Raw genomic sequence first — 144,179 nt, 5'->3', positions numbered from 1 at the left:
GACAGTGACATGAAGTTACATTGCTCCAAACAGTAAATCTTGATGCTGAGAAAGCATAAGAAATTGTCAATAAGGTCTAAACAGAAGGGCATTTTGACCTACAGCATAATACTAGATTAATGACTGGCTGATGCTAACTGTCCRTATTTCCAGTGGTTGATAAAAAACTCCTGCTGCTGTTTGTCGAGATCCTACCCTATGCTACRCGGCGCTCTGTAGGAGAGAGTGAGGAGTAAAGCTCAGATGTCCACAAGGCAGYGGCGCAGGCCTGCTGCGTCTCGTTGTGATGGACCAGGGACGCCATCCAGCTCCCCTCGCGGCGGGGAGCCGTGGGCCCGCAGTTATGTGGTTTGCCAGCTCCTAGGCAATGTTCATATGTTCCTACCAGTACTCTCCCAGGCACTTGCACGTGTGCCAGGAAATCGCTTGTCTCCTGCTATAAAGTGAAGTAGTGCTGCGTGCTCCTCACTCGGTGTCTCTCTGGATGCTCCTGCTTGCAGCTCTGTGCTCCAGCAGAATGGCTCCGTGAATGTGGAGCTTTCCACAGCTTCACCTGCCCCTGACATAGCTGTAGCTGTTAAACTACTTTCTCCTGTGGCCCTTGGTCTGGTGTATAACCTTATTTTGGGGTTATAGAAGCTGTACCGCTGTATTTGTGGTAGCACCTTCTGAAGTACCTTCTAGTGCTGGTGTGATGGCTGTTGCTTGAGTTTGTGAGGGCATGCGAGGACTGCGCATGGTGTAACGAAGAGCAATGCAGCTCTGCCAGTCAGTCCTAGAACCATATCCTGCAATGATGTCCTAGATAAGTGCCRTAATTTATGTGTGTTTTCAGGATGGGCATATGGTACATTTCTCTGAGAGATTTTTTCATCACTGACTGATGGTTCCTGTTACAGCAGCRTGTCCTTAAACTCCAGTGTAGGCTTGAGGTTTAGATTGGGCAAAAAATGCAAAAAAAAATRCTAAAAGGAGAAATCTCTGAATGTGTCATAAAGGATTTTTTGCCCTTGAAAAAATTGATAGGCTGTCATTTAACCTTGTGGCACCTCTTCAAGCTGTCCGTCATACCCAGAACATTTGAGACTTGTGAAGTATGATACGGAGTAACAAAATGGTATCTGCTTATTCAAAATGGTGAGTACTAGATTAATCTCTTGAAGTATGTTGGTAACAGATGGAATAAAAGATCACATGGCACAGTTTAATAGACTAAGGTTAACCCCAATGTCCTGGTCAGTGGCCCTTTGCTTGTTTAATGCCATTGCTAATTAACTGGCACGAGCGTTTGTAGCCTTGTGCGGGCTGTTACCGAAAGCCTGCTGGCTGCTGGCACACCTCGATGCAATCTCTACCTGTGCGGCCGCGCTGCGCTCGGTTTAGCTTAGTTCTGTGCTGAGCACCCTTAGCAATGGGGGAGGCRGCAGAGTCTACTGCAAAAGCTGTCATATTTACTTCATTTCCTACGGGTTGCTGTGTCTGCTTGTAAACGGGAGGTTCCCCTGGCTCACTGAGAGGTTAGTGAGCTGCCTTGCATTCGGGCTGTGTGCCCGCTTGCATCTGTGAGCAGCAGAACTGGTCAGATCGAGCTGATTCTGGTATGCTAACAGGTAACAGCAGCTAGCATGGAGGTGCTCCTTTTTCCCCAGTGTGCCTGTCTACTTTGTACTTTATGCAAGTGTTTATCGTGGCTCGAAAGAGGAATCGTTGCACAGGACTCTTCTTTTATTATARAAAGGAGGATGGTATTTCATGGGAAATGGTCTAGTGGTGCTGAGAGTCTTAAAATGTATTACAGTAATGTGGTGGTGGCTTAATTTCATTAACTTACATAGGAAACCTCTTCTTCTGAAGTTACATTTAGGTTCAGGGTAAACAGATCTTTTTTTCTTGAATCTTCTTGCTATAGGAGAAATACACTGTATAATATGGTATTCTAGCTTCCAGTCTTCTTTTGGCTCTATGCTTACATTTTTATATATTTATATCTTTGTTTTATGAAAGTAAGTACCAAGTGCATTTATGCTTTTATGCACCTAACAGTGACAACATCATCCTGTAATATGTTCTGTGTCTCTTCTGCTTATGCTGTTTCCACGGTGTGTTTGCTGATGAGATCCCATCGAGAATACTGTGTGCAATTCTGGTCATCCGTATGCACAAAAGATAAATTCAATTTGGAACAGGTGCAGAGAGTGGCTAGCAAGAAGATCAGAGGAATGGAGAGCCTGTCTTATGAGAGGAGACTTAAAGAGCTTGGCTTGGRTAGCCTAGCAAAACAAAGGCAGAGGGGGGATATGATTGCTGGCTATAAATACATCGGAGGGATAAACACCAGGGAGGGAAGGTACTATTTAAGCTACAAAACAGGGTTGACGCAAGAGCAAATGGGTATAAACTAGCCACAACTAAATGTAGGCTGAAAATTAGAAGAAATTCCGACAGTGGAAATAGTGAGGATCTGGATCACCTTGGGTGAGAGGAGTGGGGGGAAAAGTCTGACGGAGGAGAGCGATCAGTTTATACAAGGGACAGCGCCACATTGTAGCCTGTGACACCAGGGGCCAGGATTTGACGGCTGAGAAGATCATTTCCATTCCTGAGTCCCTGTAGTCTTACTTAGTGCAAGGTTTGTCCTGTATGATATGCTGGCAGGGCTCCTTTCTCCCTCTTCCATCTAAAAGGGGTAGATAGCAGGCTATGACTTGATTTTCTCTCTGAGCATTTTGCTGCTGAGATTAGAATCAGGACTTAAAAGAAGATCCAGGAATAAATAACACTGTGATCTTTCAGAGGACATTATATTTTCAGCTATATTTCCTTCCTCACATGTGCATGATGCAGTGAGATTTTGCTCCTTTGTACACCAATGTTAATTCTTCTGTCAGCTTTTTGGCATGCAAAATTCGGAAAGAAATTGTCCTAGCATTAAACGAGAGACTCAGGGACTGGGAAATACTCCTGTTCTCTATGTGTAACAGTACAAGGCTATTCTTCAACCTGAAGGGACTATAGAAGGCAACACATTATTTTGGCAATTGTTGCAGCGAACGCTGCATCGTCTGGCAAGAGGCTCAGCTTGATGTGGACAAAAAGTGAATTTCTCCTTTGTGCCTACATCCTTAGCTCCCTCATGATGAAAATAGAACCTGCTTTAATCTTCCTGAGGCTGACGGAAAGATATCTCGCAGACTGCAAGTCAGCAGTTGCCCACACAATTGTTTGGCAAAATCTATTTTTAAAAGTCCATAAATTCCACAACTAGACAAACTGGGATCTAACAAAAAATACAGCCACTAATGTACGATCCTTCTAAAGACAGACAATGCGTTCCCCTCTCCTCCCCCTCTCCTGGGGAAAACCTGCATATTTTAAAATGTAAAGAAGAAAACCTAGTCAGAGCGGTCTGGCGCCGAACCGGTGCTGCGGGGCCCGCGGGCAGCGATGGGAGCGGGCGCGGGCGCGGGCGGCCCCGGCGGCGCCGTCCCCCGGGACTGCCGGCCCGCGGGATCCCTGCAGCGACACCTCCGCGCGGCACACGCGAGCGAGCTGCTCGGCGAACGCGGCAGCAAGGCTGCGAATGCAAACTAGGAAATCAGGCTGCAAACGCAAACTAGGAAATCAGGTTAAGCCTCTTTTCGGTTTTCTTGCCCCTGCACCTACCCTTCTTTCCCCTGTTTAGTGAAGTGAGCTATGTGGGAAGCCTTTGCTGACTGCAGAGTCAGCCCTGTAATTTTTTTCCATTTATTAAAATTATGGACTCAGAATGAGTTAAAATTGCCTGTCCCCACCGCTGTTTAAAGAATCTTAAAGATGTAAGAATACATTGTACACCAGGCACCTACGCTAAGTACCCTTTAAAAATACAGCCCTGGGCTTTGATGTACAGGCTCATATTATTTTCTCTATATTTTAAATCATTCGTAAGTGGTTTTCAGGCTGACCTGCTGGTCTTTTATGCAGAAAATTGTACAGATTACCTGAAGTGAATCTGTAGYGCAGAAGTTTATTTAACTGTGTAGCTTTACATTTAAGCATTTCATATGTGAAAGGGTTATTTGTGCATGAATGAACTTGCACTCCAAACATAAATTGTTTATGTAAATACTCAGATTTTACTGTAAATCTTCACTGAGGAAACCTCCTTGTTTGAAATAAACAGCCCCCCAAATTAAAACCAACAACCCCAAATGAGAAGTGATTATGACAGAATTGTGGTTTTCAAATTGTATTATTATATGTGCCTACATTTAGATTCCCAAAGGGACCAATTTACTAATATTAAGTATTCTTACACTAAATGGGATGTGGTAAAGAGAGAACTGCAACTTTAGAGTTGAATTTCAAATGACTAATAGTAGCACTGGAGTTCCAAACGAGCGGGATTTTTTCCTAAACCTCTTATTAATTAGGAATTATCATAAGGCAGAATATCTGCATTAATTTGCCAAAGGCAGAATAAAGACTGGTGTATTGCAGTACTCACAAACTTATTCTGGTGGTGCTGCAATGCACAAAACTTCTAATAAATTGGGAATAACTGATGAATTTGACAACAGGCAATTAACGCTAATCTTTCCCTTTGCAGGGGCACATTTTGTGCTGGAGTTCTAATAGTGAAATTACTAGCTCCTGCTTTGCCTTCAGTCATACTGCATGCAGCATGCTGTAGTATATTATAGAAATGTGTAAAATGCCTCCTCAAAAAAAAAAAAAAAAAAATGCTTGTGAATCACAAATGGCAAGAATCTCCATTTGGGGATAATCCTGTAGATAGCAGAGTAAGGCTGCTTGGCTACCTCTGCTGTTCCCTTTGCAACTTATTGTCTTCAGCGATGAGAAGATGCTTTTGGAGTAGATTGTATTGCATCCTTGAGCAGCTCACTCTTGTGAGCCTGAAACTTGGATGGATGCGGTTCATTCACCAGCGAAAAGAGCTAAACACTTACTGAAGCAAAGGGTAGTTCTTGATAAAGCTATTTTTCCTGATTTTTCTTTATTTATAAGTAGAATCACGTTAAACTGTACTAATAGAAAAATATTAATAATTTCTTGTTGCTATAATGGTATCTGCTTAGCAGTCTCTCACCCTACTGCACACCCAGTGCATGTAATACAACATGGGACACATTCAGAGTACTTGTAAAAGTCTCTGGGTGCAGAGCTGACACRTCTCATGGCATTAAATAGCTTAATGTGTCTATACACATTGTGAGTGAGGATTTAATTTTAAAAAGTCTCTATTGTTCCTATTTTTAATTTCTGAGCTCTTTTATATTGGAATAGACCCAGGCACATGGAACACTATAACAATATCTAGGTGTTGCGTATTTGTAACTCAAATTTAATTTCTATTGCCAGTTTGTTCAGTTGGTAGAACAATAGGGTATCCATATATACGAATATCAGTTTCTCCCTCCCTTCCTTCCTTTTTCTCTTCCTTCCTTCCTTCTTTCTCTCTCTTTCTTYTTTCATTCTTTCTCTCTTTCTTCTTTCTCTTTTTCTGTCTTTCTTTGTTTCTTGCTTGCTCTCTCTCTCTYTTTCTTTGCTCTTTCTTCCCCTTCTCTCTACTTTCCCCCTTCTATCTTTCTCCCTCCGCCTTTCTCTTTTCCCTTCCTTCCTTTTTCCTTTTCTCTCCTTTTCTACTTTCTTTCTTTCTCTCTATTCCAGCAGGGACATTGTGAAAGTGGCAGAATTGTTTGAGGTATTGTTGAAGTATTTAGAAAGTACTGTTTAGTATTTAGGATATACTATTATTGAAGTATTCAGAAAAAAAATTATTACCAGGTCACATTTTTCTTTGTATACGTGTAGCTATAACTGCATAAAGATGTACAGCTCTGTGTGTGTTAACCCRTATGTGCTGAATGACAAAGCATGGTTGCTTCCTGACTAGTGAGACAGAGGATTACCATAAGAAAATGGCCTGATTGTCAGCAGAGGAGGTTAAGGTGCAGGTTTAGCATAATTTTCATGCTCTATTTTGAAACTAATCATAGTGCTTGGTTTTACTATTCTTTTCCTTACTCATTGATCTAGCTGTAAGTGATCTAATATGTTTATTTGTTTATAAATATATATAAATTTYTATATTCATTTATTATTTTACTATCATGGAACACCTCCACCAAAATGCCAAGCAACAAGAGTTCCTCTGCATTATACAGGAATATCAGTATGGCCTGGTGAAATTTGTGTTTCGCTTTCATCTCATCTTCGTTGCTTTATGTGCCACTGTAAAGCAGTTGCTTGTATCGTTTTGTCTTGTATGTCCAATGTGAACATGGTTCAAATCTTGCACTGCTGCTGGCAGCCAGTGGGCACTGGCCTCCAAACCATCCTCTTGTGCTGGCCTAAATAGCTGAGCTGGGCCTGGAGGATCTTGGTAYGCACAGTGGTAAGAGGAAATTTCCTGTAACAGGCTGGGAGGAAGTGAAAAGTCTAGATGAGACTAGACTTCAGGTGAAGTTGCTTGTTTTCTGGAATGCTTCCATGTTGATGAATGTACACAAGTAAAGGTACAAGTTCTCATGTGCCTACATAGACACACATGCCCTGTGGCATAAATAGGTAATTTCCAGCGTGTTCAACACACAGTGGTATGTCCACAGGTCTCAGCTGACATCCTGTTGGATTCTGATGTGCAAAGTCCGGTGGTCAGCTCTGCACAGGACCATACCAGTTTCTGTTGGGAAGCCAGAACTGGTCCATAGGAAGGAACCTACTTTAACCCCAAGTAGTCCTTAAAGCACAAACCGCTTGGAGGAATATTCTAGGCAGGAGTTTTTCACTCAGGAAATACAAAGATTTTAAAGGTGTAAGAGGCAGACATAGTCCATTAGATCTCCCCAGATGAGTAGTTCTCTGCACAGTGCACTGAAGTGACTAAGGGAGGAGAATGGAGATTTCTTTAGCAAATCAGAGTTTCTCTGCCAACAACRAAGTCCCATATGGGAGCATCAGCTGCACTCCCAGACAAGACTGGAATCCTGTGGCTGCTGGAGAGACAGCGCTAGTTCCAGTCTTAAGATTGCTGAAACTCCCCACAGGGCTTTCCAACCAAGAATAAATCTGCTATTCCCAGACACAAACTGCTGAAGCTGGGTCTTCCCCATCTGCACAGTACCCCTTTTTTTTCCCCTAACAGAAATAACGCATCTCTTGCCTTTAAGAACTCCTTTAGTTCAAAAAAAGAACTGGTATTTTCCATTGAATTAGGTTCTCGGTGTTTTGTACAGTCTTTTTACRTTACTTTGTCCTACATAATTGCTTAGGAGTTAGGGGACATTTCTTCCACCTGGACATTGTATACATATAGTAAGGTCCAGGATGGTTTGTTGAGTTTTCCCCCGCAATGTTACTTCACATTTGTTAGCACTCTATCAATTGTACTGCATCTTAAAAATCACCGCAGTGCTCGCTGTGAAGGTGCCCCATAGAAGTTGATACTGCAATTTTTAAGGAGCAAAGATCATTACATTTTTAAATGTTCATTTAAGATTCTGATTTAAAGCCAGAAAAAAACAARAGAATCCAAGTTAAAGCAGGAATAGTTCCATGCTAGAATAGCTGCAAACAGTAAATCATACATTTAGTTAYGTTTGATTGAGAGCGTTTATTGCTCATGTGAGCAAAATGTCTAGCCTGAACCACTGTACGGSTGGTTATTGCACAAGCATACCACCCGCAGCCATGCCAGGACACCCAAACCCCCTGATACCGCAGCACTCGCTGTCTTGAATAGGAATTGGAGGTCATGCCAGATTGTGTTGCAGTGCAGTGAAGTGGACTAGAAAGAGGCCACCCACCTCATTTGCACTTGTGACTTACAGTAATCAGTGTTTGAATGTCAGTCTGCAGTGATAAAAGGCTAATTTACTAACCCCCAGTGCTGTGTGCACCCCCTTTCTGCACGTGTAGTGGAGATCATAAAGTCTGTAAGATTACCCACTGTACCGAAGCCTCCAATAGCTTGTGCCTTAATGTTATTTTTACATCATTTTTTTGTATTTAATCTTGTATGCTCCAGTTGAGCTACATTAATGGATTAGAATACAGTAYGATCTTAAGAGAATTCCACTACAATAGATAGATAGTTGGATGGACGGACAGACAGATGCAAGTTTAAAGCACAAGAGGATTTGCATATTTAGTTCTGCTTTACAGCCTCCTTTAGAGAGTGGGATTAATGATCTGCTAAATTATCACAGTTGAGTCTTCAGCATTAGTGTGAATTCGTATCCTGCTAGAGCTAGTTTTCAACTTTACCGGAGACATGTACAAATCTTACTGGGAGGAGGGGGGATCTGGTTGCTGATAAAGCAGCTGGCKACTAAAGGAGAAAGGAGAAAGATCAGAAAACAGTCTCCTTCCTGGCAGGTCTAAGAGCCTTTCCATCATCTAGTGCATGCATTTACAACGTGAGAAGGAAGAGTGTTCTCCAAGGACTGTTTGCTTTTTGAGTACCCAAGATGCTATGTTAAGCAATTACTGAAAGTTGGCTTAGAGAAATGTCTTCTGAAAACATTTATTTGGAAAAGGAAAACAAGCTCTTTTAAGCCTATGAACTCAAGATGCCTRACACACCTTTTGGTCCCTGTTTATGAAATAATGTGCTTGAGCAAGGTGTTCTGCAGTGGGCTCGGCTCTGAACCAGAGGATTTGGCACAAATGCCATTACTGACTGAGCCCACACCAGCCTCATAAACTTCCCTTTGATCTAGCCATTAAAGGAAAGAACATTACTTGGCGTATTTCTTGGTTACGCATATTGCATTCTTTGGTCCCATTAAAWAATAATGAATAATAAATGGCATAGTTTGCAATGAAATTCTGTACAGCTCAGTAAGAGATGAGGACTAACATACCTTCAGTCTCTCACAGAGCRAGATGTGAGTGGATCCCAGAGCCCTGTCTAGAGTCAGAGGTCCTAAGAAACCAGGGAGTGGTTTTCAGCCATTCAAATATTATGTAATGTCARTGTGGAAACATTTCATTAGAACAGGAAGATCATTCAGACAGCAGTTACGTAGGAAAAAAGGTGCTGGCTCCTAAGATGACACTAAATAGTTTCCTTGCACTATCCAGATTATGTACCAGAACTAATTCATCCTAAGAACAATGCAGGAACTGAGACTGCTCAATTTTAGGAACCGAATATATGTTTCTAGATGTATTCCACCTAATTTAAGGACTTAAATTAGGAGCACAGTTGCTTTAGGTTCCCTCTGCAGTCAGAGGGGAGGCACAGACACTTCAGTGAAGACATTGAAGTTTTAACTGAGCCCAGAAGTGCCTATTTCTGTCCACTGGCAACCCAACTTCTCAATGTAAGTTTTAGTGTGTGCACCTATTTCCAGTTTTAATTTAGTATAATACCCCAAACAGGTATTAGTACAATATCCAAGAGACCTACAGGTRCCAGAGAAGGAATATCTTTCTGTTGTGCAGTTTTTCTGCCTTTGCTGTGGGTGCCTTGCTGAGTGATTGAGAGCCCGATGATCGTTCTTTGCAAGCCAGGGCCTCATCCAGCTGCTCCTGAACACGGAAGGCATATCCAGGGTCTAAAGTAGGAGCTGGGCTAGGTCTGCATAAGCAGCCTGTTAACTGCTGGCCCAACTTCTGGCAAACAAGTCCCAAACAATTACCCCCCGCCCCTTTCCCCCCYTTTTTTTGTACACCCTAATATTACTGATCTTGATTGACGCCATGCTTTTTGGCTTAACTGGGTGCTACTATGGAGGAAACGTTAGGTGCAGAATGTCAGTTTAAAATGAGATGGATTAACATTAGCCAGACACTTAGCAGTAAGATTCAAAATCCAAATCTCTTCCTCAGGGTGCAAAACTTATTGTTTTAAGAGGTACAGATGGGGTGCACTGCAGTTTGTAAGGACAGAAGTAATTCAGGAAAAAGAACAAAATAAATGTCTTCATTATTTTTCCATTTTCTTTTAGCTGCTCTGTAATGCCATCTTTCAAATTGTTTGCCTGTGTTTCATTCCTTTTCCTTTGTTTTCTTTGAATTCCCTTCCTTCACAATATTCCCTTTCTACATTTTCATTTCTTGCTCTCTCTCTCAGWTAATACTCTGCATTAGCCTCGCACCTTGCACAGCTTGTCCTTCTCATATTTTGTCCTGTCCAAATGTCCCCTTTCCTTCTCTGGAGAGCTGCTCCGCACAGCGCTGCCACGCTTTCGGCTCTCTGAAGTTTCCAGTATTGTCAAGTCGCACCTCGGTGGAGCCCGAATGAAGAGCCGTAGGACACGAGCAACCTCAGACCCCAAGGGCGCTGCGCTCCCAGGGCAGCAAGATTCCCGCCGAGAAGGATGTCTTCCCGTTTATTGTAGCTCTGCAATAGATTTTCYTTCAACTCTTGTTTTAAAAGGGTATTTTTACCATTTCCCTGATTTGTTCAACACCTTGTGCTTGGTATTATTAATTACTCGCATTTATTTAGCATCCTGAGACCCCAAAACACCCTTGTGSTGGAAACTTTGCTCCTACAAACTAAAAAGACAGCTCCCCCTCCTAAAAACCRGCGTAGGAGACAGCGGTCAGCTGCGCAGGAGATTGCGTTAACTGTGCCCGAGCTGGCCCGGCCTGCGAGTGCGGCGTGTGCGCTGTGGGTCGCCCAAGGGGGTTGCTCACTGACGTCTGGGGCTGGCCGTGGGGCATCTTATGGGTGGGTTCGGAGTAGCCTATAGATGTGTAGTTGGAAGTCTTGATTTTTCTTTTGTTTTCATGGGCTTTGGTGTTTCTCAGTTGCTTGACAACCATTTCGGTCCCGTTTTCAGCTGGATTTCTCACACTAGTTTCTATGTTGCTCTTCTAGTACTTCCTTTACTTTCTTGACGACTGCAGTTTCTCTTTCCAGACCCCTTTTTGCTCTTTCTGCTGAAGAACTTCACTGCCTGCCGTGCAGCCCTTCTTTTTGGCATCTGGTTTCCCTTGGGTTCCCTGCTGCTGCCCCGGTCCTCCCCCTCGCAGGGCGTCCGTCCCGTCCGTCCCTCTCCCAGCGAGGGGACGAGGCGCCGCCCGCGGTCCTCGTGCCCCCCACCTCCGCCGCCCCGGCCCCTCGGCCCTTCCGTTTCGCGGGCGTCACGCGCTCCCGCGGCGCCCGCGGAGCAGCCGCCGGCCGGGTTTGCCCGGGAGGCGCTGGGCGCAGGCAGGGCGGCGCGGCCGTCCCGGCCGGGGTTCGGGTGAAGGGCAGCCCTGCAGCCAGCAAGTCATGTGGCTCTCATGTTGGTTAGTATGTCACTTTGAACAGCTCTTATCTGATATTATTATGACTAACCCAGTGCTGACAGCATGGAACAGATTACAGGAGCCATGTGATGATTATTTAAGGCATCACTGAGTATAACACACAGCTAATATTAACCCGTTCTTTCCAGCCTACCTCCATTTCTAAGTGACACCCGCGGAAAGAGCCCTGGGGAGGCGACGTTTGGGAACTTAGCTTATGCTTGTTCCCGTATTTTAGATGAGAATATTTTTTAATCATTCAGCTGTTCTAATGTGACCTTACAATTTAAAGTGGATTTGGCGGCTACAATTGTTGCTTTTTGGCTTGCTTTTTGTTTTCCTTTTTTTTWAAAAAAAAATAAGGTACCAGTTGCGACAGGTGCACATATTTTGTATTTCTTGTAGCAGCACATGCCAATAAAGTTCAGAAGCCTTTTTGTTTTGCTATGGTTGATCTTTAAAGTTATTGAGAACTGCACTGAAGTCATAGCTGGCAAAATAGACTCCAGTGTTCTGCATAAATGTCAGCAGCGAGAAGGCGATACTTTCCAAGGGGCAGCGATTTGCACGCTGAATGTGAATGCGAGGCAAACACGCATATTGTACCCTTTGCACAGACTGACACCTGCACAGGGCATTTCGAAAACAATGCCAAAAACGCCGCGCTAGATAAAGTGTGATAGTGGCAGGGGCTGCTGAGCTGCTTTGACAGGTGTGTTAAAGGTAGTGCTCAACGATACCGGAGAAAGTTTGAGCGCCCAGTGGATTGCACTGTTAATCGTAAAAAAAAAACCCCACGATGTGCCAGATCATGCTTTTGGACTTTTGCAGAATTTGAGGGGGTTTGGGGGAGTGGGTTTTGGAGCCATCACTTCTCTCGTCCATTTGGGAACTTCAAAGGTGCGAAGGGTTTAAATTGCGCTCCTGGAAACGCCTTCCCTCGCCGCCGGCTCCAGGCCCCCCGGCAAGGCGCTCCGTGGGGTAGTGTTACACGAGCAGCCACCGGAGTTAAAGGTGAAATGCTGGTAGGGTAAGGGCTGCAGCTTGTTTCCCCAAAGCGTGTGCGGCTGTGCAGGGAGAGAGCAGGTGAGTGTCCCTATCTGGCAGGAACAGGCCCGGCACAGAGAAGAAGCTGCGGATACCTTTAATCTCGCCCATGTTGCGAGGCTTGAGAGTTGCTGCAGAATCAGTGTAAGGCATTCCCTTCCCTCGGGCTGAGTGTGCTGTCTGCAAAGCATTTTTATCTCCTGCCAGCACAGTGAATGGCTGAGTTTGAGGCTAAACGCTGGGTATTTTATGTGGAGATGGGAGGGAGGGAGAGCTTGCAAGAAGAGACGAAGGCCTTGAGAAAGTTTAGGCATCAGGATCAACTTTCCTTTACGCACTTGGGAAACACTAGGGTGCGAAATCATCATTTTCAGGTGCATTAAAGCCTTTCCCTGGATTGTTGAAGCCAGTGGAGGTTTTTCCACTGATCTTGTTGGRAAGCTGAGGAAATCCCCAAAGAAGGGGGGCTATGAAGGTGAGTTCTGGGCCCTTTCCCTGACCCTCTGTGCACTGCCACATCTCCTCTTCTATCTGCAAACCCTCAGCCTCACAAACAAATGAAGAAGCAASGTTGAGAAGGGAGGTCTGGAGCAGGAAACGTGCAGTTAATATAAACCTTTCCCTCCATTTTGAACTTCTAGCCAAGCCCGTCTGAGATCGGAAGGATTAAGGACTACAAAATATGGTTGAGACTAATTACAAGTGAGACTCCAAGGGCACAGAAGGTTTTGGAAAGGGGCTCAAAAATCCCTCAAAAGGGGCCCTGAGCCCTCTTTGTTTAAATTAAAAAAAAAAAAAAAAAGAAAAGGGGAAACAAAAGAGAAACAAGAAAACCTTGACGCTAGAATATCAACAACACATGCGCAAGTGAGTGTCTTGAAAAAAGCTGTCTTGTAAGATGTGTATCACCTCCTGTTTGGGGACCAGAGTGCGTGACCACAAGAATGCCTGGGATTTTGCTTCTTCTTTCAGCAAAATTGCAAAAGGTAGAGCCATAAGGATAGGAAACGAGATTAACTAGTGATAGTAATAATTGAGTGTGTGAGCTTTGGTCAGTACTTTAGCTCAGGTCCCGTGACTCGCTCAGTAACTCTAGTCAATTCACTCTGCATTTGTGTATCTTAGTGGCTCCATCTGTACAATATGAATGATAAATTGCTAACTCCCAGATTTTTGATGAGCTCAGATCATTAATATTTTGCATTGCTTGGAGATCTTGATTAGAAAGTGCACAGAAGGCTAAAACATTGCTTTCTTTTTTTTTCTTGAGCTGAATTACTCATGTTCTGAAAAAAATATTTTCTGCAGCGGCTTTATGAAATGTTTGTCCTAATGCTCATTTATTGTGAGTGGCACCAATGGAATGTGTTCTCATGTGAAGCAGATGTATCTATTTAATAGTTTACTTTGATGGCTCCTTTAAGAGATTTTATAATGTTTATATTTTACCATTGGGTTTGGAATTTTATGCTCCTTTAACAGGTGCATTACCTTGATCAGATGTTTTCATTTTAAACTATTGACTTATGAGCACATGGCCTGCAGGGATTGATGTGCAGCAAATTGATTCTTTTTAAAAGATTTATTCTCATATTCTCTTTTTATTTAGTGTAGGAGCTCACTGGTAAACACAAATGATTGATAATGATAGTTTATTACTAAAAAGAAAAYTGTCCCTTTGCTTCCCTTGGTTTAAAACATACCTGTAAGAAACCAGTAAGGATGAGAGAACACTTAGAAAAATCCAATTTAAAATAAGACAGAGTTTAGTTTTCTGCGTTAACATTTAACAAAACGGCTTTTTAAACATTTCTTCTGTGCTCACAAGCACTATTGTTTTTGTGCCCTTTTATCATTCAAAGAGTTGAAGCTATTTGAAAAGGATGTTTACAAAGATTACCTTAAAATGACTCATTGTAAAAGCTCCCTACCTGATGAATTTGTTCTATCGGAACCAACATCCATTTTAACAGAGTCCACTAAAAAAGCTCAATCTGTTCAGCAAGTAAGATGGAATGCAACAGCAGAGTCCTGAAATGAAAATAGCTTGTGTAATCAGTGGAATATAAATGGCAACAGCATCTTGTACTCCCTTTTATGATGGTGGAAAGAGAAGGAATTCAGTGGGCAGCCATATGACCAGGTCCTGCATGACTGAGAAGCTTACATTTTTGCATTGTGTTGTAGCACAGAACCTTGTGTATCCAGGAGGAGGTAAATTGTTCCCGTGCCTTGTGACCAAAATCTGTGTCTGGAGGAAGAAGCAGGATAAAAGGSCTATTATTTTAGCAAAGGCATTAGAAATCTGTGCAACTGCTGGAAGCATTAATTAACAAAATATTTTCTCATAATGGCTAGTGTCCTTCTGAAAATAGCGTAGGGAAGCTACTTGAAATAAAAACGGCAAATATGTCTGGGCAGCTCACAGTTTTAAAGCCCTGCCTATGCAGACAGAAGAGGCAGGGCATGGCTTGCAGTTACTAAAGGTTTAATACAAGATTAGATTTGAAGCAAGTTTCTTCCACATGTGAGCTTCTCGCATGAATACGTGATTCCTGTGTTGTTGCCAATGTGGGTGGCATTCTTTGGAGTCTGGTTGGTGTCCAGTGTGTCTTGCTGCATGAAATAAGTTTGATGGGGTCAGGTCAATCCTCTCTGAATGATAATCCACATCATAAAACTACTGTAAATGATTCAGCATGGTTTAGTATTATTTTCAGCCAGTGCCCAGGAGAGGCCAGGACTGAGCTAGCATTAAGAATGAATTGTACATGCTTTTGACTCTTATATAACCAAGGGTTGAGGTCACAGAGAAATACAATAGGAAAATGAGTATACCTTYCTTCTGCAATGTAGAATACTTGTCTTCCATAAGCAAAGGTTATGAACCAGGCTGGAGGGGAGGGTATTTGGTTTTCAGAAGACACTGGAGAGCTTCCTAGAGAGATTGAGGCCTCATTCTGCAGATTGCCAGGACTTTTCAGACAGTTGCTGCATACCCTCTACTTCCACAGTAACTAGCGACGTTTCCCACATTTTAAGAAAGTAATGGGTATGTTGTGTTTTGGGCCTTTTATTGCTAATTGGATAAAATTTGTTAACTCTAAAGCCAGCAGTTCAGTTGCCAACAGGTTATTGCTGCAATAGGTGGCCAGTGTGATTTTTGCCAGGCTTACTGCTTAGTTCTTCTTTGAACTGCTCTTAAGGCATCTTTGCAACATTAATTTTAATAGGCTTAAATACTTGTTTGGAGTGTGACCAAATTGTCGTTTTCTTCTGTTGTCATCTTCAAAAGGATCAGAATATGTTACTGACATAGACACCCAGGTCATTTTTATGTGACCGCAAAAGGCTGTAATAAAGGAGACTGGGATGCAGGACCTCAGAAGGGGACAGACTAGAAGAAACATAAACTTTAATTCCTGCCTATCTAAACTTCATTTTTTAGCAGCTGCATGTAGGCTTGACTGAAGACCGCATGATTAAGGCATAAATGCRTTTCCCCTTTATTGAGTAAGGAACCTGTGAATATTGTGTAGCTGTACTTAAATACAAAGAAAAAAACAAAGCAGAGCCCTCTGTGCTTCAGAGCTGGCTAGTGAATCCAGCCGAGAATAGATGGACACTCTGCCTAAAACATTTTCATTGAAGAGTTTTCTTGAAGTTTTAAGAGGGGAGAATCAGAGCATTAGAGATGACAATCCTGCTCCCTCTGCTCAGGGTTCTAGTCTTCTCCCGGTACTGAGAACCCTCCTGCAAATGTGAGCTGGGCTCCTGGCAAATGGAGACCAAACTCAATAGCTGCATTTGTGAGTGGTGCCCCCACAGAAGGACCATTCCACTAGGAACTGTGGTGAAGCGAAACCTGCTGAATTTTGTTGGTATATTTGTAGGAGTTCTGAAACTTTGTTCCTCTGTGTTCTTACGAATGGATGATTTTTGTTTATATCTCTTGGTGGTAGTAAATTCCATGTGGAAGGTACTTTTAACTGTCTCGCATGCTGGAGCTTATACTATCAGCTACAGTGTCATGGTACTGCAGGTCCCACACTTGTCTCTCTCTGCCTCATAGAAGTGTCAGTATCCTTTTTTTTCTAATTCCTCACCAGTTACCTTATCATTCCAAGTATGAATGTGCTCCTTTATTTATGCTTTTCTCTCCTTTAGGACTGTACAATCCTGTTATTTTAGAGGGGACTGTATCCTAAAAGAGGAGAAAGTGTTTTATTTCTGGTTTGAGTCTTTATTTACTATTATATATAAAGAAATGCCAGGAAGAATCCGTAGAGATGGAGTTCATTATGTTAATCCCATCTCTAAAAATGCTCCCATGCTTAGAGCCTTTGTTGTCAATAAAATGTCAAACAAAAGCAGATATAGCGTGTTGTGCACACTTAGAAATGCCGCAGCTGTAGGATTGTGCTGTATTTTCTATGCAAGAGTGGTGAAGGAATTAATGTCAGGTACAAACCCAACTGTTAATACTGGAAACCAAAGCAAAAAAACTCACAAAATTTTTTCATCATGTTTTTAAATATTGACTATTTAAATATTGTCATTCTTCATAATTTGAGAGACTTCTGTTCACACCTCGTAGTCAGTGTCCTCTAGTTCACCAAGGAAAGCTTTTACACTAGTTTGCTTTCTCAAGGGGCAGTATCTTTCAAAGTGTTATTACCAATGTATGACCTAATAGTTTCAAAGGAGGAAACTAGGAGTTACTAGGAAAGAAAATTGGGACCTTTTGGCACTATAACACTATAACTGCCATTAACTTACTGTGATTGTGATAATGGGGTCAGGTAAAACACTGTAAAGCAAATTGCCTTTTTAGTAGCTTGCTCCAAGAAAAGGAATTTTTCTACAGCACTGCTATGTGTTATGAAATTGTGGATTTTGCACTTTAAAAGACTGGATGCTTGTTTAGCACAGCTYGAACCAATCTGGAGGGCTCTGTCCCTGTTGTGGCTCCAAGAAAAGGAGCCAAATGCATTCGTGTTACGACCCTCCCCAGTAGCAAGCTGCTGTCCTAGAGATGTGTTTTATAGGTGTAGTACAGAGACTGAATGACGGCAACGTTTTTCACTGTCCTAAGTACTAAAGCAAGGCTTAGCCAGAGTGCAGACATTGGATAAGGATGGTAATGAGTGTGAGCAGGTAAACTACTCTTATGGCTCTCTGAAAAAAACTGTCAGGCAACAGAAGAGTTTGTCCAAGCATTCTCCTGTTTTATGAGAGGATATCACAGTCTCGTCTGCTTTTCACACAGCTCTTACAGGGTGCTGACCACTGATGTGCATGAATYCCCGGTCTGTGCTATGGACATAGGTCCTAGCGATTTTCAAGAAATACTGAAGAGTTTGAAAGAAGGACTGGCCTTATGATGCTAGTAAAACTTCTAAGAACTGTGATTTAAGTTAGGACAGAATTTAAAGAGTGGTGAGGAGAAGGGAAGGGTTGTCATTTGTCACGTAGGGAGCTCTAGCCTGATCCATGACCATGGCATTTTCATCTCCATGCAGTTTTCACACTGATTTCAGTGACTGGGTAGTAGGAGGAAGAGATATGCTACTATTATTATTCGTTACGTACGAGCTCCGGTGGCCTGCCCGCTGTACCTGGCAGGCTCGAGGGCAGGCTGCTTTGCGGAGAAGCCTTTGGTGGGTGCGTTGTAAGGAAGCGGTGTGCTCTGCTGTGCAGCTCCATCCATTGGAGTAGTTTTTTTTCAGGTTGCATATAATTACAGTTGATGTCTCTCAAAAAAAAAGGTTGCATGTTATGTTTTCTGTTCTGTTTTGACACCTTGTGATAGAGTTTCTTTCAGCAAATCACCATGTGCAAAATGTGGAAAGACTGCAGGTATAAAATTAATTTCATTTGTATTTAGCCAGGTGTGGGTATTAAAAGACAAACAAAATCTGGCATGATAAATCCTCTTCCAGGAAAAACTTGTTAGTATCTGCATTCTGGGTTTCTCTTATCTTCCAGACTTTTTTTGTTTGGTTGGTTTCTTTTGTTTTTTTTTTTTTTTTTTTTTGTGTTGTTGTTTTTTTTTTGTTGTTTTCTCTTTACATGCTGGCTGCTGCCAGGTTCCTTACAGCGGTTCTCATTTTGTCTGCTGCTGGTTTGTGTGTGCTGACTCAGTACCTACAGTAATGTACGCTCCTTCCTTCTTGATTAACTTCTTTCCTGCTTTCTTCCCTCCTTCTCTACTCCATCCTTCCCTCCCTCATTCTCTTTCTGCAAAATGGGGGAAGACAACCTGAAAGGCAGTTTTAGCAGCTTATGAAAATTGCGCTTGCAGCCAGTTAAGCATCTAGTGATTTACTGACAAATTAGTGCATCAAACCTTTTCTTCTGTGAGAGAACATCCCCTTTTATGTGTAATAGCAAAGGAGATGCTCTCTTTATTTATGGGTTTTGSATGTTACAGGTAGCTCCAAAATAACCTTTAGAAGAGCCAGTTTTCACCTGGAAGATCTGGTTTTATGCTAGGCAACCAGGGCTGTTGTTCAGGGCTTCAGGCTCTGGTGTGGTCTGCTGGGCGAAGCTGCGCAGCAGCGCGAGACTTTCTAAGAGTAGATATGGGAGCCAAGAGGTGCTACTTTTGCACAGAGCCCTTGTGACTCTAATGACATCTCTACTTGGAAGAATCCCCTTTTTAAGGGTGAGAAATAGTTTAGTTTGTCTGCTTGGCCCTCTGTGATATGTTCCTACCTCGTACTAATGCCAGTCATATCAAATTGTTCTAATTATAAATGTGACAGCCCTGTGAATTTGAATGTTAAAATCCTGTTTTTTTTCAAGTGATATATAGATACACCAAAGCAGAAAAGTTAACAGTAGACTTAAAGAGGTTATAGGGCAGTGCTTTATGCACAAAACCACCTAGTCTATACCTGGATTTGAGCCAGGGAGTATATCTGCTATATATCTCAATGAGGAAAAACTAAAGTATCCTATGCTGTAAGATTGGTATCAGCAGGGTCCCCTGTTTCCAACCATGCACATTTGCTCTAAGTCATGGAATTAATTAATGGAGAAAATTTCTTGTAAAATAGAGCAGCAGTTCTGCTTTACATGACTTCTGTGCATTTGCAAGTATTTTTCCCCCTATGGCTAGAGCTGCATTAACAGGTTTTGTTCCAATAAATGAACTAATGTGCGTGTATTAGGCAGACATCTCTGGGATCCAATCTCTGCAACAACTTTGGCATTCCCTCCTATTTATTTATTTGCATTGATCGAGATGCCCCCCTCTCTGTGTCGGCTCTCTCCCCCACAGCTTAGCTACTAAGCAACCTCTTCCGTCGCTGCAGTGAATCAGCACTTCTGGCAGCTCTTCCCTCCCGCGTTGGGGCTCTGGGAACAGTGCTGGCGCAGCGCGGAGACCGCTCTGGAGCTCACTCGCGTCCAGAGAAGCAGGGCTCAGCCCTGCAGGCGGAAGCTTTCTCACAGTTTTTTTGAAATAGGAAAGAGCAGAGCGAAAATTGGGGCTGACTTTTACCCATTTAGTAGGAGAAGCTTTTGCCTGACAATGATCCAGGAGGTATTTGCAGCCTTGTGGTGAAGTGCTGTGTTGGCGTTCAGGTAGTTTGTAAGAAGTGTAATAAATAATACAAAAAAAATACAAGAGATGTAACCTAGACATATTGCACTTGGAATGGATGGAACTTATGAGATTCACAGGTCTTTGAAAAATTTAATAAACTCGCTGAAATAGTTGAAAAAACAAACAAAAATCCCATAAATGCACGAGCTGTTTCGCCTCTCCAAGTTTGTTTGCAGGCATGTTACTCGCAAAAGAAAGGGAAAAAGAAAAGACATTCTTTATTTCATTATAAGGGAGATTTAAGTTCAGTTTGCAGTTAAAATCTAGAAGATATCCGATTTTCCTCACTGCCTTTGAAAATCCCCCCCAGATTATGTGCATCTGCTTTGCTGTGGCAGTACAGAAAGGCAAGAGAGTGTTTGTAGACCCTTTGCTTGGAATGAATAATACTTGAAACCACAGCTAATCTCAYTGAGCTATTTGGTGTAAAAGTGTTACTGAATTAAAGCCTCAGGTGATACTGAATTAAAGCATGGCCCACAGGATAGGAGAAATCCTGCACCCRCTGAAAACTGTGGTAAGACATTGGGGCTCAGAAGGGCAGGGTCAGGTTCTSTGCTTCACTTTGAACATATTTTTATTACATAGTAAAGTAAAAGAAAGTATTTTGCTTCCAAAAAGATAAGTTTAGAATAACCAGGACAGTAATGATATGTAGCAGGTTTCTGAGGTCCTGAATTACATTGTTGTTGATTCATCGTTGAATGTTTTTTTCCTTTTGTATTCAAGTAGGAACTTAAATCTCTACTCAAATCCTTTGTTTGTGTTTTCATATATATAACAGTGCAGAGTTCTTTAGTCATTGATTTTCTTGACTCTCTTTGACTGAAATAGTTAAATAACTTAAGCAAATGGAACCATCTAGTGCTACCCCTCTTCATCAGATAATTGGTTTTTGCAGGCCTAATATGCAATATGTTGATTAGTGCTTTTGTTACATTAAGGAGTTTATTTTTACCATACGCCAAAGCTGCTGTAGATTAGTCTCTGGCATGCAGTTCATTAGATGTCTTGGGTGAGGTTTTCAAAGTGAACTCAACCTTGCCTCTACTTGAGAACTCRGTCCTGCAGAAAGTCATGGTACAATATGTGCATATGAAGTCTATTGTCTCAAGTGAAACACTGGGGACCTCCAGAGTCCAAAACATGAGCTCCTAGTGGTGGATCTGGAGAGCCAAAGCTCCCCAGGTGGCCCTGAGCAGACTTCCTCCTTCTGGAGGTCAGTCACAGAGAGTGCCCTGCAGCACACGTTGATCAGTGGATCATTGCACATCTCTGGGGGCATGTGTAGGTGTCCATTTTGTACCTTGTACACCAAAGTGTTCTTGCATCTGCTGGGCAGCGAATTGTGTTAAGATGTGCATGCGAGTGTTGGCCCATGGAGAGATGTACGAATATAAATGCAGTCTGTATTTTCAAAAGTGATCCATTGTCTTGGGGATTAAGGGGAAGCTTGGTCATCCGGTTATTGTCTGAAACTGTAAACCCTGTGAATACACCAGGTATTCCACAACCAGTGGTACGGGTTTGTGTTTTTTAAGGTGATGGTTGTGGAGAGGATTATCTTTTTTTTTTTTTCTATTTACTTTATTAAGCCAATTAGAAATGTTCAAGACTAGGAAGTGCTTTTGCAGGTCTTATGATCCTATTAGTTAAACAATGGAGGGATAAGTGAAGAAATGAAGCAGACTACAGAATAAGCTGTGTAAATAAAATACAATAACTAACTTTCTGTCTGGTAACATCTTGCTGAGCAGTCTGATCATGGACTGCCCAGCTGGTTCTGTTGATATGACCAACATAAATTCATCTTTGCTACATTTCTACTGATGCTAATGCCAAAGAACCAGAGGAGCTCTAGGAAAGGAGAGTTAAATTCAGTTCTGGTTCATGAATCATATACTGATTTGTCAGGTAAGGAACAAATTCTGCCCCAATTGCCAGTAAAACTATGATAGGTTGTACTCATGTGTCTCAGGACAGAATATGGTCTGAAATGAAATAGATGAGGTCAAAATCTGTTTTCATTGATCACAGAGAAGGTAGTGAAGCTGTGGAGGCAAATATGACGGCAAAATATTGTCAGCAAGACCATTCCTCTTGYCAGTGATGCATCATGGCAGAAAGAAGGCTATCTGATTTTCAACTTCTGTGATGTGTTAGTAAGGCTACTGAAAAAACAAACAAAAAAATCTTTCAGTAAATGAACAAATTGAACTGAAAGTAAGATGTAATGATTGACACTGAATCCCAAGATGCTGTAGAGTCCTTTTGCTTGGGGAAAAAAAGTACATTTGGGGGAGGGACATTTTGCTTTTGTTAGGGAAAGAATTATTATTATTTTTTTTTACTTATTTTCAGGATTTTGCAAAAGGAAGACAAGGAGTGTGATTGCGTGAATAATCTTCCTTCACTCCATTGTATATTCTGCAGCCCATTCCATAAAGATGACAATAATAAAAAGCAAGAGACAATATGAGAAACAACTTTCTGTTAGGGAGGATGGCTTTATAGAATAGATACTGAAGCAGCAAGGAACAGAAAGTGGTTTCTGAGAAGTGTTGACCTCCTTTCGTGCCACTTACTGTGAATTAAAGCTGTGAGTGAGAACTAGTTTGGGCATGTGGTACAGCACTTACAGCAACTGCTGCCAAGGAACAAGATTTGTGTTTCTAAGGAAATACAACAAAAGAAAATGGTTTAAGAGGCAGTAGCTGTCACTGTATAAAAAAGTGTCTATGTACGGATAGGAAAGAAAGGCTGGTCTGGGTTATTTTATATGCAGGTTAGCATATGTGTGAATTCTAGTAATGTGGTATTCAAAATCAGACAACTGTAGAGTGTGCAGGGTTTGGCACACCTTACGCTGTTAGTTTGCAAAGTCAAGCTGGCTGGAATCAGCTGTGACCTGCTCCGTGCATGTGATTGACTGTTGTTTGTCATTCCTTCGGGCATTATTAGTAACAATGACCTACTATGGGAGAGAGACGCTTAAAGCAGGGAAACCGGGGGAGTTTGGCTTCTTGGAGCTTCTTTCTTAGCAAACCAAAAGGCAAAAATCCTCAGCACTTCTAAACTAAAGCTGCCAAACAGTATCACTTACCACTACCTTTTGGGTTATAAATATCCAGGACATGACATCTACTCACTGATTTGTAGCAAAGATGTTACAAGAATTGTTCGTGCACTGAAGTTTCATTAAGGTATAAAAACCATAGCAAAACACCGAGGAAAAAATATTGCTATATTTATACAGTGTCTCAACTCCTTTTTTTTTCCCCTGCTGGGTTGGAAAGGGAACCACCTGTCTCCTTTGCTGATGTCAGACTGCTCCCCCGAGACACGGTGCTATTGGAAAGCACATGATACTGTACATATTTACACCAAGCCCGTATCTGATTGAGATTGGGCTACGAGACCTGTGAGTTCACGAGTTTCTTCATCATACTCTCATGCATTAAACATGTGTTTGAACTCTGGCTTGAAAGCTGTGTGATCTTACGATAGACGTATTTATGTAATAGTTAAATGAATGATCATGTGCTCTCCAGCTCCTTTTCCATGCAAATGCAGAGGAAATTGAATATTATAATATTTCAGTGAGATGTCCTCAATAACAAATTACTGTTTAAAATAACCAATATTTGTATGTATATCAATTGCCTAGCAGTTATTTTTGTCTGCTATTTGCATGATATGGAAAAGACTTTTTCTAGCAAACGTTTTAAGCTACTTGGTGCTGCTTTCCTTTTGGAATGATCACAAGGGTGCACATTTAGGGAYGTATTTTCCATCTGTTTTTTTGAAGCTGGCAAAGCGCATAATTTGGAATRGAAAAGAAGAATTCTTAAAGTACCCAAATTTGAACTAGTATGTGTTTGAGCTGGTCTAGGAAGTCTTATTCTATCGCAGTTGGTAAAAATGAAGGACTATTTTGTGCCCTTGGATGCAATACGTATCCAAAGTAAATAGCCGTATGTGAATGCTTAGGGGATTGATATGGGCCATGGGAGTTTTCCTGGTCTTTTGCCAAGCCAGGACCTGAAAGGATCAGCAGGGCTTGGTGAACCCCAGCTGTTCAGAGCAGCCTTGGGGTGTGGAGACTTGGTTGAGGTGGGTCAGTGCCTCAAGTTCTTGGTTGGAGTCCTGAACTTGTGCGTCCCTTCATAAGGGCTTAAGTGAAGGCCCTGCTGGAGAGACCCACTGAGTCTGCTGTGCCCTGCAGTGGTGGGCACAGGGCTGCCAGCGCAGACGGGCTGCCTGAAAGGTCACGCTGACTTTTTCTGCGGCACATGGAGCGCAGGAGCTTTGTAAGCCAACGTCAAGCTTTGCTGCAGCCGTGTGTCTGTCAYTGGGGGGGCTGAGCTTTCGCCCAGAACAGTGACAGCGTAACCTTGCGTCTTGCAGGCATGGGGAATTTCACCCCATGAGCTCTGTGTTCCCCCACGCTCCCTCCACACAGGCAGAAGTATCTCCTTTACTCCTCAAGTCGCCTTGCTGTTTTGATGGAACTACTCACTGCGTGGGCTGAATTGAGGTGACAGAATATGGCCCTATTGCTCTGCCTGTGGTCGGTCAACCTGAGATTTGGTGGAATGGTTTCTTGCAAGTGGGGATTTTCAAAGCACCAAACTGCTCGGGGCATTAGTACTCTCAGAAGACTTTGAGAAATGTGAACTCTCCTTGAACCTTGCTTTGAAACCTCCTTAACCAAGGGGAGTGCAGCAGGTTTTGAGACTTTGGGGTAGTAATGTGCCTGAGGTCTTCAGTTGCCCTCATTAAACCCTGAAAAAAGAACTATGGTTTTTATTTGTCATGTTGTAGAATAGGATGGCCAAGCCATGGTTGTTGAGCTGCCTAAGTCTCCTGAGCAGATYGAGCATAATTTCTGGCCTGTGGAAATGCTCTTTCACTAAAAGCTGCAATTTTTTGACTGGAGGCTGATAAGTTCCAGTGGAAAGAAATAGTGGGAGTTGTGGCAGGCAGCACTGCGATGTCACTGTGTCATCACCAGTGCAAGCCTGTCTCACTTCTGTACTGCGGAGCCATCATTATCTCATGCTGCAAGATATCTCTCCTCCCGGTTCTGTAGGGTAGGTGATGTATTTCGTGTAGTTCTTGGCCATATATTACAGATTCTGATTATAGAGATTGAAGGGTAAGGAAAAAATGGCCATCCCTAGCCTAGAAGCAGAAGAAGTTACAGCTAGAAAGGAACTTTTGGATCATCTGCTCCATCCTCATGTGCTAGCACAGGATTTTCTTGTGTACTAAGCCCCTCAGTGTTGTAATATATGATTGATATTAATTAGGTTTCTGCAAAGTACTGCACTCCTCAACTTGAACTGAACCAGAAATAAATATATTGCCATATATTAACATTTTATTAGTTGAGAAGAAGAATAGGATGAAGGCACCTATGTGAAATCCAAAGTATGAGCTTCAGATTGAATTAATGCCAGCAGCGCCTTGAGATTAATTTGGTTACTATGGGTACAGAATAAGAAATAGTATACCATAATGTAACTATGTTTACTGATTCATTTCTGGCMTTAAAAACTAAAACCACATTATATATGCAACAACAGTCTTTTCTTCCTTGGAAGAAGAAGGCGGGTACATTTTAGTAATTAAAGTGAATGTTGCCCTCTGAAAAGTGCCAGTACTCTACTGTATGGAAAGCTGTTATTACTTTATAGGATCTGCCCCATCATAAGCAGCAGAGCTGCCATATACCAAAAGAACTGGGGGGGGGGGGGGAGGAGAAATAAAGAAAATACCACCACCCTGGGAAGCTTCCAGTCTTTCACAGCTTCTTGTTAAATATCTCTTGTAACATGGTAACATTTGTTTCACATACCATTCCACTGTATTGGTCAAGTATCAGTTTTCTAACCTCATGCTACTTCGTATCTCATCACTAAGTAAGAGAGAGGACAAGTTTTGCATCTTAAGATGTTGAAAGCTGGGTAATAATAAAATAATGTAATGGAAATACCATATATTCAGAAAGCAATTATTTTTAAGAGGTTTCAGTTTTGACATGGCTAGATTAAGTATGAAGCTTTTTGTTTCTTATACTTGCTGTCAAGAATGTTGTTAAATACTGATACCACCTCCTAAGAGAACAACTTTTAAATACCAAAATGAAAAGGATAAGCATTAAATATTTTGGTAGATATATTGTGCCATAATGTCTACTGCCTTGTTCTTAATACAAAGCACAGTAGGGCTTAATTAAAAAGTGATTGTACGATCTATCACAAACCTGCATTAGGGATATGGATGCCAAGAAAATTAAGTTGAATAGGTGGTGATAATGAAATCGATATTTTATTGAATAGTTTTTATTCCTATGCCTTTGTTTGCTATTCTTGCTTCGCTGTCAGCAGGTAAGACGTTTTCCATCCAAAATTCTTTGAGAGAACTCGTTGCCTCTGATGCTTCTTTGTTTCATTGTTTGATCAGTGTAAGGTAGTTTGTTCATTTTTTGACAGAGTAAAATGTCTTGCTCAACTTTTGACTCTGGTGTAGTAGAGTATGGCAGTAAACAAAGAAAAGCAAGTTCTTGAGCTTGTTCCTGCTAGTTTTTCCAAGGAGTAGCTAGCTAACAACTGGTATGAGGGTGATCTTTTATTTCATGTAAACAAAAGGCACAGCCACTGAAGGCCGCCAGGGCAGTCCCACAGCCTGGTTTAGTACAGATTTCTCCTGTACCAGCTCATCGTGTGGCTTCGGAACCTGATAAACAAGAGTGTTGAGCATAGCAAATATGAAAACATACTCACTGAAGCATAAGATGAATTGAAGAATATTTACAACGAAAGTAAACATCTGTGAGRCTTGGGCCAAAATCACCCTTGTTATAACTTCTTCAACTTAAACGCTATTGATCTTTCAAGTACTGCTGACCTGAAGCGGCTAGGATTGTGCTTGGGTTGAATTTAGCCTATACTGTTAAGGCCAGGCAGAATCACAATTTAGAAAATGCAATGCGAAGAAGTTGTTACCGCGTATTTGACCCTGTTGTAATTCCACACCAGTCAGTGCGAGTTCAGTATACTGTTTAAAAAGGCTCATCTTTAACATGTCGGCAAGCCCCGTAGCAAACGATAAGACAAAGGATCTTACTGTTCCCCTTCATATTTTAACAGAGTGGTATGCTGCAAAACAGACAGCTTGCTTTTCTAAGCAAAACTCCTGGGTCAACTGGCACAGCTTCATTTTCACATCCTCAGTTATTTGGTGCAATTTTGCCAGTGTTTTGTGGTAAACTCAGGCAGCACTGCAAAAGGGAAGGCTGCTTTTTGTGATCTTGCTGCATGTCCTGAGTGAGCACGTATCACATATTGCACGGCACACTGCAACTAGCAACTGCTCTTGTGCCGCCGCGCAATGTGCAGCATGGGATAATGTGCTGGAGGAGAAGACAAGCAGAGCACAAGGCTCTGAAAGCCATGAGAGGCACTGAAAGCTTGCGTTTCTGGTATGCAGCAGTATAGATATTTGAAAGGTTAGGTTCAGTCTATTTTTAGGTAGCCTTCACATTGGGACTGATCTAAAAATGAAGGTGATATAAAAATTGCACGCGTCTCTCTTGAATTGTCAGAGATTTTTGACAAAATGCATATAAAGACTGTTCTCTAAATCAGACAGTTTTTTTTTTTTTTGAGGTAAAGCTATGCCTCTTATTTAGAAGAGGAGCCTTTATATTCTTGATTAAAATGCCAGTACCGTCTATTTCACTCTAAGATCAGCATTTTCAGATTTTAGCAAAGTTAAGGAAATATGACTTTCGCACTTATTGTTTGGGAAGATTTATTCACTTGTGTAAATGAATTTTAAAAAATTGGCAAGGCCTTTTCTCTCCTATAAAATAAATCTGAAGATAAATGATCTTTTCTGCTAACATCACCTATCATTAAAGTGGCTAAATGAAAATCAAAATGTGTTGCTATTTAGCACGGGCTCTTCTTTTACGGGAGATGAAATTGAACATGTTTCCTGGGCAGGAATTGTCAGCTATGCTTCGATTTATAACATTGTCCGGGATACAAATTAACAGCTGCCATGTGTTTCCCCCACTCTGCCTTAAAGGTGGTAGCTCTGTCTGCCCAAAGTACCTGCCTCTGGTTTGCTGTGCACACTCCTATTCTGCCTTAAAGAAAATCTGCAAACAATGTAATATTGTATTGCACTGAGCTGAAGCACAAACATTTTTCCATGTCTTTGTAAACAKGACTGCATATGAGAATGAAACAGCTGGAGGTCTACCTCCAGAAAACCCCTGGGGATGTGTCACAGCCATTTCTCCATTGTATGCGATCTTGGTTTAATAAATTGGTAATAATATTGTGATGAAGTGCTCTTTGGTCTGGGTTTACTGGGGATTTTTTTCCTAAGTAACTTGCAACATTAAATTAAAATAATCTTGCATTCAGACAGTTTCTTATTTTTCTTGGTTCTGCATTCCTCAGAGAGGAAGGGTGAGCCTGTAACACGCAAAAGTGAAAAGGTACCCTCTAGTGAAGCTGTATGTTAGTGGGAGTGCTACACAGTCCTTTTAATGCTTCTTGGTTAAATACATGGCCTGGCTTGCCGTTCTGCCTGTGGAGTTCAACAGAGCAGAGACTACAAATAATGTTTAATTGTGTCAGATTGTCGGGGAATTTTACGATGGTCGAGATCTATTAGGGACAAACATGAAAGTAGCGAACTTGTCTTATTTGTCCAATGACATGAAGTAATGAAAATACAGTCATAGCTCTTTTGGGGAGAAGACTAGATATGCATCTTTGCTGGTACCCATTTATAAAAGAGTTACACCAGTGCCCCAGGGCAAAGGATGTTTGGCAAATATAAATTCCTCGGAAACAAAGATATCCAAAATGGCAATAGCTGATGCAATCTCAGTGCTTTATGTTCCATTTTCAGGGGAAAGCTGGTGAAAAGCCTGAGCAGTATCAAAATAAGAAAGGAGGAAAGATATGGAGGAGCTTCTGTACTGAACTGTCTTGGTCTCATCTTCAGTGAAAAGGCCTGGTCCAAAGCCCACCTAAATCCATTTAAAAATTCCCATTTGCTTTAGAAGGACTTGGAGCGGTCACTCATTCCAGCCATTTTGATTCCCCTCTTTTGCTGAGTTTTTTTTTTCTTTTGTGCAGAGATCAGGCAAAAATTTTTGGGGTAGAAAAAGCAAACAGAAACCCAAAGAACTTAGATCAAACCTTTCTGTGGCTAACATTTCTCCCATTCTGCCTCTATACTGGTTTGTTTGGCCCTGGGTCAAAGGTGGAAGTACTGACAAATTTCTGGTCAAAAGGATCACTTGGGGAAGGTCAGCCTCCAAAGGTTACAGCTGAATTTGGGACAGCTAGTGACCCCAAGCTAAATGTTCATCTTCCTTTATTTCTGTTATCTGAACTGGGGATGGAGGGAGGGTGACATCTTGCCATTTGTGCAATTTTAGATTAATATTGCAGCTCCAAGAAAAATGAATAATTGGACTTTTGAGCACAGAGTGGAACCATGAAACCTATAGGGATTCCTCTAGCACTAGTTACTAGTTTGCATATTGCAAGTTAACTGCAATTCATGAAGCGTTCTGGCTAAAAATAACTCATGGGCTTGATTTTGGCTGGCAGGAACTACTAGTTAAGAGGTCATGTGAAGCTGGTCGTTCAGAAGCCTGGTCTGTGTGAGATTGCACTGGCCATTGCAGTGAGGTGACTCCTGGCTTATCCTTGGCTGACTTGGGAAGGTGGGATATCGTGTCTGACACAGGAAACGTTTTATGCACCGCAGGACTCTGCGAGGCCATGCGGTGTACTGGCTGCTGAACGGACGGAGCTTCAACCACCTTCTCCATACGAGCTTGTGTTCTTCAGCAGCCAYGCATAACCATATAAAGGGTTCTTTGGTGCATAAACAGGTTTTAAAAAAATCTCCAGTTCTTTTGTGTGATATCTTCATTTGATTTTGCGTGCCTAAAATTGTAGCAGACCATATCTGTGGCCTGTGTTGCTAGAATCAGATCGGATGACTACAATTCAGAATTATTTCCACATTATACTTTGTTTTAATACCAAAAAAATGCCAAGAGCGAGGCCCAATAAAAAAAGGCTGACTCAGTTCCACAGAGCTGTGTCTGTAGAAAGTCTTATTTGAAGATGAGAGATGTGTTGGTAAGGCTGTCTGTCATCTCGAGTTTATTAAAAAAAATTGCTAGGAGGCACTAAAGCTGTCCACTGCCTTTCCCTCTGTTCCTTCACTCAAAGGTGCTTCATTCACATCGACCTTACCATAGCAGCTTTGTGTAAAACAAGATTTGATTTTAGAGTATTTAAAGGTTCGTGTTATTTCCAATACTGTGCTGCAGACTTGTGTGTGCTCCACTGCAATCGCTTTCCCAGCCATTTTTGAGAACAGATAGAGCATGTTAGGAAGGTATGTGAATTTTTCCTCCCCTTAGCTACAGTACTGCCTGAAGTGGAGCTAGCAGGCGAATGTGCTGTCCTACCCTATGGCAACTGGGACRCCACAGCTTCCCATCGAGCTGGGAGATCTCACTTCAATGGCTAAATGGCCCATGTGACAAACCAAGCCCCAAAACTGATTTTAACTGACGGTCAGATAGCAGTCGCAGCGAGTGACTTTCCATGGAAAGGCTGGTGAGAACGAGCTACTTCTCGTCTGTTAAAACTGAGATAAATTTAGGGGTTGTTACAGAGGAGCTCTCCTGGATATAGGCTTTATACCATTGGACAAACATTGAAGGAGTCACAGTCCCTGTCCAAAAAAAGAGTTCATAAACTAATGTAMATTTCTTAAGAGTACTTTAGATAGTATCTTTGGAACAGGCTTGGCTCCCAGCAAATTGCTTAAGGGTTGCATCAAGGAATCTTTTATGCACTGTAAGATACCAAATCCATGTTGGTTGCTCCTGGGATTAGCCTCATCRGATCCCTCTCAGAAAAAGTCAGTACGAACTGGGTTGGTGTTAATGATAAACAAGCGGGGAGACAAGAACTCAGGGAAATACTACAAGTGCCCCAGGGAAACGGTGCGAGGTGGACGGCAGTTGGGGTATCGAGAAGAACCCAGGTAGGCTTTTCCGAGGACCTGCAGGGCTACATACGGAAGTTGCGTCCCCAAAGCTTTCACACCTTATGGCTTTGGTAGCAAGGGCTGGACAAGACAGTTGCCTGTCCACAGGCGGACGTGCGCGTGTGCGACTGGCGGGCTGGGGCACGGCGATGGAAAGGTGCGGCCTCGAAGCGCGGGGCATCCCCCTCTAGCCGCTGAAAGCCAGYGCAGGCGGAGAGCTCGCAGGAGCCKGTTCCCTGGGTCTGCTCTGCTCAGCTTCAGCCACGAGCAGGATTTGCACCCTTCATGGGGACTTGAAAGCACTGAAGGAAAAGGGAGGGAGGGAGAAAAAAATAACTTTATGATTTCTGTTGTTCCAAGGAAATACCAGCGGTGAGGTGAGTGAAGGAGGGACTATCAAAATCTGCGACAGACTGTGATTTTGATGTGGTCGTGCATGAACAGAAGGCTCTGCCAATGTGCAAAACAGGAATCTGTCTCCCTTGCTTGCCCAGGTGTCTGCGCTCCAGCAGCCACCAGAGCTTTCCTAGGAAACCGRTGTGTTTACACGGCTCAGTTTCTCAAACATATAGGGACAATAAATTTAAATGTGGATTCTCCTTTACGGATTAGTCTCTCTGTGAAACAGTAACACCAGAGGTAAAGACATTGTTCATGCTGCTTTTAACAGGCTTGACAAGCTGGATTTTCCTGCAAATCATTGAAAATGTGGGTCCTAGAGAACATACGCTCCAAATGTTGGGGGAAACAAGTGATAAATGGATTTTTATGTAGTCAGCTGAGGCAGCTTTGCTTTTCTTGTTTTAGTAATGAGTAACTGAAATATGCTTGTGAAGAGGGAGATGTTCAGAGGTATGAAAACATTTAGGAAGATTATTTTCAGGGGGCACCTATATTCCCACTTTACTTAGGCACTTCTGGGAGGTCTTACAACAACCAGAGTTATAAAGAGTAGAATGTGTGCAACTCTGGTTAATACTTATAATCAGCTAATCTTCACTTAATATTCAGCCAGGTCCATTCACATGTGATCAAGCAAACAATTTCCAGTGGCATTTGAAGTTGTTTCTTTGAGCTCACAGTGTGTGGAGGCAGATGTGGAAAAACTCTGTATCAGTAACGTAGGAAAGACTCAGTGCTGCGAGAAAGCTCTTTTGGACTGTCTAGTACACAGCTGCTCAGACAGCAAACTGTGGCTCAGAGCTGAGCCACGATTAAATTTGGCCCAGATCTGCCTGAGTCTTTCAGAGAGCTGGGGCAGAGGACCATCATGGTTAGTCTCTGTAAAAACAGCAACAAAAAAAATCTCAGTTCATAACTGCCCTAGCAGAATTGGAGAGGGCACGCTGTTTTTTTCCGTTGTAAAATCATTTTACCAATGAAGCATGAACTTAGTTAACCCTCTTAAAATACCTCAGCAGTTCAAGGAGTTTGGCTCACTGGCTTATGCTCTTGAGTGCGTATTCTGGTTAGGATGAACTGGGTAAATAAGGAAAAGAAGCTGAGAAGGTAGAAAAACAAACAAAAATAGGATAGAAGCAGAACAGAGAGAATGGAGTGGAAAACAAATACAGAAGAACTGTAGAAAAATAAGAACAAAGATGAACAGAAGGATGATTTCTAATAAAAAATTAATATTTACACTTTATATAGAACACTATTCTAACATAACTTTGGAGTGCAGTTTTGCCTTTCATGTATACCATTGACTTAACTTCTGCTATAAGGCCATTCACTCTTGGAGAGTCAAGTGGAAGGGGTTTAACTGGTGTGAAAACTGGTGTGAAAACTTCAGCTTGCTGAGACTTCAGTGCTACCCTTTTATTCAATTTTAATCATCCTTACTCCACTGGAAAAGTAGCTAACTTTGCTGAACATTAGCAAGTACTGTAGTTCAGAAGCCAGGAAAGACATTTTCTTTGGGGTTTCAGAATCAGGGGGCTCCAAAATCAATAGCTTCTTTGGGAAATTTGAGTAACAAGGAATAAAAAACTGACCATGAAAATGTGAGTCAGAGAATACAAGAAAGAGATAGAATGAATACTGAATTCAGAAGAAAAATCAAGGACAGAGGAATTGAAAACTTTGGTCTTTGTGTTCTGCTCATTGCTATTGTTTCTGCAGACAGCCATACCTTCTAATCCTGTTGAAAGATATATCAGGATTTGGAAATTTGTGCTCAAATGCTGTTGGAAGGCTTGCCAGAACTTTCCTGAATTATGGTCTTTGAAGAAGAAAAGACAAAATTTGGGAATACCTGAGAGTAGATGCAGAATAACCTAAAAACAGAGGAAGTGTAATGATCAGGGATGTGGTCTGATCAAAGACATGTYGGCAGAACAGGATTGGGTCAAACGAACCTGCAGACTTTACCAATTGAGAGAAGATTTTCTTCATATGCATTTATGATGGAACAAAATAACGTGTGCTCACTCAGATATTGCTCTGGAAAAGATGTCTGTGCAATTTTTTCATGTTGTCARAACATTAGGGAAGAGTATTGCTGAAGCTACCAGGAAATTTTTGGAAGACACAGTTTCTTTGGAAGGCAGTAGTGTGGCTATTGGCTGTATTCTTAGACACTTCACTGATGTGCGCTGAGGTTTCCAAGCTATATATAACACCACTGCAACTACCTTCCTCTCTTCCCTCCTATTACATGCACTACTCTCGCTCAAAACAAAAAAAAAGGGGGGGAGGGGGTTTAAAACATTTGAAAAGGATCTGAGTTAGACTGTGTCATTAAAAAAATCCTTTCTTAATGGGGAATCCTTGTTTGAGCCTTGCTCGCCATCCCTTCCAAGTAGGGCTGGAAGGGCCAGCCAGCTTCAAGCCATAATGTGGACAGGCCTGTAGAAGAGCGCTAGAGAGATCTCAGTTATTATTAGATATAACTTGCACTGTCTGCAATGTATTAAGAAAGTTCTCCAACCTCTAAGGCTTGTATGAAAGCACTACTAAGGTTACACTTTATACTTATCAGTTAACTTGCTAATTTGAAGGAAAAGTGGTGAAGTGGAAATGTAGAAAATAGAAACAACGCGAGCAGGTCAAAGTATCCAAAACAGCGATACCAAATGTTCCAGTGTAAATACATTTCTATAAAAGGTGTGAATGAAACTTCGGGGGGGAAGGAAAGAAGATGATGATGGATTCGGCACAGTCAATGAACACAATTATGAGTAGGTATTGAAGGAGAATACTCCACCAACCATGGATCCACAGATAATAATTAATAAGAAGCCACTCCACTGGAGGCAGGCAGGTGCCCAGCTTTATTTCACAGCTGACTGTGCGGAGGCCAGAGGTGGTGACCTTTGCCCCTCATCTTAATAATTTACTGCAGTTTTATCATTAAATCAGCATATAATTGGGAAGGAAATTGTTTTTTTTTTCACTTCACGAGCAAAGGAATACTGTTAATTTAATCATTTGTAGGAAAGGCTCTCTGTAGTCATTTGGTATTTTACTGTGTGTTTTTTTTTAATTAAGTAAAAACAATGCCATTTTTGTCATCTGTGCTTGGTGAAAATATGACAGTGTGATGTGATTTGCAACTTAAGTACAAGCAGGGAAAACTGTACATTTTATCAGAACTGGCAATAATAAATTACAAAGGAACACAAGTAAGCTAAGAGTATATCTGAGACTTACTATGGTTTCTGAAGTTTTTAATATCTGGGGCCAGAAGGGCTATTTCAAGAACTATGCTTCTTTTTATTTATTTTTTCTCTCAGCAAAATCGCATAATTGTACCCGTTTAGCCTTTGGAATATTCAAGTTTGCAAATAACAACGGAAATGAATATTTCATGACGGGGAGAACGACCAATTGCCGTTTGGCGAGTGCGCCGGGTAGCCCGTCAGCGCGACTGATCCGGTGCCTACRTGCTGCCAGACTTTTGAACTCAGCTAATTAAAAAAAATAATAATAACAGTTACAACTTAAGACAGAGGCAGGTGGGGACAGTTAAAGAAGTCTTGTTTGGTTTGTGTCTTTTGCCCGCCTCTGCCGCGGGAGAGGGGCTGCCGCTCTGCTTGCTACCTGGGGCGCGTTGTGTATTCAGCGCGTAGCGTCATCATAAACCAGTTGCACCTGCAGCAGCCCCTGTTGTCTGCGCGCGAGAGCTGTAAAAGGCTTCAAAGAAGACACGCTTCTGGTGATAGCGTGCCCCTGCTTCCACGTGAYGAGAGCTTTTTCTGGCTTGGGGTTTTGGGCTTTTTTTGTTTGTTTGTTTTCAGCGTGAAAACGCGCGGTGCGGGTCAGAGGGGCCGGTGCACCGTGCTTGGACAAAAATGCGCCCTGAGGCGGTAGTACTTACAGGAAAATGCAGAAAGGAATCTGAGCAGTTATGGGCAGGACTGTAGCAGTTGTATGTAATAACACCGGTTTCTAGGGTGAGTACACTGAGACACAGAAATGATTAAACAGCAGCTGAGAAATACTGCAATTTAGCTGGAAACAGGATCAGGCTGCTTCTTTGTAGCAGGTGAGGTACCTATATGATTTTTTTTTATTGATACTTTCTCCGTTACTGGGAAATGCACTTTTTTTTCCTCCCTGATGCATTTGCTTGTGGAAAAACTAGTKGCAGTTAGCACTCAGAAATTGTTCRCCTAACATAGGTAAAAACACTTTGCGAGGTGTAAAATCCCGTCGCGAAAAAATTACTGCGACGTGCTGTAACTTTTGCAGAACTCCGCGACAGCCTTTGCGAGTGAAGCGGCGCCGGGGAGCAGCCGCTGACTCCGGGTCCGCCTGGAAGGGCTGCTAGAATGGGTCTATTCAGAGCCCGTGTGCGCCAGCGCGGCTTGGAGTTACTTCACTTTTTTTTCCATTATAATAAATACAGCTTTGTCTGCTGCTTGTTTGGGGGGGGGGAAGGGGGGAAGAAAGCGATCCCCGGAAAGACTGCGAGGGCTTGTAGCGGCTCTGTGGCCGCGGGCGCGGCTTGGCGCGGCGCGGCAGCGTGTTTTTAATCGCGGCGCGGTGCTGAGGCCGCCCGGGCCGGGGCGGCTCGCGCGAAGACTCGCGTGCCGAGGCGCGGGGCCGCCGCCGCGTGACGTCACGGGCCGGAGCGGCGGCACGCGGAGGCCGGGTGAGTGGCAGCCCAGCCTCCCCGGGAGCAGCGCTGCCACGTGACCGCGGGCGGTAGTAAGGCAGGTGCCTTCGGTTCGCGCGCAGTGAGGGGCTCGTTGCCTGCGTGCGCGCGCGCTCCCTGCCCGGCTCCCGGCTGTAGTTTGCAGGCTTCGCCGCTGCCGTTCGCGAGCTGCATGGCGTGGGACATGTGCAACCAGGACTCTGTCTGGAGTGACATAGAGGTGAGCCGGGCAGCGGCGTGCGCGCAGGCGTGCTGCGGGTCGCCGGCGGCTTTTTGTTCGGGTGGCTCTTTTTCCCCCCCCCCTTTGCTTGCTTTCTTTCCTTTTATTTTTTTTTCTTGTGAGAAAAATGCTGAAATGTGCTAGGTGGAATACTTTGCAAACAAGTCTGAATCTTATCTTAACTCCAGTAAGTTTGCTATTTTAAGGCTCCTCTGTGATGCCTTGAGCAAATCAAAGCTTAGCTCCTGTCATCAGTATCTCCTGCAGTTGGAAACTATTTTCATGTGCCTTTGGCTCGCTTTCCTGTCATATGCAATATTTATGCTCTAAGATATTGATATGAATCAGTGTCTGAAGTCTTTCCAGTGGCGTTTAGTGGCCTGGTTGGAAAAATGCCATGTTTATTTAGAATAAGATTAACATTTCTTACCCCCCCTCCCCAAGAAGTTAAAATTAACTAATAGCTTCGTATTTTAATTGCTTGTTTCACTGTGCTCTGTTGAAGGCTTTTTCCTCGTTTATCAGCTGTAGAATTCAAACACACACAAGAATGAATGCCCTCTTGTTTTGTTTTAGATGCTTTTAAAAGAGATTTCTGGAAATAGATGTTTGCTTGCTGCTTGATGTATTGGAAAAATTATCCAGCAGTTAATGTCCCGTAGACAGGGCTCTCAGGGAATCCAAGTAGTCCAACAAATGGTTAAATCCTACTGTACAACAGAGACAACAGGATGAACCGTGAGAATAGAGTTTATGCAGGACTGTGTGAACTGCTGCTGCCGCCGCCGCCGCTTGTGTAAAAATAGACGGCAATACATCAAATCCACAGCTTCTGCTGGCTACAATTCATAAAGGGGAAAAGCAAGCAGTTTCCCGGTAATCTCTGGAGTATGAAGTGAGGTCTGAGGATTTCTGCGTGTTTGCGTTTGGCAAAATGGAGCGTTACCTGAAAGTTCTGACAACTTGTGAAGCGAGGCAAACTTTGCTTGGACCCCGTCGAGAGGAATCCGCAATCCAGACCTGCTCCCAGGAACTAACCCTCTGCCCGCGAGTTTGGAATAAGTGCTTAAAATGCTCCCCTTAGGCGACGGGGGCGGGGGGAGAAGCGGTACATGTGATGCTTTTTAAGATGTTCATGCCGTGAGATACCCACCAAAAGCAAAAATGTTAGCGTTCTTGGGTGTATTTTCCTAGCCGGTGAAGCATGCCTGCGAATTCTGAAGTCTTTTTGTCATGTTTTAAATATTTGCAGCTTGCCATTGTATCCACTGATTTCTGTTTGCATATTGTAATTGCTCTTATCTTGTTTTGATTTCTTGGTAAAGTGGAATAGATATGGATAATTCATACGTCCTGTAGCTATTATGAGTCAAGTGGATGACTTTCTGGCTCCAAAGTCCTAATTGTTTCTGAGTAGCTGGAGTATCCTGTGGGTTGTTGTCTGGCTTGTAGCATGGGTCTCAGCTGCTGTAGCTTCATTTTTCCATCATGTATTATTCCTGATGCTGCTAGGAGCTGATTGAGAAACCAGCTTATATGGAAATATTGAAGATTTATTTTAATCATTACAGTTCCTGCAGTAATTTCAAGCTAGTAACAGAATAGATAATTTATGTCAATGACTTTTTCATAGTGCGGAGGGAAAAAAGGTTTGATCTTAATATTAATTGTGTGGTGGATGGATTAACTGTTGGTAGGATTTTACCAACTGACTCCTGCATTGCACTTCCTGTAGCAACGTAGTAGTGTCTGCCTGCTTTGGCTCTAGGGATCACCTTTACTGATCTAAAATATTACAGGCGGCAGGTACTGTAGGCAGCTTTCATTTTTTGAATCATTAATGTTTGCTGTCAACTTAAAATGTATTATATTCTCTCTCACATAATGACAGGATGGTGTGTTGCTTAATAAAGGCCTGCATCGCTGTAGCTGATCAGCGTCCCTGGTGTTTCACAATTTAATGAAGGTGATGTACAGTAAGGTTGCGAAGATGGGTAGAGAGAATCCACATGACATACATTCTGTCAAGTCTGTCATTCTTTCCTGGGTTCATCCCCTTGGCTGTTTGAAAAACTTGTTAAAAATAAAACAAAGATTATTTTTTCATTAATATAATTAATATGGCACAAGTCCAGTCTCTTTTTTTTTTTTAATTTACCTTCAAAGGCACAAAAAYGTCCAAAAGGTTAATGGAGAATTATACTTAATTATAATGATTCATTATCATCAGTGCAGTTAAGCTAATTTATTGTTTGCTCCTGAACTAAAAGGGGAAAAAAAAGTCTGTTAGAGTGAAATAATGCACAATAATTAGTCTTTTGTGTTTAGTGACTGCTTTATCTTCCTAAATGTTACTATAAAATTAAGGCTGTAGTTATGGAATAACTATGATATCAAATAATGGTGGGAAGACAGTAAAATGCATTATAGCAATGCAGGTGCACCTGTTACAGATGTATAGGCAAACAGTAAATAGCAGCATGTCAGATGAGGACGGTTTTAGGACTTGGAGTGTTAAATCTGGCATCGTCAAAGGCCAAATATAAATTAATAACAGGAACACTTGCTACTAATGTGTCTCAGATTAGAAGCATAATGCCATATTCAGAACATGTCAACATTGGCAAGAGCATATATACTTCATTTCAGCTATTACATTTTGAAGTGACATTGCAGTCATTATAGCCAAATAAAAGCTTCAATGATCAGGATTTTTTTAAAAAAACTGTCACTTATGTTGATTCAAAAACCCATTGTAGATTTTAAAAATGCATATTACCAAGAGTTAACACGTSTAACTAGGAGGTTCACAGAGTGAAGCTATTTTTACAAACGAAAGCAGTAACAGATCAGCAGGAGACTTTAGAAGTCTACGGCATTGGTTATAAGCTACTGACCTCCGCAACACAAACCTGAGAATGATGCTGAGAATCTACCTTTTCAGTCAAAAACTAGATTATCCTTTAATGAGATCAGAGATTTTGTGCAAGCATCAAAAAAGGTCATCTCTGCATTATAAGATTTCTGCTGGAAGGTTGTGTCTAGCCCTAAAGAAGAGGGAACTCTAATTCTTTTTTTTKKKKTTTTTTTTTCTGTGACTGAAGTAATAATAAATTGTGTGCAGCGAAAATTACTTAAGTGAGATTTTTGACTTCTTAAAGTTCTGCAACCCTCTAATAATAGAAATAAAAGCAACTGATATTTCAGAGCCTCGTTTTGCAACCCCTTAGCTCTCTTGCCCCTTGGCCTGTTACGTGTTTTTCTTGTAGTGTCCTGGTAGACGTGGAAGTTGTCTGGTAAATTATAGCTCACACCAGCTGCACTGAGTCTTTGTGCCAACAGATGAAATCTTTGCTCACGACGGTACTGCTGCATATAGCCTGTGTGCTGCAGCTGTGCTGAGATTCCCAGTGACAAAAAATCTCAATGAAATTCACCTTCAGCAGCTCTTATACTGCTGTAAAAGGCGGTCCTTTCAAGAGTGACAACAAATACTGAGTGATTCACATCGCTGGACGCTACGTTATTGCCCTACAGACATATCTCTTTAGAAGGTGGCACTTTCTGGATTGACTTCAATCCAAATAGAAGTTGGGAAATCATTCAAACCACCCAATCAGCTGACTGGAGTTGAGGAGTACCTGCTGCCCGAGCGTGCTGTTGGCTAGCCTTAGCACAAAACTAGAAATAATGGGTGTTGAAGCCCTTACACTCACTTGACTTTAAGGCTTTTAACCATTTGCTGCCTGGTGCCTTTAGAGCTTTAAAGAGAGGAGGTGTCTTTTGCGGTATACCAATATCAATGTAGCTTTTTGCACATGAGCTCCAGGAGCGTGTAGTACAGCGCTGAAGCAACTGCTTCCTCGAGCAGCGTTAGCGTATGGGACTCCATTATTTCCCAAGCTGTTACTGTGTTTTCCATAATTAAGAATTGGCTTTGTTGGATACTCTACTGTTTCAATTCCCCTGCTAAAGTGGATGTGTAGTATTGTTTTTTTTTTTCTTGATTAGTRGACCAGTTAATACCCAATCCAGCTTCATACTAGTGTGTAGAAGGATATGCATTCTGAGTTTATCACTACTCTCTTCGTAAGTTGTGGAGACAACAGCATTTTGCACTGATGCAGATTAGACTTTGTTTACTACTTAGACATTAAATCACTGTTTCACAGGCCCTCTACTGAGAGTTGCYGAATCAGCCATTGCATAGTACTAGCTGGGCTGCCTGGACAAAAAAAAGTCCATTTTGGTTCACTAGATGTGGCCGCTCTCTGGAGAAAATTAGGAAGCTGGCTGGAAGTTTTTAGGCTGGGACAACATATCTACTTATTTTGAGTGGGTGAAAGGCTCCATAAAATAAGTATGTCTGTCACCCAAAGGTGAATATAGGGATATTTCAGAATACACTTCAATTAACAGAACATTGTTGTGCAACTGGATAGCTGTGATCTGTGCATCATCTGGTACGTTGAGGAAATGGTGCAGCACTTCTGCTGGCCCGTGTGGGAGCTACCAACACGGCTGACCTCGGGGATTATGGTGAGGATCCGTAGAGCTGGAAGTGTGACTATCTACAGCTTGAGCCCCCAGGGCTGAAGGCTGTAACAGGCTGTGCCTCTTTAACCTGAATGCACCAGGAAATGCATGAGAGACCTTGCCCAGAGATATTCTTCTGTGACTTCTACCTGTACCAGCACTCTCTGACACAAAAGAAGAGAAGGGCYGTGCCTTGCCACTTGCTGTTGTTTTTCCTAAAGCTTTGGACACTAGTGTTATCAAGGAGTATAGGAGAAGGAAAGTGATTCCTCTCTGTACAGAGAAGGCAGCGTATGCCTTCCTATTTCCCCTCTCCCTTTTGCATACTTGTGTAGAGCTAGCAGTGAGCTAGTATTTGGGGAAAGTCCAGAAAACAGTAAATTCCAGTGACCCTGTGCCATGGCTTAATCGAGGCTTAATTCTTATCACATAATATTAAGGTTAATAGACTCCTGGCAATTAATGAAACTATTTCTGTGTTATTCCTGTTTCCTGCAGTGTGCTGCTCTGGTTGGTGAAGACCAGCCTCTTTGCCCAGATCTCCCAGAACTYGACCTCTCTGAACTAGACGTGAACGACTTGGATGCAGACAGCTTTCTGGGGGGACTCAAGTGGTACAGCGACCAATCAGAAATTATTTCCAATCAGTACAGCAATGAATCATCCAATATATTTGAGGTAAGGGAAGTTTATGCAAGTTATGCAAGTACACATTTCAGAATGCTTAGCATTTTTTTTTATTATTTTTTTCCTTTTTAACCTGATGGATGATGCTTTTCTAAGAGCCAGCAGGCACTGTGATGTGTGTTACAGCCTCTGGCTGGTGCCCTTAGTCCTCATGATCAAAATCTGGCTGGTTATCTGCAGGCGGGGGGGGGGGGAGCCTTGAAAGAATTAAATGGAACTTTTGAATATTGAAAGGAAACGGCTGAAGAGTACCTAGAGTACACTGCACTGTGGTGTAACAACGAGGAGTTGCACAATTACCCACTACAAAGCAAAACAAAAGTTGAAGCCTGTTTGTTGTCTTCCACCTGCATTCCACAGAAAGGAGCAGAGGACAACACCTTAGCTAACTGACGGATGGCTGAAGCCTTTTTAAAAGAGACCATAGCAGAAGGTCCCACTCAAAGCATTATTGTGCAAGGTACCTTGCATACAAGTTGGAAAGGTCCTTGTAGTTTAAGTATACGAGAGCAAATGGGTTCACATTGCAGAGAAGGCAGTGGTGGCTGTCGTTTGCGGTATACCTCMTGAGCTGGCTCGTCGTTCGGGATGGCTCTCCTGGCAGAGAGCAGACTTAACGCGAAAGTTGAAGGGTAGTAGGAGAGATTTAAACGTTTTCCTTATAATACTGCCTTGAGGATCAAGGGGTACGAGAAGAGGGTTACGGTCTCTTTACCTCTGCCTTAGTCTTCTTTCTTTTGCTGTGTAAAGCTTTCTTGATTCTCCGCCCTATAGTTATGGGGTAACCATGCCCCTCTTGAACTCTAACCTCCTTCCCGCCTTGATGATAGGAAATGCAGTAGATCATCCGCTGGCTGGGAAATTGGACAATAAATTGATTAGCTGGCAGGAAGACCTTGTGCAGCAGCAAGCTATCGCTGCTGCCTCTCGCGTTGCAGGTACAGCGGCTCCAGGAAGTGCGGCTGGCCCRCTTGCTTGGGGAAGCCCCAGATAAGCACTCCGCATTTCAATAGCTGGAAAAGATTAACTGTAACAGTGTTAGTAAAATGCTTTTGAGGGTAAAACACAGCTTAGCTAAGATGTCCTGAATGAAATTCTCCTTTTGTGTATACCTCTGTAAACCAATGGTGTTTTTCCTGGTGCAGATGAAGTTGCTCTGGATTTATACAAGTGTAACTGAGCAGAAACTGGCCTTCTGAATTTGATCTTCCTATCATTTACACCCAAGTAATTTGGCATTAATTTTATTCAAATAAAAATGAAGTTATCCCTGCTAAATCCTGCACTTAAACTATTTTTTTTGTTAGCTTTATAAYGTTCTGTGGCATGTTTTGTGAAGTTTCAAAACTGAGTCTTATTCTTGAATTTCAGTTGTAATAAATAGCACAAGTTACAGCTTGTCTGTGTATGATTCTTTTGATGGTCAATAACAGGAAGGCATGAAAGGGGGTAACGTATTTGCAGCAAAAATCAGAATTAGCACTGTGTGAGGGAGGGTTTTCCTTTTGTCATAACCTAGGATATATATTTTCCTAATCCATTGAAAGCCGAATGCAGAGACATTTTTCCTTTGGAGGAACCAGGAAAAGATTTAGACTTCTAAAATGCAAGGTCCTGATAAGTAGTGTAATTAAGCATGTACCTGTCTTTAAGCACATAAATAGCTTCAGTAAAAACAGCAGAACTTGTCCACTAGCTTATTGCTTGTCCTATGCTTTATCACCTTACTGCACTGCTGGCTAAAGCTGTCAAGTACAGAATTTTCTCATGCAGATAGCGACAGTCCTCCTATATTCCTTATATAGGAATTGTCACTGCCTATTTTGGCAGTTCCAGTTCTGAAAATCTAAGGATTTTGCAAACATTGAGATCACCATGCGGGTTYGTACTTACGCTGCTGGGGCATGGTGATGTGGTGATGCTGGTCATTACGTGTCATCTCACAGGCTCATTTGGGTGCATCTGAAGAGGAACTGTCCCAGTGTGAAGAAATAGGGGGTGTGCAGCTGGAGGGGTACATCTAGGCAGCAACTGCTGTGTCAGAAATAATCGTTTGGAGATGAAATACGTTGCATCTTTCCTAGTGGACAAATTCTGCTGTCATCTGTGCAAATGCAAGAATTTTGCAGAGCTCACTGACTTCAATTACAGGGTGCACTGCTGTCTCTGACAGCATAGTTTGACCCATACATACCTGTAGGAACAAATTGTTCCCTAATAACATTTTGCAATACTGCAGTACTAGAGCAAGACTATTTTCAGTTTCTCACTGTGTTATATTTAAATTTTTTAGGTTGCTTGGCCCAGGAAAAAGGGGTATAAAACAGTTATTTTCTCTTGCAATGCATTAACCCTGTCCCCATTCTCCATTGTGCAGCTGGATGCATAGCACTATTTCTTGTCTCTGCCGCTCTGTAATGTGACGACTGGGGGTGCTCAAGAACAGAACAAGATGTGTTCTTTCTCCAGAGATTATCTCAGATGCTCTGAGAGGAACTATTTGTTTTAGCTGATGGAATGGAAGTTTTATACAGTTTGCCATTTAGTAATCTCTGGATTTTTCCATGTTGATCAACATTGGCTTTTCTTTTTTAAAGAAAATACAGATATATACTATAGCATGTTGGGTATGATATGCTTTGTGTAACTTTTGTATAACTTAAGCTTCCAGCTGAGACCTAGTGATATGAAAAGAAGTGGAATGGCAAACAGAAGCTGGAAGAACAAGCAGTACAGTATTAATTGCAAAACCTAACCTTGAATGAAGCACACTCACCTTTGAGTTGTTAATGCAGTGCATACGTTGTTGTCTGTGTGAGGGACCTATGTTCCTGAAGCGTTTTCTAAAGTTGCTGGATGTCTCAAGCTGATGATTTTTTTTWAAAAAAACATTTGTATTTCAGAGAGTGAATTTTCAGGCTTTCTGAACTCACATTACTGGAAGTGTATGGTAGTGACTAGGAGCCAAATAAATCGTAAAATGAAGATCCACTTAAATAGACTGGCTACTTGCAACTGTTGAGTAAAAGTAGCTGCTGTCCTTCACCCTAGTACGGGAAAAAAAACAGATTCTTGTAAGATGTACCAAACTTGCGCTGCATTACTCTGCTGATAAGGTAGTGGAAGTGATACTAGTCCTCAGTCAAGCCCATACTGTTTGCCCCAATGTGAAGGCTGTTATCATCAACATGTGTATAGGTGCATATTATGAATTAGTTGGTTTCTTTCTATTCACAGCCTGGTAACCTTAGTTTTTCACCTGACTTTCTTTGTCTGCCTTTCCAGAATACTGGAAAGGTACAATAAGGGAGCCCTTACCCCTAAGGGCACAATCTGTTGAAACAAGCTTGTGCAAGTAAATAGTTAACAGGTGACCCAAGACCAGTTATTTAGATGGTTTACTGCATCACACACACACTTCCTTTATTTGCCTTTTGTAAAGAACTAGACTTTAAAAAATTGTATTTGTTTAAAAAAATGATTTGGCTACTTCTAGAAAGCCAAAATGACTCGTTTTCCATTCTCAAATCCAATAGTATGTGAAAATGTGAAGAACCATAGAACTTGAGGTGACATGAATGGGAAGGCTTTTTGGTGATGAATTCTTTTTTTCTCCTGAGGCATCTTCAAATATACTGTACCTTATCATGTAAGATTAGTCATATTTAAAATTATTAATGACCCATGTCTAGTGCTAGGGAGAGATTAGGTATCTACAGGGGGTATATCTTTGGCATTGTTTACAAATAGTTCAATTAAGGTAAAGAGAAATTGCAGCCTGTATATAGGCAAAAGCCTATTAAAGTGTAGTGAACTTTTGTAAAATCGTAAAGAATTTCTAATACTTGTCAAAACACCTTTTGATCTTTGAAAAGACTTCAGAAAACTTGAATTGATTGYCCTTCCCTGTATTTCATTTATTTACAGATTTCCATGTTCCAGAGAGATTCTCAGTGTATCTGATGACTTTATTTTTAACTGTTTTGCATAAGTTTAGTCCAGGTTACTTTTCAAGACCATGTTATGTGCTCTGTATTTGGAAAGCGTAAATAGGCTACTGTGTTTTATTGTAGACTGCCAAAAAAATGCTGTATTACAAGCAATGAGAATGAGATTCACGATGAAATGCGTACTCTCTTACCCCTGGCAGCAGGGAAATTCATGAAGATAAATGATTTCTTATTTAGTTAGAAGGGTTTACATCAGGAAGATGATGAGGTTGGAGGGGCGCTTTAAACATCACCAGGGTAATTTGCATTGATTCAGATTATAAACTGTAATACTCTGTGGTGTTGCCAGTCTCTTTTACTATTGCAGGTTATTCATTCAAGGTTTGCAGCCAGATTGATTAATGAATTACCAGATCTTGCGTAAAATGACTTGGCCTGACTTTTAAACAACCACCAATGTTTTCTTTGCCAGTCTTGTGACTGGTGTTAATGGATTTCCAGAGGACTGAGCCTATATAGATTTTCTATGCTGGCCTCATAGCATTTTTTTYCCACTTTTTAATTTTCTCCAAAACTAGTAGCCCAGGGCAGGCAGTTCAAGGAGATATAATCTCAGGGAAAAAAGACATAGTAGTCAAATGCTTGATGGCTGATGCCCTTCAGTGCCAAATCAGCATGATTTATCATAGCCATCTATTCAGCACAACAGAGTCTAGAGGTGAGCTGCATGGTGTACCTCACACAATATGCATAACTAGAGCTCTGAACTTTGAAGGAAAGCCTCAGAGCTATTTGCAAAGTGCTGGTGCTTAGTGAATACTAAATTACATTTAGGAAATAGTCTACTGCTACCAGTTATACTTCATTTTTATTCTTGACACAGACACCTAAATCAGAGAACAGTAACATTTCAGAGATTATGGTAGCAGTTTGGGTATGTTCCAACACTATAATAGGATCAGAATTTTAAGGCCTTTTTTATTATTACCAATAGTCACTTAGTTTCTACTGCAGCGTACTTTGTAGGGAATTACAGCTTTTACTAAAAAGATTAAAATGCTATTATGCAAATGATTGCAGTATGTTATTATGTTTACAAATTAACATCCATGGCTCAACACACAAATTAACTAACTATTCCATCTATATTATTAAGGATTTAATAAAGTAACTGTTGATAAAAATGAGGAGCTTGGAACAGTTAATAGGAACTGATTGTGATTTAACATAGAACTTAAACATTGTGTTTAATGTTCTAGATGGTATAATGGCAGAATAAAGCTTATCAAAGTGCTTATAAGAACTGAGATTGTGTGAACAGCGTAGCAGCATGTCTGAGGCCTTAGAGAACATAAACTAAATAGCTCTGGGCAGTAATGTAGAATGGGCAATGTATCAGTGAATGTGAAGGTAACACAGGACTGTCTTGCATCGGAACATAGTTTACGGCACTAAGTAGTTTCTTGAAATTCAGATTAACACACATTAAGTGTTTTATGTTATAAGCACATGCAGGATACCTAGCAACTTGTGTTCCCCTAAAATGTATCCTGTGATGAAATTTTTCTGTGGAAAATGGGATTTCACTACAGAATACCACTGTATGACAAAAAAGGAGAAGGCTGAGTTCAGACTGAGATGACTTTACAAACAGCCCTGCAAATTGCTATTCCTAGCAGTTCATAAGAGATCATAAAAGCAAACAGATAAGAGCTACTGAGGTCCTAGAGAAATAAATGTACAGTATGTGGTTACAGGATAGATTTAGTAGGGAAACAGACAACATGGTAGGTTTAATAGAACTATAAACATAAAAGGCAAAAGATGCAGATTTGGGATAGGAAACTTTATAAGAACAATAAAAGATAACAATGTGTCATAAAAAACGTTTTTGAAACTAGGAGAAAGACCCTCAGTTGCAATGGAAGAAAAYAGCAGATTCTGTGCAGAAGTGCAAGAATTTTTATATTCCTAATAATGCAATGTCAGGTGCTTTACTCAAGTAAGTAACCTTTTCAAATGTCTTGGGCCTGACTGTGATTTTCTGCAACTACTGAATAGGAGTCCAGTGCAATAACATTACCTCAACATGGAAGATGTATGTAAAATATAATCCATAACTAGCTGTGCTGGCATTAAAAAATTCTCCAGCAGTAAGTGGAACTTACTTTRCTCAAAACAGCTGCTGAGTAATTGGGAAGGGTTTATGTAAATGTTCTGTATCTAGTGTAAGCCAGGTGCACGGTTTCTCCATTTTCTTTCCCAGCTGGACAATCTACAAACTATCTAAACTTGTCTCTGTTTTGATGCAAGAACCTTGCACATTGGTTGAAACCTTCAGGCAGAAGAGAACTCCCAAATAAACAAACAAACAAACGAAAAAATTGCTTTGAGAGTTTATTGTTTGATATATGAGGCCACCAAGACCATTCCCCAGGCGCGTGATCAAGAAAATGCAACTGATCTTCTTCACAGTCCCATTTAATAGATATTTCACTACACTGCGGCATTTTACCTGAAGCAGTTATGTCTTAAAGTCCTCCCTTTGYCTGTGCTCAGCTGAGTACCTGTCTCTTTTGCAAGAGAGAAGAATAACACTCACCAGGACAGTAGTAAGCTAATTAGATCATTAGACAAATGCCTTGGCCCATGTTAAAACAGGCCCTTCAGGACACTGTGTTCCCACTGGCTACATATCTAAATACAAACTGGTGTCAGCTGCCATACAGGCAAAAATGTAATAGCCTCCGTTCACAGAGGTCATCTTAAATCCACTTTGGTCACAGTCACACTCCACATCTGTTTTAGTGAGATGCAGCTTCTTAAGGTGGCGTTTGGACTTCATAAGCACGCAAACAACCAAGCTATAAATTGCTACTGCTGGAGTTATTTTGAATAAGTGTATACTGTTTCATATTTATAATGGTGAGGCTTCATAATATTCACAGTGAATATATAACAGAGATCAGTTCAACAAGCATGAAATTGTATGTTGTCAACTTGTCACATAAATAGAGCCATATTCTGGCTTACGATAATGTTGAACTAAGTATTTTCTCCCTAGAATTACAGAGGGTCGCGAAGAAGTGGGGCAGTGGCTCTGTCTTTTGTTAGAAAACCAGTCACTGAGTCGTTGCTAGTGGGAAGTAAATATTTTTGATAAGGTTTTTCTGTATTTTTTTCCTCCCCATTTGCTTAACAACAACAACAGAAAGTTTGCCTTTCTTAGACAAATGCTAATTTGGCTAAACTGTTAAATTTATTTCCCTTAATGGTTTTATTTCTAGCGTAACCTCTTTTCTTTTCTTTTTTTTTATTGTTGCTATTTTTGTACTGTGCATCAGTGCTAATTGCTACTAAATGCTCCATCTTAACCCTGGCATGCTCTTTTCCTGCTGCCCCATCCCATTTAACATTAACTGAGGCCCATGCCATTAGAGAAGGATAAAATCATAGTAAGGCTTAATTTAGGAGGGTTTTTTTTGTTGTTCTTTTTTTTGTTTTCTTTTTTTTAGTACTGCTAACCTATTATACATGTGTAGATCAGGAGGAGGCAATTGCTGGGAGCAAAGTTGTTCAGAGAGAAAGTTTTTGTGTTGAATCGTATATAATTCTTTTTCTATGAATGGAAAAAATACAAGGAACTGTGTGTGTGTGTGCTTGCATGTATATGTGTAAAAATTTCACCTGTAGTTCTTTTTTGTAATACATTAGTTAAAATTCAACTGCACTGGAAATTTATAGGCACATGACTGTATGTGCACAAACACTCATCCATGGAGGATGGTTTTAGGTCTTGCTGAAAATCAGCCCCTCTGGAATGTGTAGTTAGAGGCTTTGGATGAATTTTATGTCCTGACACAAAGGAGCAACAGCTTTACTTCATAATGATTGAGAAATTAATTAGCACTTTGTGGTAGTGATGAATCTGAAGGGCTATGATTGGACTTTGCTTTTTACCGCATGCAGTAATCACAGGGTTTTGTTTATGAAAGCATAAACCCCAAACCTATTGAGATTTTGGTGTTGTCATGAAGTCTTAGCTGTGTAATGCATTGGAATAATACTTTCATTTCTTTACACACATCTGTGCTTTTGTGTTTTACTGCAACTAACACAACRGCGTGCTGGTCCATAATGGGTACTTCTACTCACTAAGGCAATGAAAAGAATCAGAGAGTATTTTCTCTGAGGAACCACAGTGGCAGCGGTGGGCTCGTATTGTTACTTGACTTGTTGACTTATGGCAGTTCTGAGTTGCCTGAACTGCTCCTAGCCATCTAACTTGTCAGATGAAGTTTTGGAGGACCAGTTCTTCCAAGCACATTACAGAGTTAGAGGTGGAGGCCTTGTGCTGTGCCAAATGGGCAGAGTGCGCTTGCTAATCCTGTAGACTTCTGTCTATAGTCACAGCATCTTCTTGAGGCTCAGAGATAGTAATCCTTTGTAGGGACTTACAGGGCAGTCCATCAGATGAATTTAGAGCAAACTTCACTTGTAAATCTCTTCTATGAGAGACCTGTTTGCCTGAAAGTAGAGAAAGTGAATGGAAAAAATGTTTTCTCACYGAACAGTTGACTTCCAAGGAGGTGGTGATAATCAGTTTCTAGAAGAGAGGATCGGTCAGAGGAATATTCTACTTCCACATCAGGTGCCAGAAGAAATAATGGGAGTTCTCTCCTGGTATAATAGTTTATCCTGGAGGGAACTCAAAATTGCTTTTGAAAGTAGTCCGAAACATTCATGAAGAAAAAAAYTCTTCCAAGTTGCTGTGTGAACAGTGACACAGCGATTCAGGAAAAGCATTGCAGATAGCAGGTAATTAACTTTATGGATGTGAGACTTATCMCTGGGATTTTGACTTTGAAAATGCTCTGGGCTTGTGCTTTTCTGTAGAGCAGTCAGTGACCCTGAGCAAAAAGCAGATATGACATGAATTTTAAGTCAGCTTTCTTTTTTCATCCTTTTTGTGTGTGTATGTGTGTCYGTTGACCAGATGTATCTATTGTGCTTCATACTGCCATTCCTCTAACCCCCCCCCCTTAAAACAAGATTTCTAATAGGACTGGAAATGAGTTTCTGGAAGACCTTACACTGTAGTTCTAAGCAATAAGGGATTCTCTAGCAGCCATGTCTGTACATAACAAGAATCTCAGCATGTCTAAATCAAACTAAGTTCTCAGAGGAGCATGGGTGGAAAGCAGCAAGACTTTGACAAAAGATTAACCTGTTAACATCACAGAATTACAGAATGGCTGAGGTTGGAAGGGATGTCTGGAGATCATCTAATCCAACCCCTCTGCTCAAGCAGGGTCACCTAGAGCATGTTAGACAGGACTATGTTTGGTTTGCAGTATCTTCAGAGAGAGAGAAACACCACAACCTCTCTGGGCAACCTGTTCCAGTGCTCTGTCACGCACACAGTAAAGGTTTTTCCCATATTCAGGTGGAACTTCCTGTGTTTCAGTTTGTGCCCATTGCTTCTTGTCCTGTTACTGGGTGCCACTGAAAACAGTCCAGCCCCATCCTCTTGACACTGTCCCTTAATGTATTTCTGTACATTGACAAGATCCCCTCTCARTCTTCTCTCCAGGTTAAACAGGCCCAGCTCTTGCAGCCTTTCCTTATAGGGGAGATGCCCCAGTTCCCTCCTCATCTTTGTAGCCCTACACTGGACTCTATCTCTAGTAGTTCCATGTCTCTCTTGTAGTGGGGAGCCCAGAACTGGACGCAGTACTCAAGATGTGGTCTCAGCAGGGCTGAGTAAAGAGGGAGAATCACCTCTGTTGACCTGCTGGCAATACTCTTCCTAATGCACCAGGATGCCATTGACCTTTTTGCCCATAAGGGCACATTACTGGCTCATGGTTAACTTACGCACCAGGATTCCCAGGTCCTTCTCCACAGAGCTGCTCTCCGGAAGGCTGGCCCCCAGCTTGTAATGGTGCATGGGGTTTTTCCTCCCTAGGTGCAGGACCCTGCACTTGCCCTTGTTGAACCTCATGAAGTTCCTCTCTGCCCAACTCTGCAGCCTGTCCAGGTTTCTCTGAATGGCAGCACAGCCCTCAGGTGTATCAGCCACTCCTCCCAGCTTGGTATCATCAGCAAACCTGCTGAGGGATCTCTCTTGTCTCTTATCCATGTCATTGATGAATATGATGAACAAGACTGGACCCAGTACTGAGCCCTGGGGGACACCTCAAGCTACAGGCCTCCAGCTAGACTCTGCCACTGMWCACAACCCTCTGAGCTCTGCCTTTCAGCCAGTTCTCAATCCACCTTACTGTCCACTCATCTAGCCTACACTTCCTGAGCTTGCCTAGGAGGATGTTATGGGAGACAGTGTCAAAAGCCTTGCTGAAGTCAAGGTACACAACGTCCACTGCTCTTCCCTCATCGACCCAGCCAGTCATTCCATCAGAGAAGGCTATCAGATTGCTTAAGCATGATTTCTCTTTGATGAATCCATACTGACTGCTCCTGAGCACCTTCTTTTCCTCCACTTGCTTAGAGATGACATCCGGAGTGAGCTGTTCCATCACCATTCCAGGAATGGAGGTGAGCCTGACTGGCSTGTAGTTKCCTGGGTCCTCCTTCTTGACCCTTTTGAAGACTGGAGTGACATCCGTCAGCTCCCTCAGCACTCATGGGTACATCCCATCAGGGCCCATGTATTTGTGGGTTTTAAGTTTGCCTAAATGATCTCTCACCCAATCCTCCTCGACCAAAGGAAAGTCTTCCTTTCTCCAGACTTTCTCTCTTGTCTCCAGGGTCCTGAGAGCTGGCCTTAGCAGTAAAGACTGGAGCAAAGAAGGCATTCAGTAACTCTGCCTTCTCTGTGTCCTTTGTCACTAGGGCATCCACTCCATTCAGCAGYCAGCCACTTTTTCCTTAGTCTTCCTTTTGCTATTGATGCATTTGAATGAGCTTTTCTTGTTGTCCTTGACATCGCTTGCCAGATTTAATTCCTCATCACATCTCTGCGTACTCTGACAGTGTTCCTATATTCCTCCTAAGTGGCCTGTCCCCTCTTCCATGTTCTGTCTACTTCCTTCTTCTATTTGAGTTTTGCCAGGAGCTCCTTGCTCATCCCTGCAGGTCTCCTGCCCCCCCTTTGCTGGACTTCTCACTCATAGGGATGCATCGTTCTTGGTCTTGGAGGAAGTGATGCTTGAATATTAACCAGCTCTCTTGGACCTCCCTTCCTTCTAGGGCCTTAACCCAAGGGGTTCCTCCAAGYAGGTCCCTGAAGAGGGCAAAGTCCCCTCTCCTGAAGTCCAGGGTTGCGATCTTACTTACTGGCTTGTTTTCTCCGTGCAGGATCCTGAACTCCTCCATCTCTTGGCCACTGCCCCCAGCCTTCATGTGTGCAATCAGTCCTTCTTTGTTAGTACAGGGTCCAGCAGCATATTTCTCCTTGTTGGCTCTTCTGCCACCTGTGTCAAAAAGTTATCACGAGTGCTCTGCAGGAGCCCCCTGGACTGTTTGAGCCTAGCTGTGTTGTCCTTCCAGCAGATACAGTGGTGGTTGAAGTCTCCCCATGAGAACCAGGGCCTGTGATTGTGAGGCTACTTCCAGCTGTCTATAGAAGGCCTCATCAGCTTCCTCTTCCTGGTCAGGTGGCCTGTAGTAGACACCCACAACAGTGTCACCCATGTTAGCCTTCCATTTMGTCCTTACCTGTAAGCTCTCGCCTCGCTCTTCATCCACCCCTAGGTAGAGCTTGATACATTCTAGTTGCTCTCTCACATAAAGAGCAACTCCACCACCTCGCCTTCCTGGCCAGTCTTTCCTAAGAAGCACACAGCCATCCGTGACAGCATTCCAGTCATGAGAGCTATCCCAGCATGTCTCTGTAACTGCAATGAGATCATGGCCCTGCGACACACAAATCTCTAATTCTTCCTCTTTATTCCCCATGCTTATATGCATTGGTGTACAGGCGTTTCAGAGAGATAATCGAGCATGCAGGTTTCGCAGGAGCAGTGCAAGAGAATCCCCTATAGCCATGTCTCATATATGCATCCCTGGCTGCATTCACCCACTGGTGGCATCCCGACTTGAGCCATATTTTGTTGACTACCCTGTCTCTGTAACTCTCCCCTTCCCCCATCCTTCCTAGTTTAAAGCCGGCTTTACCAGACTGGCCAACCTGTTGGCAGACAAGCATGCTCCACTTAGTGAGGTGGATCCCATCTCTTCCCATCTGTTGCTGATCTTCAGACAGGGTCCCATGATCGTAGAAACCAAAACCCTGTTGCCAACCCCAGTGGTGCAGCCAGTTGTTAATTTACAAAATCTATGTACTCCTCCTCCAAAACATGTTACATATGGCTCTTGATTTGCTTTTTACAGGTGATAAATTTAAAGAGCATGTGTAACATGACTCAGACAAAGGAGAAACAACAACAAATACCACTGAGATTCACATTTTGAAGTGTTCTCAGTCTTGTCTAAATTTTCATATCCAATTCTTTTATTGTGAAACCTACCTCTTAGGCTAGTYGTAGCTTCCACAGGTCCATAGCTTGTCCATTTTCATAGATTTCTTGTTATTGGAATAGTGAAATATTAAAGCTGTCAGGTAAATGAAGACAGATATGCAACTACTTTAATTAAAGAAAAACTAAGAGCATGCTTATTGGCTGGGGGCCTTGTGGGACTGGATGTGCCCCATAAGGTTTTTGGCCTTCTGAGTGCTCACAAAAGGAGCGRTGGGCTTTTATTTCTACCTATTTGAGAAACTTTGTATTGCTGAAAGCCTGTTTCAGTTTTTGTCTTTTCTTTACCTTTTTCCCCCATCAGGCTTGGTGTGGGTTTCCCTGGCTGTATTGACTTTTCTGAAAAGCCCAACAGGCACTCTTCTCACTAGTATGAAGATATTGGGCAAAATGGTACCAGTTGCCACCTCAATTGCATCTAGAGAAAAGCCAGAAAAACTTACCTTTTTCTAAGGCATAAGAAAATATTGCACAGTCCTTAACGCTGCAGAGGCATTCATCCATTTCCAGTGAAAGGCTGTCAAACTGCCTCTGTTTGTATGTGATGGGAGTGTTGCCATCTCTTGACAGTTTTTCACTGCTGATCCCGCTCTCATATAGGAAGGGTCAGGTCAAATGTCTCTCTGGAGAACAAGTCTCCCATTTGCAGCAGGAAATCTCTCGGATGAAGAGGATAACATTACAAAACAGAGGCTAACATTACAAAACATCTCTGCTGCCTCTGGCACAGTCTGGAGCATCACAGACCAATAACTCCTATCATGTCACTCTCACAGCACCTTATTATCTATGTTTTTCTGTAAATCCAATCTGAGACTGTCATTATCAGTTTCAGATAGGTGAACACCATCTGGGTGAAATAACCATGCGCCAGTGATGAGCTGGAGGGGACTCTTGTTAGTTAATCATCCCTACCTTCCCTTTGATTAGTTAATTTGTCTGTTGAGCCATGGAGGAGCCCCCAAGAGCTCCCAGGAGCCCCTTGTTAAAATTCTGCCAGCAAATGGATGGGAAGATAGGGATGATTTCACTCTTTTTGCTGAAGTTATGRTATTGCTAAATCATCCATAATATAWAACTTTCTATGCAATCTTTTGTTACAATTCTGGTGGCACATTACTTCTTTGTGCATTTATTTTAACATCATCACTAGATATCTAACCCTCCTGAAAATCTCATCTCATGAATTAAGTGTAATTGCACTACTTTCCTGTGGCCTTTTAGTAGCTGCCATACCATGTTCTTTGACTGTGATGCTGGGCCATACTCTTCTTTTTCAGTTGTAAGATGCAGTACTTAGACATTACCACAAGACAAATAAATAAAAACCTTATAGTAGGGGGATAGTCTTCTTGCATGGACTATTGGCCAGCCATTCCTTCTTCTGTGGTGTGTACCTTGAAGAGGTAGTGAGAGAAGAAAGGAAGTGATCCCTGGGGCTTGTGAGCGGAGATAAATTTAAGTCAGTTTTCCTTTAGAGGCCCAGGAGTCATGCAGTATAACAGAGTCTCCCTTCCCTTTTCCTTCTAGCCAGCTGCAGATAATTGCAGCACACTCATGTTGTCCAGCCCAAGGAATAAAGTTCTAATCTACAATACTACAAGAAAATGCCAGTTTGAAGTTAAAATTGTGTCAACGTGATTTGGGGCTACCAAATCTGGAGAGAAGCTGCCATAACTAACATGTCCCAACACATAAATTTGTTAATCTCCTGACCTAATGAGAAGAAGAATTAAAAAAAAAAAAAAAAAAAAGAAAAGACTTGGCCTAGAAAGCTAAGAAATGCTGGCATACTCTGCTGTTTTTGTAATTAGGAGGCCTGGTCTTGTTAGTTCTGATTTAGTGTCCATAGAGTCAGATCAGGACCAGCTTCTGCAGGACTGTAAGTATGTCTCTACAAAGCACTGACCAGTGCTCTGGGTGGATTTATTAGTTCTAATTCAGCATTAGTGTTTCTCCTGTTCTGAGGTGGAGCAAATGCTTCCTGCAGGAACACACAGAAACTAAYGGAGGTACATGGAAATGAGTCTGTAAGAGTCAGTTTGGATCCCACCACGCTCTGAGCTCTGGCTAGTGCTGACCATAATGTACGAAACAGGCTCCTGCAGAGTTGGTCAGTGTCTCTGAATAGTATTTTCAGAACCGTGTTGGGAAGGGTTATGTGGCCTTGTCTAGCATAGGCCTAAATAGAGTCCAAGAATTTGTGCTGTCCTACAGCTGCCGTGTAAGTTTCTAAGAGTACTAAGGAGCAGGAATTATGGCAGGACCTCCACCCCGAGTCAGTTTAAGGCCAGTATGGGACATGCATATCRGTCACAGATGGCTAATTCTCTGCTGAACCGTCTGCTCTGCCACACTTGTAACTCTGAGCAGAGTTCAGATATGCTTGAACTGCCTCTTTGTGGACCCTGTATGGATCTGGGAGGGTTTATTAGTGGAAGCCCAGTGCTGTGTGAAGGTGGTTGTTCTGTTCCTGGTTCTCGCACAAGCCTGAACTTGTGAGACTTAGATTTTTAGACCCAAAGCCTAAAAAAGTGAAAGAAAGAAAAAAGACCTATCCCTAAGCTTCTGCCTGTAGTGGTTACCATTTTCTAATCCAGGGGAAGATACATTTTTGAAACTTCTGTGCAAAAAAAAATTAAAGATCTGACATGCCTGTTGGACCAAGACACAAAATTTTTAGGAAATGGCTTTTGTGTATACTGAGCTTTTCTGTCAATCCAACTGAAAACATCTGGGAATGTTGCCATCTCAAGACTGTTGTTCCAAATTGTGCCATTCACCTAACAGGAACTTGAAAGTTGGACCTGTCTACATGATCTTATATTATTCTTCGTTACACTATTATTGTACTTTGCCCTCCATCAGTATAATGTTAGCTATTTACCATAGCTTCTATCAGTTTGCTTTTTTACCTGATCAAAACGTATAGGGGTGAACAACAAAACACTCATGCTTCATGTCCTTTACTGCACCTGCTTTGGGGAATGCAATGACAGATACCAGTTTTATTGTGTGCCAGTGCTACAGCTCTGTTTACAGCAGATTTAAGAGTTTACATTAAACCACAGTGTTATCTTCCAGTTTTCCTAATTCTATCTCCTGGCAATGCGAGCTGTGCAGTTGGGGTGGCTGCCCCTGTCCTAAAGGAATTTGTGTCAATTTCTGCAGGAACAAATCCTCCCTGTGCTAAACCGCTTTGCAATATTTGCTCAAACTGAAATTTTGACAAAGACATTCTGTCCACATCCACCAGAAGAGATTGCCTTTTTTTAGATGCACTTGGAGGTAGATGCGCTGGAAGCTGCCTGTACCTGGCTGATAACTGAGACTGAGCATCTATGTAGCATGATCCATGCCCTTTTCTAATTTGTCTTTGAATGACAAATGTGCCTTCACTGAGTCAGCAGAAGAGGAGATCCTACAGCAGAACTCCTTGCCCTTCTATCTCTTTTTACAGAACAGCCAGATTTTCCCAATTCTCTCCCAAAATCAGTCTTTGAAAGCTCTGATAATGTAATCTCATAAATGTATTGCCCAGAATTGCCTTATGTTCTCTAGTCAGTTTTGACCAAGACTATTGATCAGTTCTGACCATCTACTGTTATTTCTTTAGAGTCCCTGACTAGCCATACTGGCATACTGGGAACACCCACTCTAAAAAAATGCAATTCTTTGTGAAAGTCGAAGTTACAGGGATTTGGATGTTCATCCACCATCACTATTACTCCTAGAGAGTCAAATCTAAAAGTTGAGTTTGACTGACTTCAAAACTAAAAGCAGATTTCATTATAAATTACAGCATTTCACATATGAACCATGCAGGAGTCAGCCCAGGTTCTCTTGAGAGGTTTTAAGATGAGAAATTGGTCAAATTTTGCATGGCTTCAGTTTTCATTGCAAATTCTTTGCTCGGTTCTAAAATAATATATTTTTTTAACTTTGCAATTGCTAAACAACAAGCCAAACCTTCCTCATCAAAGAGACCTTAGCAAAATCACTGGGGGGGGGGGTCAGGGAGAAGATGGAAGGATAATAGTGTTGCCTAGTAGCACACTTGTCTTCAGTAGCAAAGAATCCAAAATGCTTGTGGAATTGGAAAGAAAAGCTACAAAATATTTCCGACTGCTATTTAGATGTTTGAACACATCTGATTTGTTTGAGTGCAAAGAAAATGCATCTCCCAGTGCCAAAACTCTTGGAGATAAGTCTACCTACTATTTCTTGAATACTTATATCTTTGGGTAAATATCGGTGTCCTTTCTGGTCCAGAATGTTAGTCAACTAATGATGAATTGGGGCTACTTCCCCTATTCACCTCCCCCCTTTTTCCCCTCTCCTTTGTGGAATCCGGTAAGTGTTTAGCAGCTGGGCATAATTGTACCAATAGGTATTAGACAAACCTGCTAATGGAGACTCCGTAACTCTTGAGTTTGGACTCAAGTAACCGAATTGCATTGTGTGATTTGGTTAGATTATATCTTATCTCTAACCTTCTTGCTTCAATAAATACATAATATCTAGTCTATCTTCTTTCCCACCTTATACACAGAGACAATCATCAGGACTTAATCTGTTGCCAGCATAGCGTGATTCCTCATGCTAATTCCAATTCACTCTTCCTGATTTCCCATGAATACCTTTGTGAAAGTATGTATTCCTAATCCTGTGCCAAAGGTATTTTCTTCTTCTGCCATTGCTATCTGAGCTCCCACAGATTTCATAATGACCCTTCTAGGCTGTGGTGAGTGAGAGCCTGGCAGTCCCCAAATAAGTGCCACGTCTCACCCTGTTAATTCAGTTCAGAAGGCTCCTAATGGCAGATCTCTCATCTTGAGCTATTACAGTTATATCCAGGGAGAGCAGAAGTGTAGTCTCCTCACTGGACAAGAAAAGAATGGAAAAAGTGTACAGTAAAAAGAGAGAAGTGATGCAACTGCTCTTTTTCTTTTCCTCTCTCTTTCTCTTTTTCTGTCTGGAATGTGGTCTGACCTTTTCGCCACTCTGTATGGTGTTGTCCTGCTGGGCAACTTGGGGCCAGCACGTAACCGAGCTGCAGTCGTGGTAGATGATGAAGATATAGGGTGGTTGCTTTTGTTTCCAAATACCATCCAAATTCCTAAGTAAAATATTATACCACTTGATTTATAGTAATTTGGGAATCTTTAAGCTGAAGCTCTGCTGAAATATCAGCTCATTTTCTCCTGTTTACCTTTCCTTGAGACTAAGCCTGTTTGTGTGACTTCAGGTAATGACTTACCTAGTCTGCTTCGGATGTTCTCCGTTTTTTTTCTTCCCAACTAAGTGATGTAAAGAGAGCTTTAAAGGCCCTGCTTAAACAACATGAATTGTGAACCCTTCATTTTTCCAACACAGTTGCTGTGTTGCTTTTCTATTACAGCTATGTTTTGCAGGGTGGCCTTGTTTAGTATGTTAAGCAGTCTCAGTGCTCACTTTCGAACTCAGTCATTGAACTCAATGCCTTCCTATATATCCAAACTTTTGCACTTTCTATAGTACATTAATAATCTCTCAAATCTCCACTGTTTCATATAGACATCTCTATGGTTTGGATGTATGTGTAACGTGATACACTATGCTTGTGCTGTTCTGTCAGTTCGCGACTATCTCTTTATTAATTTTCTCTGAAAAACTCAGAATCGCAGAATCACTGCATTCTGGAATGCCAGTAATAACTGAGCAAATACTGTTGRAACTTATTTTGGACAAAAAATGGCAGAATTAGCAAGTTATATTAATGCACAAAGTTAACCTCCCATTAATTACGTTACTGTGACCTCGACATTTTTGACAACCATTTTTAGTCATCTTCCATCAAGCGGCCACAAGGCTCCAAGCGTTTTGGGACAGGCAGTGCATATACTGTTGGCTTTTGTGAAARGGTTTTGCCTGCTTTGGAAGGGAGGAGAGCGGCGCTGGTTCGAGTGCTGGCCTCCACTCTCCCATAAGCTGTCTCTGACCTGAGAAATTGAGTCATCTCTGTACATCAAATCCGCTGCTATAAAACGAGGGTTGTAAYGCTTCTTTCTCGATCTTGTCTGTTATTTCCTTGTGCAGATACTTTCCCTAACCATGTGCCTGGAAAACATTAAGTGCAATAGGGCTGTTGTCTGGGTGGTGCTTGAGTAATACTGAAACAGTAGAAATTTGAAATTTTAGGAGATGAATAGTCATGTTAATCATAATAATGAAGATGGAATATTATTTTTGCTGTGCGTCTGTGGAAGGAAAGGCTGAGAAATAGATGGCTAAAATCACTGAGTGCATCTTTTTGAAGACGGGGCTTGCTCAGCAGTCCAGTGACAACAGGCATGTTGTTTATTTGACAGAGAGGCTGTGAACTTAACTCCTGACTCAAAAAGAAAACTTGCTTCCCAAATGAAGACATATGGAGAGCTTTAATGGCAGTTGCAAGACATGTGGCTAGGTTACACCACTATGCCTTAGCGTATAAAGGCACTGGGTGAGAGAATCTGTGAATTTCACTACTATTTAAGAGTAAAAACTTTTCTCATCCTTAAAAGAGAGTAAAAGAAAAACTATGTGTAAGAGGACAGGCTCTGCCAGCTCCACAGYAGTCAAATGAGATGTCTGCCCAAGAAGGAAAGAATCTCATGTTCAGATACATAGTTGGGTTTTAGCTTGACCTTGCCCTACATTTCTTTCTGGATATTCGCCTTACTCAAGGTGGGGGTTTTTTTTGTTTTTTTTTTTGTTTTGTTTTGTTTTTGTTTTTTCTTTTACATCTTCAAATTATATAAAAATTGACTTCTACTAAACATTGCAGAAAAACAACTTTGTTGGGGAAGAAGAAAATACTGGAAAACATACTAAAATATGTGCCTTCATCCATTTCCATTGGATACGGTTATTATGGCAATCATTCCAGTGCAAAGATTGTTGGAGTACCTGAAACTTCATGTGGAGGGTAGTGGACAGGAATTAGTATGCGGAGGTGCTTACTGCTTGAATCTTSTGAAGTTCCTGATCTGTGCTCATACAGCAAGTGCCAGTGATACTGTTGTATGCGGAAGTTGAGGCAACAACAACAACAGGGATATTATACCGCATGACTGATTTTTGTGATGATATTTTTCAGGCTGGCTGTAGTASGAGTAAAATGTATATAAGGACTGGGAGCATTTGTGCTTTGCTTTGGAGTTTCTTTGTTTTGATATGTCTTCATGGTTTGCAGTATAAGGATCAGGTGAAAAATTATCCTGTTTTAAGACCACTTAAAGAGAGCTGCTTCTAGTCTTAAAAAAAAAAGACTCTTCTTCTATGCCAAAAGAGGAGCTGCTTCCATTATAGAGTGAGGAGTCTTGCAGTTCTACCCCAAAGAAAACGTGGATAGTTGCACAGTTCATCTGGCAGGGCAATATGTTGAACCCTGGAGCCTTACTGATAGATGCAGGTCCTCTTACGGTAACAAAAATCTGCCAGTCATCTTCTAAAATCCTGACCAGTGAGCAAAAAATGTCTCATTCAGATACACATTTTTGAATTTCAGAATTGAACGTAATAAAGCAGATTTTTATTTTTATTCTCTTTTGATGAGACATGCAATGGGAGAGTGAGGAAGCAGTGTTAGAGTATCTTTTGATTCACTGTTTGCTGTGTGTTAAACATTTATGTTTCAAAGACACGTTTGTACCTATTCTGAGTGTTTGGCAAGTCCAACAGCTCGTTAGATGTTAACAATAGAAACATTGCTAAATACAAAAGATTCATAGGCAAAGTACCCCTCAGGCTATATCGCTGAGAGAAAAAGTGGCAAATAGAATCAGAAACTAATTAAATAGTCAGCTAAAGCAAGCATAACTTTAAAAAGCTCTAAAACTACCAAAAATGGAAACATATTACAGTTATCTGCATTCACAGTGCAGAACAAGTTTGGTAGTATTTAAGATAATTCTCTAGTGCCTGCTATTTTTAGCCAAGGGTAAGCTTCTGTAAGAGCCTTTCAGCAATGCATCCCTTTAACCTGGCCTAACAAGCTAAGCCAATAAGCTGTCTGATTTCCGTCTTACATGAAGAAGAGAGATAGCTAAAACAAACCATTTGTGGTGAAAATGTTCAGCCTATCTTGTCTTAAGAGCTTTCTTCATATAGATTTTTCAAACATTCCAATATTAAGTGTTGCTTGTCAGAGACCAAAATGTCAGGCTTTGCTGTTCTGGAATTGTAGAAGCACTGAAATAAAAGGAGGATTTTATAGACCAGCCTAATGGAAATAAGCCTTACTACATTACCATCGGCGAAACTGAATCTTTGCAGTTCAGGCTATTGCTGTTGATGTGTCTGAGGAAAAAGGAATGTATTTTGTTTTTCTCAGGGAAAGAGAGGCAGACGTAAAGGGTCTGATTTTCTTCTCACTTACACTTAATCTCTACAGGATTAAATCTGCTGGCTTCATGGAGGTTACGTTTGGTTTATAGTGTCCTAAGCCACAGGAGAATCAAACTGAGAATCTGCAGCGTGTTCGCGGTGGAGCCTTGCTGCAGGTTCTGGGCACCTTTGCTGCTGCAACCCGAAGCAAGGCCATATGCAGTGATAAAATAGTAAGCTGCTCGTTCCACCCTCGTAGCTTGGAGTATGTGAGGTGTGTAAAACTTGCAATATTAGGCATTTACAGGTAGCTCKTCATTCCTGGAAGTGGTGTGTATGTGTTGGGGTTTTTTTTACCCCCTTTCTGGTTTTAGAAGATGAAGTGCAGCCATACGTACTTTCTTCTTCCTCCCTCTCTCTTTCTTTCTCTGTCAATGCTTGTGTGTAGTGTGTGTGTGTAATCCCTTCCTGAGTTTGCAAAACAGAATTTCATTGCTCCCTAAACATGCTTATTTAGGGAGAAATGATATCTGACCTCCAGAAATGACGTCTGAGCAGATTTTCCCTTCCTAGGACGCTGCGTGTGAGTAAGGGTGCTTGCAACGCTGGGCTGTAACTGAAGCGTGGCTGCGGTACTGGCTCCGGGGGCCCTCAGTCTGAATCATAACTATTTGGTGCTGGGCTGTTTCCAATCTGTGCCTGCCTTTCCCTCTTTCTTCCCTCTCATTTGGGTAAAACAGGACAACATTTCTTGAGATATTTGGAAGCTATCTGAGCTGAGAAAACATTTTAGTATTTTCCTGCAGGGTAGGCATATCTTTGAATTCTTAGTTGTGCATCTAGCAGTTACATAGGCCCAAATTCTAACTTTTATTGACTTTAGTGAGATAACTTTTAAATCGAAGAACCACCTGACATGAACCGGTACAATCAGTGTATTTCCAGCAGTGATTAAGAGCACAGTGTCTACTACGGTGTAGGCTAGACATACCCAAGCTAGCTTTATACTCATCTGCTTAGTTGTAGCAGCATAATGCTTGGCTGGAAAACTCGCTCAATAAGTAGGATGAATTAGCTCTTGCTAGACTCCCAGCTGCACTGGTGGGACTGCTGTTGGTCCCAGTGCTTGGCTGGGGCATATATAGTACACTGTTGCTGCTCTGAGCTTCAGCATCAACATACCCTAAGAAAAGAGGACCAGATCCCCAGCTAGCATAAATCTGCATAGCTCCATTAAAACCACTGGAGAGGTCCTAATTTACAGCAGCTGAACATCTGGGCCCAAGTTCTTTTTCTTTAGGATTAAATAGAAGTACACAATATTATTTATTGTAGATGTTGTGGCAGCTTCTCAAAGCACAATTGTAAATCAGGATGCCACTGTGAAAAGGGGCTGTGTAAGCACAGCAAAAAGACAGTCCCTGCCTCGAGGAACTTACAACCCAATTAATATGATACTTAGTGCATTGATAGCTGTAGCTGGGCTTGAATGCCTGTTATGGGGCATTTTTAAAGTGGCATAGCAAAAAAATGTCCAAGTTAATTTTCACCGATTCTAATGAAATCAGGCTGGTTAACATCAGAGTGTCCTAGACCTATTAGAAAAGTAAAAATACAATCTTTTGTGTCTTTCGTATTGAAGGCTGGTGACCAAGAACGTGCACTTTTTAAAAGCTTGTAGCAAATGAGCAATACATTTGATTTTGACTACAAAATAAATATGAGGAAGGCAACTGCTGTGGGAGTTGTAGCACACACCACAGCATGTGTGCAGTACATAACTCTGCTACAGTGGCTGAGCATAAACTAGCAAAGTAATTCTACATTTTAGTATGAACCATATTTATCAACAGTGTCTATGAAAACTAACAAATTCCAGGACTCTTAGAAACAAGCCAAAAGTGGACTTGCTGTAGAGRAAACCTTGCAACAGATAGCTTTACCGTGATCTTTTTATATATAAAATGTTTTCCGTTTAAAAATCACCATCTCTAGTTTGTGATTCTATTCACATACACAAAATAGCACTGAAAAAACATTAAAGTCTTGGCACATAGTGACAAATCAAGGAAATATACAGTTAAGGATATTATGAGACTTCTAAACTAATCCAGATGCTTAACTGGCTGAAAATTCATACGTGTCTCTATTTTTAAAGGGTGTCCTCAGAGGCTGTAGGAGTTTACCAGGGTGCATTGTTCAATCACTCCTCTTTGAGGCGAGAGTTTATTTAAATGTTGACAAGCTTACATTTTGTTTTGAGGTAACTGTAAAGGTGAACTGAAAAGCCTAGAAAAATGCATCCGAGGCTTCTGCTGCACTGATTCCTATGCCTGTTAGCACTTCCTTACTATGGTATCTCCACACTTTGAACTGGTGCTTCGTTATAAAGGAGCCTTTCATTGCTTTAGACTAGGGCACTTAGAATACAGGTACCTAGGGTATGCTGCCAGGCTCAGCTAAGATTCTCCCTGAAGAGGTGAAGAAGGAAATAAAATGTCATCGTACGCTAATAGTGTCCTCTTGGCCAAGTATCTCCTTAGATATGAATATGCTGCTAAGTTTATCTGAAGCTTTATTACCTTACCAAGAACACAGTGCACATATGTAAAAACATGTTTTTCTCCTCTCCATGGGGATTTTCTGAGGCTTTCCGGGCCATGGTCTAGTATGCAGTGATAGTGTCCTTGTTTGTTTTATCTGGCTAAGCTCCCTCTCTCAGTGGTATGTGCTGGGCCTGTCAATTGACACCTCTACTGGTACATACCAGGGGGGCATTGCACTCATTGACGTGACACCTAAGGACACCAGCATAGCTACATGGGTAAAACATGTAGAGTGGATGCAAATAAACAAGATTTTGTGCTGTGTCTGAACAGACTCTCTTAAAGCCAGCTCAGAAGTCTGTAGGAAATAARACCATATGGCAGCCATCCAGTTAGATCTCTGTAAAAATTATGGGAAACCCAGATGTATTAATGATGTACTGATCCATTCATGATGCAGGTCTAACAAAAACCTGGATGTGTTTTTCTTCCTGTGAGACGTGACTAGAGTCGTTGTGTTTGTAGTACCTGTTCAACAGGCATGGTGGATAGGTTTGATGAAGCTGAACACACTGATAAATTAAAACATCATAAAAAGCATTTAATGAATTTGATACTTTACAAATGCTAATTTCCTGGTCAAATTAAAATCCAATTTTCTAACAGTAAAAGCACCAGATCTAAGTGTCTGTCTTATTTTGTTATTTAAAGCAGAACTTTTTTTGTGTGTTTTCTGTCGTCACAAAAAAGTCTCCACATAATTGAATGAAATTAAAAAATATATGTAAACTCTTCTCTAGTGTATTATATGTAATTTTACCCTGAAATTTATTTTTGTATAGAGTCATAAATCTCTAGAAAGAAGTAGGGATTATGATAGACGTCTTGGCACATCCAATATAATTAAAACTAAAGCAACTGCAGCGCTGAAATAGAAAATGAACAAAAGCAACAAGCTTGTGCTGCATAGTTTTCAGAGGAAAGATCTMTCCTATCACACAATTGCATTTTTTAGGGTTGTCTGTCATTATTAAGAGGAAAAAGTTAGCTGAATTACATGTGTGAAATAATCACTGCAAAATGTATGTGGCTCTTTTTCCCCTTATCATGCTATGAGGCCTAACAAAGTTATATACATATTGAAAATTTTTATGTGACTGCATAGAGAGATTAGTGTAGGCATGCCCCATAAATCAGGTAAATAAACAAATCTGAGCATTTGAGCATTTTGACTAAAATACTGCTGGCATCATCAATAAAAATTCTGCAACAGAGAAAGTCTTCTTAACCTTATGGTGTAGCTCATATTCTTCTTTCCTCATCTTCCCTCTTTCTGCAGTGCTCATTCCTTGTTAGATTTTGTCTGAAATGGGACTTTTGGTCAGAATTGGTGACTCTCTCCTCTGCTGTATTTTTTTTTTTAGATGCATAATAATTAAAAATCTCAATGTGGTTTGTTGCTCAGGACCTTGTCCTGTGAACGAATGATTGCCTGTAAATGGGGAAGGCAACATGTGTAATGGGCCCCATGTGCTCCTGCAAGGGAGGTGCTGAGCTGCACGTGTAGGGCCTGGCTGCGTAACCCCTCAGGCTTCCGCTGCGTAACCACCCTCCTCCCCGCTGACAGCTCACCAGTTTCCGCATTAGCGCTGGGAGCAGGCAAGGTTCACCTTCCCTTTCGTCCCATGCTCAGCTTGCTGCACGGCGCGTTTGCGCAGTACTGTTGGTGCAGCCGCTCAGCTAGGGGAAAACTCACAGCCGTTCTTTCCAAAATCTGTGACTCCTCATCTGACTTTTCTACTTCTGTTACACTATTTTCATTGCCCTTCTCTTGTTTTCCCCTATCTGAGATGTGGGTAGAGTTTTGTGCTTCAGCTGTCCTGAGCTCTGTTCAAATCGAGTAGACTGAGAGCTGCTGAAGACTTGCCAAGTCTCATCTTCTCCATGCAACTAGTTCCCCATGTATGAACAAGGGCTGACAGAGGCATGCGGTGGACCCATCGTAGCACAACGCTGTTAAGGTAGCTCACGTCTTCATACAGCAGGACAGCATTTCCACTCTGTGTCTCAGTGTTACAGAAATGCAAATAATGATAAGGGATTTGGTAGTGCTTTGACAGTGTCATGTTCTGCACAAGTTAAAAAGCCCCTTTGGTGAGCTAAACCAGTGTGAAACATAGGTAATGCATTTATTTAGTAATCAGCAAATTAGCTTATGTAGTCAGTAAATGTTGAGGCCTAAACTGCTGATAAGATCATTTGCTTTCAGGTGTTTTCTCAATATTGTGCTCAGCATCAAGTATAAATTGAATAGAGTGACCTTTTSATACTGAGTCAAATTGACTGTGTTTCCAAAGATTCTGTGGTTTCAATTACCATAAATTTTTGATATTGGGTCTACCACCAGTGTACTGATTCTAGCACAGCAATATCTTATCWTTGGTCCTGTTAACACAGTCCACGGCACGATAGCTTGTTCTCAGATGATTTTTTTGTTTTGTCTTTCCCATAGAATCAAAGATTACTGTCGTAGAAGGGAAAGATGCAGTTTACACAAATGAAATCAAAATGGCTTGCAAAATGTGAATGAATTTTGGTCAGAAGGTATGTTAGCAAAGTGTTACAGGTTTCTAGCTGGATCTTCAGTTTTTGAGATGGATAAGTCAATTAGTAGCTCTTCAATTTATTGGAAACTTAATTGTCAGGTTGTAATGAGAACTTCTGAACTGCAACAACTTGTTAGAAGCAATAAAACAAGTGACTTTGTGGCAGAAGACTATTTGGTAGGCTCTTTTAAAATGACATACTTAGTTTATAATAAAAAGATTTTTTTCACCTGGAAGAAGTTCCATCTAATGGGAGCCATGGTGTCATTAATTCAGGTGATCGACAGAAGATCTTAAAGAAAACCCTATTTTAAAATGGCCTGTGTTGTGTTTTTAAGTTGATCTGTGTTGTTTTAATAGCAGATACTTGACAGTACTTTTAAAGTGTCCAGTCAGGCACCTTCCTGGAGAACTGAGGTGCTATCAGTGTGCTGGGCCGCCTACCTGACCTGGAACAGGTCTTGGGGTTTCCGTGCACCAGCACTCTGCCAGCTCACGGGGCCCGTTAAGATTCCTGAGTGGATGTTTCCGGCAGCTGCATTACACTCTCTTAAAATGTGTATGCCTTACCCGTTTCTTCTGGCCACAGCAGTGTGCTGCAATGTGAGCTTYCGTCCAGAAAGTAATCTGAGTGTAGGTACCAAAAATGAACCATTGCTGCCACTTCTGACTGACAGAGGGGGGATCGCAAATGCTGTGCCAGACAGCGTTAGTTCCTGCTGCTGGATGGGAGAGGAGGCTGCTTTGCCCGTTAGCCTTGGGAATGGGATATTGTCCACCGCAGGCTGTTACGCCTCGCGGCATCCTGGTTAAATTGTCGTGGCCCGCGGGCCTGCGGAGCTGGCCGAGGGCACTAGAGGAGGCTGCTTGTTCCTTCCTCCCGTTCTTGACTCCGCTCAAGCACCCGAAGTTGAATGTTACAGTACTTAGGTTGTGTAAAATTACCCTACCTAGTGAGTACGGTTCGGGGGGAGAGTGGGATGGTAAATAATGTGCAGCGACCTAATGTGTCAGATTAGCRCAGAAACCCAGCTGGAGTGAGGTTGTTACCTGAGTATTAGGATGTGGTACGTCCTACAGAGGAGAGATGTGCCTAGTCCGTCTGTTGGGCAGTGGGACTGTCTAGTGCAGAGTGTGAGCTCCAGAACGGAGCGGTCTTTGCCTACAGGTGCATGTGAGCAATATGAGTGCAGTGCTCTCCTTCAAGAAGATCTCGTTTCCTTTGCATACCCTAAAGGCGTTTGCACAGGGGTGGTGATAATTAATCCCCATATTTCTACTAGATATAAAGGAACCTGGCTGTAATTTTCTCCTAGTGGGACTCCATTTTGTTTTTAAAGATAATTGATAGCTCTGGACTTAAGCATTTCAATTATAGGAAAGTCTCTTGGGGACCAGACTAACAGACCTTGGAAAAATGTTCTAATGCAAATGCATTGTGTGGATTTTTACTGTAAGGCAGTGCAGGAAGCTTAAGGATTTGCAAAGCAGTTAACGAGTAAAGTAAAATCAAAATGCTTTTCAAAACATATAATGGCATGGGACCGATCATGAGCAGGTAGAGTGGAACATGATGGTTCTCCCTTTGGACTGCTGATTCCCTTCTGGCACTGGGAGGATTATTGCTAGGTATGGACAGCTCTAAGATGAGCAAAGGAGCACTTGAGTTGGACAGCAGATTGTGGAGGCAGTGAAATCTCCCTGCCTTCACTGCTGATGCTGGAGGCGTGGCAGACTGGTTCCTTCTGCTTGAGGTGATGGAAGAGTTGGGGTGTGATTCTCCCCAGCAGCCTCCTGACCTCAGCTCTCATTTTTCCCTGGCAGGAGCGGGAAGTCCAGCTCTGCATCCTAATTCTTTTCCTCCTCTTGCCTTTCCTGTGCTTTCGTCTAGCCCGTGGCTCTGTATCCTTGAGTGGTAAAGTTTGGTTTATGGGACCAGGTCAGAGATGACTTCTGCCTGGGGTTCCCTTCTGCCCCTTACCCTGGCGTGTTTGCCAGTACGACCCAGGGAATCCTTTCAATGTCCTTGTGTCCCTATATGCAAAAAGGAGCTCAACTATACTCCTTATTTCTCCCAGTGTTGTGCAGTTTAAGCGCAGTCTTTTTCCAAAATGGGTCATTGAGGAATTAAATCCTATTGGAAGTCCCAGATGTGCTCACAAGTCATTTTTGTCCTTTTTGAAAATAGTGGCACAATGCATTAGTATTTTTGGATCACTGGGATGTTTTCAACTGGAAGAAAATCTTTTATTTTCTTTGTTAATTATGCTGTGAATAGATCTTAGGCTACTGAAGAGAAATGAGTTGATATGTTGAAATGATGATCCCCTGTGACTTCAGGTATGCACCTGCCCGCTCTGAATTGCTTAGAGCTGGTCTGCTGGAGCCGTGACAGCTTATACCAGCTGCAGATTTGTCCCAAAGTTTCTTAGGCTTTTTGCGAAGAYGTGGCAAGCTGCCACGACTTCCAGCTCGTGGCTGTGGATTAATACTGCAGTTTAGGCCGTAATCTTTCAGTACGAATCAAGACAGGCCTCCACATCACTCGAATTATCAATAAAGAAACTTTAGAGCATTGTCATCATTCATTAGCAGATTTCACTCCTTGAGATACTGTAAGCACAAGCTGTGCATGTAATAGTCACAAACAAGGTGGGGGGAATCAGCCAGAGGACTGAGATACTGGAGATACTGTTAATATTTGGAAATGATTTTCTAAATGATGGGCTAGACCCWTTTCTGGTGCGAATCAGCTTACTCCTGCTGACTGCAGGAGAGGCACGGCAGAGTCCTGGGTCAGGACCTTTGCACACTGTCATCGAGGTTTTCAAGAAGGAATTAGTGGTGGTAATGATGGTTGTTTTAAAATTTGACATTTTTTTTAAAGGAAGAAAACTCAGTATGTAAGGAAGAATGACAACAACATTTCTCAATGTATGTTCCCTAAAGAGATACCTCTGAAAGACAAGGAGACCGAGTCTCCATTCCACCTCTGTCTTTGGCCTCTCTAATGGGATTGCCAGTAAGTAACATGTATGATAGGCCTAAAATACTAACTAATAAGTCATTCCAGCTGCATCAGTAGGCAGAATAAGCAAAGGAGAAAGAATTATCATGGGTAGGCGATTTAAATACCTTTGTGTGGGTAAATTATCAACTTATTTCTTACAGCTTTTCACTGGCCGAAGAGAGAGTATCTCTGGAGACATTTTACTAAAGGCAGAAACCCAATTAGAGGAAGATTGTTACACAATTAATAAAGTGTTTTCAGATGGAGAATTATTTTTAGTGCTGTAGAAATATTAAAGCATTAGAGCAAAACATTTAAAAACATAGAAGAGCACAGTTAGAAACTTTTCATGGTATTTAGCTTCCTAGATCACTCATTTTTGAGGATCAGTTGGTGTTCTGGCACTTTCCAGTGTTAGCCAGCTTTCCCTGTTGCCTTTTCTCCACACAGAGACACCAGTGCCACAGCTAGAGGATTTTTACTCAAGCTAATACCATTCTGGATATACTAGAAACTTTTGTTCTCAGTATGTGCAAGGCCAGCATGTTCATACAGTGACAAACCCGGGTTCCCTGCCTCCTTCAGCCAGGTGGAAATTTGCAGGCTCAAAAAACCTATGATTTCAATTTCTTAATGTTAAACTAACAACCCAGGATTTTAAGAAGTCCTWGTGATGCAGTTGAGAAGTGATGTATAACTCCTTTTGCATTAAAAAGTTCCATTAATTAGCAAGATACTATTGTGAAGTGTTTTCATAAGTTTAATAGTTGCATATATTTGCCATATGGCTTTACATTTAAAATAATCGTCCATCCTTTCTTCTTAAATCCTGTAGTCCGTTTAGGTGGTCTAAATACTTAACAGCTCCTTCTAAAAGAAGCAAATAATTTCAGTGTTACCCTCTTTGGCATTTAGGGGCACAACTGAGCGAGTTTGAATGCCTTCAGGTGCTCAGCACTCAGGTGCTGAGCAGCCTTCATTTCCACTGACCTCACGGGCAAGCAGCATCTTCTGATTCACACGATGTATTAGATTAGCAGGTTGGATGCCAGTCTGGAAAACGAACTTCCTAAGTGACAGTGCTGAAATAGTGGAATACACTGCATTTGGCCATGGCATTGCTTCTTCCCTGTGCTGTCAACACCAAGATTCAGGCTGCGATAGCAAAGCTGAAAGTTACTGCTTCAGTGATTATTGCTCAGACGTTGATGTATCAGACCATCTCTCTCTCTCTCTCTGCATCTCCCCTCAGCCCCATTTCTGCTCTACGTAATAAGTGTGCTTCTTTATAAACAGTAATTTAGGACAATTAGGAGCAATCGCAGAGTTAAACCTTTAAAAGGTTATCTTGCAATGTCATTTTCGTGACTAATGTGTTCCTGCTGYCATGTCATTTGTGAACAGACATGTGTTAGCCAGCTACTGTGCTTCGTCTGTGGTGACTTTGATTTATTTGCTCTGTACATTGGGACTGAAGCAATAATGGAAAGTGACATTAATTGTTTAACAGAGTCCTCTTTGTCACATCCTTTGCTTTCTCTGGGGTGTTTGAATGTTGAAACTTGTACAAAACTAATTGAAATTGCTGTGATGAGGACCAGTGTCCACTCAACTTTCTGTTCTTGAACGTCAGTGCACTTGAATGTCTGTTTAAAGCATGAGAGCTAAGCAGCTAGCAGTAAGTATCAGGGTTTCTTCTGACATGCTATTATTAAAGAAGGCATTCCCTGTTAGCAATAGTAGCACTTAGAGCTTTACTGTCAGCTTTATAAGCTGAAGTGTTCAGTGTGAAGCCAGTGTGGGGCAGAGATGCACCATACCACCTAACTTGCTGGAGGTAGTGGCCAGGCAAGCAGGATCCCCCTGAAGTCACTTGAGGTGATGGGCTTACCAGCAGCTTTTTCAGCTCTAGTCTGATAAGCATGAAGACATGCTATTCTTCCTATAGATTGCAATGCTTGCTTCTAAGATGTTTTAAATACTGTTGAAGAAAGTCAGCATTTCATTACCTTGTAGAAGACTTTTTCTGTGTAGTAACATTTTTTATATCTTACYAGACATGACACCAGACTTTTGCTTGTTTATCTCAACAAGTGGCTGTGAAAAGCTGGGCTAGGCGGGCAATGCCATTCATAAAGTTGACTTCCTTCACCTTATTTCAATGTATTCCACCCTAACAGCAGAGTTAAGCTGCTGGATTACAATGGTGTGATGAGTATTTCTATTTGATATGGGGGAAGTTACTAGATCTGTAGACTTGGATTCTTTTTCTCAGTGGTCAAGCCTATTTTGGCCTTTAAATAAGTGCTTTTTCTTTACACTAGCTTTGCAGGAGTGTTTATTTGTTTCTTGGGGATGAGGCTATAAACACCAGAACAGTTTGTGCTCTGCCATAGCTTTCTAACTAGAAGACAGTTTTTCCTGTAAGAACCGGTGAGGTGCAATTTGGCTGARAAGCCTGACAGCAGGAATTATCTGTGTGGTTTATGACAACCTCTGTTCGAAGTCTGGTAGATRGAATATTACTAAAAGCTACACTAAGAGAATACCAAGACTTGACTTTTTTTCTTGTTTTCTTTTTTTTCTGAGGTGTTAGTAGCAATATTTKATGTGGATTTCTGTAACCTATTTTTTTCCAAGAAGGGAAAAAGCATTTGTTTGTCCTACCGCTCTATTCAACTGTGTTCCTTGCTACTTCACTTCTAAAGAGTGAGCACTGAAATTAGCTGAAATCTCTTCACGGTGTCAGCCTGGAGTGTGATGAGCCGCTGTGAAGTTGGTGGAAAAACTCCCAATTGATATCCCTGGAATTTGGATCAGATCCCTGGAATCTGTGAAAGGCTTTTCATTTATTTCAATAGCACAAGGATCAGCTTCAAAATCCTAGATAATTGATCTGTCATGATCAATTTCTGATCTTTCTGAAAAACAAATATAATGATTTTTACACARTTATATTGCTGAGAACTCTTTAATATGCTGAAAATCTGTACCTTCATATACAGTAGGGACTATATTTCAATAAAAAATTGGAAGGAATTTAAATTTACTCAATTTGAYAAAAACAAGTCTTGTTTCTGAAGTAAGATATCTGATATAAATTAACATTACAGCCACATCTGATTAGAAATTAATCTACTTTCTATAATTGCAGTCTGAATTAGGTAAATGCATACAATAGTTGTATTGAGCACTCAAGCCACATAACTGGAAAGGACAACTTCAAAGGCAACCTGCTTAATACACTTATTTAAAAAAAATGCAGAGAATCTGCCATTAACAATATGAGCCTTGATTGCTAGTCTTACACCAAAAAGCTCAGAAATGAGAAGTTTTTATTTGTTTTTGGAACAAGATTATCCAGAGGTATGAAAGAGAAACCCTTTCTCTGTTGCACTAGGCTGTATATGTGGACAAGATTTGCCTAATTTCTCTGGTAGTACCTTTTTTGGTCTTCTGATTAGCTGTCTTATTCTGTGATTCTTGTAATTTTGTCAGGTCAATTAACTGGTATTCAGTGCTGAAGAGAGACAGAAAGAGACCGTCTGGGCCATGCTAGCTTCATTAGGTGTTAGCAGCTTAGGTGCATCGTGTAACTGAATCCCTACGTGATTATTTATCTATCGTTGTTAACACTGGATTAAAAAAAGAGAAAATTGTGGAAGAAATTAAATTGGAGGAATGCATTGCAAATGCAAAGAAATTTCTCTTTTGAATACAAATATGATTTTTTTCTCTAAATTGTGCTTTCTGAGACACTGTTGCAGATTGCTGTTTCATAGGTTAGTTCGGCTATATTTTGTCTGTTTTACATACAGAGTCATYGTGTCATTCCTTTTGTCTTCTCATCTGCTTCCACTTTTTTTTTTCTCCTCATACAGAAGATAGATGAAGAAAATGAGGCAAACTTGCTAGCAGTTCTCACAGAAACATTGGACAGTATCCCTGTGGATGAGGATGGATTGCCTTCATTTGATGCACTGACAGATGGAGATGTGACCAATGAAAATGACGCTAGCCCTTCCCCAATGCCCGACGGCACCCCTCCAACTCAGGAGGCAGAAGAGCCGTCTCTAGTAAGAACCCTTCCTACTGTTTAACAGGAATTGGATGTGCCTCTGGCTACCCGCTGCATGGGTATGATGTAGTCACAGTAAGGTTTGGGCTTTTCATTTAGASTGAAAAGGAAAATCAAGCAAAGAACGGAAACTTAAACGGAGGGGGGAAAAACACGGAAAAGATCATAGGATGACTAATGAGGGAATCTTTTAAAAAGTGTATTGAAGAGAGTTGTTGAGATTCTTGTGCTAATGACTGACACTTTTGCATATTTTTCTGTTCAAATGAGTCATGGTAATGGTTTTTAATTCACATTTCCTTTCTTGGGGCTTTTTGTGTATGTGTTTAGACTTCACTTCTGGTAATCTGTAAAGAAACGCTCATTGCATCTGGTGGGTTGTGGGGCTAATTCTGTGCCTTTAACATTGATTTGACCAGTAAGCAGCAGCTTAGTGCTAATCAGGACAAAACCAATTCTTGGGTGAGGGTGTGGGTGAAACCTTTATATGCACTTTGCTTTGTAAAAACAGTTTGGGATGTGATTCTATTTCTTGTGAAGGCCTCTTAACCCTGACTTCTGCAGGAGTGATCAAATACTTATGTCTTGACATTATATTCCTTGTTCCGTTAAAATTAACTTTTATGTTTAGATCAGAGACCCACTCTATCAAACAGGTTGCTAAGAATTTCATATTGCCTTGGATTCAGAAATCCAACGCCTCTGTTATTTCTTCTTGCCTTGCAGTATACTGCAGTAAAGGGAGCAGAAATAGGCTGTCAAGCCTCAAAAAAGAGGAAAAAAAAAAAAGAAATCTGTTTGCTCTGGGGATTGTTGAGCCCTTCTTTCTGTTTTAATATCCTCCGCTTGCTGAGAATGATATAGCTAATTTTAAGTAACTATGCAAAAAATGTAGATAAGTCATTTCAATCCATAAAGATGCATAACTTTTCTCTTTCCTTCCACCTCCCTTTCCCTGATATGTTTGTAGCTTAAGAAGCTCTTGCTGGCTCCAGCCAACACTCAGCTAAATTACAATGAATGCAGTGGTCTCAGCACACAAAACCATGCAAACACGAATCACAGGATCAGAACAAGCCCTGTGGTTGTTAAGGTACAAACTTAATCTTTATAATAAGGAAAAGAAATGTAACAGTCTTTTATGCTTTCAGCAATCGAGTAAGCAGTCGATCTATAGGTGCAGTATTAATCTGCCTACTATCCTGCAACTGCTTCAAAAAACGTGAACAGATTATAGACTGGGTTCCAGAAAATCACTTGAGCTCCTTTATGCTCTGAATATTTCATTTATGCTTTTTCTCTTGGCAGAGTTCAGTTGTTGTCCCACCGTCTGTTACTCTTGCCTACTTTATTGATACACAGAGTAGTAGGGGGTACAATAAAATTTGCTGATGGGCTGATGTTGTTTATGAGTGACTCCAAGATGCGGGACTGCCATTTTACCAGCTAGCTGAGCTAAGAAAAATTACACTAGGTTCTTGGCAAAAGATCTATATCAGCCATTAATTGGCTAGAATGCCGGCTATGACATAATTCTGTTAGCAGGCAGTATTAAACAATGTTTGTCTTGCCATTCACTGTAACTGAAAACGGAGCATTTAGGGGTACTTAAGAGAGTTGTGAATACTGGGCTCAAGCAATCAGCAGCAAATTAAGGTTTAAACCAGCTTATTTTTTTGTTCACAGTAAAGGCGCTGTAGGGTCTTGTTAGTTACATGTTGCTGAGTAGGAACATTGAAATGTAGGAGAAATGAAATAAAAAGCTGCATAAATGTCATTTAGGAATTTTAAATGTAATTTTCTTTCCTTGTTCTGCAAACAATTATTCACAGCTCATAGATCTACTACACTTAGACTGAACACTTCATTGAAAATCTCATCTCTTCAGAAAACCTATATCCATTCTGATAAGGTTCAGTTCACTAATTTTAGCTTTTTTTTAYTATGTCTTGTTTTTAAGACTGAGAATTCATGGAGCAATAAAGCAAAGAGCATTTGTCAACAGCAAAAGCCACAAAGACGTCCCTGCTCTGAACTTCTCAAATATCTGACTACGAATGATGATCCTCCTCAGACCAAACCAGCAGAGAACAGGAACAGCAGCAAAGAGAAATGCACCTCCAAAAGGAAGCCCCATCTGCAGTCTCAGACAAATCATCTGCAAGGTAAGTGTGGGATCACAGAACGTAACTTTGGTACTGACATTAATGGAGGGAAGCTGAATTCACAGTGGCTGTGAATACCCTCAATACCTCTTCTGTTCTTTGGATTAGTATTGTAAATCCAGAAGCTCTTCTGTATAGGGAGAATTTAAAAACGGGATAATGAAGTTTAGTTTTAGAATTAGTTAGTTTAGAATTAGTTAGGTGGATTTAGCTTTGAAACAATTTTAATCTTCTTGCTTCTCCATCTCCCCTTCCTCCCCTCCCCCCCCCAGCCTCAGAAAAGGAACCTGGAAGTTTAATGAATGCTACATGTTAATATAAATCAAGCTAGCTGGAGATATTTATTCACAGAGTACTGTACCACTAAGAAATCATTATACCCCTAAACAAGCTGGGCAGACCGGTTCATTAGTGAGCTTCTTTCTTTTTACCAGTGTAAAACTGAAGGCATTGTTAACCTGCCACATAGTCCTTAAGAGACAATAAATAGTGCTCTCACTGCTACAGAATAAGCAGTAAATGTGTCATTCCTGTTAAAGCTGGATTGCCAGTTTGTAATTTTATTTGGTAAGTAGTCGAAAGTTTAGCTAGCATCCTGATCTTTCTCTTTCTCTCTCTCTCTTTCTCTCTCTCTCTCTCTTTAGATTCTTTATGGCCAAAACTAAACACCTGTGTTGACTTTTAGTATACTCCAATGCATAAAGAACGGGGCTGTATTACAAGTAGCTTCTATGGCAGAGATGCACAAACTTAAAGACCCTCTCCTGCTTTCCTCCCTGCCTCCCCTGCCTGCTCTCCCAAGATAAAGAAAAGCTGTAAAAGCTTATGACCCTAAAGGGAGCTTGCTTAAAGTTGCTGTTACTCTAAAATACACCTATGTATATACTTGGTTTGGCTTATAGAAGGCCACATACCTCTCTCAGTCACATCAGTGCAGATCCTGGATGACTCCGCTGAAGTCAATGGAAGTTATCCTGCTGCAACAGAAATCAGAACAAGACCCAAAATATGTTGTTCTGATAGTTTTTAAGGCAGAGATTTTAAACTGTGTACATTTTTATTTATCTTCCCCTCCCTCTCCCCAGCTTTTTCAGCCCTAGTTAAATCTAATTTTTCATTGTTGATTAGAAAGATTAGGCAAATTTAGTAAAATTGAATCTTCCCTTCCCACCATTAAATACCCTTCTTGCAGCTGCATGCTATGACCTCCTAAGTATAGTTTTYCTCATTACGGTTTCAAATTTTCTGAACAATGTTTCTCGGAAGAAAGAAATCCAACTGCCCCTAGAGCTTCTTTAATGCCAACTGCCACTCCTTCTGGATGGTTTCAGCAGACTGCTTCTGAGCAAAATCCAGACTGGATTGTGCAGATGAAACCTGGGTCTTTTACTGCAACTGTCCTGAAACTAGGCAGACTTGCCAAAAGTTGCAGGGGGCTGTAACCCCTTTATTATCACTATTGGGTGCAATAAGGAATATCATATTTAACTTACTAAATTAAATAAATTAAATTAAAAAAAGAAATAAATTAAATAAAGATACACTGATTACAAAGTCTCCCTATTCAGACCAGAGCTGTATTTTCCCTTAGTTGAAGTAATTGTGTAGATTCAGTGCAAAGAAGAAGGGCAAGTTGGGCTGTAAATACAGGATGGAAGGAGAGGTTGGGAAAATCCCTATTAGTGAATTCAGTGAAAATTTAGTGAAATTACAAGGTTTTTTAAATTCCTTTATTAAAAATCTCTTCTTGAGTTCCCACAGTTCAATTTTCAGGCTTCTGAAATGTTGTTTTTCATCAAAATTGTCTCCTACACCAGCATATGACTTCAGTACTGATGGAGTACACGGAGAATATGTGTCATTCAGGCTGAACAGTCAATTCATGCAAAAGCAACCTTGCAGATATAACTGGTATTCACAGACCTATAGTCATTTGTTCACAAATTTAATCAAAACTACAAAAAAAAAGGTCCTTCTGTTTTAAAAAATATTCAGAGCCTGATATTTTCTTCCAAAGTTATGGGAAAGCTTACAAAGAATAAGTCAAGTGATATTTTCCTTTAGGGTTACTGTTGCAAACATATTGCAAACCCATGGGAATGTCCACAAACCCATTCACGCCAAAGATCATCTGTGGTTTTGCATTGAGATTTGCCCATGAGGAAACTTAGTTCTTTTGAACCTGAATCTTTTCAATTTACAGGGACAAGCAACTCCATGTGAACCCTTTTAATATTAAATCTCTCTCTCTCTCAAGCATACACACACACACACACACACAGAGCAGACCTTGAAACTCTAATAAACATGTACTAGGGAAAATGATATTGTCTTGGCTAAATAATTACACTATCAATAACTGTGTATGTGAGGATGAATCCTTTGCAGAAATTCTGTTTGGTCAAGTCCTTGCTTTGTAGTAACAAAATGCCTAATGGGTGTTTTGGTATGTGAATTTATCTGTTGGAGACCTCACTGATATCTGCCTAAAATCAATGCAGATGARTGTCAGATAACACCTTGGTTCCATGCCATCTCTGTCAGATTTGTTCTGTGCCTCAGTGCTTCAGATTTTATATATACATTCTGATCTGCCTCTCTAATGAAAGCTAGAATGATACTTTTCAGAGGGTTAAACAGCTCTTACACATTCAGCTTGCTCTGAAAGCCAAAATTGGGTAAGAGTATGTAGATTTTCTCCTCTAGAACACAGTGGAAGCCTTCCCAAAAAACTTTGCTTCTGAGCCTTACTGTGAGTGTGGAGGGAGGTAGGGGGCTGGGTTTTTGATTTGTTGGTTTTAAGCCAGTTTTATCTCTAGGTAGCCACCAACAGCTGTGGCAAACATTAATATCCCTAGATGTATGTAGTACACATAAAGATGTGTCAACTTGTGTTCGGTCTTAGCCTAACAGCTTTCTTAGTACAAATCAGTGGCAATGCTGGATCGGACAAACAGCCTATTTAGATGAACTTACTCTCTGAGAGCGACGTCTGAGGAAGGTGAACCTGAGGCAAACACCTAAGCTTCCACTTCTAACTTTCATATGGGGAGGAGGAGAAACAATATGCAGCCCTTGAGAATTGAGTTAATTTTTTAAAAATGGAATATTACTTCAGGAATACTCTAGAGCTTATGAAAGTAATCAAATTGCATATAAAATCCTTTAATGTCGATGGGAGTTCCATGCCTGGAATGAATACRAAATATGCAATAGTGACACTCTGGACAAAAGATCTGCAGTGCAGGAATGTTCAAGGGGAACATTTTGTCTTAAGTAATTAATTTGCAGAGGAGATCCCCTGCTGTTGTTCTTGGTACAGTGCTCTCTGCATTTAAACGTCAGTCTAACTTYTGAAAACTAAAATTTGCAAGTAATGAAATATCTTTAATTTTAAAACATTTTACTGGCAATTTAAGGAATCTTAGTTGTTTTAAAATATCCTAGTTCTTGGTTTGCTTTAGGAAAGTACACGTTTGCATTAATAAAGGGTAAAAAGAGTTACATTTTTTATAGCTAAAGCTTTGGGTTTTGTCTGTATCAGAATTGTAGGGCTGAGAGCTTCAACCTCATTTTTAACCATCTGTGACTATGCCCATGGCTTGTCATAGTTTGCAGGATAATTTGCAGAAATTTGGACTATAGCTGCTTGGACTCTGGCCTCACAGAAGCAACCTATTCTCAGTGCTATATATGAAAGTGTATGTTGTAGAAGTAAAATTAACTGAATATTCATAACGTTCTGTTACTTTGTAGTTATTCTGCTGCTGTTGTTTCCAAATAAAACGTGAACTGTAGTCTAAATTAAATCTAAGAGAAATAACATTTTCACAGTGTTTCCTGTAGATTTCTTCATTGATTTTTGATGTGTACCACTCTACTTTTGAAAGGCTGTTGGCATTTGGGCTTTGTACCATATTTCAGAGGTACAGTAATTGATGTAAATTGTTGTTGAAATTTTGGTGCCATTTGGTGCCGGTAATGAGAAATCAGGATGAGTCTCYGTATTTATTTATTTAAGATAAGCAGAGATGCCTATTGAACTATTGGACCTCAAGCCTAACTAACTAACACAGGATTCCAGCATTGAAATAAAAGATCTTTTTAGTATACGTTGCAGAATATTTAAATATTTCATAATCGCTTTCTTTCTTTCTTTTTTTTTATTTACCTTTAGCTAAACCAACAAGTTTATCACTTCCGTTGACACCCGAGTCACCAAAGTAAGTACTAAAAAGTGCAAACATTTGTAAAAGGGAGGGGGCTTTAATACATTTTGGCTACAGCAACTCCATTTCAGCTTGTTTTTATAAATGTGCCCTGTCTTCCAGTGATCCCAAGGGTTCCCCATTTGAGAACAAGACTATTGAACAAACCTTAAGTGTGGAACTCTCTGGAACTGCAGGTGAGAAACATGGAGTGCTGGCTCTTCCTTACAGCATGGCTTGCTTGCGTGCTTGTTTCTTCTAATGCAACATGTATACTGAGATGTTATAGAGGTCTCCAGCATTTTAATTTCAGTGCAGTTTAGCATTGACTTTTTATCCGGTTATCTGAGAGGGAAGGTGGTTGAAAATATAACTCCAAACCTAGACAAGAGAGTGTAATTTCTGGAAAAATATGAATGAAACATTTATCTGTTATACTTCCTCATATATTCCCCATATAGATTTGTGTACTGCTGAGCACTATCTTTCAAATACAAACCCCCACAGCACAGTGTAATAGATGTTACAGATGGAAAAGTTATGTCATCCAGTCTGTCTCCAGGCCAGTGTAGGACTGTACGTGACTGCACATTTTGGTGTTTTGTCAACTCTAGATTAAAATGTCACAACTAACAGCTTTCTTCTCTGCCTCTGAAACACTATTGCATAGCTTAAAGGTATCTTTTTAATTGATATTCATTTTATGTTCTCAATTTCTCTTTATTTCTTCCGTTAGTACACTTTACACAATCTCCAATCTATCTTCCTCCTTTCAGTTCGCTGGTGCTCATACCTTTGAAAGATTTTTATCATGTGCTGCTTTAGGTGATGCGTCACCACATTATACTCATTTAATTCATCTGCTCATTCCGTAAGAGTCATTTCCTTCAGACCTCTGATCTGCTGTTGCTTTCCTCTGAACTATTTTCCTGAAGTGGCCAGGAATGAACGCAAGACTGCATATTCGGTACAACCCGAGCTATTGATAAAACTGTTCATTTTCTCAGTTGAAAAATAAGGGGTGTACTAGAAGTGTGTCCTAGGGGATACATGGATTATAAATTATATATTCTGTAGCATTTTAGGGACCATTGCAAACTAATTTTTCAGGTACTGTAAAGCAGTTGGCTACCTTGAACTCAGTGGCAGCTTTACACGAGAGTAGACCCTTGCTGTAGCTCTGTTTATGCACTTTGGGCTGTTGCTTTCAGCCACCAACAACCATCATTCCAGTTTCTTGGAAGCTTCTTCATTAATTCATCATGAAAACATACCCACTTCCCTCTTGTCCTAAAAATCTGTGGTCCTGATCTTTCCCCTCATRACAAAAGAAAGCATCCTTCCACTGCACTTTGCTTTTGTAAAACCAGTACAAACATGGCAAAATTTGCTGTATGCAGCAGGTTAATCCCATTCAGTGCCAACAGGTCTGAAGCACAGAGAAGCCTCTTTTGTCATTACTAGAAGCACATCCACACAAGTATGCTTGTTTGTAAGCACACTGGCAGCTCAGTGCTTAGTGCTACAGCTGAAAGGGAYGGATGAGGTGACTACAGCAGAATAGTACAAGAAACAGTGGAAAGCACTGAAAAAAGTGGGTTTTTTTCCTAGCCAGAAAGATAGCCACCTACTCTTCACATCAGCTGACTGGACAGAAATTGGGAGTTGGTATGACTCCTCCATAGTGTTGTAGTATCGCCCAGGAAGGGCAGCTGGAGTGGTTTTCCACTGCAGCAGCTGCACACAGAGGAAGAACCAACTTTGCAGTTGGCTTAGGCAATACAACCAGGAGAACTGGCAAAATAAATGTGTGTCAGAAGCTGAGAAATTGTACAACTGGATGAATACGTGAACAGGAACACTGTACTATCAAAATATGACATTCTTCCCTCTGGAGGTAAATCCAGTCTAGCTAGTTAACTGATGCTCATCAAAGCAAACAAGAGTTGGTGGAGCATGTGCAGCCAGGGAGCTGAGGCAGTGTTCGCAGGCAGCACAGGCGGTCATGGCTGTCCCTCTCCTTGCTGGGACTCGCTCTGTTCTTCAAGAGTGCCTAGTGAGGAGGTTTCAGGAGACGGCTCGTCCTCTTTTAGTAGCTGTATTAATCTCTGCCTTTACATAAACATAGCTTTTATTTTTATGTGCATATATATAGATTTGTAAAAAAAAAAAAAGTGGGTGATTGTGCATGTCTGTGTTTGAGCTCATTAATTTGTATGGCTGTAGCATCCTATGTCACAAGTCTACTTCTGCTGGTAACAAGCAAGTACATAACAAACAAGCTCTAGTACTGAAGAGCTTACAGTGTAAGTGGGTAAATCATGGCAGAACTGAGACCCACTTCGGTAATAATATAAAAAAAACAGGAAAAAAAACAGTGGCAGTAGTGATTAATAATACCTTGGAGTTCTTCAGTGAGACCCTGGCAACTCCAAATTATATCCAGATAACCGCATTGCTCATTGTCCTTATATAGGGCAGCTTGCACTGTACAAGCACTATTTATTATAATTTAAATAGGAGTTGCCTTGATCTCACTGCCGAATTGAAAAGACCATTAGCAGTGCTGCTCGCACTATCGAAGCAAAAAGTATTTTAATATAAATAGGAGCTCCCTTGATCTCTCTGCTGAAAACAGCATTGGTTCCCTTACTGATGAATTAACTGTAGAGAAGAAAAATAAATAAATAAAAGCATTTCCCACACAAGCCATCAATCTTCGTCACACGTACATTTTGGATTCACGTACCTAAAGTCAAACTGAAACCGTTCTGTTGCTACTGCTATATCTTAGCTTAAAATGGATTTGTTATTCCTCATGAATGTAACTTTGTCCTCTCTAAAACTGTAAAAATATTTATTTGCTAAATGACAGGGGACAAAAATCTTTAAGGTTTTAAGGGAAACCACATGTAAAAATTTTTCAATTATATGCTAAGGGGCCTATGATAGAAGAGTAAGTCCATTGCTATCCAAAATCACAATTCCTGAAGCTCATTTGTAGTGCTGTTCTGAGAAACATGAGCCAGAGCCGTGAGTCAGTCATGACATGGAGCCCTAGTTGATGCTAGTGGATGAAATTTCGGTGTAGTAAGAGTCTTGTTCTGACTAAGAAGCGATAGCTCGTGAGAGGTCCTTATCCCTTTCCTTCCACAACTGTCTGCATTACAAACACTATACTAAGAGGCCCTGGGCAGGAATGCTGTGAAGTCTTCCAGGGACATTTCTGAATTACTGGAGGACCTCTATTCTGTTACCTGTCAGGCCACGGAGGCAGCTGCAGAGGGGAGGACTAGGAGAATGTCTCACCCTCTGAGGATGACTGTCTGTCTCGATGACAGAGAGCTCCAAAATGATTATGTTAGACTTCCTGCTGAACTTCTAAGTTGCAAAAGTTGGAAGACATGGCTCCTAAATGTTTGAAATTCTGCTCCCTCTGTTTCTCAGTGTCTTTTAAAACCTTCACTTGTAAATACTCAAAGCTACCATGTAAGTGCATGGATTAAGTGAGGTTATATGTTTAAGGCTCTACTACCATACAAGTAACAAATCATTAACTGGAAGAATAATTCCGCCTTCCTATTGATGGCTCAGTGAAAAGTCTTTCATTTGCACACAAATTCCTGTAATTTACCTGAACTCAATTTACCTCTTGCCAGTTTCCTGTGTGCAAAATTTGATCCTTCCAAAAGATGACAGAAGAAGTTATATGAATGCAATCAGCTTGAATAGTAATTTGGAATTCATGAGCATCCTTGAGGATTCTTAAACCCTACTATTTGCCCAACTTTTCTAGATCTGAGTTATCTCTTAGTTAAGGTACTTAGCTACTTAAGTTCTATCATTTGAGAACTTGTTTGACCTCAGAATGATTCCTGATAAAATGAGATGTAAGATACAGAGAGATGTCCAGAGGGAATAAAATCTAGTAAATTATTAGATATTTTCAGGGGTCTGTATTTATTCTCTGCAGCACTGACAACAAGATTAAACTGACTACTCCACAAGCATGTATTTTTTTATTATATGATAGCTATTTAATTTTATTATATTTTCCTGGCTTCTGTAGTCCTGTGCCACACAAAAGTGTTTCTGATCTTTTTTTCTTTTTTAAATGAATTGGGCTATTATCTTGCATGCAGTGTTGTAAGTGGCCTTAAATAATGTTTCTCTGWCAATCCGTTTTCAAACTTAAAAGGGATAAAAGAATTCATTTTCAGTGCCTCCCAAAAGCCCGGTACACTTGTAGAAAGGTTCCACAGCTGTGTTCCCCAAAAGTTGCTAATTCTCAGCCTCTCCAAAGCAGAACAAACCTCATCAAATATTTAAATGCTAACAGTAACAGTATGTTTTTTAGAAAGACTGGCGTCTATATAAAACAGCATTGCAAATGAGTCCTAAAAAGTCAAGATGTCACATTTTCTGTAAATGCACTCCCCTGATTTCTGCTATCAACCTAACTGAGCTAAATGAGTTACTAAGGGGTTTTTAGTGTGGTTTTGGAACGCATCAAAACTACTTCCACTCCCCCGGAGACCTTCTTGAAAAGAAGTCGCTAGATCAAGGTGGCAAAGTCGGTATACATGCGAACACCTTTTTGCCGCACAGGCACGGGAAGGACAGTGCTGATTTGGCAGCAGCGTTCGCAAATTGATACACGCTATTTTAAAGCCCAGGATCGCTGAGTGAGTTCACAGTGTATAGACAGAGCAAGGCAAAGTGCAAACGTACCATTTACCGAAGCCATTCAATTAAAGAAAAGTCCCTACAAAGAAAATGGCTTTATAGCATGTCATGAAAAAATACTTGCCTTTTACTTTAAAAAGAAAAAAGACTGTTTAAGGGGGATGATTGTAGAGTATGTACCACTTCTAACAGATTTGCTGTGCAGAAGTACATAAGTGTGAGTGATGTAGAGGTACTTGTTTATTATAGAGCACATTTCAATGCAGTAATCATAAATATTGCTAAGGTTGTGCTCTGTTGAAATATGACCTACATACTCTTGATTGTTTGTGTTACGTGATTTGTCTGACACCCATTACATTCTGGGTAATGGCAGCCATTTGTTGCTGTGCACAGCAGGCTCTTTTGACAAAAGAAAATAGGCAGCAATAAAAAAGCTATAGTCTGAATTACATTCTGCACAGTGCTGCACTGCTGAGAGTTTGTGCAAGTGTGTTAACAATGCTCTGAACTGCCTCTTGTCAGCCTTCAGCCTGTAATGGCCATCTGTCCTTACATAAATCTGTCAAAACCTGCTAAGTTCAAGAGAGAGCAAAGAATATACCTTGCACTGTCAACACTACAGTGTACACATTCGTGGAGAAATCGGCGTCTATGAAATGATCCAAAGGTTGCCGAATATTTTAGCACTATTGATTCAGCATCGTGGCGTGAAGTCAAGATTACGGCGATCAGTGTAGCAAAAGGGACGCTGATGAGCAAGCGTGCCGCCAGCTCTCCTTCTCAAAGTTTACGTTTTGGAGGCTGATCACGGGACACGCTGAGGGTGGACTCCGCAGCAGTGACATAAGCAAGATCTGATTCAAACCTTTCCGCCTTTCCCCAGCCCCCTCTTTGAGGTTTGCTCAAAAGTTAAATGAACATTTTCTAACTTTTAGCTATTTGTTCTTGTTTCTGCACTTCCTGCTTCTGCTTAGAACCAGGAAAAAAGCCAAAATGCCACGAGGAAGCCTTTTCTTAGGGTGTCCCCAGCACAGCCTTGCTGGCAAAAGACGTGCTAGTACATTGGCTCAGTCTGTACTTTTTGGGGGGAGGCGTTAGTTCCTCCTTCCCCAAGACTGCTGGACTCCTTGTGGGGCTTCTGGAAATCGTGCTGYTCTGTGTGCAGCTTCCTTTCTCCCAGGGGTAATTTTAAAGACGTAGAAACAGGATTTTATTTTGAACAGTGGAGTTTCTTTGCCTAAAATTCTCAAGTATGCAAGTATTTCARTTGAAGTGGTTGTATTTTATAAGCATGCAACAAGGAGAGGCTGGAATTAATATTTTCTCAGTTTGTTCTGTCTTTAAAAATACATAGTAAAATTCAGTAACTTAACTCCAGGGCTCCTCATGGGCTATATAATTTCATGAATAAAAATACTGTTTTAAATTTTTAATTTAGAAAGTTATCCTTGCTTGCTTAAATTTTTGTTGAATCTAAACCTGAATTTTTAACCCAGAAATGATTAGYGCAGAATATTGAAGGGGCTTGTTCTTTTCATTTTAAAAAAAAGCTTGTTTGCTAGTCAAAATTGTTTGTTATTCAGGAGGCGGTTAAGGTGTGAAATCTATACTGCTGGCTCAAGTGAATTTTTTGGCAAGTGAGAGAAAATTGAGGACACAAAGGAAATAGTTTTAACAATGACAGCTTTGCACAAAACTGTTTAATTTTTATATTCAGGTGTGGGTAGGTAGAATCTTAGGGTTCCACATTTCTGCCTTGGTTTCCCTGACTTTAGTGGCATTAGACAGGTCTTTATGTAGTCATGGGTAGCTCATAACCATTTTTTTCTAAATACTCAGACAAAATCAAGCTTCTCTCTCACATCAAGTATTCATGTCTTGGTACTCCTATCTTCATTTTTCTGGAATAAATTCATTGCAGCTAATGCAGTGGGACTCCCAGTCTCCATTTACGTTCCTTAGGGAGCACTATGCATTGATGGACGCTTTTCCTTCTTTACAGCAAAACACTATAAAACATGTTCCATTTCCATTGATCTGCTGAGCTTCACTGTATGGTTAAAAATACAAAATAAAACTCTGTAACCATATYTGAAATACGCTTCCTGAAAGTTCATCTGCATTCTCTTTTCATTCTCACTRGGGAAGTCATGGAAAGCTCATTGCTTGGGCTAGAAAAGGAAACCTGGCCTAGCATTGGTCTCTGGAATGCCTAAGGATGGACTAGATAAACTACAACTCCCTCATCTCTCTCTGTTCCTAATTCAGGAAAATACTTGCGTATTTGTTTAAGCCCATGTACACATGGGCTTACATCAGGGTCAATGAGCTAGAAGCAGATTTTAAAAACTTAACATGCTAAATGCCTTCCTGAAGAGCAGTTACTTCCTGAACACTGGCCCCAGCTTGCTGTTAGCCTGACCTTGTTCTGGTTTACTCTTTTGTAAAATCTTAATAACAACTTTTATGAATTTTATAGATAACTTTGACAGTTACTTTCTTCCCTTAGTAAAAAACTTGGAATATGCTTCTTTGGTTCCCAGGTTTTACTAGAATGGGCTGTAGTCCTTCCTGCAATTTCATCTTACCATACTATTATAATCTAATATAGTTATGTGAAAAATCCTGGTAGTTGCTGGTATCTGTTACTTTAGTTATCTGTTTCATTTCTATCATCAAGTAAATTTCTGTCTCCCTGCTTCATGACTCTCGCTAATACTTAGTTCTGAATGTAATGGTTCATTACAGTTGCCCTAGTCCTATTATTTACTTGGATTTCAGTTGCAGAACCCCATTTCTGGCAAAATGTATTAGTTATGCTTACAATAGTGTATTATACATATATTAGCAATGGTTTACTAAGTTAATGAACTGTGGAGACAAAGAGTCATTGCAGTCAAGTTGTACAGTTGCTGTATGTCCTTGCATTTAAGTTCTGTGTACTACAGAGGTTTCTTTGGTAACCTCTTTAATTTTCTCAGACTTGCTTCTATTCAAGGTTTTGTCTGCTAATTTCTTTAGGTTTGTGACAGTCCGGTCTTTGGACTTTTGATTTTTATATAAAAATCCTTTTGATTTTTATCAAAAAAGTCTTTTGATCTTTATCTTTTGATTTTTTTTCTATATCAAAAAGTACAGAGGAAGAGGGAGGTGGATGTCATGAAGGAGAGGAGGGGCAGAAATTATGCTGAAGATTAATGGCAATGCGTTWGTACTGGTGCCATTGTTGTTATCTGAGCTTTGGCACCTCAAACCCTAAATACTCTTATTCTTTGTAATAGTATTGTTAAGTTAAAGTGACAGAGAGTGGGTTCACGTTATTTTTGTCTGTTGTAAAGAAGCATATTAACTTTGTTAATAAGCATTGTTTCTGTGCTTAGAAATGTTCTTTCCCCCCTTCTTGTTCACCCTTTAGGCCTAACTCCACCGACGACCCCTCCTCATAAAGCCAACCAGGATAATCCTTTTAGGACTTCACCTAAGCTGAAGTCATCATGCAAGACTGTTGTACCACCTTCAAAAAAGCCCCGCTATAGTGAGTCTTCTGGTTCTCAAGGAAATAACCCAGCCAAGAAGGGTCCAGAACAATCTGAGCTGTATGCACAGCTTAGCAAGACTACAGTACTGCCCAGTGGACATGAGGAGAGAAAGACAAAACGGCCCGGTTTGCGGCTGTTTGGTGACCATGACTACTGTCAATCTGTGAATTCAAAATCGGAAATACACATTAAAATATCCCAGGAACTTCAGGACTCCAAACAACTAGAATTTAAGGATTCTTCACCTGGGTGGCAGTGTCAGATTTGTTGTTCTTTAGAACAAGAGCAGTATTTCAAGAAAGAGACTTTACAGACAAATAAGCAGGTTTCCCACTGTAATAACAGAAAACAGCTCCAAGACCAGGAAATTCGGGCTGAACTGAATAAGCATTTTGGTCACCCCAGCCAAGCTGTTTTTGATGAAGAGGCAGATAAGACCAGTGAACTAAGGGACAATGACTATAGTAATGAACAATTCTCCAAACTACCTATGTTTATAAATTCAGGACTAGCAATGGATGGTCTCTTTGATGATAGCGAAGACGAAAGTGATAAACTATGCTACCCTTGGGATGGGACACAAGCCTATTCATTATTTGATATATCGCCTTCTTGCTCTTCTTTTAACTCTCCATGCAGAGATTCAGTGTCTCCACCCAAATCCTTATTTTCTCAAAGATCCCAAAGGATACGCTCTAGATCAAGGTCCTTTCCTCAACGCAGGTCTTGTTCCCGTTCTCCATATTCCCGATCGAGATCAAGGTCACCCTGTAGTAGATCCTCTTCAAGGTATGGTACAGCAAGTTCGTGTCATCATCATAATTAATAAGGGAAATTGTAAAAAGCATAAAGTAACTGAAAGCAAAAGAATAAAAAAACAGAAGTAATTTAATACAGCACAACTCCTTCTGTTGCCCCTAAGCTGATTAACTCTGCAGGTTACAGGATTGCTACACAAACACTTGTTTGCCGTTATCCTTTAGACTTGCCACGTTTACGCTTTCTGAGTGGAGCCAGAAAGAAGAGAGGCAGAGCAGTGGGTGAGAAACTTGCAGAGCTAACCTTTTCCATTATCTGCAAGCTGCCCTGTGCCAATCTAACTGTAGCCCCTATCAGATGAAGTTGACAGCGGCTGACTCTGTGCTCTGAGTTAGCCTCAATCAGGAACATTTCAGAMGGAGGAAAAAAAGATTACTTGAGGCCCCTTAGTTGAGCAGGAGATCGCAAACTGTCACCAGCAAATCTCACTGGTAGCTTAGAAGAAATTGTAAGTTCAGGTAAGAGGTAGCTTGGGAGAAAATGGTATCAATAGATTCAAAGTGAATGACAGAGGTAAATGTGTTTCTTCCTACAGATCTTGTTACTATTAYGAGTCCAGCCACTGCAGACATCAAGCATACAGAAGCTCTCCCTTACATGCGAGATCGCGATCCAGATCACCGTACAGTCGTAGACCCAGGTATTACATTTTGTGTGCGTTTGGCTTGCTTTTCAGTTGGTTCTCAAGAGATAGTGAAGCATTCTAGAAGTTATTAATTTTATATTAACAAATGCAGGTGCTTGATTTAATGACTAAGTTATGTTTCCTAGATATGACAGCTATGAGGAATATCAGCATGAAAGGCTGAAGAGGGAAGAATACCGCAAAGAGTATGAAAAACGGGAATCTGAAAGGGCCAAACAAAGGGAGAGACAGAGGCAGAAAGCAATTGTAAGCACTGTGAAGATAACTTTCATTTTGAAATAGATTTCTGTTTCTTTTGTAGATAACTAAAGCTAAAACCAAGACTTCTTTTTCTTTCTTCTTTATAGTAGAACATACAAAACACAGAAATCTGCTCACAGGTATTTCTTAGTATATCTAATTTTAGGCAAATATGTGTCTTTATAACAATTTGCATTTTCATTGTACAATACTAGTATTTTCAGGTTCTGAAAATTGCAACTCTCCAAGTTCATCACAGACAACAAATACTAAGGACTTAGGAGAAAATTGTTCAATCTCAGACAATAGAGAATTAAAAGTGACCCTAGCTACCTACTTCTTTACAGGTCTATCAGTGAATCTGCATTTTATACTACGTATCACCTATGAGATTGCCAGTAAATGGTATAGTGTTTCCAAATTTCTGTTTCTTTGGTAAGCAATAGTAGGAGCCAGTCAGCTTACATAAGTGGTCATCATACTTTTGTTGTAGTTGGAGTTGTTTCTACAGAAGGTACAAATAGCAGAATTCATAGCTGGGACCCAAAGGATAGGTATGATTTTAATTCTGTTTTTTTTTCTGTCTATGGCTTAGTTAATTTTTAAGTGAGTTTTAGTAAAACAGTCTGCAGATACAATGTGTTTTAAAAAGTGACTTAACACAGGTCCTTTTGTAATGAATATGGATTATTTATTTATCCTGGGTATCAACGTTCTGTGTGAAGTGACCCAAACACACAAGGCAAAGGAAATGCCCCTGTGGGAATCATTAAACTCTCTTGCATGTTGCAACAGTAGGACAGAGGAATGACTATTAGAGGGACAGATGGCTTTTCCCTTTTCTTAGTTCCCTGTTGGGAAATGCACAATGGTTTTGATAAATTGGTAGCTGCTGTAAGTCTGGACTCTCACTGTAGTTGTCCTGCCTTTTTGGTGGCTTGTCATAACTGTTTGGTTTTCTGTGTTGCTGTTCTTTCCAGTCAGTGCTGTTCTGACCATCCTCTTGCTCTGCATTAACTTGTGCAGACTATGGTACTTCGTCTTCGTTTCCAGATTTGCCATTAGTGCTTTTTCCAAAGCTCACCAAAATGAATGGGTCTCTTCCCAACGCCTTTGGTGGACTTCGTAATAAGAGATTGTTTGTCTCACACTCTGCACATTTTTCTTAACGCTTAAGCCTCCAGAGCTGAGAGTACATGGAGTTTGACAGAGACAGGTATAGTCTAGTGGCAACAGTAAGTTCTGGAAAAGAATAGACATGCTTAGATTCTGATTTTTGTCTCTCTGGCTGTTGTCTTTGGTGACCTTCATCAAATCATTTGGCTTTTCTCTGCTTCAGGTGCACTAGCTACAAAGTATGGGATGAAACATGCATTTTGTAAAGCTCCTGCTTTACATGCTGTAGTGTGCTGATCTGAAACTCGGCGAAGGCGATGGAATGATTCTGCTTRGCTATATATTGCTATATTTAAGTCACAGTTGCTGCTTATTTTAAAATACTTGGCTTCCATCTACTTAGCAGTGAACACTTTCAGTAATCATAACTTATGATTTTTATTAGGTCTAACACAAATTAGAGACTCAAGTAGACCTCTGCTGTGGGTATATCTCACTGCTTCTCAATTACTGCGTCATACTTGTGTAAATCAACCTGAACCCTACTGAGGAGGTAGAAAATTTGATTTAGTTTAAATCAAAAAAAAAATATTTGGAAGTGAGCTGATCAAGAGAGGAGGAAAGAGGAACAAAAAGAAAATTAGAAAGATCTAGATACACTGAAGTGTAGCTTCCTCCATGTTAAGAATTTTAGACTATTCAAAACCAAGGCTGAGTTTATTTTCTCTTCTAACATGAGCACAGGCAGGTAAATAAACTTCATTAATGAGGTTTTATTGAATTTATTTATTGAATTATTATTATTATTATTATGGAATTTTATTTATTTATTAATAATAAATTATAAGTAAAATGATCTAGTGGGATGGCAAATCATGTTTTTATAAAATATCATAAATGGAACATGGCAAAAGCTTAAAATCTAGTTACCTGTATATAAGCTGCATGAGATGTAGATGAAGTTCTGTTATTTCCTTTCTCCAAAGTTTATCAGTACTGTTCCTTTAAAAATTGGGTTGCAATTTTATCAGGTAAGTCATTGAGCATATGAGTGGGTTTCGGGGACAGCAGAGAAAGGGAAGCCCTGATCCCCCAAAGTCAATGATAAAATGTGTATTAATTTCAGTAAGGCTACTACTTTAGTCTAGCCTTCTCTGTTCCCTTTTTTATTCCTTTTGGCTTATGGAACTCTTTTGCATCATTCTTCGCCTTCTTGAAGGACTTATTTCCCAGCCCCAAGAACCTCTTTTTCCCTCTCTTTCCTTGAACTCTTTCTACTACTCTGTAAATTCAGATTTCTTTGCTTTCTGCATTGGGGATTTCTTTCTTTTCTTGCCAGCATTATTCTCAACCTACAAGAAATGATTTGTGACCAACATACTCAAATACTGTTAAAAGAATGGCTCAAAGATTGAGTAATATTAGTAGCTTGAGTGCTACGTAGCGCAGGTGGCTTTTCTTCATGAGGAGCACCACGCTAGGATTTCAGGAGTTAGTTGTAGAAAGGATGCACATGGGAAAAGGAACAGAAATTATGATTGAACTAGAAGTCATTAGGTGTAGTTGGATTAACATCTAGAACTAGTCTGGGTGGAACAGCAGCAGTGTGACGCCTAGGAAAAAGAAGTGGGAGAAAATTTCACATCCTTCAGTCTGTCAAAACCATACATGTAGCAATGCTTCCTGTTTGTGGGGTGGTTTATGTTTTAGCAACTGTGAAGGCATATTGGCTGAAAAGGCTTGTTTCAGAAGTTTGTGTTCATGCTGTGTGGCAGTGGTGTGTTTGAATGGCTCCCCATTCAGTTTGGCACACAACACATTTCCACGGTAAATTTAGGTCAGCTAAAGGCCTGGGCTAACATTTTCCAGCAAGGATTTCTGAATTCATATCTAGACTTACAGCTGTGTAGAAGTGAAGCATATCTACAATAGATACTGTAATATTCTTCTCTTTTTTTCTTCTCGGGACTCCCCTCTCCAGTTAATGGAGATTCAGTGCCTTTTCTCTGGATTGAGGACTCCATTTTGAGCAGTCACACTTCAGAAATACGGGCTGAATCCACGAGTCATTTTCCAATTAGATAGTATGAAGAATAATTTTGTCATTCATTCATTCGTTTAATTTAATGCTGCTGAATGTGATACCTTTGCTAACCAAACAAATTTTAGTGTTGCTTAGTTTGATCTTGACTTTAGTTATTTCACTGGATGCAGATTTCCTTTTGGAATAAATCTTCATTGAATTAAGGCTGGTCTGCCTTTACCCAGACTTAGCCAAGTCACTTAACAATGCTAACCAGATCATAATAGAGATATGTTCATCACCAAACTTGAGCAACAAGTACAGGATGAGACAGTTTACTCAGGGCTTTGCAGAAACTGGCATCTCACCCAGGCAAATCATAGTGATTTGGCAAGGAGACCGAGGACTGCTTGGTTCTTCTGATACACCTTAGGAAATCTGTGAGCTATGAAGGCTTCTCCTGCAGCAGCTCATCAGACCATGTGGCAAATACTTTCCAAGAGAGAGGTTCAGAAATACAGTTAGCACATTTCAGTGCTAGAGTCTGACAACCAGGCAGAAAGGTTTGAGAGGGGTTAGCAGGAGCATTGTGGGAGAGGCACTGGAAGCAGTGGGTGCTGTAACCGGCCTGAAGAACTGTGACAGCTGCACAGTGCACAGGCCTGTGAGCCCTGGGAGAAAGCTTTGCATCAACAGTAAGTGGTCAAGTAGTAGCAGAAAGAGAGTGGGTGAAGAGGAGGCCGGCCAGAGGATGAGTGGTAGTGTTCGGGAACCTTGAGTCTAGCAGATCTACAAGTCTGGCGGCACGCACTCAGCATGATAGTGCTCCTGGAGCACTGAAGCCCTTAAATGTTTAAGCAGTTCTTGGTTCCCAATTAAAGGAAGCCCCTTCCAGGGCTGGAAGGTTAAATCGTCTGATTAGCAGCCTAATGTTTTTGAATCTGTGCTACTCTGCCGCTGTGGCTGCTACCCTGACTTACTGTCATAGCCTCCCTGCAGCTTCATTTGCTGCTCGCTCAGGCTGTTGCCAGGAAGTATAACAAAATCGTCTTTTATACCCAAGAAGAAAATTACTATTAACATTATTCCTTTTCATTTCTTAAGTGCTGACAGCCTACAYGACACAAATCTCAAGAGAGTCCCTGTCCTGGGGAGCATACAGGCATAAGCAGATAAACACACAGTGAGGCCACTACAGCAGAAAGAAACACATTGTTTCAAAGAATATATATTGCTCTACAACAGGAAGGCAGGAGAAAGGTGGTTTTGTAAATGAGTGCTTGGCTTCTCTGAAGTCTAAAACCAGACTCAGCCTGTAATGGAGTAAATGCTTGCTAATGTGGGATCCAGTGTATGCTGTATATTTACTTTGACTTTTTCTGTGGTTTCTCATTTTGATGACCCTGATCCCAGGATTCCAGCTTTGCTGTACTAGTTGCTGAGAAAAAGATTACCAAAATCTCGAGCTTTAATGGTCATCATGGTTTTTCTAGCATGGAAGGCAATGCAGGCATGGGGCTTGTACCCGACTGCTGCCTGTGCTGGAGGAAACAGCAGAGCCTTTGACAAGCCCATAGGGTGACCAACAGATCTCAACTTTAAAATGCTACTACCTGATTTCATCTCTCAGCTTCACACAGAGCGTTATCTGGGTCTTGGAGACCTGAGTATGCACTGCAAATACGCAGAAAAGAAGTGGCAGGGAAAAGAGTGGGGAGAGCACCTCAGTTCCCACTGAGCCTGCTCAGCAGCACCCCATGGGGGCAAAGAAAACAAGTGCTGGGTGAATAAGCCTGGTGCAAAAAAGATTTTGAAAACTAATGCCTCTAATGATCTGCACTTTAGTTCCTTGTGAAATTAGAGATGAAGAATGAGGAAGGGAAAATGAAAAAAGTTTTTGAGAAAGTGTTTGCAAGAAAAAAAGACTCTTAACATCAGTGAGTGTGGCAGCATGGGCAGGCCCTTTATTGACTCCTAGATTTGCAAAGTGTATCCTGGTCTTGCTTTTCAAGTCTGGGCATGCTATTTTAATTTGAGACTTAAAATACTCCTTTTCAGTCAGAGATTTCCTTCCACATGTGCTCATTCAAATGTCTTTAGTGCAAGGGAAAAAGGGCTAAGATTGAGAAAAAAGAGCTTTAGATAAACTGAAAGAGGATAGACATGTTGGGCTGAGTGAGTTGACAGGACAATCCTTTTTTTCCTTTATTTACCTGGAAAATGAATGAACTATACTCAACGCTTATGATGCAAAATAATCATCTGCACTTTTGGGAGGGAAATATGAACACTACCTTCTGGAATTTTGTACAGGTTCCCTCTGCCTACATTAAATTGAAAACAAAAGCTTTTCTCTGCAGATCTCTAGATTCCTAAATCGTATATCATCTTTTCTAACAAGTGCAGTAAAAACCATAGTTAATATGCACATATGGACTTATGCATGTAACTTACTATAAAATAAGTAAGTCTTTAACAGTTAGAGGTATGCTGTAATCTTCTTGAGCTTGTATCACTCCTATTTATTAATAGGCAGGTGTAAAAGGTGGGTGACTTTATGACTGCAAATACATATACTCATAATTGCTTTTAAATAAACCAAAATTAACCAAGACAAAGACAATACTGTATGAATCCTGGGTTCTCCCAAACTTTATACCATCATGGCACTCTACTTAAAAAAAGATAGTTGAAAGAACATCTCCTCATGTCTGCACATTGGAGGACATATGGTACATTTCAGCTTTAAATTTCAATTTCCTTAATTTTGCAGGTTTAACTTACTCCCTTAATGATAGTTTAACAGGCTTTTTTTTAATTGTTCAGTTTTGTTTTATTACAGTTGTCTTAAAGGGATATTAGAGCTATAAAGGTTATTAGAGGGATAGAAGAAGGAAAAAATTGCACAGGCATGCACACAGACTTACGGAAGAGTGTGCGATAGTTATTTCCATCACACTGTAATATAACAGTCTCCATGTCAGTGAGTGAAACATTATGTTTTTTCAGTTGAGATGTATTATCTCAGCTAAAGTATATTAGACAGTCTGCTATGTTATGTTCTGCTCCATCTGGTCAGTCATTTAGGTTCAATAGCAAGTATCAATGGAATTGTTTCTTATCAAGTGTTTCAATGCGGTTGAATCCTTGATTCRGTAAAACAGTCTGAAAAAGTAATTACTGTGCATATGCAGATTTTCCTGTTTTTGAAGTTTATGGCACCCAACCATAATGAAAAGCAAGCAGAATTAGAGTGGGGAAAATGGAAGAAATGCAGATTTCTGTTGCTTACTCTCTGCTGTGCTTATTTCACAGAAGCCCTTCCCAAAATCCTCTGATCAGGAGGGTCAGGGCTCTGGACTAGGACACAGTGGAGACAGAGCTAAAACTCAGCAGCTGTTTTGGGGGCTAAGAAACAGCTCTCCCTCTATAACCTTATGGCTAACTGTGAGCACATTCATCCTTCTTTTAGCAGTGCTAACTCCTCCAGACTAAGCTGATGTTGCAGAGAACAAGGGCAGTTTTTAGCCCACGCACCTTAGAGGGCATGACATTTAAAAATTAGTGTCTGTCCCAGCATGGTAATAGAGGATGACTAATTCAGTCATGCTGATTCCTTATATAATCAATAGAGAAAATAGTTTAGAGCATCTAAAGGAGGTGCTTACCTGATCCCACTGATTAAGCAGAGCATATATGTACATTGCCAAAGCAAATGGAGACTTCATTGGGCTAACCTGAGAGGACCCAGAGTGCTGCAGTGGTCACTTTTTGTGCTGTGCCTCTGTGGTTAGGGCATTTGTCCAAGAAACGAGCRTGTTGGATTCTTGGATCTCCATTTCTTGGGGGCTTCAATCCCAAATCTGTCATTTCTCAATAGCTTAGATTAACTGGATCTGGTTCCTTGGAATTTATGGGGCCAGGAAAAGAATAATCAGTAAAGAATTGACTCACTAATCTAGTGAGAAGGGATTTCTCTTCTGAAGCAGGTATCTTAATTTTGGCTTTCTTCTCCAGGAATTGTTTGTTTTAATTGTGTATTGAATAATCTTTGGAAGCAGAGTGCTGCACTAGGAACAGGAGCTCAGACCCCCATGGATGAAGAAGAGTTCTGATGGTCCCCTCTATCTCCAATGAGTGCTCTTACAAACAAAAAGAGGCATCAGGATCTTTTTTTTTCCCCACGTATATTTTGATATGAGCTCAATATTGTTGTCTTAGGTCTTACTGTTGTCTGTGGTCCATGAATGACTAGTGTCTTGCGCCTCTTTGAAGGCTCACAGGAAACATATTTCCTGCTAGATCTGAATTGTGACACTGTAAAATACCTGTCTCTGCAGGCAAAGGTGTTTCTGAGCAGGAATGCGAGTCTGTATTTAGGTCCCTCGAGCCTTTTGGATTGAACAGTTGAGGGGCCATTAGCCCTTAGGCACCTTCAGGTTAAAGTAGTCATGAATTCTCCGCAGCCAGCATAGCTCCTTTGGAACTCGGCACCTAAAGATGATGGTCTGAAGAGACATTGCTCCACTGACTAATGAATTTCCATCAACTGAGAATTTGGTGATGGTTCAGTTTAAGGGACAAGTGTGTGTGTGTGTGTGTGTGTGTGTGTGTGTGTGTGTGTGTGTGAGCAAGGGGCCAGCAGTACCAGTTCCTCAAGCCTGAGGCAATATGAGACAAATGAAGGCTGGGCATCCAACAGACATACAAGTGCTGCTTCATCTCTGTTACCTTCAGAACAGATATATGAAGATCTCTTTCTATCTGTGGCCTTGCTTGCAACTCACCTCTATCCTCAGAAAAGTGTTAATCCAAAAATTCATAAAGTAAATCTTACAGGGTCTCCTAGTCTTTCTGTCATTTTGCTGGCCATTTTCACTCAGAAAAGTATGATATGACCATGACTTGTTGATTTTAAAAGTACCTTTGAAGTTTTGCTCTAAGTGTTGAAGTAACATACAAACAACCCCCTAACAGGGGGGAATTTAGGGATTTTTTTCCCTGAGAAATCAAAAGTGTGATGGTAACAAAAAAAAGAATTTTATTCTCTTCCCTTGCTCCTAAAAATATTAATTTCAAAACAAATTTTCTTCTGAGGCCACACAAGTTTTCCTCTATTTTGAGATATGGATTGTGATGGAACTGCAGATTGTAAGATGGCTCAACTGAGTCTATCATGTTATATGTCATTTATGTAATTGTTGTGTTACTTTATACTACTTCAGAGTTGAGATTGGGTCCTGGTTTTGGTCAGTGTTGTATAGATTGCGAGAGGGAGTTCCTGGTTGTGAAGAGTTTACAAGTAGTTAAAAGGTTGGAAGTTAGGAAAATACTAAGAGATATGAAGGGAATTGTCAGTAGATGTATAGCAGAAAAGTGACAGAGCAAGCAGTGGAGCCTTTCAGGACCACAATACCTGACAAATGTATCATCATTTAAATACCTTAAATTTTTCCAGTAGACAACTGTTTTTACTTTTTAGAGGATTCAGTAAGTCCTTTCCGTATGTGACTAACTATAGTTATGCATCCTCAGCACATCTCTGTGTGTATGTGTATGCATATATGTGTAGACTCATCTGTATTAYACATTTGATAAAAATATCCCTTGCTTCTCCTCAATAGGAGGAACGTCGTGTGATTTATGTGGGCAAAATCAGACCTGACACAACCCGAACAGAACTGAGGGACCGGTTTGAAGTTTTTGGTGAAATTGAGGAGTGCACAGTAAATTTGCGGGATGATGGGTAAGAACTTTTGAGATTACTTCTTGTTGGGAGCTGCCATATGTAAAAAATTATGGCAGTAAGATTACTGGTATGGGAGTTACCAATGTAAGTGCTGTGACAGATGRCAGGCTGAGTTCAAAACCTTATTTATTTTCTTTCATCCTTATTTATTAATCTTGCTAGTTGAGATTTCCTGTCCAAGAAATAAGTATTTAGCTGCATGACAGGACAATCATGCTGATAAATGGATGCAGTACTTCTGGCATTTCCACTGATGGATCTCCTGCAAGTTCTTGCTTTCAGGAAAGGGTTACACTCATCTGCATTAACTCTTTAGTTTTTGTTCACATCTCTGTTTTTCAATTACAGAGACAGCTATGGTTTCATCACCTACCGCTACACTTGTGATGCCTTTGCTGCTCTTGAAAATGGATACACTTTGCGCAGGTCAAATGAACCTGACTTTGAGCTGTACTTTTGTGGACGCAAGCAATTTTGCAAGTCTAACTATGCAGACCTAGGTAGGTATTTTTCTCTGTGCGAATTAAAGTACAGAATAGGAACCTTATAGCGCAGGAAAATTTAGGGTATGCTTGTTTTTGTTTGTTTGTGGGAGGGAGTTGCTTATAGTATTTAAATGATGGATGTTCTTTTTTATTTTTAAGAAAGTGTTCTTTACTTTCTGTGAGAAGTTCAAAAGCCCAGAAATCTGAACTCTGATCGGAGTTGACTTTTTTCAGATATTTGTCTGTGAAAATCTCTTGAAAGCCTGCTTTTTCATTATCAAAACCAGTTTCCCGTATTCAAGAATACCTTGCCACGTTGAAATGATAGCACCATAGAAACTTACTACAAGCTTTGTTGTTGTTGTTTAATGACTTACTTGTTGTTATTTAATGACTGCTTGGTTCTGACACCTGGTTTATTTATATGAACCCCAAAGAGAGCAAAGTAGACGTCTCACTGAAAAAATTCACTTTGAGTCTTAGGTTGCTGTGAGTTTGATGGTAGATGTGTAGAACTTAGAAGAGGCACTTCTTAAATGTGATTTATAGTTTCTCAGCTTTGAAAGCCAGAAGGCCTCATGATGATTAACCAAACCTGACCCTTAGCCAAAGGCAAAAACCTCAGCTGATGATGCTCACATCAAGCACAGGAATGTGTGTATGAAAGCACCTCCTTCTCAGGGCCTTGCAGTCATGATGCGAGAGGCCTCTTCCAATGGAGAGCTTMGTGGTGTTTGCAATTCTACTGGCCATCTCCAGTGTGCATACTGGCAGCAACTACTGATCCCTGTCTTTCCTGTTTCCTTTTCTGTGGCTGGGTTCTGTCCTGTGTTCTTGGTGAGGTTGCGATGCAGGCTAGCTGATGCAAAGCGTATATTCTTCATCTGCTGCTTCCCYTTGCAAATATGTTTGGAGGTGTTCAAACTCTTACTGCAGGAATACTTACGATATGTATGTAGAAAAAGAGGCGCTGCAGACTACTGAAATATTCTCTGTAATAGTATAATAAATTATAAACTCACCTCTTACTTAATTATCTTTTAAAATGTAAAGTATTCATTAAATGTTAAACCTCTCCTAGTACCTGCATAAACAGACTAAAGGTATGGGAGATAATGTTTTCTGAATAAAATAGCAAGGGACATTTTGCCTTTGAATCTTTATTAATCAGATATTGTGTTACCTTTTTTTTTAATGAATAAATGACCACAGTCATTAAAATCTCTGCATAACCCAGTAACACAGTGCTAATGAAATCTTGTATGTGCTGCCCAGGGCTTTGTACAATGCAGGAAGTGAATATAAATATATTTTTTCTAACCAATTGATATCTTTTCAGAATAAATGGTAAAGATGATACACATTGTTCACAATGAATATGCTATAATTCATTTCAGTGGCCAAACAGATAATGTAAAGCTAAGAAAAGGCAATTGACTGCTGAAGAGATAGAGGGTTGATGGTGAAAATATAATATATAAGGTAGCAAGTCATTTTTTTGAAATGTTGCCTGATAAAAACAGTAAAAACAGATTGAAGTCTTCAATTTATTTGACTTATCTTTAGTAGTGAAAGCCAAGGGTGTCTCTGTATCTCAAAAAATCTGGGGTTTAGAATAAGTTGTCCAAAGGGAACCCTCTTGAACATTATTCATCACTGGGAGTATTCCCTGGAAGAGCTTTCTGTAGTGAGTGGTATTCCCAAAGTATCTCTGAGCAGAGTATTTTCACTTTGTCGTGCTGACAGCTTGAGCCTCTCTACTTCAGACTGCATTCTGTATATTTTGCAGAGTCTGATATAGCCACATAAGGAAATGGCAGGATGAACTTTAAAATTCATGAGCTAGTACAAGGGCAGAGAGAATTAATCAGCCTTCGGTTGAGTACAGAAGAAAGAAAACACTTGAAAATAGTAGTCAGAACTTTAACACCTCTCCTCTGTGAGAGGATATTGTCTTAACAACTTGTAATGAACATTTAATTCACAGTGTGTCTTATAGTGGAAGATGAGGAGTTCTGATTAATCTCAGAGCACCCTTTTCTTGCCATTTCTTGTGCTGGCACTTGCAGAAAGTGTATCACAAGAATGAGGGAGAGTCAGCGTTAAGTAGAATAATTCCAGAAGGAAATTCAGTGCTTGCAACTATGTGACCACAAATGCACAGTGCCTCCTCTGCTGTAGGAACAGAATGAGGTGTATGTGAGCGGCTATGCAATCTGGAGCAGAGCTCAGGTCACCCCTAAAACACACATTCCACAAGACTTGAACCATTATTGTTGCTATTACTTGTCACATATGTTACAAGAAGCTTAGGATCCCACCTGAGATGGGTCATATGGCAACATGCAGGTCCTGCCCTGAATTGCTTATACTCTTAAAAAAAGTAAACCATAAATTCAGATAATAAGGGAAAAACAGAGATTCAGGGAGATGTAGCGACTTGTACAAGATCGTACAGTGGGTCAGCAAGAAATAGAAATGCGACCTATGTGCTGTCCAGTGTCCCRTGGCTTTCTGTAAGACCAGTGTACACTGGCTTTCTGTAAGACCACGTGGTATCACCTCTCTCATGAATAGTGAAGTTTGGATAGTACACCCTAAAGCAGTTGCAAAACAGTGGTGGAATGTTTGGTAAAATATCTGTCAGAATTGCCTGGACTGCACAGAAACTTATAAATAGCAGTGTGCCAGTGCTCAGCCCCTGGAGAAACCCTTTGAGCTCACCTGCTGCGTATGCATTCGGTTTATAGCTCTTTCCCCGTGCTTGTGGCAGGTACTGCTTTTGTTAAGCTCTGACTCTTATCAGAAAGCTCTGTCCATACACGAAGCTTCTCTGATACCCATTCCTGGGCTTTTATCGTCCCATAACCTTGAAACACAAGTGGATTAATTCTGTAGTGCTTTGTTGGTACTGTTGTACAAAGAAAGTAATAAAAGTACGAGCCAGTACCCCTTGCCTCCTGACTGAACTTGCATCTCTTTCGTTTCAGATTCAAACTCGGATGATTTTGATCCTGCTTCCACTAAAAGCAAGTATGACTCCATGGATTTTGATAGTTTACTTAAAGAGGCACAGCGGAGCCTGCGTAGGTAACATGCATCACACCTGAGGAAAACGGAGGGATGGCGAATACCTCACGGACATCACGTCCTTCAATAACGGACAATTAAAAAGTCATACTTAGGAATTTCTCCTACTTTACACTCTCTGTTCAAAACCATGGTTTACATGAACACAGCTGCTCGATGAGTGAAGAGGCAGAATGGATATCCAGTAAGCACACATGTGGCCATGGGTGTCAGCTTTGCTTTCCTGGGGTGATCGGTGGCGGGGATTTCTGTCGTTCACAGTGGGTTCGAGTGCAAACCACGTGACATGGCAGCAGTTCCACAGAGATACACTTACAATGTAGAACTTCAAAATGTGTACATATAGCATTTTAACAAAAAACAGAAACAGCAACAACAAAAAAAAAAGGCAAATTTGAGAACTACGGCTGCTGATGTCTGGGAATCAGACACTGCTACACTGCTTTTTTTTTCGTTTTTACTTTTTTTTTTTTAAGAAGCTTTTTCTCACAACACAGTGATCCTATGACAATCCAGAAGAAACCACAAGTCCTAGAAGCCTACAATCTGCTGGGTTTTGGTTTTAGAATTTTTCTTTTTTTCTCCTGTTTTTTCCTTGCTGAAGAGAAAATGAAACGCTTCCCTTACATTTTGAAGTTTCATCTTTTAATTCTGACACCCATGTAAATGTCTACAACGTTGATCTTCCACAGCAAAAGTTTCAAAGCCTTGTTAATGGTCAAATGTGCAGCTTGTTCAGCGATTTATTCTAATGAGCGGACGTGGTGTTACATTATTAATGAGAGTTGGATATAACTATCTGAGTGTGTGCACAGATAGTTTATTTGCTACATTCTCTAAAGTAGTTGAGTATTTACAAATGTTAAATGGAGTATTTTTATTTATGTACATACTGTATGACAATGTTCTTTTTTGTTACAGCTATGCACTGTAAATGCAGCCTTCTTTTCAAAAACTGCTGAATTTTTCTTAATCAAGAATACTCAAATGTAATTATATGAGGTGAAACAATTATTGTACACTAACGTATGTAGAAAGCTGAACTTATGCCTATATATATTTGATTGTAAAAAAAAAGAGAGAAAAGCGTGTGGGTGAAGGTGTGGGTGTGTATATATGTGTGTGCGTGTGTCTGAGTGCAAAAATGCTTTACACACATTCATCCCTTCTTTGGTGAGCTTATGTAAGAACTTTGTCAAGAATTATCCTAGCCCAAAAGGTATTAACCACTTCTGCAGTATTTTTCCACATTTTTCTCATTGCTTGTTTTTCTTTTGCAGTTTTATACACTGAATTTGTTAGGGGAATGAAATTTTCTCATCTAAATTTTTCTAGAAGATATCATAATTTTATGTAAAGTCTCTCAAATGGGTAATCATTAAGAAATGTTTTTATTTTATGTATCAACAGTAGTTTTGGAACTAGAGGTCAAAAATCTTTTTAAAATGCTACTTTGTTTTAATTTTTGTGATTTTAATTTGATAAAAATACGCCGAGGTACTAAGTACGGTATGATTTTTACAGTAATTCTGTGTCTAAACACTGTTCTTGAAGCCAGTAATCTTTCCATTGGCAGAGTTAAATGATGGTATTTATCTATATTTTTTACAGTTATGCATCCTGTATAAATACTGATCTTTCATTCCTTTGTTTACTAACGAGACATGTTTATCAGTTACAGTTATCCTATTTATTATAAATTATGAGATGACTAAAATAATAAAAAGGCCAGTGGAAATTTTATACCTAGGATGCATGACGGTTGTCAGTTCGGAGTAAGTGCTTCGTTCGGAAATTCAGCTTTTGCAGAAGCGGTGGGTTTTTTTTTTCTTTTTTACTATGCACTAGCATGGCCTCAGATGTGCCCATGACATTATTGCTGACGACATTGCTTCTGCTAAATTAAATAGAAACTTCTGGGAAAAAATAAAAAACAATGGTAAACTACTACTATTCTGAGCATCAGGATTTCATATGAACTTGGAGTCTCTAGACTGAATCAGCAAAGTTTGGAATTTGCTTGTGAATGTATAGATTTGGTATTCTATTACTGTTTGGCATTCATGACTCCTCTTAAAGATAACTATTTAATCTCCCTTCCACTCCCAATTTTAGAAAACCGATTCCACCCCATGCCAGTGCAGTTGATTTTGATGGCTGCATTCATTTTATCACCAGCATATTGTGTTCTGAGAGATTCCACTGTCTGTCCTGTCGGATGCTTGCTTGATTTTTTGGCTTCTTCTTTCTAAGTAGATAGATAGCAATAAAAAAAGAGAAGAACTTTTTCAGAGGTTCTCTGTTACGACTGTAACATTCTTTAATCTGCGTAATTCTTGTTGTTGCTCTGTAGGTTAAAAATGCAGGTATTTTAACTTTGTGTGAATGCCAAACTAAAAGTTTACAATTTTCCTTTCTGGATTTTGAGTATCTTCTGTTGTAAAGAAAAATATTAAAAGCAATAAATTATTTTTAAGAAATCAATATTTAGTATATCATATTATATGTTCAAGGACCAGATGCATTACCTATTTTGCCTTTAAATTTCTGTGACTAAATTTTAAACACATTCTCTTTTGCCCTAGATTGCTGACATGAATAAATTGGTGTGGGTTTTTGGGAGGGGATTATTTATTTTTCCCCAAGTAGGCATAATGTCATGAGTCTTTTTTTTTTTCTTCACTGGCCTAGCAAACATTTGTATTTTGAAGATGGCTTTCCTCTGTGGTTTTTCAAATTACGTAAGAAATTAATGTAGAGCTAGGATTGCTGAATAAAGCTATTTGTATTCTTTGTAGGCACTGTAGTAGGTAACCCATCAAAATTTATACTTGGTGTTTCCTTTTTTTCTTCTCCCCTAAGAACATTTCAAACTAGTACATGTACCACATTGTCACTGGAGGCAAATTGCAGCATAGTTGTGTATGTCTTTTAGATGAAGATTGTACTGTTGCTTTCATGCTGTGGTAAGTACCACATCTGCAATACAGGTAACAGAACTGGTACTTAGAAACTATGGTCTTTTCTAGAGCCATAACAAAGTAATTCCTACATAACGTAAAATGATCCAAATCCAAACAGAGGGAGCCTAAAATTGAAGAAAAATATCTGTGCTAAACTACTTTGAACAACAGTTGGSCTGCTGTCACCAATAGCAGCACTGAGGAAAGTTTGTGCCTCTGGGGTATAATAGTTGGGTCAGCTGAAAAAAAAACACATTTTCTTTTCATCCCTTTAGATGTAAGCTTACAGTAGGTAATGATTATGTGTCCTTTTTGATGGCTGTAATGAGAACTTCAATCACTGTAGTATAAGATCTGATCTATAAATGACCTAGAATAGCCATGTAATATAATGTGATGATTCTAAATTTGTACCTATGTGACAGACATTTTCAATAATGTGAACCACTGACCTGATGGAGCTACTGTAAAACTTGTACAGTAGGTAAGCGTGTAAAGCTATTGGTTGGACTATGCTGAACAGGGAAGGCGAGCTATTAGTTAAGCCCAAGCTGGGCTATTTTCCACCTGCCAATTCTACATGTACTTTTGTGGTTTAATTCATTGTATGAAAATTCCTGTGATTTTTTTTTTTATGTGCAGTACACATCAGCCTCACTGAGGAAATAAAGGGAAACGAATGTTTCAAATCCACTTCTGTTTCTCTTTTTTATCACGAGTGACAGGCTTTTTCCCCTTAACTGGGCACATACTGGGTTTCCTGTTACTCTTCTTGATGGTCATAGTTGATTTCAAACAGCAGTCCAGATCACATCTGTGTTACTGCTCTTTGGGCAAGGGACAGAAACAGTAGCTTCAGTAAGGAAATCTAGTAGTAGAGAAGTGCTGCCTGCCTATCTGCTATGACAGGCCTAGACTGTAGAAGGGCCAAAAGAAACCTTGTGGGAAAACTGAAAAAATGCTCAGTGGTGTTTTTAGTTACTGGCTTGAGTGATGAGAGGGTGGGGGATGTAAGGGCTTTACTACATCGCCCTATTTGGATTGTGCAGACAATAGCGATTGATATGTCTGAAATGATGGTATCTTCCATCCTCAGGGTTGGTATCTTCATCCTCAGGACAAATACCTGTACTTAGGAAAAAGCGTGGTCCTGGTAGACATTTACCAACATCTCTGTCTCAGCAGACAGGTGAGGAGGATCAGACGGGTAGGTGGATCACCTGGCATGAATTTTTGAATCTTCCCTGGAAAGTACGGGTTGTAGCATATTGGCCTGCCACACTGGCACCACCATTGTGCAGGTAACAGCTACATGGAGAAGTACAAAGGATGTGGTACATGGTGTTTACAGCCTGTTCATTTTAAAAGCACGTAAAAGGGGAAGGAATTAGCTTTGTTTGGCTTTCACAAGCAAGAAAGATTCASTCACACATAGCCAATGGGCCTTTGCAGACCAGCGCAGTTGCATCAGCAGTCAACAATCTTCTATGGCAGTTAGCAATACAACTATGACTGAACTGGCCCTGCTGTAATCTGCCCAGAAGTCCTGTCATCTTGCCAATGTGCCACAGAAGACAACTGAGGCACGCTAAAAGGAATAGCCTAGGACAGCCTGCAGTGGGCAGGCTGGTTGTGGTCTTCAGGGAGAGTGGATGCTCGTGTCTCTAGACTTCAGGATGACTAAGTTCACTTAAACTGCCTGTCTCAATACTATTAGCCTCCACCTCATCCCTGTTCCTAACATTACTGTTTATTCTACACTCTATAGTCATACTTGCAAAGCATGCTGTGAAAATGCCTATGTGGTATTTATAAGTTTCAGACCCTCATCTGACCTGCATAACCTGTTGTTAGCCTGCAAGTCGAGGTGCAGTCTGCTGCTGTTTGAGTGGACAAAGCAAGAGTGAGCACAGCACGGCGTCAGCTAGCTGTGCTGCTTGGAGGGGGCTGCCCATGAGCAGCTGCATGGGGCAGGTCCTGCAGCGTACGCGTGGGTGATGCATCTATCCCAAAGGATGTGCAGGTACCTTTCACCTCTGCTAAGCGAGTCTAGCTGCCCTCTCTCCGCTTGCCCAAGGTACAGAAGCCACCTGCACATGGCTGTGCTCTTGTTCCTCCCGGCTGTGGAGCTGCAGGAAAGGTGCCCACGGGGCGAGCTGGCAGCCTGGAGCTGCAGCAGCAGCCCCCCCCCCCTTGCCTTGCCAGAAGCTGGTGCCTCAGGACTGACTTGAGATGCTCTCCTCTGGCTGTGCTCTTCCTCGCAGTGATTTTTGCTGCTCCTCCAAATGTGTCTCACTGTTCCTTCCAATCCCATTCCTTTACCTCCCTCATGCTCTGTTACGRCCTCTTCATCCAAAGCGTATAGAAGGAATGAAAATCTTACCTACCTATGCAAAGTTTGTTAACTCACATTAGGAGAAACTGTGATTAAGTTTAGCTTCTGCATTTTTACCATTAACAGATCCTAAACGGCGCACTTGGTGTTCACAATGCTTTTAGAAAGAAATTCTTTACTGTGTGGGATTTGCATTGTTGACTCACTGTTCCCGATCAAATTAATGCTTAAAACTTAGTGGGCTGAATCCATCCCTGATGTACTTCATTGATGTTGCTGCAGTTACACAAGGCATGAATTTAGCCCAATATCTCTCCAGTTACTAGGCTTTTTAATGTAATTTGTTTATTCGTTTCATAGTTTTGCAAGCACTCTGGTGCTTGCAAAAAGCATCCTATTAAATTTTCAGTTAAGTATTTCTTTTTCCCTCATTTTAGATTATTAAGGTTTGTTGCATAAAATCAGGGTCTCATTTTTTAAGAAATCATCCCTTCCATTGCCTGTTCTCCTGGGCTAACATTTTCTCCCAAAGTGAACGCTGCAAGCCGAGTACCTGAAATCAAATTCAGGCACCTCAATGAGTGGCCTGATTTTCAAAAACGCTGAGCATCTTGCAACTCACATTGACTTCAATTAGACCTGCTGGCTCTCAGCATTTTTAAAATCAAGCCTCATATTTAGAGCCCCAGTTCAGCTCAGCATTTACATTTGTGCTTAAGTCCATCCTGATTCAGCAAAGCACTTAAGCACGAGTGTTTTTAGATCCATTGAAGTCAAGTGCTCCTCTGCTRCTTTGAATAAAAATAGACTTCTGGACTGGGGCCTACAAATCTAAATGCAGACACTGAGGCCTAATTTTAGGCCTCCATTTGGAAACTTCGGCCTTGCCTACTACCTTTAACCCAATAAACCCAGAAAACACAAAAACACCCCTCGGCCCTTTATGAAAGGTTTTCTTTGGGGGAGGGGTTGCTTTTTTTAGTGAACAGAAGTGGAGCAGCAAGAAATACCCGCTGTGGACAAAATTCTTCCTTGAAGAGAATATTTTCAAAATATTAAATACAACTCTAACAAGCTTACTCGCTTCATCAATACTATTTTAATTGCAACTTGAGATATCCCATTTAAAATTTATGTACATTTATTCTATTGTCCTTCACCATTAATTACTGAACTGCTACATGTAACTTAACAAATATAACTTCCTCTGATTTTTTGCAAATCACACTCTCAACATTGATATTCCATGTTCACAAGCAAACTAAACTATAAATCAATTTTCTCTACTTTATCAAACAGCAGAAAGCAATAAAGAAGGTCACAAATAGTACAGTAGTTCCTTGGAGGTTTGTAACATCATAATTTAAAGCTCAGAAAGATTGAATCAAAAGTTGAATGAATCCCTAAGGGAAAAGATTCTATATAGATTCTATTGATAGACATACATAAGGCAGCCTATCTTCACGGGGAACTGGTGTATTTGTTAATATGCAGGGACAAAGGAAACTGGTCTGCTCAGCAAAGACGAGAATGAAATCTGCAGCAAGAGGAAGGGAAAATATCCTTCGCACTTCCTGTTGCTCTGCTCTCCTTTTACCGTTGTGGTGGAAAAAAAGAGGAAACAAACTAATCTTTTGATGCACAACATGCTCTTCTGAATGTATCTAGCATCTGCATCCTTATCTGTTGTGAGTAAACTGTGAAAATTGCGTTTAAATCCATTACATACCTTATATAATACACACATATCCACATGTATACTACATATATAAATTGTAGATGTTGCGCTCAGTAAGTGTATAAATTACTAGACTGATGCTTTTTAGTTCAAACAACCTCAACCCAAAATCTTAGCAGTGTATGAAATCAAAGTGAAATGAATGGTTGTTTTTTCCAGTGACAAATTTTGGTGAAGCTACAAATATTTTTTCCAAAGAGGGAATCATATTCTTCAAAGAATGCTTAGCTTTTAAGTGTCCCTTGAATTATTGCGGCTTCCTTTCCACATAGTTCTGAAATCATATTTTACAAAGACATCTGGGATGCACTAAAAAAAAAAAAAAAAAAAAAAACAAAAAAAACCCCCAAAAAGCCTATAACTTTAATGGCATTACTGGACCTGATGAATTAAGTTCTCCTTCCCAATTCAAATGGAATTAATGGGAAAAAAAAAGACTCCAATGGAAAGAAAACAATTAAAAATAAATTTTGCTAATGATGTCTTTTGTTGGAATAATTCTCCACACAATGATTGTAAATAGCGAGCTCCTAAATGAAACGTATCTTTTTGGAATGCATGCATGGCAAAGTACAATGTGATGGAAGTGTTTGGACTTGTATACGGACTATTTTCTTACTGTACTGGTGAGTAGAGAGGAACTGAACTGCACTGTGATAAAAGCAGCTGAACAGAAAACTGGGCATAAAATTCTAGTCTCTTCAAATTCAGTGACTGCACTCCAATCCTCTTCAGCCTTTTGCATTAACCCAGTCTGTGTAAATAGTGGACAGTGATCAAATGTAAATGATTGCCTGAGCCTTGTTTGTGTCGTGATAGATTGCTGGCCAGATGTAATGTAAATGAAAGCCAAAACTAAGTATGAAGAAAACCATGGCCTAAAGAGCACAATATATAAATTATTATTAGGACTCTTAATTGAATAAAATATTTGCTACAATTTATTTTTGACAATGTGCATTCCATTCTCTATTAAATTAGTGCTTGATAAAGTAATAAAATTATTACAGCCATAAAGTTACTGTGCTATACCTTCAAGGCAAGGCATTTGAGAGATCTTCTCGTTGTCCTCGGATTATTGACTTTGGCATTATGAAAAATGCATATTGGTGCCTTATACTAATTCTTTCCTACTGCATTTGCAACTCAGGCCTGTGCTTATTCATGCACTATGTTGGCAGTAAATTAAAAAAAAAAAGAAAGAAAGAAAAAAAACCCACCAGCCACAACACTTGAAAACTGATGGAGTGCTTTCTTTTTTAACCATTTACTGGAACAACACCATGGGTAACTTTAGTTTTCTATTATATGAATAATGTATTGCAGTAGCTAGGCATGCCCTCAGTTATACGCTCCTGCCAGCAAGTAGTGGAGTGGTGAGTGCTATCACTGAATAATGATTAATTACTCGTCCTTCTGAAGGAGCCTAGTTTTGTAAACTGGTCACACAGCATGTTACGTGGATTGTGTCTGCTACACAAAAGGTTACTTGCAATCACATAATGAGAGATAATGATGCACATCACAACAATTCTTTGGTACGAAACTGCACAGAATGGAATTTAGATAGAAACCCATTTATTTACTTACCCTGTTTGCTAGAGGGTGCGAAACTTCACTGCGTTGCTGCAGTGTGAGCATTGCTGCTTCTGCAATGCTGACATTTTGTGTGAAAATACTGTAACTAACTGCTTCTTTAGGAACCTCGAGCAGCGTCTTCCTGGCATTGCGTCATGACAAGCTGCTAGCACACGTTGGGAGGGACTTGGCTGCCATGGCGTGGTGGCCAGGTGGGTGGGATGCTTGGCAAGGATTGAATTCCTTACGGCGAAGTGAGGAGTTCACCCCGACATTGAGCACACCTGCGTATGCCCTCACCTAGCTGACCTGGGCAGGGTGAACAGGGAATCTAACCTCTACCATATATTGTGCTTCATTGTATGGGCAAAGGAAGAAGGACTTTCAGAAGGACAGCTCTAAAACCTCGAGCCACCACTTCCTTGTGCCTTAGGGGGAAAAGATCTAACTGCTTTTGGCCTCTGCTCTTTGGAAAATAAGAAGTGTTTGCTCAGGGCTTTCCCAGCTTTGCTACCTCAGGTACCACAATCGGCAGTGCGGGTGACAGAGCAGTGGTGCCTCGTCCTGCACGTTTGATGGTACAGGCGGTGTTTGGTTACTACTGTGAAGTAGCTTGTGTGTGACTAAGGCCCCTCTGGCCAGACTCCTTCAACCTCTGAGCTCCAAGAGCTTGGGAGCCTCAAGGGATGCCTCGTGCAGCTTGGAGAGATGGGGAGCTGGCTGGGCAGTGACAGGCCTTCTTGTCTGCTGGGGGCATGGGGAGGGCAGGGTGTGCAGCAGTGTCCCATAAAAACCCAGCAAGGTTGGCTGCCACGGCCCTCGCTGTCTCCTTCCCCTTTACAGGGACCTGGATTACCCAGAAATCCCCAAAAGCACAGTGATGATTTGGGCATGTAAGATAGTCGCAGCACAGGAGCTGCRTCTGGACGGGTTATAAGATCTCTGTGTGGTTTGTGAACCATGTTTTGGACGCTCCTGCACTGCAGTTAGGTGTCTCAGTGCTCGGGAACTCCCTGGTAGCTGGTATTCACACGRTTCCCTTTGCCCTTTGTTGTCTCTCAGCTCAAAGGACGTTTTATGACACAATTGATAYGACAGCATGACCAGGGCAGAAGATCAGATGCCCTGGAAAAGCTTATTTTCCTATAAAGGAGATGGACTTTGCATATGTGGCATGAATTGCTTGCCTCTCTGTGCATGAGGCAGTAAATAAAATGCCTCCTGTCAACAGGTCATGGGCAGTCTCTAACGTTACCGCGCAGTTATGCGGAGCGATAGCAAGGCTGTTGGGGGTAACACCAGCTACGGCACCGCGCTCCCACCGGCGTGGCAGCTATTGCTCCTGGCATTCCTTGCAGCCCTCGGTTTTGCCCACCGGGAATGTCACGGCCTCGGCCACCGCTTTGCCCTGCAGTGCAYGACAGTTATGCCAGCGCCGCTGGCCCGCTATGCGCCCTTTCAGCGAGCAAAAGGTGACCACGAGATGCCTCCGYGGGCCGCAGGAAGCCTGGCAGAGCYGGGGCGGGAGCCGTGCCCGCGCCCCAGCCCCGGGGCGGCGGGAGGGACGGGGCCGCCGCACTGTACCGGCACGCTGCTTAGCCTAACGGCGGCAGTATATTTAGTGAACAGCTGGCATAATTCTGCAGCTAACAAATATAATTTTTCTTCCACAAATAGTTTCATGAACAGTAGATCATACAAAGCCTGATTTACTGCAGCCCTCTCCTGTGCGGAGCCTCTGATTTGTAATGATCTTGCTGAGGCRGCTCTGCAGCCTTTCGCTCTGCAAAGGCAGCAAGACATAGTGTCTCTGTCGCTGGCTCTCCCCCCCCCACACACACTTGGCTACCTATTTTCATGAAATAAAATAGAGTATGTGAGAATGCAATATTAAATTTAGCTGAAGCTGACCAGTGTGATCAAACAAAAGTTCCTGGGGAATGGGAATGCAAAAGACGGACAGACAACGTGGCAGAAACAATACAGACAGGYTGCATATAGGGTATAAGTTGCATCTCCTCAGGAAATGAGGCACTAAAACAGTGGGGGATCCTGCATTTTGGTGGCTAAATAGTTTTACTATGATTTCCTAGCTTCACCAACTTTGTTCCTCACCTAACTAATAAGATGTCAGTATATGCAGACTCAGACCTTTGCGTATTTACAGCTGGGCAACCTTACTGAGATTTTTTTGTGGAACCCTTAATGAAAATGGACAGGGAGCATTGGGCATGAAGCCTTAGAGCTCCAGAGCTGCACGGGGAGGTCTATCAGACATGTATCACCATCCCACCAACTCCTGCTTTTGCTGTATCTAAGCTGATGACGTTGTACGAAAGGCTGTATGTAACTGAAGTGCCTCTGTGTTCATTTAACAAGGGAGAGGGCATTGCAGTGATAGGCCACTCCACCATGAGAAGGTTAGGATGTTTTTTCCTAGTAAAAGCAGCTTTACCAGATACCTACTAATGCTTTTACGCTGAATCTTGTGGCACTGGTCTTGCTCCACAGTCTTGGGCTGATGAGACCAGATAGGGTTAAGCTGCCACACACAGCTGCTGACTGCTAGTTTATTCCCATTTTGCTCAGCAATGCTAGATTCACTATATGTCTGGGAGGCAAGGAATACAGTTAGGCTAGACAAATGGAATAGGAACAAACAATGAAGTGAATCCTGTACTGTCATATACATTTTTTATTCACATTGCACATAAATCTCATCCAAGCTCATGGGAGAACTTTAGCATCCCCTTAAACTCCCATTTATTCTCCATCCATCTCATTCTTTGCACTATTAAGAAACAGATTTATTTTCTGAAAACTACTCTTAATCATTGTGCAAATAGCATCGGAACATTTTATACTCAAAGTAATAAATAGATGATTCACATCTTAATACGAGACTAGAGATTATTCTGACCTATTATTTGTGTTATTTTGCATCTAACAAACACACAGACACCATTCTCATTTTCTGATAGAAATGATAATCATGCAATTTCATTATTCTTATTTAGATTTACGTTTTTTTTCTGTGCCACAATGTACTTGGAACTGCTCTACAAGAAGTGAAATGCAGACATTCAGTGTTCCAAAATACTAAAGAGGGAAAAAAAAAAAAAAAAGATTCAGCCAGAAAAGACAATAATTTGAAGATCTGGGCAAAACCCAGAGTAACAGAGAATTCAAAAATCTTTTTATTATTATGCTGATTAATGGTGTATTCCTAGAAGAATCATTTCTTAGCTTTTGATGATAATGAGAATAAGGTAAAAGAGGAAGTATAGCCAGTTCCAGAGTTTATGTCCTTTGCTACAGGACTAATATTGTCTATTCAAGTACCTCTGAATATGGGAAAGCGGATTGTCAAGTCTCATTATAGTGACTTTTCTTGGATGAGTTGGAAATGTTTTCTCCTTCTCCTGCTTATGTCCTGCCTTTATTACGTTATACTGCCAAGGGCAGTATCTGGCCCTTGGAACTATTTGTTGCATGCGAAGAGAAACATTACACAATCTTTACATTGCTCAATTGTACTCTCACAGGTTCAGGTAATGCGAATGAAAGTATTCTTTTGGCTAAAGTGAAAGTCATGTGGATCTTCGATTGCTTTATTAGGGTCATTAGACTTGTTTAAGATTTAATCTTTTATGGTCTGTTTAATCTTCAGTAAACTATTTGTGTGCCAAAATTTTCACACGTCTACGTATATACCAGCTACACATGTGTATATACATACATACATGTATATATACACCGTTCATTTATATATCTGTCTGTATGCGTATGATCCCCTCCTCTGGGGTTTGTCGTTCAGAAACTCATCTTATACAATATGTTTTAATAACAGCTTTCTCTCCAAACAAGGCAGTCAGTAGGCTGCACCTACATCCTTACRTGCCAGAAGAACTACTACCCCCTGGCCAGGGAGAAACTTGGGCTCCACTGCTGTTCTAGCTAGTGTCGCCAGGCTGCACCCTGCTGCCCGGACTGCTGCCACGAATGGGGTCGCAGAGACTGCCGCGTACGCACAACGGTGTGTGGACATTCGTACCGTTSGGTGTAAATGGGACAGGAGATGTGCAGTTCTTGCTTAAGCCATGGTAGTTTGAGCATTTCTAAGTATCCATCTCAAACCCATTCTCTGTATTTTCGCAGGGTTCTAGTAACTGAATTCAGGGCTGGTAAATAAGAAATAGCCATAAACGAGGCAACTGGCTCTTTCAACACATTCACTTCACAGTGAAGATACTGGAAGGATTTATTCCCACTCTTAGAGTTTTTTTAAAGAATGCATTTGTTTGCTTATTTATTACAGCCTGCTTCTTTGGTCCTATCATCACTAAAATAAAATGGTTTATGTTATAAACCACAGCACCAGGTGGTTTCTCAGTGCAACGTTCCCAGATCATCGCGAAGCCCTGCGGCTTGACGGGGAACGATGGGAGCTCTCTGGCTTCTATGGGTGTGCTGGGGACACCCATGCCAACAGATACTCTAAAGTCTGCGCTTTGTAATGTGCCTTATGTAGGCTGGGAATTAAATAATCCTTCTCTATTTTTGAGCGTTACTATCGTGGTTTTTCATGGGTGAGTAGTAAATGTCTTTTTTATTTCTTTTGATTATATCTGACTTTGTATTTACAACGTATGGCACTATCCTATTTATTTAGGAAAATCTATCTACCTATCTCRTTTAATAAATGTTTCTATTCAGATCTGTAAAGGGAAATAATTGCCCAGTGCTACTGAATGTCTGTTACGGAGGGAAAAAATGTTTAAAGATTCAGAGATACCCCCTACTGCATCCTTCAATGGCTTTACAATCTCTTCCTTGTGTTTTTATCACTTCAGCATTGCACTAGCTTTCCTTTAGCTTTTGATGAAATCACCTCCTTGATGAAATCACTGGAACAACAGGCTCTGAGAAAGTGTGTTATCTGAGATCCCAAAGACAAGTTTGTTCCAAAGATGTTCATGCTTTACATTCTTCATAGTTAGAATTGTCTAGTGATAGTAAAAAGTCTTTGCAAATGCTTATATTGTTTCTCCAGGCTTTTGGTTACTTTGCTGGCAAGATGTTCCTTTGTGCATTAAGTGCTCTTTGAGGATGAAATGTTCATCAGAAGTCTTCAGTGTTACATTATCATCACTTTCATCAAACTGCTTTCAAAAGAGATAATTTATATATTTGTTTTACCTATTTTCCTGGGGCGTATATAACAAAAGTATCTCTCTGTCTCCTTATTGAACTTCATAGAAATCATGTAATGGGGCTAAGTAGAGTCTCCAGCCAGCCCGTTCAGCAGGATGGCTGAAATTAGAAACCTCTGGTGGATTAATTTTGCATTCATATATTTCTTCCTTTCCTTCTCTTTGTCTTCTTCCCTTATTACTCAGTGTTCACTTCTGACAATATGTAGGTAAAAAACAGATATACAAATAGAGGCAATTAGCAAAATGGTTAAAAATAAAGCTACTGTTATCTAGTGGTACATACATGTGTGTGTACACATATGTATGTACACACAAGTGCGCGCGCACGCACACACACACACAAATATATAACATGTACACATATATATCCACTGCAAATATTCCCAACTCAGACAAGGAGAACAAAGCCTGGAAGGGGCTGTGTAATATCTTTCACAGGAACACTCCTGGCTGACCCATGAGGAAGGTCTGGTGGATGTGGACTGCTGCTGGCATTCTGCTGTTGGAGGAACAGGACAACTTTGCCAAAAAATGAATCCAGTTAATTGCAAAACTACAACTAAGTTGATTCAGGGTCAAAAGCTCAGGCAGTTTGGTGTAAAATGGAGGATAAAATGCTAATTTGGATGGAAATTGTTTTTCAGTAATGTTAATTTGCTCCAAACATCCAGATTTATATAAGCAAATAAGGGCCAAATGTTAAGCCAAGGAAAACCTAAACTTGKGTTCAGGAATGGGGGAGACCAGGCTGTCCAAAACAGGGTTGACTAAACACGTGGTTTTCAGCTTCTGTCACCTTTCAGTCTCTAAGTGTTTTCCAGTGGAGGTGCAAACACCTAGATCCTTAAACCCGACCTAGTTCAGGTATACCTGCTTTTCTTAATTATCTGTCATGGATTCCTTGACCGCAGGCTGAACAACTCTACAATGTTCTCCTCACTCTTTCCTGCCTCATTTTTACTTTGCTTTTGCTATTTCTCTCCTAACAAAGATGTCTCCAGTTGTTGTTCTAAGATCCTCCTATTCACCCTAATATTGGCCTGTCTTTGCAGTTTGTTCCACCGAGCTCACGTTTCTCCTTGGRCCATCCCATAAAGCAGTGTGTTGGTTGTGTCAACGCAGTTATTTCTACTGAAGAATAGACAGAAGATTTTYGATCAAACTGAGTCACTAAGGATCAGACTCCTGGCTTTTTATTTTGTGCCCTAAGCACAAAGTGATAGCACTGATGGATTAAAATTTCCAGGGGACTTGTGCTTGGGGGTGCATCTATGCTGTCAGATAGGTGCCAGTGTCCCCAGGGAAACCCCCCCGTGCCAGGGGACCCAAGTGCTTCGCTCCACTGCAGCTCCGGCAGCTCCCGCACAGTCCCAGCATTAGCACAGTCCGATCTCTCTCTGTCTCCTAGTAGGAACCAACAGGTAAAGGCAGTCCATCAGCTGATTTCTTAGATCTCTCTCTTCTCAGTGAAAAAAAACAGAAACTTTCAAAAAAAATAGCCTTTTTCCTCAGTTGTTTTTGAATGCTTCGTACAGCAAAACTGGAAATCTGGAGGAGGGAAATTGAAAACCAGCCATTACCCGAATTAAACATTTTTCCTTAATGATTGAAAACTGATCTTTAAARCAATATGTAAAATCATGTTACTGTGATTTCAATTGTTTGTCAAAATGCTGCCTATATCTAATATCTATTTGAAATGAAGTTACTTAATTCTATTTCTAGAATTAAGCAACTATAATTGCCATATATCAAATTTATGGATTTTAGCAGTGTATTATATATATAGTTGATGCAATCCTTATTTTCCAAGCTTATTTTCTAGAAATGTGAGTTCATCTTGTATCATGTATTATTATACATTATACCTTTATAATATTACGTCATTGTTGTCATTACACTTTTATAACATTACATCACATTAACATATTGTCTGAAAGCCTGGGGGATACAGAACTTTGTATTATGTTAACACTACTACTTCTATTTCAAAATATATTTTCTTTCTCATTTGAGAGAATGAACAGGTACAGACTTCCATAGATTTGGCTTTATCTTAACTAGCAGTAACTGTACAGGAATTAGTTGCCTAACTGAGTCCAGATGTCTGGACTCGGTCTCAGATGATGGACTTCTTATCCCGTGTCTCTACCCCTTATCCCAAGTAGCTTGAACAGCAGTTTAGGATGGTTCTTTGGGTGTAGCATAGCTCAGTCCCTAACGGTAGGTATATTTGTCATTATCTAGAGTGAAGAATACATGCTCATTTATTTCATAAGTGTGTCTAGGAGTCCTCTATATGTGCTAAATAAATTATATGCAATAGCTTGCTCATTCTTAGAGAAGTAAAKGAAGTTTAGTATTGATAAGCAGTGAACCAGTGAAAATATTACCATTTCTCCTCAAAGTTCCTATCACCTTTCCAGTATCTCAGAGAGGAATGCACTCCCTTCTTCCTCATGCCTCCAGCATTCAGCAATTTGAGCACAGTATGAGGGCTTTGACCGAAGTATAGCTGGATTTCCACAATAGAAAAATCTTGCAGCCTAAAGAGTGCAAAATACGTAAACTCAGTCTCGAGTCCTCTCTATCAGTATTTATCATAGGCTCTAGTTCTGGCATTGCATTTTTCTGTGGTGCAGGTTTGTGAATGAAAACTAAATAATAGAAAAAGAACTCACTAAAGTTATGGGCACCCCTTTGCAGTCAGATAGAGGTACAAAACTCCATGCAAATTTTTTTCCTCATTTGTTTGTTACAGAGCAGAATTAATGTACATGATGATTTACTATCTCTGAAGAGACATATCCTTTTTATTTTTAAACCTAGTGAAAAAGCTTCAAAGTGCAAATCCTTAAAAAGAAAAAACATTTCTAGCTATAGCAAAATAAAAGTCAGATTTTCAAAAGAAAAGCAGATGTTTCCTTAAATTAATAACATAAACACTTCCTACCACTGTCACCTGTCTTAGCAGCCCATAAATCACATGCCTTTTGTAATGCACCTATTATTCTATCTTACAGTTGTACTTACCAGTCAGATCAAGGCTTAAGTATATTATAGAATGAACCATTAAGCTTCTCTAACCTTGTGGTGCTCTACTGTTCTTGTTTATTGAATAACAATAAAATTAGTCAAAGGGAACTGGAGGTTATACCAGTAACTATGTCAAAGAAAAGCAGTCGTTGTGCAGTCTGTTCCTTGTTTAGGATATGTGTCCTTTTTCCGCCAGCAAGCATACGCTCTACTATGACCTGAAGGCTATTTGCTTTTTTTTTTTTTTCTTTTTTTTTCACACATGCCTATGCAGGAGCATGGATTCTTTAAAGTGGGCTTTAGTTTGCCCCTGGCCTTTTCGGCGTTCTTTCAAAACATGTTCTTGCAATAGTAACAGATTAAACTAGTTACTAAGAATGAAGCATGTTTCAGCACTTAAGTTAATTGAACTGTTACAAACTAAATATGATTCCAAATTGTTTCTGTATTCCAAACCACTTCATGCATGCAGATAAAATGAAAAAATTACTAAATCGTTTTGAAATGTGCAAATCAGGCATACAATACTGACATTTAGATCTGTGACCTGATCACAATGTAGTAAGTACCTTTAAAAACTTTGCAGATTTTAAAGCTGTCATATGAAACCCTTGAACCACTGCTTGATGTGATATTCAATAAGTGGAAGTCAGACTGCAATCAAATTGTGGAACTGTCTGCATCAGGGTTTTACTACCAATTTACCCAGAAAATAATCTTTCCCTGATTCATTTCACGGGCCAAGTAAGAAAGGAGGAATGACTTAATGTATAAAACACCATGCTTTATTCTTTGGGACTTTGGTTTGAGTTCAATTTGTGGTCCTAACGAAAATGAGCAGCTCAATCCCCAATGAACAGCAGTCCATATCTTTGAACTACCACACACAATTAGGCACAATTGGCTGTCTCTGCTTAGGAGAAGTTGAAGACTGATTTAGCATGGAGACTAAATCACTTCTCTCAGCCGTAAAGTGGGATGGCCCTTTCTGTGACAAAAAAAATAAAACATATTGTTTCTTTATTTCAGCATTTTTCTCGTACAAGAAAAATAAGGGATGGGAAAAGCCTCATTCTCTTATAATAAAAGCCAGATGGCAGCCCTAATTTGCAGCTATTCTCTTTTATTAAGAAGCTAGCAACTACTATAACTGGCAGAGTGTTGGCGAAAAATACTAGTATTGGGAACAAATGGACCGCTGCTAAAAAGAGAAGGAAAAAAAGATGATGAAGAAGAAAAGAAATGATGTTGGAAGCTGGCAAAAGCTTTCCTCTCGAACCTGGGAGCAGGAGAAACGTTTGCTGGGTAATACATCTATCTAGTTAGATGTCATACCCGGCCACAACGTTGAAGGCTTTAGCTGTCCTGGGATTTAAACATGCCACTACTGGGATAAGCTGGACTTGTACAGACAGAGGAGGGTAAACTGTTTTGCCAGTGGTGCGAGTACCTTATTGGTGAAGCTCTGGCAGAGAGGAGATTTGAGAATATCAAGGTTTGCACTGCACCGGCGGAGGAGAAGAGAAGAGCTGGACGGGCTGCAAGAGCCAGGCACAGCGACAGCTCAGCGAAGGCGAAGGCAGCCACAGAGCTGCTAAGCAGGGGATTACCGGGAAGCCAGAGGAAAGAAAGAGCCTACATAAGTGTGGTGTAAAGATAGAATTAATTTAAGTCACTGGATCTATTTCACAATACACCAGCAGAGGATATTGGCTAGTAGTGTGGAAAAGAGAGATTTAGCATCCATACCTAGAGCCTTCCTAAAACGTGAGGATCAGAGTATGTCTCTAACACATTATTAGGTATAAACAGGCTCTGCCAAGCAGCGTGTTAGCGTGGCGCTCCGCTGTGAGAAGCAGGTCTCGGCAGCTTGGCAGTGGGCCGCGGTAGCACGGCTCTCTGCACCCCGGCCGGTTCACTCAGGGCTAGATGCGGAGCCCCAGCTGGCTCAGGCATCCCCGCGCAGCACCCCAGCACCGCGTACCGACAAGGGGCACAGCGGGCAGCCCAAGGGGGCTATTCGACTGCACTGCAGACTTTTGTCCAACTTCGTGTACTGACGTGAGACCTCAGAGGGAATGCACAGGTTTTTATTTTTACCTTTTTTTCTTTCTTTTTCTTTTTCTTTTTTTTTCTTTTCTTTTTTTTTTTTTTAGCTTTTCTCAGGGATTCCATTAATTTTCATTATGAACTATGCTTGCCTCTTTCATCTTAGGAAGAAAAGATTGCAACTGGATGCACACTGCAGCTCTCCTTTCTTAACTGCTGGAAATAAGTTAATAAATGCAGTCACAATACAGGGCTCCATTCCCATTCCTTATTGATACCAACCATACTCTAACAATGAATTTCAAAGTGCTGCTGATGTAAACTCTACCTGAAGCCTGTTTGATCTCAGATAAGCATCTTCATCCCATTCTTCATTTCAAGAAAAGAAAATCTTACTGCATAGCAACATATTCATCTGCTTTGGGTTCAGTTCAAGATAAGCCATGCTTTGCAGAAAACCTAATTAATATCAATCACAAGCGAAACAGAAATTGGAAGGAAATGTGCTTTTATTTCTTGATAAACAGATCACCCATGATATGGTCACAAACGGACATACCAATTTGCTTTATTATTGAAGTACCAGAAAAGAAATAGTCCCTGTAAAGAGAATATTTTTAAAGAATGAAGGAGTAGCTGCACTCTCACTTACAGTGGTGCAAATAATGAAGTAACTTTACTGTGTTAAGTAGCATTCCTATGGTGTAAGTCAAACCAGAACTGGATCTTGTAATGGGATGGAACAGATTTTATTGGAATTTAAAAGAGTGCTTACTCCTAACACTCAAAATAGTTATTACTAATGACAGCTTTTATATATACATATATATATGTGTGTGTGTGCATATATATATGCATATAAAACATATGTATGTTTTAATAGTTCTTACAATGCACTTTTTCATGCATTTCTTTCCTCCTCCTTCCTGCCAAAAGGAAAGTTATGTCTTATAAACTAAAAGACCTCGTGGGCTTAGTATAGAACCTTTAAGGATAAATATTCATATATGGCAAAATTCATGCAAAATTAGAGCTGCTAGCTCTTGTCACAAGCCCACTCCATATAATAGTGCTTCAGATCACCTTTGAAGAATTTTGCTCTTTATTAGCATACTTTCCTACCCTTGGATTTTAGTCTCTGGGCTGACTATACAGCATTGGCTCCGTAGCACTTCCAAATAGGATGGAACTTGCTTTAGATCTGCTTCACAGATTTCTCTTGCACAAAGCAGAGTTCTGCTCTTAGGAGTACCCTTGGCTGTTTGGAACACAGAGGCTTTCTAACCTTTAGAGAAGTCCCTGCTTTACCCATCCAATCGATCACTTTTGAAGCCCTTGAGGTTAACATTTCAAGTGCCAGCGTGGTATATACGAAGCTCTGGAAGAAATGCAAGCATCAGATAGTTTAGCTTTATTAAGCTAAATGGATTCAGAATTTATGTGTATATGTATCACTCCATTTGGTACCAAGTGAACATAAAAAAGGAGATGCTTGATTTTATTATTTCCTTTAAGCTTCCCAGTGCTTCCTCTTTTCTTCTACTCTGCCCTCAGTTACCTTCGTATGATGCAACTTCTTTTTAGCTGCAACAATATTAGGCTTTGCCAGCACAAAAACAACCAATGGACAGAGCTATGAAAAAAAGATTTCCAAAAAAATGCAAGCACTGAATCATTGGGCTGGCTGGTATGCAATAGCTCTGGATGCATCCCATTCTCCTCCTGCCTTTCCCCCTTAACACTCATTGATTTGATGCATGTGCCCACATCACTTAGTATATTAAAGATGATGTCTCTTCACAGCTCCTGCTTTTCTGCCTTTAGTGATATGATGTACTTGTCTTTGAGAACAGTTTTCTTTTGGCATCTCATAGAGTTACTGGAGAAGTTTCTGAGGCAATGAGTCATTCTAAGGACAGAGGAATCCACTCCCTCCACTTAAAGGACCGATCCTTTCAATGCAATAGGAAGAGGTAAGAGGAAATAAAAGAGTCAGAAGAATTACCTTTATCAGTTTTGAGGATTTAAACAAGGAGAAAGGAAAGCATTAGCTAAATATGAAGCTCTAGTTCTTGAGCTAATTTCTGATTTGGCAAGTAAGCCAAATACCACTTGGAGCAGTGTTATTTAGTCAGTGGTCCATAAACAGCCAGTGGTTTATACAAGTAATTCTTATCAGTGATTGTTGGCAGATCACAGAATGGTTGAGGTTGGAAAGGACCTCTGGAGGTCATCTAGTCCAACCCTTCTGCTYAAGCGGGATCGCCTAGAACATGTTAGACAGGATCATATCCAGGTGGGTTTTGAATATCTCCAGAGAAGGAGACTCCACAAGCTCTCTGGGCGACCTGTTCCAGYGCTCTGTCACCCTCACAGTTCTTCCTCAAATTCAGGTGGAACTTCCTGTGTTTCAGTTTGTGCCCATTGCCTCTTCTCCTGTCACTGGGCACCACTGAATAGAATCTGGCCTCATCCTCTTGACACCCTTCCTTAAGATAGTTATAGACACTGATAAGATCCCCTCTCAGTCTTCTCCGCCCCAGGATAAACAGCCCCAGCTCCCGCAGCCGTTCCTTGCAAGAAAGATGCTCCAGTTCCCTCATCATCTTTGTAGCCCTGCACTGGACTCTCTCCAGCAGCTCCATGTCTCCCTTGTTCTGGGGAGCCGAGAACTGGACGCAGTGCTTCAGATGTGGCCTCAGCACAGCTGAGTAGAGGGGCAGGATCACCTCTCTCGACCCTCTGGCAACACTCTTCCTAATGCACCCCAGGATACTGTTGGTCTTCGTGGCCACAAGGGCACATTGCTGGCTCATAGTTAACTTGCCATCCACCAGCACACCCAGGTCCTTCTCTGCAGAGCTGCTCCAGAAGGCCAGCCCCCAGCCTGTCCTGGTGCATGGAGTTGTTCCTCCCTAGGTGCAGGACCCTGCACTTGCCTGTGTTGAACTTCATAAGGTTCCTCTCTGCCCAGCTCTGCAGCCTGTCCAGGTCTCTCTGAATGGCATCAAAGCCTTCTGATGGATCAGCTCCCTCCTCCCCCCAGTCTGGTATTGTCAGCAAGCTTGCTGAGGAGGCACTCTGTTCCTTCATCCAGGTCRCTGATGAATAAGTTGAACAAGACTGGGCCCAGTCTATGCTAATGCTATGGCATGACCCACCCAATCTAGCTTTAACTGTAGAGCCTCTCTATAAGTCTATTTGCAGTCTGCTTGCATTGGTACCAGCTTACTGCCAAAATATGTGCCAAGATTCTCTATTATTTGCTTTCTTGAACCCTTGCACAAGTATTTTCTGTTGACGCCTTGTTAGCTTAAATAAATATATCTGTGTGGTATGACTGTGGTAATGAACCTTAGCTATGGCATGGGCATACTTCACAGAATGCATGTGGGTATTGTATTAAGCTGTAAATAATATGAGAAATATTCAGGTAGATGGATTTATGTTGCTATTTTTTAAGTAACAGTGGCTTTGAGGCATGGTGTCTGTATCTGTCAAAATAATATACACAGCTCTACAGTTAACTATTTACAAAGGATTAAAGTTTAGCTCCTAATAAGATCTTCTCTCTTATGTTTTTGCATTTGCTACCTAATACAATGACAGAAGTCTGTACAAATTATGAAAAGAATATAGGAGTTCATGCAGATCTGAAATATTCTGTTCATAGTTGGATATCTGAGATAGGAAAAAACAATTCAGACAAAAGCATTTCTTGCATATTGTAAGAAGCTAAGTAGAATCAAATCTTTATCCATGTTCAAGAATGATTTAGATATGTCTTTTTTCAGCTGGGTTTCCATAAAGCAAGAGAACCAGAAACCTGTACTAGTTTAGCTCACATTTCTTCCAGCATTTCAGATGAGACAACAACAACAACAAAGTGAGATATCTAAGGAAAAAGTATGTTTGAAAGGTTTTGATTTTTTTAAAAGCTATAGCTATGTGTATAAAATCTGTATATAAATATTGGCGGTTTCTATTTTTTGATTTGTCTCTTCTTCATTTTGAAAATTTCTTCTCCCTTGGCCGCCTCTTTGCAGCATATGATTCTTTGAATGAGGGAGAGCAGAGACTACATGGCTACTCCTCTGCTGCTGTGTTTCTAAATAAGTTAGCTGTTACTTATTTTCTAATTTGCAACCATGTCAGCATAGGGCAGTTGTCATTCTGAGCATATCYGCTAAATAACTGGGATTTTGAGACAATAGTGACTTTATTAAAAATCAAATGAAAGCAGACAAATGACATTTAAAATTAGAAAGATTGAAGGGGTTAAAATAAAGACTAAAGAAAGGCAAAAAGCTGCAGAAGATCATAGGTTTCAGGATGATCTATGCTTTTGGGTGAAATCATAGAGATGCTGTATCCTCAAAGACAGAATGGGTTAGAAGCTGTCAAAACTTAAACAGGGACAGGGCAGGGTCAGAAAATTAATTCCTATTTAAACAGAACTCAGGAAAGTGGTAATGGGATCAAGCATTGGTACTGCTGTACAAATTCTAGAAATCTAAAGAAAAAAGTTAGATAACAGGAATATCTGGGTTTAAACAAGGATATTCCATATTAGAATCTAAGTGGGAGAAAGATGATCAGCTGGTGCAGGTAATACCAGCACACAAACTGGAGAGGCAATAGTGGTGCTACATGTAATAGTATTCTCAGAGTTAAATCGTATACCAACACCGAGAAAATACAGTGCTAGGACTGTTGCCACCAGCTGCCCATTCGAGTTGGTTCTAATGCCTCACTGTGACAGACAGTAAGATCAAGGAGGCTATTACGATAGGARACTTCAGCTGTAAATTAGGATGTCATAGACACAATATGATGCCAAGGTTAAGTTTTTTGATGCAATGAATAATTGTTTAATGGAGCAGACAGCCAGGATTCCCAGAGGAGAAATGCAGCTCTTTACTACCAGAGGATCTGATTCAAAACATTACTATCCGAGAGCCAGTATAACAGCGTCCTTAGTGTGGCTGTATTCAGAGAACTTGCATAAACAACAGAATCCAAATCCAAAATATTTCAGAAAGGCGAAATGCACATTTTCCTTGCTCAGCCTTTTACTACTTTAACTATGAATGTAGCAGAAGGAGCTCTGCATGTAGCCCTTGATGTGCCTTGTAAGTGTCAACTCCAGAGGAGCTTCAGCTTCATACCATGATCCTTACATGCACAGGCCTTTCATATAGCTTTCCATAGACTGAAAAACAAAGAGTAATAAGAAACAAGGGGTGATCACAAGTGAATCTGCTGCAAAATGGCAAGAAGGCTAGGGCCTATGGTGTTCAGGATCTGCATAAAAGATCTAGAAAATGATCTTGAATTTGCTGAGGATGCTAAGTTATTCAGCTTAGTGAAAACCACAACAACTGCAGACATTTGCCAAAGGATTCCACAAAGCCAGGTTACTAAGTAATAAAATGTCAGATCTATCTGAAGCTGATAAACACAACTTGACACGTGTTTGGAAAGAAGATCTAGACATTATATTCACAGTATTAACTCAATACTCTGTACTGATCAAGCAAACAAGATGAATGGTAGGAAGCACTAGGAACAAGATAGCAGCAACAAACTTCATTACATCATTGTTTAAACCTATTGTGACCATAACTTCAATATTACATACAGTTCTGTCTCTTCAGTCTCAGAATGTACGTAGTAGCATTAAAAGGCAGGAAAGAGGAAGGATGATCAGATGACCAGCTTCTGTGTGAAAAATGACTGAATAGACAARAACTCTTCAGCCAGGAAAAGAATGGACTGAAGTGCAGATATGATGGACATGACGAAAACATGAACAGAGTAAGAAGGCAGATATAGAAAATTATTATCCATTGACTCTCTATTGCAAGATAACTCTTACACAAAAATAGGACGAATTACAGCATACTGTGAATAGATGAACTGTGGACTTCATTGTCACAAGAATTCAGTGTAGTGGATGCCAAATTTTGTGTGTGTTCAAAAAGCAACCTGACAAATCATAGAAAAAAAACGTGAAGAGTTATTAACACGAAGATACTCAGGACAAGCCCAAGCTGCAACCCACTGAAAAAGTGAAGGAGTTTGCCGAGGGAAATAGCACTATTTTGCTATTGAAATAGCTGCCACTGGAAACAGCAGGACGATGCTCTTTCCATCTACCTCACCCTCTTCTGACACTCCTCACTAGACATAATTTAATAGATATTATATAGAGGACATATGCCTGCACACACACATACACAGAGTACCACCAGCTGAATGTCTATGCGTGAAATTCTTCTTCAATAGAATAGGAACAATATTCAATCTTTCTAATTTTCCCAGTTGCCCTAGTAAAACATAAAAGTAACCCTCGTTGATTTTATAAGCTGAAAGAGGCTTACTGAGTCACTGGGATAAAGAAAGATATATTCTTAATRCCCATTGGTCTGTCCATCTTGAAATCAGCCCAGGAATGCCAAACATGTGGCTGGGGAGAAACAGAAATAAAAAATAGAGGGAAATTAGTTTTCAATTGCTCATTTAGAATTGCTAGTTTCAATCAATGACAATTTTAAGGCATTAAACACATTCCAGAGTAACTTGTCAAAACCACCCCCCTGCAGTTGCTGACATTCTCAGAGGTTTTTTTAATAAGATCAGGGTCAGTGATGGGAAATAAGCAGGAAGATGAATAGGATGTCAAAATTAAATTGAGTTCCAGAAGAGTTATCTTAAGTTCCCAGAAAAATAGAAGCTCATGAAACTTTGTCTCAAACTAAATGGGAAATGCATGTTTTAGCTTAGAAAAGTACTGGGAAGGCTGATGACTGTCTTTAGAGGTATTAACAACCCATGCTTTTTTAGCAGCTTGAAAAACACCTTCGTCCTTTGAATGCCGGAACAGAGAAGGTTCTACTTATTTTAAATCCTAATGATTTCTGCTGCACCAAGCTCTTTCATTTTTATAGCRGAAACCCAGATTAATTGTTTCAACCATCTGACTATCCATTACAATCAGAGGATGTACTTCTTGTTAAAGTTTCAGAATTGTTGAATAAAATGCCATTTTAACAACCCATATGTCCTTGTTTTTATTTTGTTAAATGTGGTAGCACTTCGTCTTCTAGAGCGTAAATACACTATTGGCCAGGCTGTCATTAATCATCATTGTTGTCAATGAACAAAAATCCAGTGAGACAAAACAACTGAGTGCCTAGGACTGCAGAACATTTCAGGTTTCTGAATGACCATTCTGATTAATAATGCTACATTCATCTGGGACTCTGGCTGTGCACCATTTATGAATTCTGCTCAGGTCCGTAGTCTCTGTACACATTTACACCATTGTTTAAGATATTCTGTCTCCCTACTCCCTGGGCTAAGGAGACAGAATACTGGGTCTGAATAGGAGAGTCATTAAAAACTATTAGCTCTCTTCCAACAAAAATCGTATAGTGGCTTCACAGGAAAACACGTTTTCTTCAGCTTGACTGTGGATGAATAGTTGAAGTGTTAAGGACTATAAAATCCTTGAAACAAAACAAAAAGACCAAGAAAGTATAAATGTGAGGCTAAGTACAGAAAAGCTTGATAAGCAGATAGTCACAAGCAAATAGATTTTGCATTGGAGTTACAGACTTCCAGGCTAAAAGGACAAGTAAAGAAAAGAACATAAAGAAAATAYGTGATTTCAGGGACTCACYTTCAGCTGGGATAGTGCTGTCTAKCAGGAGGGACCTAGAACTCATAATRTCAGTCCTCCAGGGGAGAGGATAAAGTAGATGGTTCTTGTGTTGCATGCTCTGTACATCCGTATATCTCTGTGTGAAAAAAGTAAAGAGCACTTGGAGATTGCTGTCTTTTTGCTTCAGATAGCTTGAAGACTTTAGACCACCGGTGACGTTGCCTGTAAGAATTTAGGTCTGAGAAAGGATGCTTTAAAATKTTTTTGGAGTTCTCTTTTTGGAAGAGACTGTCTCCTATTTACAAGTAAAGCAGCAAACATATAATGTTGTATTTAACAAGAGTACTGAGTGGGTTAAACTCAGAAACGATGGCTGGAGACAGCCCAAGGATAAAGGAGAGCTAAAATGTCCAGGGAAACACTATGTAGATACCGCACAGCAGGTTGGTGGAATTCCATGAAGTGATGGGATCAAGTTTGTAACTGTTTGAAATCATTTATTAACAAAGTTCACAATATGAACATTAGGTCTTTTGTGTGTCTTTGCCATATTCCAACCAGTGGCTTAACTGCACTGTTGCTATAAATACCTAAAAGAATTATTTTATAGTTATATTTTTCTACATCAAATTAGTGTTGTTTTCTCTCAGAGAAGTTGAAGTTTTGGTTTAGGTTTTCTCTTAGTTGAATACCATCATTTTATGTCCCTTTAATCTGTAATAGAGTCTCTTAACTAAATGTCATTTCACACCTTCTTGGTTCTCCAATAAGGTGTTCTCTCCTTACTACTCTCTAAAAAGCACTRTTGTAGGGACTTAGAGCATCATTAGTTTCTAATGCTTAAACATGCAAAATGATATATAAGAAGTAAGCTTTATTATTCTTAATGTTTTCATRTGCTTACAGGGAACTAAAAGTCCACAGGGGACAGAAATAAAAGTGGAAATACAGTAACATTTTACCAATATTCGAGTGGCTGTGAGAGTGACTGTAGTGCCTCTGAGCATGCTCAGGGAAAGTCCATGCAGGCAGAGGCTGACTTACCYGAAATTACTAAGCACCTGCCTGAGCTAGCTGGACATCTGATAAAATACTGGGCTTCCTCACTGTGCATTCTTATACCTCTTAGCTTGGATCCCAAGGACATGAGACTGCCTGCCAGAGAAGGTAAAAGACAAACTCAGAYGTATCAGGCTGCRTGATGGTTTTGTGTGTGTKCSCGTGTGCATATGTGCAAGTTCATGCAATGATTGAGGGGCCTGGTTCATTGCGCCATGTGATGAAGGATCGGTGGCATGATAAGGCTGTCAGTGGGACACACACAGCTGGTAGGGCACCTCTGAACATTAAACGTTGTTGGATAGCTCACAATAAATACCACACCTGTTGTTTCCATATGCATTAGTGATCATCTTGGTCCATGACATCCGCTCCATTGGGCCCATGGGCACATCCTCCTTTTTCCCCTGGAAAGGGTTGCTCGTCTTTTCCTCCAGACTGAAAGCAATGACACGGTGACATCCTTGCGAAAAAAAAAATACGTATATATACATATATATGTATAAGCCAGAGCCATACGCATCAGACTGTTGTACCTAGTATTTACTCTGGGTCTGATGGAAGAAAGTATTAAAATTACTGATAAGTTTTCTATGTTAACGAGTTTTAAAGAAAAGTCAGATATTCTGGGTGACTGTGTGGGAAGTTTATTTACTTCAGTAATTTAAAATCTAATGACTTTCATGGTTAATCCTGTTTCCTTTGCAGCTGCTTTATCTTGTTTGATAATAATGTAAGCTTGGATGTAAGTGTGAAGGGCATAAGTTTATACCTGGAAAATCACTGAGGCCCTCTATTTGATCATGCAGATCCCTGTCTCACGAAGGCCTAAAACCTTGCCGGGACTATGTGCTACATTTATTCCAGTGACAATATCCATTTCTTTCCTGATACTCTCATTGAAAATGAAAACTACCTGCTTCCTCATCTTAGAAATACATGATTTCCTGTATATTTCTCCCTCCTACTTATTTCCATCCCTGCTTCTAATCTTGCTCAGCACYATACGTATCAGCACTGGTGACAATTCCAGGAAGTGAATTTAGAATAGTTTGCTTCACTGAAAGCCTGACTCTGCTGCTGTTGACATCAAGGGCAAAATCCTGAGTGATTTCATTATTATATAGAATCTGCTGTAAATAATTGAGAATTCAGAGAACGGGAATGGCCAAATTTGCAAAAGTCTCAGTCTGCACTGTCAGAAAAAATGGTCCAAAATATCTGAACACAAATCTGGAAGTCCCATGAGGAATGGAGGAAATTGAAGTCCTCGAACTCTAGGTATGTACTGATTTTTCACAAAGTGTTTTCAGTGAGATGTTGGTGAATTAAGGCTTTCTCTACATTTCTCTATTTTCTTCAGCTTATGAATGTCAAGGGCAGTTTGTGTTTCTTTCTGAGAATGAGATGTCCTCAGAAGTAGCTGAGCCATATGACACAACCATGACTCATTTCTTGACTCAACAGGGTTCAGAAAAATAATAATGGGAATGAATAGATAAAGCTAGGGTGCAAAATAAATCACCATTTCAGTCAGTTTTCTTGCTCTCTAAATGAAGTGGGCAAAACTCAGAATCTCAGAGAAAAAGTAGATTACGGCAACAACTTGCATAAACACTGAAAAAATCAAAATTTCTGTGTAAGGCTGTAAATTAAAGGRAAAAAAAAGAGTCATTTTTCACCCATTTAATAACCTGCATGTAAATGAGTAGAATTCCATTTTTTGTATTGTATTGCTTCTCTATTGAATTAAGTCTTTGTCCCATTTAAAAGCCCCATCTTGTTCCGTCAATCTCTGAAGCAACCATTCAGGAGCCAACCAACACAACAGAATTCCTCTGTGCTGAATGTTCTTTTTCTTTTTTGCATTATATCCTAGTCTCTTCTTATAATGGTTTTGTTAGCAGAACTATAGACATGCTTATGTCAATATTTCTATGCCAAACCCTGTTTTATTAGTAGATGTTTGTAACAGGACCATTCTAATTTGTATAATCAAGATGAAGTTAAATACAATTATTCTCCATCCTGACACTAATTYCTGCTGTAAATACACTTTATTTTCTCAATGATTTTTAAAAGATGGACAATCAAAAGCTAAAAAAGTGCTGAGGCTGCAAAACTGCGTGTTGCTTGCTATTCTTCCCCAGGTRGGAGGAGGTAAGAAAGAATATATGATACCATGCAGATATTTAACCCTGGAAGCCAGGCAATTTCTTGTTGTGGTTATAGGAATTTCTTTGACCTTGTTGTACAAAGTAAGAGACTGTCTGTAGCTGAAGATGCATTTTATCTCCCATTTCAATCATTTTGTATGTAATTTGTATTTTACGTAGGAGACCATTTTTTTGGTTTTTGCTTTTCTTCCCCCCCCCAATAAGTATAGAGAACAGAAACGATAATTTTGTCTACGCCATGTCTATTTTCAGGCAAAGTGCTTTCTATTGACCATGCCCATGAGTGTGAAGAGAAAAGATAAGCTTGTAGAAAATACGGTCTCATTTACATACTATTTTTAGTAAAGACCAATTCTTTCATCTTTATAATGACTTCGCTTCTTGCACAAGGTRAACTAAAAATAGAATTTGTTTCTCCCTTGATAGTTTATGGCAATGAACCGTACTGCAGCTGTCCAGCTTTCAGATCTGCCGAATACTGAAGTCCAGAACTCGTGACCTTTGCAAACCTTACAGGCTAAATGTCTCTTTTAAAATAACACCAAAAGCTCAACGAATGGCCAAAAGATTGTTTGAATGCCACCTAATTTTGTGGTGTATATTCATAGAACCAGACATTTCTTTCAATGCTAAAATTAATAGTYGAAGGCTCAGCAATCTGTAGTAGATCAATAATGCAGTTTTAGCTATAAGCCTGTGCCTGTGGACATAATTGTAACAGCTTGGTACTACATAAGGGCTTTCTCTCATCCTCTTAAATTTCCTTTTTCCTCTTCTGTTCCCATCTGCGCTTGTCCAGCCCTCTTCCTTGCATTAGTTCAAATGTCTTTGGCCCTTCCCATGAGCTGATTCAGCCCCTAACCAGACAGCTATCCATGTTTTTTGCTGACTTAGTTTTCTTGTGAGCCAGTGAGCTAAGTCAGTTCAGATGCACTGTTAAGGTAAATTGTGGGAAAACACAGCAGGGAGACAGAAGATGGTGTGTGTGTGTGTGTATTTAGGGAGGAGGGTGATCTCTCCTTTTTGGTGGGAATTAGTTGTGAGATCATCTCACCCTCCTTCAATGAGCTGCATGCTATGTAAGTTACAATGCAGCAGAAGTGCCAATACTGCCATTCACCCTASATGATAGGCCAGAATTCAGATTCAATGACCTTTAAGTAACAAGTATTTGAAATATTTACTTGGACAACATTATGGCTCAAGCTCCCAGCCTGCTTGCAGAAGTGGCTTGCTGGCTCCCCCTCTCAGGAGACCATGGGGGCAGTAGGATTGTCACTGCATGGTGCRGCCTGGGTGATACCACTGGTATTGCTCCTGGACTGTGGTGCCATTTAGCATCGCATGCTATCATCATTTGTAGACAGTTTATCATAAAAAAACTGAAATAGCTGTTCAAATCCATGAGCTGGATGTGCACCTGCCAGACTAAAGTTTCACATCTTTTTTCACTGGCAGAAGAGGAGGGGGCTTATGCATGAAATTTCACCCCTGGATAAATGCACACCAGGTGAAATTTGCATTTATTCATATTTTTTATCTGAATTTTGCACTAAAAATCCCCAAATGAATATGAATATCGGCCTCTGTTCACAGCCTTGCTCTTTATGCTTTCCCAAGGTAGTAAATTTGACTCCTACTAACGGCAGGTGAAACTGCTCTTCAAGGAATAAAAGAAACTGCTTAAAATCTTTAACTCTTTTCTCGATGGATTGGTGCAGTCACTTGTGAATGCATATGTTTAAAGTTCCCATTTGCGTTTTTAATTAATTACTGCAAGATTTTTCTGTATATGCTGTGGCTTTACCACAAGCAGACAAAGCTTTCACTTTGGTAGGTTGATCGGGATGTATTCTCCTAGTCTCACCCCATCCCCCTGCCGATGCCTGCCACTCTTCTCTGTATCTGTTGTTATATGACTTCATTTTCTTGGCTATGGATGGCCAAAGTGGTACCCAGCTTTCTGGATGACAGTTTCCCAGAATTAGGTGAATAAAATTTTTACAATGAACAGAAACRTAGGAAATAGGACTGTAAGGCCTGAAAGCTTTTCTATTTCTGAGTGTATTCTCTGGATATGCCATAGGACCACATTTTCAGATGTTAGTTCTAAAGTACATSTCAGTGTTAGCTCATAAGGGCATGTGTTCAGCACACTGAATCAGACTTTTCCTCCCTTTTTTGTCCATCTTATCTCCAAGAGACAACTCAGAGTTCATGCATGAATTAAAYCAGCAGAGCCTTGCTCTGTCCTGGTTTGTGGTGGCAGGTGGTTTGTTCCACCCAGGGACTACCGTTCTGGCTTTGCGTTCATGTTTCTCGGTAAGAGGATCAAGTTCTGTCCCTTCCTAAGAAGACTGGTTAAAAGTACTGAGCGAAGCACACTTAGTGTGGCTAAAGGCCTTTACTGTACAACATGTGCTCGACAGTACAAAATGCTACTAAAATACCAAATGGAAATAATAGCATATTTAATGCCCTACTTTTTACACTGAAATGTTTGTTTATTTTTACATTTATCACTRTTTCTAGTTATGTCACACAATCTTTTTTATGCTTAATGTCTCAGTAAATACGATTTTCTTTAAAGGAGTTAAGTTCCTCTGTTTTAAGTTAACATGCAGAGCTATATTGCATTAAATGTTCGTTGCCACTTGGCAATTCCACTTAATCAAGCACTGACTCTGTGTTCTACTGCTGTACTTTCTACCAGTGGAAAAGTTTAAGTACAGTTCTTTGGGGTTGGAAAATTGAGAATGCAAACTCTGCAAACACAGATAAGTGATTGACATGGTGGCATGCTCTGTAATCTCAGAGGTTTTCCCAGAAAAAATACTAATCATAAAATCACAAAATACATATATTTTCAAAAAAAGAAGAYGTAGATGAGTTAATTATCATACAATTACAGTAATGGAAAGGAAAAAAACCTAATCAAACCTGAACAGTTTGTATAACCATTAACCAGGCTAGGGTAAACCATTACTTAACTCTTACTTAAGAGATCCATCATGGGATTCATGGCAGCCAGTTAACTAATGCTTAAACAATTCCACAGTAATTTGAAGCTGTGGTGAATGGCATCACTCAATCAAGCAGTCACTCTCAGTCTCTACAGTTATTTTTAACCGGTATGAAGTTATGCTAACTCTCTCCTCCTTTTCCCCACCTAAACTGCAAATGCTAATAAGTCTTTACTAGCTGTGTGGCACAGTATAAAACTCATTACTGCAGTCCAGGCAGATGATATTCATCRTATTTTGTTTGCAGGAAAAAAAAATTATCTCTACATAAGAGCAGTATCCAATTAGATTGGCACATCTGCCTTGGCTGAAACCTTWCTTTATTTAATCTTATTTGTATTTCCTATTCTTTAACTATTTTTTACTTTAAAAGTAGTTCAAAAGAAGCATATAATTAAGATCAATTTAACAGCTAGTAGCTGTCCAAGTTATTTTTTATGCATTCTCACTGACAGTCAGTCAAACTAGGGAAGGTAGGTGAGTTGCATAAAGAAGTTAAAAAGTTGACTAAAGTGGACATGACACTAGTGAGTGATAAAGAGGGAAATGACAGACAGGAGGGAGGCTACTGGTGAAAAAAGCTGTGTATTTATTTGATATTTTTGCTTCTAGCTTGAAGATCAAAAGTGGGAGTGAACTGATAAATTATGCTAGTGACACAAAGCTGGGTGGCATTGCCATTGCAGAGGAGGATCAAAATATCACGCAGGAACAGCTGGATTACTGAGGATAGAAGTAAAAAGAACAGGATGAAATCTAATAGTACAGAGTTCAAGGTCATACAGTCAGAGGCCAACAAGTATTTCTGCCAAGAACTGGCAGCCTGTATTTTGGAAACAACTGAAGAGAAGGAAAAGACTTGAGACTATTGTCTGATCATAGGTGGACATGAAAATGAAATTCCTTCTGTTTGCTTGGCAGTAAAGCCAGTTTCTGTGCTTTTCTTCCCACATCTCGCAGGGCACTCGTTCCTGTCCCCGTGCCACCAACTACTGCCTTCTCAGCTGTAGTCGCAGCTGCCAGTGCAACGGGATCACTCTGGAAATTAGATGATGTGAAAAAAGACGTTGGAAACTGTTTCAGGTGAAGTAATTCCAAAAGACATAGTGAAGTGCTAGTGCATATTTTGGGGGGCACACCACGGACCGCGCTGTGTGCAAACCAGGGACAGGCTCAGGAAAGATTAATGCGAACTGGAACAGGTGCACGGGAGGCTGGCGAGGCAGATTTGGGGCACAGAGAGCCTATATTCCCAGAGGCCATGAAAAGATCTTGGCTAGTTCTGCTCAGCAAAACAAAGTCTCAGAGAGGGCATGATTGCTATAAATACATGGGAGCAGGGGATAGAGGATAGATACAAGGGAAGGAAAAAAACTGTTTGAACTGTTGAAAAATGTTATCAAAACAACAAATAGATCCAAAGTAGAATTTATTTAATCCAGATATATTTTATTCTGCAAATCAGAATCTGGTTCCTAATTGTCAGCTCGGTAAGCTGTGGAGCTCTGTTCCAGAACCATCTGCCTGGYGGAACAAAAATCTATTATTGTCAGAGTGGAGATTGATTTGTTATGAAAACTGATGTGATATGGAGCCTGTGATAGCAGGGGCATGAACTCAGTATTTCAGGAGACCTCCAGTCCTATATTCCTGGGCAATGGAAAGAGTCTGATGCAGGCAATATGCAGAGACCCTAATCTGTAAGGAATTCCTGATACAAGCTTTTGTGCTTTAAAATTTAAAAATTCAGAGCTGATTCTTACTTTCAAACATACATATTTTTCTACGAATGGTCTGTTTTATGAAGCACAGGGAACAAGAACTGATTCTGCCATAACCAGGTGAAGTGTTACGTATAAGGCTGATTATCATGATGTTAGTAATAACTACACAATAATTCTCTGTGTTCTATGAAATTCTTTTTTCCCCCCCATAAAATGGTGGGTGTGTAGAGAATCTGGAAAAGCAGTCAGTTTAAATAAACTCTTTTTACAACTGGCAAGCCAGCACAAAGGAGCTTACTCAGAGAAAATGAGCCCTATTGCACCAGTTCTAACATCCTCACTGTTTACCTCCAAGCCTCAGCTAGTAACCAGTGTCAGTGTTAATGAGGAGGAGATGGCAGAGCATGTCTGTTGTAGCTGTTCTTTCTCCTTGTTACACCRCTGATGACCTCCCCAGAGCATATCTCTGAATAAGTAAGATACTAGCGTGGGAGAACCCACCTCATGGAGCAATTCTGGGGATTGCCTCATGCCTTCCCTTGGACATCTGTGCTTCTGCTAATGAGAACGAAGTTGGTGGACTCAGTTATGCTGCAACACAGAAAAGGGGCAGGCTGGAAAGAGAGAAAGAGGGCAGTGTGGTGTTATTCCAAAAGATATGGCATGTTAAGGGTCAGCATTTTAATTGTCTTGTTATATTTCAAGATTAAAGAGTTTGAAAATTTGTTTAAAATCAGTTATTGAACAGAAAGGGCTGCAARGGGAAGAGCGTCGTTCTTCATTACACAGGCTTGAGATGAGATCCAAATGAGACCTGCCATGTATATTCTCTCAGCAGCACATGTTTGTAGCCAGAAGAATGACAACTTGATACCTGCCTACATGTCAGTTAGTTCCTTTACCCCAGATAAACTTTTGCTTCTATGGTATCCCTTGCTTCAAAGTAATGCTGACAAAGATTTATTGAATTAACCTAAATGGCTTTAAGCCCCAATTCATGCTGGTGCAGCATGTCTCTATCAGGGGTTTGCACTGGTATAACTAATTGATTTAGTTAAAGATGRGAAATTTTTCTTAATAAGAGAAGGCCTCAGCTGCTGGCCAGGATGCCTTTGTTGTTTGCAGGTAATCTCCTTCAGCCTGTTGTTAGTATAAATCTGTTCTATTTCGGATTCCCATAGAGCTAATTTGCRCAGGAACCCATAATAGCATGGTTTACATTTCTAGTTCTCTTTCAAAAGGGGATGGTAGGATTTAAAAAAAGGAATTTTCACAAGTTGTCTGCATTTCTGTGAAAATGGCTTTGCCTCCTTCTCAGTCCTTATGTATGTTGTGGAAAAGCAATTTTTTTGAAAAATAAGTTTTTTCTAACTTGACACACAGGGCAGAGTATATATTTCTGTTCCCTGAGTGGCTGCACTGGACATACACCACCCTCTGAACCACAGTTCTGGTACAAAGGRTTACATTAACTAATCTGACTGTTGATTCCTTTTGATATCTAGTAACACTCAATATGAATTTTCTTTCCCTGATCTCATGCTAAGCTTAYCTGCTACTGTGTCCATGAGAGCTGAGCTAAAAACTTGTGGCTGTTTTTGAAACCAACATGATACAGTCTGAGTTAATGTTCACAGAAAACATGCATACACTCACTTGAATGAAATTAAGCATAAAATTTAAACAAAACATAAAATTAAAACGATCTTTTTGGGGGGGAGTTAGGTATGAGATTGAAGGTTAGGTAAAACACTTTGGCGGCGTGTTATATGTGCATGTAGAACYTGGGTCTTGGTCTTATTTATTTTATACACATATTCGAAATCATAATGATGAATAAGTTACTGGAAGCCTTCCTGTTGATTTTGACACTGAAATTTGGGTTCATCTGTCAAGTTCACTTGAGTACTTTAACATCTAGTATTCCTTTCAGAAGAATGCTGAAATCTGGAGACAATGACAAAACTTCCAGCGAATATATTGTAATCATTAGCACTCTTCAAAACCCAAGATATTTTAGGCAACTGTTTACAAAGGATAGTACAGGGCATTGTTTTTAACAATTCATTTGAATTCAGTTAGCTCCAAARTTGTTTTTTCTTTTTATTATTAGCTTGATCTGTCTTCAGTTCTGGTCTGTTATATTGTTCCAGTAATCACGAAATGGAGGTGGAGCAACCGAATGGGCCCAAATGTTCATATTAATGTAGGGAGTGTATAAGCACTGCAATCTCTGCCACAATAAGAACAGTATTTTCATGGAGATCATTTAAGCTCTTCATATATTTAAGCAATATCAAATTTGCAATCTAATCTTATGAGGAAATGTGGAAAATGTGGGGAAAGGGGGGCATTGCAGAAGCTGATAAAGAGAGATTTTAGGTGAATACATCCTAGTAATATTTTATTTGCTTAAATCTCACTTAAGTGTCCAAAATAGTTTTCAATTGTCCAAAGAACTGGGAAAGGTTTTTGAAAGAAAATAAACATAGATAAGGAATTTGTTGTTATGCTAAGTAGTCTCGTTGCTGGTTTTTTGCTCAACTAATGCAAAAGAAAACTGTTCTCATATCAAGAATGAGCAGTTCTATTCTCTAAAGTATATTGTTATGGCCATATATTTTTCTTATTTATTCATTGTAAAAAGATAGACATGAATCAGTAATACAATTTTCAAGGAAAAGATCTTGCTGCAGCCCAGAAATGTGGACTTTCATCATGCGGTATTGTATATTGCAAAGCCTTSTGAAAGTTAGCTAAAATAATACTTGCTAGCTGGAGAAGAAATCAGCATGCATCTTGGCTCATTCACCAGATTGTAACTAAAAGCCCGTGTGTATCTTTATCAGACATAGATTTCACATTGTCGTTTGATTTGTGTACTGCTTTTCCAAAGTAAATGATAAAAATTTTGCTTAAGTAGGCTCTGTAACAACTTCAGAATTTATTCACTTGCCAATGAAAATCTTTCTTTTATATATATAGCTCAGAATTAAATTTGCTCTGCAAAATCAGTTTAAAAAGGCAGAAACTACTCACTTAAGCCTGAAAACTACATATATAAATATAGATTTTATTTTCCATTGCTGGAAATGTTCTACCATATCAAGCAATGTTGATCATTTTTCAGTGGTTTGTACTATAGTTTTTTCTCTGTATTAGGAGGGTCTCAGGCTACCTGGCAAAGTACAATGTTCAGTTGTGCAGAAGCTAAAAGTTTGGCATGATCTGAAGGAACAGAACAGTTTGGCTCCAACAATGAGATTTATAACAACTATCATGGTAAAGGAGGAAGATTTAAGCCAGCAACAGCATACCCTCTTTCTCTATCCATCTTATATAGTACTAGGCCTTTTAAAGTTCTTCTGCGCCTCAGGTATTTAAATTTGCTTTCATTTTCTCACTCTTCATTTTCTCTGATTTTCAAACTCTTTTTTTTCCCCCCAATCCCTTTATTTTGTGTATTCAATCCAACATTACACTATGAAAAGACTTCATTTCCAAATGAACCTTGGTCTTTATTAAGATAAATTATGTACAAATGTGCCGTGCTTCCAGTTTCTAGCCTCATGCCTGTAGACTAGTTTCAGGTGCCTTTCTCCCTCTGGTCTGTGACCCTTTTTCTCCCTGCTCTTTTCTTCTTGTTCTTGTTCTTGTTCATCTTTTATGTACCTCTCTCAGTCCTTCCCTAAGCATCCCATGTTACATTACATAGCAGTGAGGTCTCACAGCAGTCAAAAACCAACACACTTCACAGGGAATGAGATATTTGCCACCTTCTGGATACTCACATTTTTCTATCATCTGTTGTCTTTTCTGCTTTTATTTTTGTATTTTTTTCATCACTGTTGTGTATCTTTATCTAAATAACACTTTTCATGTATATGGCARCTTCCATTCAAAGATACCTTCAGGGCTCGGTTGTGAGTCTGACTTAAGCAATGAGCAAGGGAGAGCTCCTATTTGCATTACCTCCAGAACAACAGGCTAGGCATTATGCTGTGAGTCTGAGACAAGAGAAACAGCTCGACTTTAAACTTTTCCTTACATTAAGCATCATTAATTCTGATGCAAGCATCAGAAGGCACTTCAGGAGTCTGTTTGTGTTGGGGTGCTTGCTGCCCCTTAACAGCCTATAGTGTCTCTGTCTTGAAAATAAATTCTAGTCTCTAAAGAAGTACACAAAGAAGAAAATGGAGCTGAATGTGGAGAAGGCTGTAAAAAATGAAGCAGGCACTGGAACAAATCTTCTCTTTCTCTGGTGGATCACCCAAGGACAAGATTCACACTTGCCATGGACCAAGGAACCACAGAGTATCCTCTGATATTTCTAGGGTCATTGAGGAAGTTTGTGCCAGGGCCTTAACTCAGCTTTTCCTTAACCTTAAGATAGAAATATAGCATGACTCCAATAAAAAATAGGCACTATCTTTTGCCCATTGAAAAGGCTAATGTTGAATGTAATGCACACCTCTGACTTGCTGTGTTTCTTCACTCTTTCACAATCTTAAGGTTTTGCGTCTTGTAACTTAAGACTCTAGGTTGTACTTTCTGCTCTAGTTGAGCGTGTCCTCACATCCTTTCAGCAAAAACCAGTCCTCTTTCCTAAACTATTATAGATCTCCTAACTTATATATCTTTGAGCACCTGCAAAATATCTAAATAAATGAGAAATAAAGTCATCATCATAATAACCACATATACAATAACAACAATTACATTTTTTGACTATAGAAGTCAGACATATGTTATGGATATGGATTTACCAAAGAGGCTCTAGTAGCTCCCATTAGGACATGCAAATCTAATACAGAAATTGCATTGGCTCCAGCTCCTACATTGATTATACTGTGTATACAGATATACAGTAAAGTTTACACAATAACATATTGATGTGGAATATGTTATATATTATATATGTTCTATAACATAACATGACACATTCTTTTTCAAAAGACAAGGTAAAAAGATAACTGTAAGGAAAATAAAACATTGGTACTTGTTCAAACTTCACGTACAGGTGCTTCTTTGGGGAGGCAATACTGATGATATTTAAAATGTTAATCCATAAATAAAATCAAAAGAATTTAGAAGCATAAAGCACACACAATATAAAGAAAGTCTCTAGAGACCATAACATGACTCAGCTGGTCTCAGCTAACATGACTAAGTTAGGTTTCTGCTTTTTCAACTGTTAGTAATGTCTGAGAACATGTTTTACACTAGAAATACATGACCAATATAGAAGTTAAAACGACCTTTTTGMCACCATAGGAATGGGTGGATGGAGAGCACAAGATTTTTTAGAATGACCTAAACAGATCAGCTGGAGATTCACAGGTCAGCTGAATAGCTGACATGAGAAGAAGCCATCATAAGAGCAAATATGGGTATTGGACATCTGCGCAATGAGATGCRAAAATAATTTTGCTCATGGACACACTCTCATCCTGTGAAGACGTGTTTATGTATTTAATTTCAAGTAAACAAGTGGCCCTACTGACTTCATTAGGACTACTCATATGCTTAAGATTAATCATCACATGCATATCATGTTTTCCTTTGATGAAGATAAATTTTCAGGAAATAATTTTTTCAGAACATTTTTCACCTTACATTCATGCACTGCCTTAGATTTGAAGTTAAAGTTGAAGTATTGCTCATCAAATTACCTCCACATTGGGCCTGCTCCATGGGAGCTAAGGCAGCACCTGGACTGGCAGCATTTGGCTGGGAATGGAGCAGGACACATTGGACTATTCAGCCTAAGGGCTAGGGAACAGCTGAGTGGGAAGGTGAAAATAGCAGGCAGCTGAAAAAGGAGCAAAGGGGATTGCGCCAAGGAGCTCCTCAGAGATTGAGGAGCTGTGAAAGAGTGAAGAAATGCAGCAAGTCAAGAGGTGTGCATTACAGTCAACATTAGCCTTTTCAACGGGCAAAAGATAGTGCTGATTTAATATTGGAGTCATGCTATATTTGTATCTTCTGGATCAACATATCAAACATCCAATGTGCAGTGGAAGTCAGACTCGTTTGTTACAGAAAAGAAGTACTCTGTTGCTTGAACTGAAGAAAAGTTTTATTAGTTTATTTTCAATAATATAAATCTTTATAGAGGCTGCATGCCTAATCACTAAGTGCTTGACCAGTTCTGTGTAGCACCTAACTCCCTTTGGTAAGGATCTGAATTCCTTGTTCCAYTCCAGCACGTCGAGCAGGGCCAACTAGTAGGAACTGCACGTGGTGTATG

The 144,179-nt window shown here is 40.5% G+C and overlaps 1 protein-coding gene across 2 annotated transcripts; it reads left to right on the top strand.

The window, feature by feature from the left end:
* The first annotated feature begins 36,143 nt into the window (after window positions 1-36,143).
* PPARGC1A (PPARG coactivator 1 alpha) lies at window positions 36,144-107,021 on the top strand. Of its 2 annotated transcripts, XM_085316021.1 has the most exons (13): window positions 36,144-36,333; window positions 41,368-41,547; window positions 74,400-74,594; window positions 75,567-75,689; window positions 76,557-76,761; window positions 80,939-80,984; window positions 81,093-81,166; window positions 89,074-89,986; window positions 90,552-90,656; window positions 90,788-90,908; window positions 99,666-99,787; window positions 100,139-100,290; window positions 103,266-107,021. In XM_085316021.1, the coding sequence occupies exons 1-13, from the start codon at window positions 36,286-36,288 to the stop codon at window positions 103,367-103,369; spliced, it is 2,388 nt and encodes a 795-aa protein (XP_085172147.1). In that variant the 5' UTR covers window positions 36,144-36,285; the 3' UTR covers window positions 103,370-107,021. The 2 variants fall into 2 exon arrangements, with proteins under 2 accessions (XP_085172147.1, XP_085172148.1); XM_085316022.1 differs by lacking the exons at window positions 36,144-36,333; window positions 41,368-41,547 and having other exon boundaries at window positions 74,576-74,655.
* Window positions 107,022-144,179: the final 37,158 nt, after the last annotated feature.

This window comes from Rhea americana, unplaced genomic scaffold (genome assembly GCF_003343005.1).
Source record: "Rhea americana isolate MKP2758 unplaced genomic scaffold, rheAme1 scaffold_449, whole genome shotgun sequence".
In the NCBI taxonomy this organism is placed as follows: Eukaryota; Metazoa; Chordata; class Aves; order Rheiformes; family Rheidae; genus Rhea; species Rhea americana.
The sequence above is the reverse complement of the archived record's forward strand: the minus strand, read 5'-3'. Positions and strand labels throughout refer to the sequence as shown.